At 34.8% G+C, this 144179-nt stretch overlaps 1 protein-coding gene across 7 annotated transcripts; it reads left to right on the top strand.

Moving 5' to 3' along the window:
* Window positions 1-33795: 33795 nt before the first annotated feature.
* On the top strand, window positions 33796-137203 carry ATP11B (ATPase phospholipid transporting 11B (putative)). Of its 7 annotated transcripts, none has more exons than XM_032483638.1 (31): window positions 33796-34111; window positions 50902-51018; window positions 57118-57207; window positions 58872-58952; window positions 60983-61090; window positions 61284-61412; window positions 62003-62106; window positions 75340-75387; window positions 77490-77554; window positions 80159-80240; window positions 81638-81788; window positions 82909-83106; window positions 88484-88726; window positions 89314-89489; window positions 90222-90290; window positions 91634-91707; window positions 91781-91884; window positions 94703-94884; window positions 96103-96306; window positions 99184-99337; window positions 100603-100705; window positions 104185-104330; window positions 105560-105619; window positions 107340-107467; window positions 107973-108111; window positions 114266-114331; window positions 114862-114965; window positions 116241-116406; window positions 118768-118853; window positions 121776-121901; window positions 129335-129468. In XM_032483638.1, exons 1-30 carry the CDS (start codon window positions 34085-34087, stop codon window positions 121858-121860), a joined length of 3489 nt encoding a protein of 1162 aa, XP_032339529.1. In that variant the 5' UTR covers window positions 33796-34084; the 3' UTR covers window positions 121861-121901; window positions 129335-129468. The 7 variants fall into 7 exon arrangements, 6 of the variants coding, with proteins under 6 accessions (XP_032339529.1, XP_032339518.1, XP_032339535.1 ...); XM_032483627.1 differs by lacking the exon at window positions 121776-121901 and adding an exon at window positions 133555-137203 and having other exon boundaries at window positions 33797-34111; XM_032483644.1 differs by lacking the exon at window positions 121776-121901 and adding an exon at window positions 126549-126617 and having other exon boundaries at window positions 33797-34111; window positions 129335-129470.
* The last annotated feature ends 6976 nt before the right edge of the window (window positions 137204-144179 follow it).

Genomic DNA, 144179 nt, shown 5'->3' with positions numbered 1-144179 from the left:
AAACAGCCTAAATGTCCATCGACAGATGACTGGATAAAGCAGATGTGGTATATTTATACAATGGAATACTATTCAGCCATAAAAAACAACAACATAATGCCATTTGCAGCAACATGGATGTTCCTGGAGAATGGCATTCTTAGTGAAGTAAGCCAGAAAGAGAAAGAAAAATACCATATGAGATGGCTTATATGTGGAATCTAAAAAAAAAGGAACATAAATACAAAACAGAATTAGACTCATAGATATAGAATACAAACTTACAAACTTGTGGTTGCCAAGGGGAAGAGTGGTGGGAAGGGATAGACTGGGAGTTCAAAATTTGTAGATACCGACAGGCATATGCAGAATAGATAAACAAGATTAGACTGTATAGCACAGGGAAATATATACAAGATCTTGTGGTAGCTCACAGTGAAGAAAAAATGTGACTATGAATATATGTATGTTCGTGTATAATTGAAAAGTTGTGCTCTACACTGGAAATTGACACAACATTGTAAAATGACTATAACTCAATTAAAAAAAATGTTAAAAAATAAAAATAAAAAAAGGCTTGGGTTCTGCCCTGACTCTACCACTTGTGTGATTTTGTCAAGTACCAATCGTCTGTAAAATATATCAGTAAAATAAGACTAAGAATACTTTCTCTGCCTGTGTCACATTACTGTTATGATAATCAAATTCATTCTTTCACTTACGCATCCATTGAACAAATATTTGGTGTGTACCTATTATGTGAAAAGTATTATTCTGGATGCTGGTAATAAAATAATGAGCAGAATAGGTAAGACCCTGCCCTCATGGAGCTTATATTCCAATAGAGGAAAATAAAAAATAAAAATGTAAACAAATTAGTAGGATAATTTCACACTGAGATAAGGATTGTAACTGTGGTAAACAATGACTAGGAGAAGGGGGACGATTTTAGATAAAGATGGGGATGAGAGTAGGAGTCAGGGAGGACCAAGAAGGGATCTGGAAAAGGTGATATCACTGCTGCTTCCAAAGCATGAGAAACAGCTAGCCATTTAAAGGGCATTCCAGGAAAAGGACACAAGTGCAGAGTTCCCAGGGTGGGAATGAGCTGAGCACATTCAAAGAAGAGATGGCCAGTGTGGCTAGAGCACAGTGAGCAAGGGGCAAGAGGTTGAAACAAGAGAGAGGCATGTATGAAGGTGGTTTTCATTCTTAGTGCAAAGGAGGGTATTCAAGGGTTTGAAGCTAAGGAGTGACAAGATCTGAATAATGTTTAAAAGAGGTCTTTATGGCTGGTGTGGGGGTGGGGCAGATTGCGTGTAGAAGGAAGAGGCAGCAGGGATGCAGGAGACTAAGTCGAAGGTCGGAGTCCAGCAGAAAGACAGAGAGTCTGGGCGAGGCTGGATCGGGGCGGAGAGATGGGAGAGACCAGGAAAAGGGAGGAATGACAAGAGACAAAATATGTGCAAAGATTGCTCAACTGTAACACACTGTACCAAGCTAAGGAATTATCATTGGATTATGGCTTCCTGGGGGAATGGCCAAGAAGAATTCTGCTGGGAAACAGACAGAAGTACCAAAAGGTCAAGGAACTGTAAAAAACACATAACATTAAATTTACTGTCTTATCCATTTTTTAGTGTACAGTTCAGTAGTGTTAAGTATATTCACATTGTGCCAACAGAGCTCTAGAAGTTTTTCATCTTGCAAAAGTGACACCCTATACTTATTAAGCACTAATTCCCCACCTCCCTTTCCCATTTATACTGTATTTTGAACATAGATCTAAACAACTGTATTCATTCTCCATAAACTTAGGCTCCATCCCTTGGTACTTGTCCTTCATATTTGAAAATAGCATTGAAATTAATCAATGTCTAAAACATCCAACTGAATTGGATTTTGTTCTCAAAGAATTTGATTCATTCGCTCAAAAGCTACGAAGTCTACTGGCAGGAGGGAGCATTCTCTGATACCTATGACTTAGTATTTTTCATCAGGGTGATATTAGCTTGTTTGGGGGACCTTTCTTCCCTGTGCTGCACTCTCCATGCAGGAGGACCTCAAGCATCCCTGTGCCCCACCCTCATTAAACACCAGTCACATCCCAATCATTGTGACACCCCAAAACACCCCCCTTACATTTCCAGACACCCCTTGGGGAGCATTGCCCCCTCCCAGCAGGGACCCACAAGTTGTACATTTACTTGGACCCCTTGACTCTGGGGACTTGTCTGTCATAGCCATATTACCTAACTCAGTTATGTCATCACAAGTTCTAGTTACTTATTTTGCATGAAATAATTACATTTTCCCACACTCCTTTCCCCTAGAAGCATCTGCATGAACTTTTTGGCCAATTCCCTCAGGCTCACACTTCTTTGAAGTGACTATCATTAAGTAAGAAGGTTTTAATAAGAGAGCCCTGCCCTGCTTCCCTCACTGCCCGCCCAGTCCTGCCACCACTTGTGCTTTTTATTTCTTTATCTAGACTCAAGGAGGGGTGTGCCCAGGAGCATAGAGGGTGCCAGGAAGGGGCTGGGTTAGAAGGGGCTCGCATGCCAAATGACTGGTTCAAAAAGGGAAGACCTGGGTGAGGGCCATCATCACCACCACACCATTGGCACCAGCTACCTTTTCAGAGCAAAAGCTATTTTCCTGAAGAACAGCCCAGTTTTGTCAGAGAGAAAGAATACAGCAACCTTTATCAGACAAGGCGCAATGACTCACTCCTTCCCTGCAGGTTTCTCCAGTTCTTCTGGTGTTGGGTGGTTTGATCTGGTAGTAAGAACCAAAGGTAGACTACCTCCCACTTCCGGGCTCCGCCTCCGATTCATAGCAGGTTTTTCTTCTTCCTGTGGTGAATTTATTACTCACCAAAGTAAGCTACAGCCACCAAACTTGATAATTGTCTTCTCTGGGATCCTCCCAGAGAAAGAAGTATATATTCCACAGCACACAGTTATGAAATTTGTGTCACCTCCAATTACATCTGTACTTTTACCTCATATAAGTGATGACAAGTTGTCTGTATCATGTCATGATGAGGTTGCATTATCTACTTCTTGTCATGACAAGACAGACAATTACCCTATTTTCACTGGAAGCTACAAAGCTAAGGGGTGCAGCAGACTGTGTATCCTTTTATTTATTTATATTTCCCTAGCTCAAACATCAGTTTACAGTAACATAATCTCCTGTGAAGTCTGCTGGGGAGAAAAGCAGTTTGGACGTCCCCACTGTAACTTGCTTCACAGACTATTGAGTGCAGCAGACACCTCATGTTACTGTCTTAGCGATCCCGGAAACACATGATAGATGCCTCATCTTCTCTCCATTCTGCCTCCAGGCATGTCTCTTAACACCTTTTCTTTCGTCCTCTCCACCAGTCTCAGCTGTGGGACATACCGCTTGCTCTCCCATCTGCTCCCTCCATCACTGTCTGTCTTCCTTCCCTCCTTATTCGGTGGAATCCTCTCTCTCTAGCTTCTTCACTCCCTTCTAGTTCACTGGCCCTTTCTTCTGTCTACCATCTGGAACAAACCTCTTCTGTCCTAGATATAAAACCAAGCAAACAAAAAACCTTGGCTAAGCCATGAGGAAACCACCCTGCTCCCCTCCTTCCTTTCTCCGCCAAACTCGTCTCCACCCACCGCCTCCACTTTTGTACCATCCACTCACTTTAATCTAGTTCCACCTCCAGAGTCCAGCGAGTCTACAGTCTCCTGTGCTGTCCCCTTGTCTCTCTGCTGATCTCTGCAGCTGACACTCCACTTTTTGAGAGACTTGCTTTCTTTGAATTCCAAGAGTTTTCTACTCAATCCTCCCTCTTTCTGTTTCTTTTGCTCCTCATCACTTTCTTCTCACAACCACTCCCCCAGAAATCTCACCCACCCTCGCTCAATTCTGGCCTTGCCAGGCACTTTTAAGCAGCTGTGCCTACCCAAGCGGCATGTCCTCGTTTCACAGACTTGGCTCCCTGAATTGCAGCAGGTGGAGGCTAGATGTCTGGCAGGGGAAAAGGGCCTGATTCATTCCTAGCCCTGTGCCTTTTGACATTCCTTCCTGTCCATCAGCCCACTCCGCTGTTACAGACTTACCTCTCCCCTCAGACCATCACACTGTACCACCTTGCCAGCACAGATTCTCATTATATCTTGGATCCTGATTTTTCTCCTGAGGTTTCATTCTACCTATTAACTAATCACTAAATATTTCTATTTGATTTTCCTGTCATCATCTCAAACTGAAAGCCTAAGAATAAATGTACTTACTCCTGAGGGAGTTGGGGGAACATGGTATTCTTTTTGATTCACAGATTTCTGTCAGTGGTACCATCATTCACTTAGTCTCCGAAATCTAGTCATTGTTGCTGCCTCTTCCCGTTCTAGTCACAAAGCCCTCTTAATTCTTCCTCTGTACTTCTCTTTTTTTTCCTTCCTATTTCCACTACTGGCATTGATTTCTGTACCCTATCTGCTACTAGTTAATCTTCATAAAACCCTGCCCACAAATGTTTATTGCCTATACTAATCAGAAGTTTTTCAACTGCAAATTAAAAAGCCAGTTCAGACTGACAAATTAAAAAAAGAAATGTATTGGCCCACACCTAACTGAAAAGGCCCAGGGTATCTGCTTGCAAGCGTGGTTGGATCCAGATACTCAAGTGACATCACTGGGAATCTCTCTCCCTCCACCTCTTGACTAAGGGTTGGCTTTACTCTCAGGCACACTCTTCCTAAGTGTGACAAAACAGCCACCTCTACCTGCAGACTTGTACTGAAGAAATGTAGCATCACTAGCAGGAAGAGAGGACCCTTTCTCAGTTGTCCAGCAGAAGTTCTAACGCTGACTCCGATTTCCACAATCTGGGTAACGGACCCAGCCCTTCACCCAGCTACATAGAATAAGAGTGGGAAAGCCGGTTCCTGTAGAAATTAAGGTGCTATTACAAGATGAGGGGATGGGTTCATCTGTAGGCAAAGGCAACAGATGTCCAGTACACTCTCCCTTGACTGTACAATACAGTTAAATTGCCTTAATCTCTCATTCTAGATCCTTGTACCTTAACTTGGCCTAAAACTTCCTTTCCTATTTTCTCACCCCTTATTCAACATAAGCCTTTCACCTGAGCCAATCTCTTTTTTCTTCCGCTTTATTGAGATATGATTGACATATAACATTGTGTAAGTTTAAAGTACATAACGTAATGATTTTATATGTGTACATACTGCAAAATGATTACCACAATAAGATTAGAACATTTCCGTCACATCACAGAGTTACAATTTTTTTTGAGCTAAATCTTAACTATTTGTTATCCTCTGATCTCTCCATGATCTTCCTATCTCTACATCTTTGCTAATGCCACTACCCCATTACCTCTTTAAATTCTGCCCATCCTCCAAATCCAACAGTAGTCCACTCTCTTTTAGGTCCACCTAACCCTCCAGATTGCAATGATTTTATGCTTTTATTCACTAGATTAACATTTATTGACTATGAGTTAGGCCAAACAGAATATCACTCAAAAACCCGAAGCAGGAGTCAGTGTCTGCTGTTAGACTGTGAACACGTAACCAAAAGAATAGTAAACACAGAAAAAGCTGGTTTGGAAATAATATTTATTTAGAATGAAAAAATAAATTGCTTTTTCTCTTTTTAGTGTATTTTATTCACCTAATCGTCATTTATTTTTTAAAGATTTTTGGATTTTTTTTTAGGGGGTTTGATTTTTGGGTTTTTTTGCTTTTTTTCAGGTGGTTAATTAGGTTTATATATTTATTTTTAATGGAGGTACTGGGGATTGAACCCAGGACCTCATGCATGCTAGGCAGGCACTCTACCACTGAGCTATACCCTCCTCCTAATTATGAATTTAGAAAAGTTGACACATCACAAAATCACAGGATCCAAAAAGAAACAATTTTTTTTATTAATTGCCTGGCACCCCTCTATATTTGTTTGGTATATTGTAAGCTGTATATTCTTTAATCAGATCTTCATTTGACAATTATTTTGTCATATTTGCTCTAAAGAAAATAGAAAGATAATTCAGTGTATTCTCTAGCCTCAGTGACGCTTTTTACTCTTTATTATTGATATATTGCATAACTTATTTCAGTTTCACAGCTTATATTGGTAATATCATGTAAACATTTAGGACACTGTCGCATTTGGGGAAAGCTCTGTCATCAGGCTTTTTTCTATTTATGATCTATAACGTTTGGAAAATTTCTTCACAGACTAGCTTCTGGCTCCTAGTATTCCAAACGTTGCTGTTTGTTTCTCCACAACACACTGCCACTGGTACTGGTCTGTGTGGAACATAGACATTTCATGGTAAGAATCTGGCCCTGCATTTTTGGGTGGCATGTGACATGTGAGTCTGCACAGAGTTTGGTAGGAATGTTCTTAGGAGCCGTTTCATGTCCTCCAATAGAATGGCTAGCAATAACTTTACCCATGGACGTGACAGTGGACTATGTAAATATATCTTTTTAAAAATCTCCACTAAATGTATTTCTAGCTCTGCTTCTGGCCTTAACATTTTATGAATAGGGGTGAAGTGTGCTTTGAAGGGCAGCTTAACCCTCTCTATGCCAGGCTGGTTGTAAGGTAGAAAAACAGAAAAGAAGGCACTGGGGAGCTGATACAGTCATATGCAGGGCAAAAATTGCTCCCAGTGCCACTTGAGACTGCGTATAGCGCCCAAGTCTCAAATCCCAGGTCTCCCTCGTCTGGCCAAGCCCTCTGTGTTCTAGAGCACTTCCTTTCCCAAAGGGGAGCATTCCAGATCAGCAGCCACAGGTGTCCTACTGCCAAGGGTCCTCTAACCACCTAGACTAGTTCCACGAGTCCTTCTCCATTCAAAGAAGTGTGAGCCCAAGGGAACTGGCCAAAAAATCCAAGCAGACATATGGGCAAAAGAGCAATGCTGAATTAAAATTACAATATCCTAAATGGCCAGTTGTAAAATTCTAGTTCCTGTTTACTAAATGATGTTCCCTTCTCCCAAGCAATAATGCCTACATATTCCAGTTCTCAGGCTGGAGTGGCAGCTGAACCAGCCACCCCAACTGATCACCAAGGTTCAGCTACTCTTTCTCCTTCCCCTTAACTGAGCAGTGAAAAACTGCAATTTTTTCCAAAATGAATTTTAGTACGTGGAAAGCAAACTAGAGCTGTGTTTTCCATGTTCTCCTGTTAGAGCTGAAATTCTACTTTGAGGTGCCATTCCCCTTGTGCAAGATAGTGCTTCTTCCAAGCAAAGAACTGTGCGAGGGGCCTAGCCCAGATAAATCTGAAGTTTTTGAAAACTGCAGGCCTCCATCTTTTTATCATTCTTCTGAACGGCTTCAAGGACCAAAATAGGTGGTTAGGAGAAAGCTAGGAGAAATAGGGAACTAATAAAAGGAGCCAAAAGTTTTCCTCAGGTTAATTCTATTGCATTGAAATGGGAAAAAAAACAAAAACAAAAACAGGATAAATGTACAATACTGCAGTTGAGTCAGAAATTCTCCAGATGCTTGCAGAAGTCCAAGAAGATGAAAGCAGTTAACATTTGTTGAATGTTGCTGTGTCAACCACGATTATAAGGGCTTTGCTTGTGTTTGCCATATCGTGGATGCATTGATGGTAAAGGCTGTGTGAGTGTTAGCTGCCATTAACTCATCTAGCAAGGTTGTAAGGGTTAGAAATGGTGTAGGCACACTGCCAGGCACATAGTAGGTGCGCAGTGAACACTGGCTAATACTCGTTTCTAAAGAATGCTTGAGGGAACCTCTACCTTTTAATATAGAGTGATTCTTTAATCTTAGATGGAGAGATGTAACTAAAGATAATAGTTGCCCCCAGTTAGTTGTAGGACTGTCAGTCTGAGGAGGGAATGGTTTGTTTTGTGTGGCCCTATAGGAAGGATAAAAACAGTAAGTGGAAGGCACTGGTGAAAAAAAGAAAGAAAGAAAGAAAAGGAGGGTGAGAAGGGGAAAGGGAGAAAGAGAAGCACAGAGGAAGGATTTAGCGGCTGTCCTGAGAAGCAGTGAGTCCCCACATGTCTGTGGGGCTGTTCTAGGAAGGGCAGGAACAGACCTCTGACAAGGGCAATTATAAGGGGAGTGCAAATATCAAATAAGTTACAGATAAGGGATGTTTTTACCATTAATCTAACACCAACTCCTACTTCAAGTTTGCCCAGATGGCTTGAGATATGAAAGTGAATGCCATGGAGACTTTTCATCAGAACTCAAGCTTCACTGGACAAAATTTCCCACCAAGTGGAGTTCTGATGAATTGAAGCAAAGAATAAAGTGGATTCCTGTATAAACCAAAAAGTAACTTCCACATCACTCATTTTTAGGAGCCCCTTGAAATTAATAAGAGAATAAACTTTCCCCTATCAGCCCAACATTCCTGAAGCCAGTAACTCAGTGACCTTTTTTTTTTTTTCCTGCTGCCAGAGGACAGTGGATATTTATAAAGCTGTAGGGAGTTCATTAGTCAAGCGAATGTGATAATGTAATTCTTAGAAAATGCTGGATCTTTTCTGCAAAGTAAAGAATTGCTCCTCCCATAATAGCAAACTCAACACCCATAAACATTTAAAAAATAAAACAGTAGACAAATACAAGGTGCCATTTTTATTATTTTCACAGTCTCATTCAACACATTTCTTGATAAAATGTGCTTCATTATAGAACCTCTTTTTTTCTCTTTAAAAAAGGGTACTTTTCCCCATTCATTTTCTTTTTTACTTTTTTTTCTTTTTTTTAATTGAAGTATAGTCAGTTTAAATGTGTCAATTTCTGGTGTACAGCATAATGTTTTAGTCATACATATACATATGTATATTTCTTTTCATATTCTTTTTTATTATAGGTTACTACAAGATATTGAATATACTTCCTCCCATCCATTTTAAAGAATCAACTTAGAGCTTAAAAAAACAATATTTATGTTAACTGGATAAGGTATATTCTTTATAAAATATTTTACAAAAATGTTACAAAAGTTCACTGTAGCATAGTCTCAGAGTCACACTTCTGATTTTCACTTGATTTAAAATCAACCACATGGCAAATGCAAACCCTAGTCAGGCATTTTGTAGAATACGATACATTTAACACACTTACATCTATCTTAGTGTACAGTATGGTATAATAGTTAAAGTGAATTAGTGTTAGAGATGACTGGTTCAAATCCTGGCTCCACCACTCACTAGCCATTAACTTAGTCAAGATACTCAAACTTTTGTGCCTCACCTCTAAAATGGAATTAATGACTGTCCAACTTATCAGCCTTTTGCAAGTTAATACAAAGAAAGCACAGGCATGCAGTAATTGGTCAGTGACTGTTGGGTACCACTGTTATTAGTACAAATATTAAAGGAAGAAGAAAATATGTCACATCTCAGAAAAACTGACTAATGCTGAGTTAAAATATCATACTCTAAGTAACCAATTGTAAAAAGGTTAATACCTATCCATTAAATGATGTTCCCACACACAGTAAATACCTACATTGGCATGAAAAGTTAACATTGTATTTCAAAGACATACATTTCTTGTTTGTTCTTGCATGCAAACACTGAGGTAAGCAATACCTTCTGCTATGGATGTGTGAGTGTGTATGTGAGTGTGTAGGTGTTGTTTAGGGGACAGATGTGTACCAGGGAGTATCGTGGCAGAGTCCCATGTGATTCCACAGTAAGGTTTTTCCACTCTGATGTTTGAGATCACACACAATAACTCTTCAAGGCAATCTCATTTGATAACACACAGTGAATTTTCTGAAGCTTCATTATTATAAGAAGCAAGTATGTCAAATATATATAATACTTTTAAACAAAAGAATAAGTAACAATATCCATAACTAATTGGTAGGATGGATTACATACCATCATTTGCAGTGGTTCCTCATTCTATTTTAAAAATATTAATAATAGCTAACATTTCTTATGTACTAAATATGTGTCAGGCAGAGTTGTAAGTGCTTTACATGTATTTTTTCATTCTATCCCCGCAACAACCCTGTGAAGTAGGTATTATTATTATTACCCTCATTTTAGCAAGATTCTGAGAGGTTAAGTAATTTGTTCGGCATCACACAGAAGATGTGAAGGCAGGATTCAAAACCATGGAGTCTGATTTCTGAGCCCCTGCTGTTAACCAACTCATCATGCTGAAAAGAGTTAAATCATTCATCAACTTCTCACTTTCAAAAAGGGTTTCCTAAAAGAGTTTTATCAGCATATCTTAATACATTAAAATATGATATAATTTATAAAATCTTGCATCACGCATCTCAAGAGCATATAATTTGCATAAAGTGGTTTTTATTAGTTCACTCTGGGAAAATGGCATATTCTCCTTTTACGATTTCACCTTCAAGTTATCTAGTTAAATGCCTTAAAATTAACCTATGCATGGATCTTTATTAATATACCTGAAACACAAACAATACACAAATCTAAAAATATGATTATTTATTTGAAAATGCATATATATATATATATATATATATATATATATATATATATATAAAAAACACATAATTTTCTGTGCTAGAGAATCCTGCAGGGCACAAATAAATTTCAAAAAGACTATGATTACTACCTTCAAAGAAAAAAGATAAAATGTTAAATCCATGAATCAAAAACAGGATGATATATCTATACCATCATACATGACACATATGTAGAGCAGGAGGAATGTTTAGTGATATTACAGGGGAAATGGTTTGGGAATCTGGTTTCCTTAGACAGCAAGTAAAGAATGTCTCTTCCTAACACATAAAGTTTGAAATGCCCCCGTGAGCTGAATGAAGTAAGAGAGGAAATGCCACAAAGGAACACAGATCACACCTAAACCTGGGCTACAAGTTCTTCCCAATCCCAGGAGGCAGGAACTGGGAATTTACATCAGGATTGTATATTTATCTTTAAAGCAGTTTATAGTAAAGTGTATAGAGTTTTCATTCCAGAGTAGATTCAGTCAAACATAAATGCCTTTATTGTCTTTACAAAATCCCAAGATAAAAACCTCCTCAAAAGACCTATGTATAGACCTGTGTCAGGATAATTTTTTTAAGTTCTAATTTACCCAATTCTTCTGTTTTTCTCCTCTTTCAATCTCAAGCAAGAAGGAAGCTCCTTTTTAACTTTATACCTTAGGAATTTTTACAGAGCTGAAAACATGTACCTATGAAATCAGAGGCTCTTCGGCTCCTTTGAAAAGTCTAAGTCCATAAAAGACATAACTGTGGGTGTCTTAGAGGGAAGAGGAGTGAGGGAAGAATTCTTAAAATCAGAAGAGAGAGAGAGCTGAGATTCTGGGAGACTGGACAGGGACAGAAGTCATGGGGTTCTGTGGAGCACCAGGGACCTGCTGCATAGCTTAATGGCAGTGTGCCCAGGACGAGGCAAGGCCTCCGGGAAGAAGGCTTATAGAGCTCCTAAGGAGGATGGACCCTGGACACAGGATCCCCAGGCTCCCCTGAGGTTCTCCTGCCCCAGGCATGGTCCAGAAGCAGCCGAGTCCTCAAACCATGCTGGCGAGACACAGACATGTCAGCAGAAGCTGGGGTGGACCATTGGTCAGTGACTAGAGGGGTCAGTATCTACCCAGAATCTCAGCACAGTTCTGTGGCAAGATCCAGCCAAGACAGTGAGTGAATTCTGCCTGTTCTGCAGGATGGGGGCTCAGAGTCAGATTTCAGTTGATTTAGGGAAAATAAAGAAATGTGATATTTCCTGCACAGCTGTTTGTGAACTGAAATTCATTCCCACAATAGATAAGTATCTAGAATATATGACTACCACCACCTGACTTTCCCAGTTTTGGTGTTCAGACGGCATAAATTCAGCACACCCGGCCTTCTTACAGAATGATGTCTTAACAAGTTTAAACGAGTAACTGGGGTGGAGAGCTTTTAAAAAATTACTTATTGGAAGCAGTTATCATCCCACTTCTGGATGGTTAGGGAATATAGTGAATTAAACTTCAAAGTATGGAAAAATTGGTAACAGGAAAAATTGGTAAATTGGAAATTTATTAACTTTGATAGTTACAATCTTACAACCTAATGGAGAGAAAAAATACCCCTGAAAAAAATCTCATGAACAAAGCAACACAGTCACATGCTGGGTGAGGTGCCATATCATTTCATTGAACAGACTGAAAACTGAACAGTCACTTCACGTTTGTGGAGTATTTTATCATCGTTTATTAGCTGCTAAAATGTTTGTCAATCTCAAATAAAGGGCAAGGAACTGGGAAAAGAATTGAGGACAGCTGGAATCAGGCATCAGGGAAGTGTTTCTCTACTGATTTTCATTGAAACTCACAGTCAACTTTAGTGTTTTCATGTGTCTCTTTTTGCTTTGTTGTGTTTTCATCTTCTACTCACCCCCTCCCCTCCCTCTGTCTTCTCCAGCACTAAAAGCCAGTAGACCCATGTGGTTTTGAAGTAGTGTAAAGTTTTCAGGCAAAAAGACTTGAGTTTGAGTCTCTACTTGCTTTTGGGCAGGGAAGTTAACTTCCCTTTGTCGCCATTTCATCACAGGTAAAGGGAGATGACAGTGCCCACCTCACAGAGTGAGGATGAGGGAAATGTCAGTCAAGAAACCAGCACCAGGCAGTGCAGGCACGCCATCAGTGGTGCCCATTATTCTCTCCCCTTTAGAAAAAGAATAGAAAGAGGAGTCTTTGCCTTAGAGCAGTGCCTCTCAAGTTTTCATATGTATATGAAACATCTGGAGATGGTGTTAAAATGCAGATTCTGTCTGGGTGGAGCCTGAGATTCAGCATTCCCAATGTTGCTGGTCCTGGGACCACACTTTGAGTAGTAAAGTTTTTAGAGGTAAAAAGAACTTGGAAATGGTTAGAGGAGAAAGATGAGTGTGCAGGGAAATATACCAACATTTGTGGAATGCTTACTGCATGCCTAGAATTGTATACTTAAATACATTTTTTTAACCCTCAAAATAACTATGAGAAGTAAGTTTTATTACCATTTTACAGAGCAGGAGATTGAGGATCAGGTGCACTAGCTCAGAGGAGATCTTTGTAATTCCAAAGCTCACATTCATCATACAGCTTGAGAGGACACAAAGTCTGACAGATCAACAGAAGGAGGTAGGGACAAAAGAGTCTAAGTGGGAGAGAATGACCAAGTAGGTGTAGGCATCAGTGACCTGAACAGGGAAGAATGAAGGGGCTCAGTGAGAGATGAGAGTACAGAGGCAATAAGCCCTTTGCCCTCCCTCTTTCTCCTGTACACCTTCAAAAGCTGGAATAGCTACTGTTCAAGGTCCAACCCTTCACCTATTCTGTCAAATCGTAATCAGCCAAGCACTAGTGAACTGTCACCTTCCATGCAATGAAGAAGTGGAGCTGGGCCAACTTCACCTCTCCCAGTTATTTCTATGGTTACCAAGATAAGAAAGAAAATGCAAAGAGCAGGTCAGAAGGAGGACAATCAGGTACGGCCCTTCTGAAGGGATTTTTTTGAATCACTGAGTTTAGCAGAGAGTTCATATCTAATCTAAGTTTAATTTTGCCCTAGCAAACAAGAGCTGGAGCCAAAGGTAGAGTCCATGATTATAATGAGGTCTAACAGGTGACAGTCATATGACAAGAAAACCATGCTGCCATAAATGTCTTCCTGTGAGGCAGTAAGTATTGCAGTGCTTACGTTCCATAAACTGTGGGCTTCACTTAGGGAAGACAAAGAAATATAGTGTTAAAAATAAACTCTAACCTTCATTGTTTTCAAAACGACACACTGTTTTTAACATTAAAGTACCCTTCAGGAGGGTACCTTGAACCCAGATTTGTAATTTCTTCAAAAGTTTTCATGAAACCTACAATTGTTAAATGTTAATAATTCATTGACTGTGTTTTATTATTACCACTCCCTCCCTTGAGAGTGTAGGAGCTGGGAGGAATTGCATTGTATGCATCCTCATCCTTGACTTCATAGATAGGATCTAGCTAATATGATCTCCCAGGGTAATCCTGATTAAAGAATTAAAATAATACCAGGAAAATGGTCAAGAGAAAGCAGAACTAGCTTTATGACAAGGGAAACCAACATATATTTAGTACGGTCTACATATGTTACTTTTATTTAACTTTCACAAATCTGTGGACTAGGTACTGATATGCCCATTTTACAAATGCTAGGACTGAGATTCAGATGAATTAATTAACTTGTTCTTGGTTATACTACTGGCAAGTGGCACAGTTAGGATTTTTTGGCTTAATTAATTTAATGGCTTAATTGCTCTTACAGAGGATGTAAGGATTGTGGTAGACAGTGGTCATTGCATCCCTGTATCAATTCTCCTCTTCCTCCTTAGCAGAATCTCCATTTTTATCTCGGCACACTGGCCCTTAGAATAAAAGACTGTATTTCCCAAACTTTCTTGCAGCTAGTTGTGGCCATGTGCCTAAATTCTAGAAAATGAGATATATTTATATATGTAGAGAAGTTACATGGTAATTTGGGAAGAATTAATAGCTCTCTTGTGTGTGGCAGCCTGCCTCACTGGCCTCCCTACTTAGTCCCTGGTTCTTAGTTCTCAGGCCACTTCCAAACAAGACCAGACTTCAAATGTGAACTCCATCACAATTGGCTTTATCCTTCCTGAACCTCAGCTCAATCCCTACTTCCTCCCCGCCTGGGGATGACACTTGTCTGTTCCTCTGAGCTCCTTATGATAGAAAGTGAATCCCAGATGCCACATGAGCACCAAGGAGCCACTATTCATATCTGGCTTACACTAAAACTGACCAGGGTTCACAGCTGGTACTTGGTGCCTGGTCGCACCTCTCTCCTGAACCTCTATGAAATTAGAACCCAGCTCTGAACTCTTACAAGCTGGCTGGGTGCCCACTGTCTCCTGGCTGCTGCCAGCCCCATTTCCAGAGCTGGCCCATGGTATGCCTCAGCACTTCACAAACCAACCTCTAGCTTTACAATCTTAGGCCCCAGAACTAGTTCTGCCTGCTCTGCCCCTTCAAGTCAGATCCCTTAGGCAATTGACACCTGCAGGAAACAAACTGAAATCTGTTGCATGCCACCCCACCACCCTCAACAAGATGTTATCAAGCTGTGATGCCTTCTGATGAGCAAAATGCCACATGTACATCCCAGTCTGTATATCTCTGGACAGTAAATTGCAAATCTGTCTCCGTTCAGAATGTTTCCTCTTTTCTTCGTATTATCGTTCCAAATGCCATTTTGTGAAGGAAGGAGGGAGTGCAAAGAGAAGAAACCCTTTTATGAAAGATAAAGATATTTAACCTCTCTAGATTTAAAATATGTATATTTTACAACAACCTAAATGTCTATCAACAGATGACTGGATGAAGAAGATGTGGTGCCTAAATATTACAATGGAATATTACTCACCAGTAAAAAATAATGAAATACTGCCATTTGCAGCAACAGGGATGGACCTAGAGACTCATACTAAGTGAAGTAAGTCAGACAGAGAAAGACAAATATTATATGATATCACTTACATGTGGAATCCAAAAAAAATGATACAAATTCTATTTATAAGCCAAAAACAGACTCACAGACAGAAAACAAACTATGGTTACCAAAGGGGAAAGGGCAGGGAGGGATAAATTAGGGGTTAGGGATTAACACACACACATTACTATATATAAAATAGATAAACAACAATGACCTACTGTATAGCACAGGGAACTATATTCAATTTCTTGTAATAACATATAATGGAAAAGAAATTAAAAAGAAAAAATATATATGTATGTATGTATATATATATAACTGAATCACTTTGCTATATACCTGAAACTAACATTGTAAATCAACCATACTTCAATGAAATTTTTAAAAATAATAATAAGCATCTCATAAAGAATTGTAAATACTCTATTGCTACAGAAAAATATATATATATATAAAATTGTCAGCTTTAAATTACAGAGGTATGACTAAAATCTGACCATTATTTTCTACTCACTAGTCAATAGATGTGAACATCTATTCTATATCAAGATTCTGTTTAGACGAAGAAAGCTACTAGGAGGCACAAGTTGGCAAAGAGTCTAATTTGAAAGCAATGTTTAAGTCACAGCATGCAATGCACTGTTTAAATTTGGTTTTGATCGAGCAAATAGGCATACAGGGGCTGCTTGTAAGGTAGCATTAGTCTCATTAATGTCAAAGAAGATCAAACTCCCAAATATGAGTTCCCAGAGATGGCTCATAGGGAAAACTAATCCAAGGAAGGGAGAAAAGTAGGAGAGCTTATTGTTAATTATTTTGAACAATTTCAAAATCCTTATTGTATTTGAGTGTGGGAAAATGAATCCTTTTTCTGTCTGGGGGCCTGGAGTCAAAGGCTGACATTGCTGATCTGGAGTTTTTAAGAGAAAAAGGGATGTGGCTCCATTTTGAACATGCGTCATTTCACTCAGCACAATGTTGCTCTGAAACCCATATTCCAGGACTCCGTATAAGAAAGAAAGAGAAAAAATGAAATTGCCTAGGAAAACATGAGTTCCTCATGGGAATTAAGGTAGCTTCCTTATTAAATGTAGAACTAGCTCCAGAAGGCCAATCAATAAGGGAAAAAATAGGATCAGGATTCCTGTACTGTTGATAAAATGTGGCGCTTGTCTTCAGTGACAATCTGAAAGGAAAATCAGTCCATGATGACCTAACATAATACATTTTTTTAATATTAAAACTGTTATTCTGGGATGTCTTCCTGACTCTCCTGTAGATTTAGACACTACCTCTTTGTACCCACTGCAGTTGGGACATATGTCCAATTCAGCAGGTATTGTTATATTGTCATAGCTTTAGTTTATCTGGCTCAAACTAAGATTATTAACTACTTTGAGTCATGGACTGTTTTTTCTGTGGTTTTTCAGTGACCAGCATGGGGCCTGCCAATATGTATTGAATTAATTATTAGTTTTATGCCATGAAGTCGTAGTATAATACCAATATAAGGTCATTTCTATCAACAGAACGATTTGGAAAAACATTGGTGATGACAACTAAAACTTGTTTCCTTTGGTCCTTTCTCTAAGATAAATATAGCAGGTAGGATCGTCTGCTTATGGCTTTTAGAAGCACATTTTTTCAGGAATATGATTCATGGGAAGACAAGGCACTTTCACATAAAATTACTGTGTCAGTGTTGCAGAATTTAGTGGTAATTTAAACACTGCTTCTTTCTATTTGAAATACATATGCATTAGTCAGGCTTCTCCAGAGAAACAGAACTAAATATATACAGAAAGAGAGAGACTTATTATGAGGAATTGGCCCATCTGACTATGGAGACTGGCAAGTCCAAATCTGCAGTGTGGGCCAGCAGGCAGAGACCCAGGAGAGCTGACTGTGCAGATAAAATCCAAAGGCAGTTAGTCTGCTGGAGGAACTCCCTCTTATTTGGAGAAGGGTCAGCCTTTTTGCTCCATTCAGGCCTTCAGCTAATTGGATAAAGCCCACTCACAATTTGAAGGGCAATCTGATTACCAATTAAATTGTTAATCTCATCCAAAAACCCCTGTGCAAAAACATCCAGAATAATATTTGACCAAATATGTGGTCATCCTATGGCCCAGTCAAGTTAGCACATACAGTTAACCATTAAAACATTCATGTGGCAAGTATCTGTATAGGCCTGTTCACTATATATCGCTCTGCACAATGAAGGTTTGGAGTAAATCTGGATTGAGTAGATTATGGCTAGTTTTGTGTGATTGTGCATAGCATGGGCTTCTGCTTCACAGAGGCCTGGGTTCCAGGCCCTTCTATGCTGATCTGCTCTCTGTATGACACTGAGCAAGGTATGTAGTTTGCACATTTCAATTTTTTCATTTGTATTTTAGGAAGAACATTAATACCTATTTCATGGAGTCATTGTGAGGATTAAAATTAAACGCATGTAAAGCCCTTAGCTAGTACTGGGCACGTAGTAAGAAGTCAATAAATGTTAGTAATTGTTATAATTATTTCCACATGGTTTTCTCCCCAGTTGATGGTCAATTTCTCAAGACAGAATTTATTTTTAACCTGTCTCATTCACCCTCCATGCCTAATCCATCATGTGCATCTGATAAATATTTATAGGTTTAACTGGTCTCAGATTCTACAACTTTCCTTTTATGACGAGAACGCTCAATAGCAGAATTTGTGCTTGTGTTTTTTTAAAGAAACAAATGTGGCAAATAGTTCATATGTTATTGAAGTAGTGGGGGAAGCTAGACAAAATCCATGAAGCAGAAATAAGCCCTAAATAGGCTCTGGTGAAAAAAGATACATTCCTTCAAAGGAATACATAAATTTGTAAATGGAAAGGTCTGGAGCACATGTGCAACATTCTGTGGGCTTCAGTTACATAACAAAATTGGTGTGAGTTCTATTTAAGAAACCCCAGATTGTTCTGAAGCAAATTCAAGATATAATGTCATTCATTCTATATATATTTCAATATGCATCTTTTTTAAGGACTTCCCTTTTTAAAAAGCTACAATACTATCACTTTCTCTAAAGTTAGGAAAAATTCCTAAATACTGCTGATACCCAGTGCTCACATTTTCCTTATTGGAATTATAAAAATTTCTTAAAACAGTTTGTTCAAATCTAAATATAGCCCATATGTTGTTATTTATTGATACAGATTTTGAGGGCTTTCTTCTTTAATCTTTAAGTTTCTCCTTGGGTCTCTCTTTTTTTTTTAACTTTCACTTTTATTGAAGAAAAAGGTCATAGTCCTGCAGAAGTCCTCACTGCCTAGATTTTGCTGATTGAACATCCAGGGACTCATTAAACATATTCCTCTAGCCCGTGTATTTTCTATCAATTAAAATCTTGAGACTTGATTATATATTAGTTTTTTTTTTGTTTTTTTTTTGATGGAGGACAAAATCACCTCATAGATGTTTATAAACTTCCATTAGAAGGTACATGTCTGGTTGTCTCCTTGGGATGCAAGCAGCCACTATTGAGCAATACCTATGTAGTGACATTCTAATTCTATTATTTCTTGCTAATTTATTGGCTGTAATAGTATAAAAGAGAAACTTTCCTTCATGACTATTAGGCTCTTCTGAAGTACAGGTCATAATAGGATCCTTAGCTATTGAAACTATACTTTCATTAAAATTTTAGTAATTAACTTTCATGTTTGACATTACATTGTGAGTCAATCATTTCTCACCACTGTCAGCTTCCGGATTCTGTCAGTAGTCTCTGTACTATGCATTTATATCATAAAATAAATGCTTATTTTTGATTATGATTGATGAAGGAACAGGGTACCTAGTTTGCAAAGATGATCAACCAAAGTCTTAATCTATACCCTTAGTATTGGTTATTTACTTTATACCAATGTCTTATTATTATGAATAAAGAGGTAATGACTGTATTCATGTATATACTTTCTTGTTTCTTCTGAATTATTTGTTTGGGATAAATTCCTCAAAGTAAAATTAACGGAGCAAAGAACTTGATTATATTTATGTCTAATGTTCTTCGTTGCCATATTCTTTCCAAAAGGATGGTATTAGTTTACAGTGCCATCAAGAACGAGCACACACTTTCACTTCAACATTGACAATTGTTATAATAAGAAGCTATACTTTTTTTTGCTGTTTTATAGATATAAAAATGGTATTTTCAAGTTGTTTTCATCTGCATTCTTTTGACTACTATCATGGATGAACATTTTTTTCCCACGTATTTGTTTATTTAACTATATTTCCTCAGGTAGAAGAGAGATTTTTCTTGAACTATTAAAAGTCCTGTCTGAACAACATAACTATATAATGGGGACAGGGAATTTCAGAATCTGATTAATTCACAGTTTTCACAGACTGGCTTACAAGAAATGGATATAAATATTTCTGGTTTTCATTTCCTTTTTTGTAAAGTTGAGCTGATTATACTTTAACCACAGTAGAAGGCTATTCAGAAAATTCAGTGAGTTTACATAACTTAAATTCTTATGAAAAAAGAATATATCCAATCATTATTTTAAGTATTTTTAAAAGTATGATTTTAAAATATGAATTTAGCATTACAAAAAAAAAATGTTAATCCAAGATCAACCCTGAATCTTCTTACATTCAGTTATATCCTTGAACTTGGGATCAGAAATTTATACTGAAAAACAAAACTATTCACCTTTATATATTCCTATTAAGAAAAAAGTGGGGTAGATATAAAATGAAAAATTTAAAAAAAAACAGTTCTGAAAAAAGTCAATTTAGCAAATTTTAACTAATACATTGGGTTTCTTAAGGATGGGAGCAGAGGGTACTATTTGGGGAAGGAAGATTCCCTGAGGGTTTAAATATATGATAATATCACCTCCCTTTTTTTACCCCCATTGGAAAGCCTAGTGGATTTAACAACCAATCCTGCGACCATCCAGATACAAGTCAATGTACTGCCTGCTCCCCTGGGAAGGTGACTTTCCAAGCCAAACAGTAGCTCTGGCCTAATCCATAGAAGTAATCAAGAGGTGGAGAAGACTCTGGAGAGAGCACTTACAGAGTAGCTACCTGACCTGGTGCTAGGCTAGATCTTGTGTACCAGTCAGCGTGCTCAGTGTTAAGCAAACAAACTAACTTGAGCTGATTTAAAACTGACAAGGATTTTTGCTTATCCACTTTGAACAGTTTGCTGGCCTTAGCAGTTTTCTTAACCCAGAGACACAGTCATAGTGAGAGAATGCCCAGTTGACAATGATTTTACAGAACATTTTATATCTCCCATGGGTTTTACTTCTAGGAAATTTAATCAACTGTTTTCCCTAGTATACAATAGACTTTTCTTCTTTTAATTGGCACCTTAGTGCCCAATTAAATAGTAAGCGTGCTAATTAAAAGAGTAATAATAACATATAATTAACTTTCAAAAACTAGTGAATTTATCAAAGGATTAGGCATTAGAAAACCCTAATTTTAAACCTAGCTTGTTAATGATGCACTCTATTTCTATGCTATTTCTTCCATTTCTGAAACTAACGTAAAACTGGAAATGATGTCAAAATAATTAATAGCTAAAAGTTTAGTAATCACTCTTGTAAGTCATATTACATTCGATAAGGAGATAAACTGGAAGAATGAGAAATAAGATTGCCCTCTGGGTTTTAAAACAAAAATCAACACTGAGATGCCCCTTAATGAAATAAAATAGCCTGCCACCTAATTAAGAGAGTGAAGGTGAAAATGGTAGTGAGACCTGGTCTGCCACAAAAATATAGGAAAAGGAGATTCACAGTGTAAATACTGGCAGAGCCCAGTTAATTTGTGTCTTGAAAAAAGGGAACCCAGACAGCTTCTACTTAGTATCTGGACTGCCTGGTAAGTATTTCCTTAGAGCAGAAATGTGTGCATTGGGCTATCTTAATATGATGCCAGTAAATATAAGTCTCTCATAAATACCTCCTTTCTAAGCCTATGATCCTCAAGGTATCTTCTGATTGTTTGGCTTCTTATGGGGTTTCCATTCAGAGAATGAAAGGGAAAAAAAAAAAGGGCCCTCCAATCCCTGAAGATTTTACTTCTCACTGTAAATTAATAAAATACCTTTCTGATTTCATATGTCAGTCTTTTGAGAGCTTTGCTAAATTGAACATCCCCAGTCTGATCAACTTCAAAATATTCTGATGAAACATTTTCTAACCTGTGATGTCTGGAGCTGACTCTGTGGAATAGTAAATTTTCCAAGTCTTCCTCAGGTAATCCCCTCTGCATTGATGTATCAGGCAAACCTTTTCTATTCCAAATTGTCTACACCCTTACTAGTGAGCACAGTGCACTCCAGGTGATCTGCTGAATGCAGACAGAATGGTGGATGCACAGGGATGACATCCAGAAGTTGACTTCCTTTTCTGTCTCCTTCAGGTGACACAGGCCTCCCTTGTCCCACCTCCCTTGATCTATATGGTAGCAAATAGAGCTTGTGGCACATAGTAGGTCCTCAATAACTATATGTTGAAATGATGGCTGCTCTTGTGCATGTTTCATGGTTTTTCACAAAGGATAAGGAGGAAATTCACCATTCTGGGAGTATTTTCATGACTATGTATGACTGGACAATGTAATCTGACTGTGGCCCTAAACACAACAGAACTTCCCACAACTTGGGTGACTTTTTTTAAACAGACACTTCTCAGGTTCCCAGGGGGAAAAACAGTGCAAAGAAATGAAGATCACATGGTCATCACCAGCTGAGGGCCTGTCCAGCGTACTCGCTAGCGATTCAGCTCTCCCCATCCAGGTCCCTTCTGTCTTCCATTGGGGTCCCAGGGCATTCCCACCTCTCCTTGCTGCAGTCTCAGCGACCACAGTAGTGCCTGCTTTGACTGCTCCCTACCAATCCTGACCTCTCTGGGTGGAATGGTGAGGAAAAGCTCCAGTTTCAGGTGTTGTTCCTACAACTCTTTGAGGTCAGATCTTGCCTACTGCCACCTTGAACCTGCAGAAAGTTGATGGTGGGGCAGGCTGCATCCCTTCCTAAATGCTGTTGTTAATTCCCAGGATTACCTACCACCAGAGAGCTGTGGGGCCACAGCCTTAGGGCCACAGGTGTTACTCAGAGCCTAGGAGAGATACCAGGTGGGTCTCTCACCCCTGCTGCTGACGTTGCTTGGTGCTGCTGCAGGCTGGCACCTCAGCTGGTCCCACAGGGTTCAGATAGAGCCAAAAGCCCCACTGCAGACTTGAATAGACCTGGAAGAGATGGGCACAGGCTGCTGTCCCAGAAAAAGAGCCAGACTAGAACCTCCATTAAGACACCTTGGCCGGGCCCCGGATGCTACACATATGGGTCTTCCAAAGGTCTTCCGGCTTATTCTCTTTCCAAGTGTAAAAAATGGACAAAATGAACTGCTTCTCTCACCACGTCCAGGGCATTTCTGCTTTTCCCCTAATCAAATTTTCCTGCTTTGGCACAGAGGTGAGGGATATCGCATCCTGGGGGGCTTATTGCACTTTGTTAAATGAGAGTGAACTTTGTAGTTGGCAAATTTGTTGATTTATGTGTGGGTGCTAAGTAACAGCCTGTAAAAGATACACAGCACTGTAATAGTAGCATTTGAATTTCCTTTACTACTAAGGATGGGGTTGTGTATGTGACAGGGGGTTGTGTTGGTGACCTGAGCATTGATGTATGCTAAATTGGAGGCTAGCTTTTTATCAGAAATGGATAGGAAGACAAAGAGACGAGACACAGAAGTAGAGAAGCAAAATATAATGCCAAGAATTTTCAACATCTGGTATTTGGATTTTAGACGTTAAAATTATATAAAAGTAAGCCGAGTTTAAAAGTATATAAAAATGTTACTTTTGTAAACTGAAATTCTTGGTAAGGCTGAATACCAAATTGTGTGGGTGGATTAAAAGACCAATCAGGGCCAAGTAAATATTGCATATATCACAGCTTTTCTAGCTACTAAGTGATTACTTGTACTCATAAGGACTGTGGGAAATAATATGAAAACTAGGGAATAATTTTAAGAAAAACGAAAAGTAACTCCTATAAAACATTTTATAATCTGGGAATATACCTAGTTTGTCAAATAGTGCAAAAGAAAATTACATTTATAAATATAATTGCATCTGACAAATTGTTGACTGTAAGTCCAGAGAAGGCACAATAAAAGGGAAGTGACAAAATAAATCAGTTCTTGCATCCTTAAAGTAACTTGAATCTTGATTAATTGTTATTGATAAGTTAAAATCCAATGGTATATTTTTTCATATCTGGTAGTTTGTGTTAGAGATAAATCATATTTTTGGCTAAGTTAGCAAGCAGGTAATGATTTTTCCTTAATGAAATACATCAGTTCACATCTTGAGAGTCTTCTGAAAGCTTCCTCAGACTACACAATTTAACATTTCCTCAGACTACAGTTATACAAAATGAAATAGCTATTTTAAAATCACTTGCTTGTTTTTCCTTAAGAGTACATTCAAAACAAGATAATTCAATGGATGTGGGTTTTGTGGGCTTTGAGCCTCAATTGTGTCCTGACACTCAATATTAAATCAATTAATTACCAAACTGCCATCTCATTTTACAATGACCTTAAAGTCTCCATTGAACAGTTAGTGGTCTAGTGGTTTGGAAAATGTAGGTAAGATGAAGTGAAATTCTACTGAACTTATCTACAGCTTTTAAAAAGAACATTATTTTCTTCTTAGGAACTTTATTTCAGATACAGTAGGAAAGGTCAACACATTATTTTATTTTACTCCATCAGGCAGCAATCATCACCATTGCTGTGAGGGACTTTGTGTCTAAGGGCATCAACCAATCACCTAAGGACACCCAGAGCCAGAACTGAGGGTCTTACTTTCAGTTTTGATTCAGTTTTTTCTCCTTCTTTGAGCTTTGCTGGTAAGCTCAAAGCTAGTTTGCATTACTGATTATTCAATATTATACCATGAGTTCTGTCATAGCCTTAAAGGGATTTTTCTACTCAAGTAATCCTGAGGGAACAAAGGTTCCTATTGTATAAGCTGTTTAAACAGAAAACTTTTAAAAAGTGTACTCAGTAATCAGGTTGTACACCGTTATTAAATACACAGTGTGATACATAATTTTCTGGCTTCTGTTGATGTACTAGCTTTCCAAAGACTCAGTCTATCTGAATGATGAAATAAAGGAAATTGCTTACAGAGAAGGAAGCTGAAACTAACTGGGGATACAGAGAAGAAACATAGGTAAGAGCACTATGGAAGATCCTCTATTATCCACTGAGATGATGTTGTTGGAGAAGAAATACAAAGAAGTAACAGTCTTTGAGCCTGTCAGCACTGTATTTTTACAAAAGACGTCTTTTACTCCACAGTTATTTTCCCTGAGCACCATATTGAGAAGATCTCTTCGTTTATGAATAATTAAATTTGTTATGAAGAAAACTTATCTGTTAGTTACAAGAAGGTACGTGTTAGTGTGATTACTGCATTACAGTTAAACTGCATCTTTCTATAATTAGGCAAATTTAATCTAATTAAGCATACTTTTACTCTCCATGTAACAATTAATCAATAGAAATTTGAGACAGGTGAATAAAGAGGAACAAGCACAGGCTTTATTTTGTTCACCTCTGATAATTATATTAATTCTTAATAATATTAAATTAATATTAACATGAATAAAGCATCAAAGTTATATTAAAACAGGTGCTCAATAGCAGCAAATGCTGGCCTCAGGTAAGAAGAGGTTCTTTCTGGTACTGGACCAGCACACCCCCCCGATGCTGAGGAGCAAAAGAGCATGTTTAGGGGTCAGTAATGGAGGATTCATTTTAGGGAAGATAGTAGGGACAATATCAAAACTACAAATGAAGTACTGTATCAGAGTTTAAATAGCAACTGGATAAAACGCGACAGATGGAGCTAAAATGGATGGATGCAACTTAAACTCTGGCATCTCTCTCAACATACAATTTAATTAAATAACAGGAGAAAAGTTGCATTTTCTTGTCTGACATATCAAAACAATTCAAAAAAGTAAAAACAGGATGCCATTCAGAATTCGAATGCACCCATGTGGAGCACTCACATTCACTGAAGTTGTCATTAATTACTGGTTGGACTAAGGCCTAGTCATTAGAATCCACATGTATTATTATATTATTCAAGGTTAAACTAGATTTACATCTTTCTGTACAGGTAAATTAATAAAAACAGCATACATAAAATAATATAGAGGAAAACATATACATATGTGTGTGTTTGACACATTGTTTACCTTTCCTATTGTGATTATGAGGTTTTTTTCCCTCTTTTTTCCACAGGACAAAGGAAAGTCACAGACAGATGCATCTAACAGTAATCTCCTCCCCTTTATTTACTTGTGATGAGAATCTTTTTTTTTAATGGAGATACTGGGGATTGAACCCAGGACCTCACATGCTAAACACATGGTCTACCACTGAGCCATACCCACCCCAACCCTCCCCTTTATGTACAATGATAATATTGACCGGCCATTATATGACTGAATTGAATTTCTGGTCATGTTGGTGATTCCACTAAGCTACCTGCTCTCTCTGTCCTATTTTGGGGCTGGCGGTACAAGCTATGGTCATAGGATAAAGTTCTCTTCCTTGTAAAGCTAACAATCACCTCTGAGGATTGAGCCTACAACTTTACACTCGTCGATAACTCTGGATGAAAATCAAATGAGCTAAGAAATAAAACCTGCACATATCACCTCCTCGTATCTTCCCCTCTTAGCACATACTTATACACATATATATACATAAATATGCATATTCTGTCAACACCATCAGCCCCGCTTTATGTAGATGAGGCGCAACCTCCTTTTCCGCAGACAGGATGTTTCTTCATGCAAGGTCACCAAGTGTGTGCGTGCTGATTGGCAAGAAACATTGCCTCATGTGAAAAAGTTACCACGTCCCAGTTGAATCACTAAGGATCTGGTCGGTGAACAAGCAGGTCTGAAGTTGGAGGTGATAGAACTAAGACATTTTTAAACTTTACCTTCCTTTGGACCTTCTTTACTCCATGTACCTGTAATTTCGTACATAGGTACAAGTTAGTACATTTCTGAATACTTTCACATAATATTTTTACTATATTTAAGATGACTGATGTAAAAATGTGTAACTGTTAATAACTTAATGCTAAGACAGTGCTCCAGGCCTAAACTGTGAACCCCTTGAGTGCAAGATGTGTGGGAATATTAGCCCAGGTACCTAGCACAATGGCTAGCACCTACTTAATGCTCAAAAACATTTGTTAAATAACTGAACAGTGGCAGAAGAGGTAAGGGTGGAGGGAGAGAGCTAGAATGAAGCATCTGGGCCAGAATAGGAGAGTCCTTAGTAAGACTTTATAAATGGGTCTTATAAAACTATCAGTTACATATTGACTGTAATGGCAGATTTATGATATATTTGACTAGGAATTATTAGAGGAAATCAATTTACCTCACCAGAATAGCAACATTAAATAGTCTGTGAGGTCTCTGAGTAAATTAGTATAGTAGAAGAAAGTACCTCTTAATTTCATTTGTTTTTCTCACCTAGTAGATCATCATCTTCTTTTATCCCCTCTTTAAAAGTCCAATTTATCACTCTACAAGATTCCCTGATTTATTCATTAGTCACTTAAATGTTGTTTACATTTTACAGAACAGCTGTTCAAGGAACCAAAATTTGAGCTCCTAAACTTCACAAACTGAGACCTTGTTCTACAGAAGAATACAGTGTCACAGGGAAGATGGACATTAAACAGATGGCAGCAAACAATTACATGATTACCAGTGTGCGAAGTACTTGGAGAGCAATGGAACACTGGGAATGCTTAATAGGGAGAGCGCAGACAGTTGACTCAGCAATTGCTTGGGGCACTAGCAGAGGCTCAGGAAAAAAAGAAACAGAGAGAGAGAGACAGAGAAAGAATAGGGCAGCATGTGTGAGCAAGAGAGACAGAGGGAAATGACTTTAATCAGAAGAAAATCCAGAAAGAAGTTATCCAGGATAGGTGTACATTTTGTAGTATGTCATTTCAAAGACAGCTAAAAGTTTCACACATTTTTTGTGTGTTTCAATTCATATTTAGGTTGGTGGTGGGGTAGCCACTAGGATCTTTTAAGTGCTTAGAGTTTGCAAATGTCTTAACCCAGCTCTGCAAGGGAACCAAACCTTCTCTGAAGGGTAACTTCTAAGCTGAGACTTAAATGATGAAAAATTAACCAAGGTAGAGGATATCAGAAGAGATTTCCAGAGGTGCATACAGCATGTGAAAGGACCCAAAAGTGGCCAAGACCACAGCCCAATTCATCTCTTTCTTCTCCTCTTTAGGGAATCATTTCCAAAGGCTGATTCATCCAGATCCTGTCATATCTGCACAACAAATGGCCGTCTTGCCATGAGAGCTACGTCAGGATATCAACCACAGGCAAGTGGGTAATCACAGTAACACAGATACAGACTTCAGGGGGGAAGAGGGTATAGCTCAGTGGTAGAGTGCATGCCTAGCATGCACAAGGTCCTCAGTTCAATCCCCAGTACCTCCATCAAAAATAAATAAATAAGTAAACCTAATTACCTCCCCCTTCAAAAACAAACAAACAAAACCCCCAAACAAACAAAAAAATCAGACAGGTTCAATTTGGTACAGCTTTATTTATGTAATGAAAAAATTTCTGAACACATACTGTGTGCCAGGCCCTAGGTTAAATGCTGGGAATGCTCAAGGATCTCCTGCTCTGGGTTCTTGTAGGTCCAGCCCCAGATCTCCGCTCTCTCCAGTTGAGATCTTGTTCTCACCTGACTCACCTGAGAAGTGTGACTTCTCCTCCTGGCTTCATTCTGTTTCTGTCTCAGCATCCTAACCCCCCAAAAACCCAGCCACTGTCTTCAGTACATCCCAGGGCCCTTCTCAGCCTCCCTGAGCACCAAGGGAGCAACAGGCTTTAAATCTGTTATCCAGGATTACCCAGGGGTCTGCTCCACTCCACCCTCACCTGCTCTCTGATATCCCCTTGCTGGTATTACTGTGAATTTCCCACATCCTTCCTTAGTGGTAAGCTGTTACCAAAAACCTCTTGAACAAGTAGCCACTTTCTTCCTGTTTCCCATACAGAAGTCTCTGTGAATTAGTATTTCTCAAGACTCAACTTCCAACCCATTCTACTTCTTACAACCTTAACAAACACAGTTCTTGATTTCTCTCCCTTTGATTCAGCCTGTTTTCTTCTTGCTCACAGTTTTTTCCTCCTTTCACATACTGCCTAACCTGGCTTCAGCCTTTACTCATTGTTTCCTCCCAGTCAATCTCCTACTCACACAAATTAACATTTATACTCATTGTAAAGCAATGAAAATACATATGTAATTGTGTGGAGGTAAAGGAAATCACATAATCTTCAGATTAGATTACTCAGGGCTTATTGTTATCTTAAAATTAATCTTTATGACTTATAATAATGAATGATTAGCTTATATTTTCCTTTATTCCTTCTATTCAGAAAAGACTGAAGATAACTTAACAAAATAATTGATATAAGAAGATAGAAAGGAGGTGGAGTAACCAGCCAAAGGGAAACTAAGAGTAGACAAAATAAGAAGTCAAGGTAAAAGTAATTCATAAAATGTACATGGTAGTGCGTGGGCACTTGCCATGAGCCCCTAAATTTTTAAATGACCAACACAACAGTAGAAGGAAGCACATTCAATTACATAATTGAAAACACTCAGGAGGTTATAAAACAAACGAGTTGCTCAAGAGAAGCCGAGTCATTTGTGGTAATGAATTTCTCAGTGTGATGTCCTCAGCTGCAGCTCCATGGCGAAAGCAGTCGTGGGATTTCGGAGGCTGCTTCTCCTATGTCTCTAGACTTAAGCTGTTCATGTGATCCTAAACTGCGGTTCAGTAACAGGAACCACAGCAAGAGCCAAAACAAGACTATCTAAAGGCAGATTTCTGATCATTTTTCTTTAATCTAAAGATAAAATTTCCAACACCAGAAGAGAGTGTAGAGTCCTCAGGAAATCCTCCATTAACATTACTTCTCCCAACTGAGCATTTCTGATAGCTGCAAAGCAGACAAGCGTGTTGACAATTTAGGCCCTATTCATTTCCATTAGTACTCAGCAGAATCGGGGACGTTGTTTTATAAAAGTTAAGGAAACGGAGGAGAACTGAGAAAATATTTGCAAGCTAAGCCAAGATTTTCCTCAGAAAAGAATTTTAGATCTATTCTAATACAGATAAAGGGGCAAATGCTAAGATTTTTGCCGTTGAACACAACTGTGTTGGTTTAGCCTAGAAAATCTATGAAGCAGCTGTTAACAAACCTCCCTGTGCAGCCTTTTTTTCCCCCATTTTTTATTATGATACACATCTAAGATTTATCATCCTAATCATTTGTCAGTGTACAGCTCAGAATATATTTATGCTTTACATATTTTGACTTTTCAAGAAAGAGATCATTTTTATGGACCCTAACTCTCACAGTGGCTTTGAGTTTCAGTTCTGTATCAGCATAAATAGCCAAAAACTAAAACTGCATTCATATATATAACTTAGTCTACCACTGACACCTGTTTGAAAAAATTTCAAGAGCAGTTGCAAATATGTAATGTGATAATGTTCCTAATGAATTTTTTCATAAGGTGATAAAATATGTAATCCTGGTCGGTACTGGAAAAGCTTGCCTTATGTCTTTTTTCTTCGCCTAAAGTCTGGTCTGGAAATTCTGGAATGATAGTTAACCAGAAGGAAACTGCTTTTTAAGTATAATAATTTATAATTACTAGATTTATGATTTTGAAAAAGTAGAAAGCTGTCCTTTTAAAAATGAGAGAAGATTCTAGGGCCCAACTGATGGCTCCTCCATCGATGTAGAAATAATTAAGGCAGCAGATTCGCAAGGCTCACTGTCCTCCAATCAGACTGAACCTTGAAGAGTTCTGACAGGCACAAAACAGAGAGCGCCCTGAGTCTAAAAGATGGTGATCAGTGGTCTTACTGCATAGCTTAGGATCCACTGAAATCATTCAGTATACTTTGCTTTATATCACTTTGCTATTCCTGAACAAGGTATTTTTTCCCTAACTACTTAGGTATTGGCATTAACTTATTGATTCATTTAAGAAACATCTGTTGAGTACCTTTTAGACACTATGGGTTCCAAAATGAATGAGCCAGGAATCTTGGTGTTAACAAGCACACAGTCTGTGCTTTCTATTGATAGTCCAAGATGTTCTGATCAAGAAAAATATCCCTCTTTGTTTGTCTTTGTTATACCTAAGAATCTCTATTAACAGCAAACCAGGAGATTTCCCGTCTCACCCTGGGAAAAAAAACATCTCACAGGTATAACTATCACAGAATTATATTAACAAGTTTACTCAAGAAAAAGAACCATACCATTAATTCAGTGGCTGTTGTGTGATGCTGTTATTCTCTTGGAAAGGTCTGTCACCTCACTTGAAATGACTTAAGTTTCAGGTTTCCTCGTCTGTCACCAGAGCACAACTTCCTAGAATATGCTTTACTTCTGGCTCTTCAACAGTCCAGTACTTCTAAACTTGATGCTTCACCCTAGCAATAATTTCCTATCTGCCCTTTCTTCTCTCTTCACTGTATCACATATAATGTCTATGGACTAACACTCTAATTTCATCTTGTCACTTCATTGTTCAGAAAATTCCAGGGATTGACCATTTCTGGTAAACTCCTGTGACTAGCCAGAAACTCTCCTAACACCATGCCTTTACTCACTCAACCTCACCTCTTACTACTCCAAATTAGTTGTACCTCAAACATTTTGAGGTTTCTGCAATTCTTCCAGTTGGAAAGCCTTTCCCTCCCACCTTCATTTCAAGTTCAATTCAAATTCAGATCCTTTCCTCTGAACTCTTCCCAGCTGCTATTGCCCACATCCATTTTCTGAAATTAGTGATTATTATCAGTTTAGTTTTTAGAACTTAATCCCATACTACATTTGACTGTTATTTAATTGATTCCTCTCTGCAACTTCTCTTTCCAACTAGATTGTAAACTCTCCCCAGAGAAAAGGGGCTCACCTTAAAGTTGCATTTGTGTCTCCTCCTACTTTTAGTCAGTTGTTAGGCATATATTTGGTGTTCAATACATTTAAGAAATAGCTGTGGAATTAGTGAACTACCACTGACTCCAAATGCACTTTCTTTCGTTTGCAGCTGGTGCTTGCAGTAAGTCCTATGTATTCCAACCTCAATGTTTTCAAACCTTTCCAACCACAACCAATAAAAATAAATTATTTTTATATTGTGATCTGATGTGCATGTGTGTGTGTGTACCTGCTGAAACAAATGTTTCAGAAAACAATACATATTATTTACACTGCATAATACATTCTAATATTTTCTATTCTGTTTTTTAGAAACACTGATCATGACACACTAAATTGATTCCATCAACACTAAAGAGTTATATAGAATATATACTCTATATTACGCTCCTTGGATTAATATGAGGTATATAATGTTGCTCTTGAAAAATGCTTAGACCAAAACACTACCTTGAGTGCTTATTCTGTTCCTGAAAATTTGAACTACAGTTATGATCTTTATACAGTTACCCTGAGATAACTTCTTACCATATTCCACCATGGCATTTAGAATCAACTCCTCCCACTTCTACTTTTTGAAATTTGGGACATAGTTAAATAATAATACAAAAAGTGTCCTCTAGATTTCTATTTCTTATGTTGTATTGACAAACTTTAGTCGCACATAAATAAAAATTTCCCAGCCTAATTTTAACCAGACCACTTGCAGATGAATAAAAGTAGTTATGTTCGTATTTTTGTTTCTTTACAATATCTGAAGAGCATGAGCTCTTATTGTCTGACCATCCAGAATCTGATTCCCAGCTCTGCCAAGTTACATAACCTGAGAACGTTATTAACCTGGGCCTCCATTTCTGCATCCATGCAATGGGAATAATAGTATCAAGTTCAAAGGATTGATGGGGGTTAAATTAGACCTTGCAAGTAAAGAGCTTATTACAGGGCCTGGGACACATAAGTGCTCCATGAATGGAAATAATGTTTTATCACTGTAGCAGGTAAGTAAATGTATCTCAAACTTCCTTTTAGGATCATGAAGCAAGGTTCAGTCATAAGAACAAAAGTGAGATTACTTTTTCTCTTTACATGTCTAAGTAATTCTTGTAGTTGGATTATTTATAATGTAAAATTCCATTTCTGGTTTTTTCAGATAATAAATACACCAAAGGAAAGGCTCTATTTGTGGTGCTGGATAATCATTGTATAATAAGGAATATTTATTGAAACTAAAAGACTGTGTATGTCTTGCAAAGACTTGCTTAGTTTTTCAAATCTCATTTAGGTTTCTGTTTTCGCTTATTAAAAAAATCTTTTTAAACTCTTGTATGTTGAATGGTGAAGTGTGCTTTAATTCAGCAAAATACTGCACACAATACACATACATAACAATCAAGATGTATACGGGCCTGGTTTTGAACAAAGCGAGACCCGGCGCTTCATTTCAGCGTTCCAAGTCAAAGTCCAGTTGCAGTTGCTTTTATACCCCTTCTTACCTCCACTTATCCACACCCTTATCTTGCCTAGGTCTTGCTACTTATGGGGTGTTTTTGATTGCAGGAGTTCAGCAGTTAACAGAAAACAGCCACCTTCCCACAGGAAATATTTTCCCCCTTACTTTTTAAATAATGCAAAACAGAATATCTCGTCCATTCTACCGGAACACTGGTCCAGACTGAACCAGGCACAGGGGAGTTGCATCCCCTTTCAAAATTACATAAAGGAAGTGATCAAGGTTCTCCTACTCCAGCTCAGTCGTTTGCTAAAGAGAGCTGCGTTAAACGTTGAGACAAAGGCTTCCACAATTTAATTGAACCGAAACTGGAGATCTCTGGGGATTAACTTTCAGTCATTACTCTCCAGATCGTGCGTATGCGTGCTGGGCGACTGGGAAAACCAAAGGCAGAGAGCCAGAAACACACCTGCAACAGGAGGTAGAAACAGAGGAGTCGGCTAGAAGCCGCAGACTCCGTGTGAAACTCTCAGACCCTATTTCATCGTATCCCAGAAATGAGAGGAAGAGCAGAGCACATACGGGGCGATCGTGAACCCGCAGCTCTCCACGCTGGCCGCCGGCCCCGCCCACAAGGCTGAGCCCGGCTTAGAACAGCGGCGGGGCGCGCTGGGCCCCTCGGTCGGCGCAGCCCCTTTCGTCACGTCCGGGGGCGGGGCGGGGCGGGGCTCCGGGGGTGGAGCCCGGGGTCGGGGGTGGGGTTTTGGTGGTACTTCGGGTGACAACGGTCAATAATGAAGGTGGCTGCGGCGCGGCAGCAAGCTCAGCTGCGCCGGGCGGGGGCGGCGCCGGGGCCGCGCCTGTAGGACTTCGGGACCGGCGCGGCGAGATGGGGCCCCGGCGCGGGGAGTGAGGCGGCGGCGGCGGCGGCGGCGGCGGCTGCGAGCGAAACTTCAGTCAGAGGGTCTCTCCCTCTTCCCCCTCTGGCTCGTCGGCCTCCGCCTGCAGCCCCTCGGCCCCCGCGTCCTGCGGGACAGGGACGGCGACGGCGGGGGCATGTGGCGTTGGGTCCGGCAGCAGCTGGTAGGTACCTCCGCCCCTCACCTCCCGGGCGCGGGTGGCAGGGAAAGGCCGGCGGCGCGGAGCCGCGAGGCCCCGGCGCAGGCTCTGGGCTAGGCCGCAGCGGAGGCGCTCGCGGGAGAAGCCCCTCGCAGCCCCGGCACACGTCTCGCCTCTGGCCCGGCTCACGGAGGTCGGCGGCGGGAGGCGGCCGTTCCTGCAGCGCTTCTTGGTTACTCCCTACTCCTAGGCGGCTGTGGCCAGAAGTGGGGTCTGGAGCCGGGTCGGCGTCCCCCCACCCCGAGGATATAGGGCGAGGGAACGGAAAGAGTTGGTCTGGGGAGAAAAAACAGGCTTGTTTTTCTTTCCTCTAACAATTTGGGACACGTTTGAGTGAAGGGGAGGGGGAGGACTAGTCTTCTGCCCCCTCTCCTCGCTGTTTTCAAGGTTGCAGTTGATTATCTAGGAGAAGGGGACCTTATCTAGTCTACCCCTCTCAATGAAACAAATTTTACTCGAGGACTGGGTTAGGGAAAGAAAGAATATTTCAACACCCCGTCTAGTTTCGCAAAAGATTAGTACGATAGTTATGAAGGACTGTTTTCCTTACTACCTTGTCCTCACCCCACCCCAAGTGAAACTTTTGGAATGCGAACCTTATACGTTTTTCCGTTCTCCTCGAGGCAGTTTGAGTGAGACCTGTTGGAACCAATGATTGACTTTTCAGTTTTACTGGAACATCTGGAGGAAAAAAGGAATCTTAGAAAAGGATGATTTAAGGCATCTAAAAAGCGCCACCTGTCTCAGAATTAATTCACAGAGAAAAATCTGTCTTGTCGGCTGGCAACTACAGCATCCAAAATACAGAACTTAAGGGAATATTGATAATTAAGACATAAATTGCTCCTGGCTGGGGAAGCCTAACCTTATCTCCATGATGAGGTCTGTTTCTGGCTGCTGCTTAATTTCTAAATCGCATTAGTAAATAAATGCTTCTACAGTTCCGTGTTCTCATTTACTAATTCAAAAGGCGGTGAAGCAGAAACGACTTTTGTGGGACTAAAGCGTTGATACCTCTTTTTCCCCGCTCTAGAACAACATTTTTATGTTGAGGCTGAAACGTTATGTTCATGCTGTTTCAGAGCCAGCCTTCTGTTAATTCATTTTGCAGTGGGCATCATTCTCAAAAAAAAAAAAAAAAAAAAAAAAAAACTAACACGTAAAACTAGGACTGTCTACCACTCCTTCAAACAAATGTTGGCTCTCTATTTTTAGCTAAGTGTAAATTCAGATATCCCAGATATATGCCTTGTTAGGAAACCAAGCTAATGATGTCATTATAATACCATATTGTTGCAATACTTTGGCTTTGTTGCAGTAAGCTGCAGCTTGGTAACTTGACTCTGGAAGTTAATTATTACAGGTAAATAATCTCATGATCTCATGCTTTTGATTTGCCCATCGCCATGTATGGAAGACTTAACTGATGGTGTTTTGTGTGCTAGGAAGATCATTTTAAAGTAATTCTCTTAAAGTTTGTTCTAGTAGATTAAGACACCTCTTCTTAGTGTTAGGTATTTTTGTTAACCTGAATAAAGTCCTGATTGTATAACCATTCTCATCTCCAAGACAGTCTGATAATGTTTTTTAAAATGGCTTAGAATGAACACAACTAAAAGGAAGGGCAGGAAGTTGTGTGGTTAATTTACAAGACAACTGCATTATGGGGTGGTTAACAAGTTGAGCAAGTTGCTGTGCATAAAAAATGCTATCTCTGACATTGGTTGCTCACCTCACTGGTTTTACTTTTAAGTTATCAGATCATTCAAGTATGTAATAAGACCTATGCCAATGTAGGACTTTGTCTCTCTGATTAAGTTTGTACAGTCACTTAAATTATACATTGAGGACAGGTGGATACACAGAGTAATGGAAGTATATTTTACCATTCCAGTCGTAAACAGCCATTCTAGTTACTACACCAGGAATTATTCAACTCAAAGTCTAGTTTAAATCACACAAACTTCCATTTGCTCAGTAGATTGAGCCTTTTAGCAATAGGTTCATTTAAAAATTTCAGATATATGGGACAAATTTGGGAAAATAAGCAGATCACAAAGACAGGTGTGTTTCTGGAGTTTTAAACACACTTTATTCATTATAAAAATCCTGATTTTCAACACCTTAAGTTGTCTAGCCAAAAGAAAAGTTTGTTGTCATTTTATTACAGAGACGACCCCTATGTTCTAGTAATTTTTCTCTAATTAAAAAAAGTTTGACTCCTTAAATCTCCACGAAGTATTTTCACTTCTTGACACAGTGAGAAAAATTAGGCCATTGTCAGAAGTTGATGTTTTCCTTTGGGGAAGTAGACTGAAAAGATTGGAATACTCTTTCCTTTTCTTTTTCTTTCTCTTATGTTCTTTCTTTCTTTTGGGTCTCACAATGCTAAAGTTATTTTACAGTAAAAATTTTTTTCTTATGATGTCTTTCTCTACAATTAGTATTATTTATAGTGTGCTTATTTCTAGCATCATATTATGTATGTTAACTCAGAGATGACAGCACCTTGATTATGATAGTGAAAATGCCATTAACTACTCGCTGTATTTTAATATTTAGATTTGTATGGTGCCCATTAACCACATTGGCAATTAAAATTCTAATTAACTAAAAAATCCATGTGATACCATATTGGATAATTCAGAGTAGAACATTTTCATTATTACAGAAAATTCAATTGCACAGTGCTAATTTAGAATTAAATGAAAGTCTTTGTCAATTCATATTTTAGTTGATATGTAATATTTCTTTACAGGGCAAGGTAATGCTATGTTTTTAAAGTACTTACTGTTTGCAGACATGAAGTGCTAAATACTGGAGACTCAAATGTAGGTCACAAGGGCCTTGTTTATCTCTGTGTGCTCAGTGTCTCACACAATACTTGACAGAGCAGGCACTAGGTACATGTTTGCTGAATAAATGAATAGGTGAGAAAAAAAGAATTAGTCCATGGTATTGCTTCTGTGTTTAAAGTGACAAAATTCAAGATTGACCAGTCCAGAAGAAAGCTAGAAAATTACTGTAATTTTACAAAAATACAACTTAATATTGTCATTCTAGGATACAGTTTCTTAAATTGTTCCATAAATATAGTCCCTTTAGATTTGAATTGGCAATGGTGGAAGGAGTCTAGTAAGATTGTCTTCTAATTCACTGAGAAAATGGGAAGCTCTTTGCCTAAACTCTCAACTTTCTACTCTCTCACCCACTTAGACTTGCCAAACTTGATTATATCTGTACTTAATTCTTCCCTTTCCTCTTGTCACAAAGGAAGGTTTGACTGTCCTTTTCTAAACCAATCCACTTGTGCTCTTTCATCCTGCTCTCCATAGTCCCCATCAATTATCTATTGTATGTTTAATCTTACTCTTTTTCTTTAAGCTGTGAACATGTTCAGGCCTCCCTACACTAATTTACTTTGTCCTGTAGCTGTGTCTAATTCTTTTCAATTTTCTAAAAAATAGCTGTATCCTGCATAACTGTGCTAATGTAGTACATTTGTAATGTGGCTAGTTCAAATTGAAATTTGCTTAAGTGTAAAGTACACATAGGATTTCAAAAACAGGATAAAAAAAGAATATAAAATACTTCAATTTTTTGTATTGGTCACATGTTGAAATAATATTTTGGATATATTGGGTAAAGTGAAATATAACTAATTTTACCTGTTTCTTTTTACCTTTTAAAAAAGTGTAGTTACTAGAAATGTTTAAATTTCATATGTGGCTTGCATTTGTGGCTTATGCTATATTTCTGCTGTTGCTGCTATATAGCATTAAAAGTGAGCTCATGTTGGAGGAGGGTATAGCTCAAGTGGTAGAGTACATGCTTAGCATACACAAAGTCCTGGGTTCAATCCCCAGTACCTCTGAAAATAAAATAAATAAGTAAACGTAATTACCTCCCTTTCCAAAAATAAATAATATAATATATATATATATATTTTTTTTTTTTTTTAAGTGAGATCATGTTTCTATACAGCTCGTTATCTAAGTCTAGTTACTTTCACGTACTAGACTAGACTGTTAGTATCTTAGGGCAGGGGCCATATTTTTTTTGTCTTTATGTCTCCCTTGCACTCAAGATAGCAGTTGGCCCACTGTTAGGTATTCACCCACCAAATGTTGGTTGAATAAATAAATGAGTATCAGATTTGTTTTAGCATCAGTTTGAAAGTACCTGTGTTCTTTGCCTTTCTCTCAAGGAACGAATGAGGAATAGGAAAAGGAAGCACTGGCCTATGGTAATATTATTTTGCCGTGGCTGAGTAAATTTTAACCTCAGAAATTAATGTTTAAGATCCTAGATCTTTGAATATTTGCTTTTTTTTTCTCATGTTCATATATATGTTCTTAGATACTCAGTTTTTCATTTTGTTGGAGAAGTCAGGCATTAGTGGAATCCCACGTGTCCTAGCAGCACTGAAGTAGGGACCTTGCCCAAATCCTCCAAAGAACCTTGTGATTGCTACTCTCGTCATTAAATATCCCTTCTATCCCTGCAGTCTGTTGTCAACATAGCAGCCAGAGTGATCTTATTAAAACACAAGTTACATGATGTAATTCCTGCATTTAAAACCTTCTGAGGATTTGCCTTCTTGCCCAGAGTAAAAGCCAGAGTCTCTGCTGGCTCTGTAACCACCCACCTCCCCAAACCACTTCTCATCCCCCATCATTCTTCACTCACTTTGCTTTATCCACACAGACCTTGTGATTCATCAGAAGTGCCAGGCGTACTTCAATCTTGGAATTTTTGCCCTGCCTGTTACCTCTGCCTGGAATGTTCTCCCAGTTATCTGCTGGCCGCTTCCCTTCATCTTTTTTCAGGTGTACCTTATCAATGAGGCCTTTTTGAGCCATTCAGTATAAAATTGTATCTTCCCCCACCCATACTTCCCTGTCCCCCTTCCCTACTTTTTATTTCTCTTAGCACTTACCACTATTTAACATTTTCTGTACATATTTGTCTCTTTCATATCATGAAGGTGCGGATTTTTGTCTGTTTTGTTTTTATTCTCCATGTAATAAAAGCTGTTTCTCAACTCTACATCCATTTTTAGGTAACACTATTTCTTTCCCATTTATTTATTCATTCAGTCAAACATTTCTGAACATGTACACTGTGATAGCATACTGCTAGGCTCTGGAACTACCAAAATTAAGCATCCCCTGCCCTAGCCAGGGCAATATCAGACTAATGGATATTTGAATTACTGTCAGCTTTTTCTTGTTAAAAAAAAAAAAAAATTTTGCAGAGACCACTCTTGTTTGTTTGTTTTAATTGGAATACTTAGAAATGGAATTGCTGGGTCATTGGGTGTGCACGTTATGACTACTACTAGATATTGCCAAATTATTTTCCAAAACATGAGAGAGTTCCCCTTTCCGTACATCTTGGTCAACACTTTGTACTGTCAGACTTGAAAAAATTTACCCATCTGATGAGTGTGAAAGGTATCTCCTTTTGTTCTAGTTTGCATTTTCCTAATTGCTAGAGAGATTCTGGTGTCCTATATTTCATTCATGTGAGTAGATTACCTGTTTTCCTGTTGGGTGGTTTGTCTTTTCCTTATTAGTATCTTCTATAGTCCAGATGCCAGTTCTTTGTTGTATATGTTGTAAATATCTTCTTCCAGTCTGTCCCTTGTATTTAAGTTTGTTGATGGTATCTTTTTTGATATTGTAAATTTGTTTGTAGGTAAATTTATTAGGTGAATGATTTCTGCTTTTTATTACTTGTTTAGAAATTCTTTTCCTCTACCAGGGTCATAAAGCTATTTTTCTAGCATTTTCTTCAAGTTGTCTTAACATTTAGTTTTACAACATTTAGATCTTTAATATACCTGGGATTTATTTTTGTATATGGAATAAAGTAGGTAATTAATTTTCTCCCATATGAGAAGTTATTTGTCCCAATGTGATTTATTGAATAAGCCATTCCCCACTAACCTGTGTTGTTTGCCTTCTCTGTCATATACCGTGTTCTGTATCTAGGTTCTCTATTCTGTTTCATTCATCTGTTGTCCAGTTGGTGCACCAATAACGCACTGTCTTACTTATAGTACTTCCCCCAGTTATCAACTGGCTGCTTCACTTTTATGTACTTTATATGTCTTGATATCTGGCTAGGCAGAACCCCCAATCCTTTTTTTCCCTTTCAGAATTGCTTCGGAGCTTTACTCTTCATATGCTATTTATAATCACTTTGTCTAATTCTGTGAAAAATCTTTCTAGGATTTTGATTTACTTTGCATTGAAATTGTTAACATTTCTATTCTATTTCTGTTTTCCCCTTTGGATCATGTGGAAGCTATGCATTGTATTTGTTTTCTAGCTATGCTTATGTATTAATTATCTCTAGGTACAAATAACGTAGGGGTTTAAAAGATTTTGACTCCAGTATTCCCTCTCTCACCTTCCACATTACTGTTATAATAGTTTAGCTCTATTTTTTCTTTTACCAGCTTTGTTGAGATATAACTCATAGACCATACAATTTATTCATTAAAGTGCACAACTCAGTTTTTTCAATATATGCAGTTGTGCAGCCATCAACCACACTCCAATTTTAGAACATTTTTTTATACCCCCTAAAAGAGATTCCCTACCAATTAACTCTCATTCTCCGTTACCCCAAACCACTAGCCGCCTGCCCTAATCAGTCACTAATCTACTGTCTATATAAATTTGCCTACTCTAGACACTTTGTATAAATGACATCATACAACATGTGGTATTTTGTGACTGTATTCTTTCACCTGGCATAATGTTTTTAGGGTTTGTCTGTGTTGATCTCTATATCAGTACTTCATTCCTTTAAATTACCAAATAATGTTCCATTGTATAGATATACAACATTTTGTTTATCCATTCATTGATTAATGGACATTTAGTTTGTTTCTACCTTTAGGCTATTAGAAATAATGCTGCTTTGAACATTCATGTGTAAGTTTTTTGTGGATGTATATTTTCATTTCTCTTGGGTGAATACCTAAGGAGTAGAATTACTGGGTTATATGGTAGCGCTGTTTTTAACTTTTTGAGGAATTGCCAAACTGTTTTCCAAAGTGAATGTGCCATTTTACATTCCCACCAGTAATCTGTGAGTTCCAGTGTCTTCATATCCTTGTCAGTACTTGTTTTTGTCTTTCTAATTCTAGCCGTGGTCTTGGGTATGAATGGGTAACCTGTTTGTTTTGATTTGTATTTCCCTAATGATTGATGATTTCTATATCTTTTCATGTCCCTTATCGGCCGTTTTTTTGTTTGTTTGTTGTGGGGTGTGTGTGTGTGTGTGTGTGTGTGTGTGTGTGAGAGAGAGAGAGAGAGAGAGAGAGAGAGAGAGAGAGAGTGAAATGCTTATTCAGATCTTTTTGCCCATTTTTGAGTTGTCTTTTTTTAAACTGAGTTGTAAGAGTTCTTTATATGTTCTGGGTGGAAGACCCTTATCAGATATGTGACTTGCAAATGTTTTTTCCCATAATGTGTGTTGTAGTTCTACTTCTTTTTAAACTCAAAACATTTCCTAACTTTTTAACTGTTCCATATTTTGATTTATTACTACAGGGATTTAGTGATTTCTTTTACTCACCATTGTTTCTTGCATACCACCTTTTCCCTCTATATTTACCTTTATTCTTGCTGAAATACATTGTTCAGTTATTTTTAAGCAAGGCTTCATGTTTTGTAAACTTTCTTAGCTTTCATGGCTTAAAGTGTCTTTATTTCATAATTACTATTGAATACTAATTTAGGTAGATTCAGAATTCTAGATTAACAGTTACTTTCACTCAACATACTGAAAATACTACTTATTCCATTGCTTTCTGACATTTATTGCTGGTGTAAAATATGCTTTTAATCTAATTGTCATGATTTTGTTGATAATATCTTTCACATTGTTTTTAAGATTATCTCTTTGTCCTTGATATTTTGTTATTTTACTATGCTGTGTCCCTCATATTTTTTCATGTGAGTTTTGTTATTCCTGCTCTACACTTGTGTGTACTTTCAATCTGAAAGCTCTCATTTCAACAGTTCAGAAAATTTTCCACTGTTTTTTTCCTTTAAATATTGCTTCTCAGCCTTTTTCTTACTTTAGAACTCTTGCTTGGTATTAACCTATGCTCTTGAACTTCTTGTTCATATTTCTCATCTGTCTTCTGTCTTTGCTGCTTTCTGTGTGAATTCCTTAGTTCTAGCTCCTAGTCACCAATTCTCTCACTTGTGTTCAATCTAGAGTTCATTCGTTCTTCTGAATTTTTAATCTAATTAACTGTTTTTCTGTTTCAGAAGTTACCGTTGGACGTCTTTCATTTCTATCTGTTCTTGATGCCTATCTGCCTGATTCATCTTGTAATAGTTTGTTCTTTTTTTTCCTTCAAGATACTATTCTGTTATCTCTTTGGAGGTTTTATACGTATTTAAAGGTACATAGCTTTTTTCTTTAGCCACTCATCTGTTGATCAACAGTTTTTTTTTCAACATACCTTGATACCTTTTTCCCCCATACCTTGGCTATTGTAAATAATGCTACAGTGAACATTGGGGTGCATATATCTTTCAAATTAATGTTTTTATTTTCTTTGGGTAAATACCCAGAAGTGGAATTGCTGGATCGTATGGTAGTTCTATTTTTAATTCTTTGAGGAGCCTCAGTTCTATTTTCCATAGTGGCTGCTCCAATTTACATTCCCACCATCAGTGCACAAGGGTTCCCTTTTCTCCACATCTTCACCGATACTTATTATCTCTTGTTTTTTTTTTAATTAAATATTGCCACATTTATTCAGAAGCATCAGTTCATTTTTTCCTGGAACAAAAAGTGGTGATTGAACATAACATCAAAAAGCCAAGGATAGAAATCAAATTACGTTTCTCAGAAAGATCCTCAACAATTGAAAAACTGCTCTATAAAACTGAAGAATAACTTGGGATTTAGAAAATAGAAACTGCAGAAATAGTCTGTAGATCCTAGATATGTCCCCACTGCTTATTAGCTTGTCTGTTTGAGAGCAAAGAGGAAGGACCATCTTGTCTTTTTTATAATAGCCATTCTAGCAGGTATGATATCTCATTGTGGTTTTCACTGATATTCTTTTTCTGGCTCAAAATCTCATCTGGGATAACATATTACATTTGGTTTTCCTGTGTTCTTAGGCTTCACTGGGCTGTGACAGTTTCTCAGACTTTACAGGAGAGCTAAGTCTTAGCTTGTTTTCCTTACTTTCTTTTTTGTTAATATTCTTGCTTAGAAAAATTTATAGTTGGTAACTTTGTGTTAGTTTTCCAATTAAAATTCTTTTTGCTGGTCTGTGAAATCCAGAACTGTGAGAACCAGTGCCTTTGGTTATCAGAAATCAGTGTGATGACCATATGTAATTAGAATCTCCAAGATCCTACTTATGTTTTATTTTTGCTGTAAAAGAAGTATCTATTAGTAATAAAAAAAAAAGTGAATATGAAGTTTAGTGTTAATTGAATCTTATAGAGAGGAACTGCTGGTCTAATTTGTGACAGCCATCTGAGGTTCCATTAGATTTGAGTTATACAAAAAGCCGTAGGAAGGTATGAAGTCTGTAAACAGACACTGAAAAACTGAACTCAGTCACTCAGTTGATGACTGTATCAGATCATCACAAAGGTATTTCTTAAAATTATCAAAATAGAAAATGTGATAGTATATGATTTCAGCTTTCTTCATTTTTCATGTTCAAATAAAAAAAAAATTCCATTTCAAATGAGAGATCCTGTCAGTTTCCAAAGTTAATGTTTTACACCTTTTTGGCTCTTGATCATTTTCTCTTCTTCCTTAATCCTTCAATAATTTTTCCTTCCCATAACTTTTTCTTCCTCTTTACCAGATCCTTCATTTCAAACCTGAAAATAAGCTTATGGTTTGTTTACAGTAAATATTTTCACTTAATCCAGTTTTTCATTAGTTAACTGCTATTCCCACTTCCCACCCTCCTCCCCACCTCCATTCATCAATCCAATGTAGCCCTTTTTACTTTACTCAAACTGTGTTGGCAAAAGCCACCAGTGATTTCCTAATTATTACAGTTGTCTTTTTTCTTTGCAGCATATAATAATTCCTTTTTGCAACTTCTTCCTGGGTTTCTGCCACACTGCTCTTCTTGTTTTTCTTCTACTGTAATGATCTTTTCCTCTGCTTACTCCCTTTCTTCCACAGATATCTCAAATGACAGCCCTGAGAATTCCATCTCTTAACCCTTATTCTCTTCTGTACACTTTTAGTAGGCAGTCTCCTACATACTTTTGACTTTAACCACCATCATTATGCTTGCCCAGTTTTAATCTCAAGCCCAACCCTCATTCCTAAACTCTAAACAAGCATATCCAGTTGTTTACTAGGTATCCTTTTTGAGTTTACCACATTCAAACCAGAAAATAATTCTAGTTTGATCTTAAATATATGAGAGGAAATAGGAAATTAAATGATATCTAAGGTAAATAAGACCTAAATCAACTCCAATGTGGTTAGGGACTAAGTCACATATTCCTTTTTATCATCACTGGTCCTTAGCACACAGAGAAGCCCTTAGTAAGTTCTCAGTAAATACTCTTTGATTGTTTGCTGAAATAAATTTTTTTTATTACATTTAGGAAGATACCAGAAAGCAAGAATTTTCAGTCAGTGGTACAATTTTAATAGTCATTACACAGGGTAAATGAATTGCTTATTGAAAGAACTGATAATAAGCTAAAATATTCCTTTGTGTTTTTTTATAATACATTTTCAGAATTATGTGGGTTTGACCCAGTGTTGCTAAATAATCATTTCTGTGTTTAAAGTTCAGTTTTCAAATTTTCATAGCAATCGTTTAAGATCTGCTGAGTTCTTTTCTTTTTTTAACCTTTTTTAACATGTTTTACTTTCTTCTGAAGCATGTCTCAGGTTCCCAGAATATAAAATTAATAAGATAATTGTGTATCTTCCTTCCACCTTACTTTTTTCTACCTTTTGTTTTAGTTCTTATCTAACTTATTAAATAGGTTTCACTCATTATGTCTGTTTTCTGACTTCAATATATTTTTATGTTGTTACTGTTTAGAATTTTTTACCTAACACATAAGCCTGTTTAAATCTCTACTTGGAAATATTTGTTGTAGTTTCCTGGTTTGAATACTGGTATTCTGCTTATGGTATAAGCAGCAGCTTCCAACTTGAGAAAGTCTATTGTAGACCCAAGATAGTGATTACTTGTAATATTACTTAGATTTTGGCCATCCAAGTACATGGTTACTTTTCAGCCCTGTTGGGCCCACTGCCCTCTATTTCTAACATATTTCAAAAATGCTCTTTCCATTCTTATCCTGAAATAAAATTTAAACATATAACCTGCCACATATATAACTTGATTCTTTTAAAAATTAACATTAAAACCCTAGTTTTCATATGAATAAAAATAAATAAATATATTAAATAATATCTACTTCCATATGGAAATGCTCAATTGTAGCTGCGCTAGAGATAATGAGTATTCAGATGCTGTAATCAGTGTGAATGCATGGCTACTAAATGCAGGCTACTGGAAGTGTAGTATATTGGTGATTCAGGTACAAGTGACATTTCCATTGGTGATGTAATTTTCTGAAACAGTAAATACTTTATAAAGTTCTGACAAATTATTATCTTCATTTTACATGATAGTTCCATTCCTGAAACACTCGTAAATCTATATAAAACATTTTGTGTTTGTTTTTAAATAGGAAGTTCACATTTTTCTGAAGAGATTTTTACCAGTGTGAGTATCAGGCAGGGCATTTGAAAGTTATCTGGTTCACAGGACATTTCTTTGTTGGCAGGACTCTACAGTTGATTGAAGAATATCTGATAATCTCTGCCCTAGCCATCCACTCATCTCATAAATACCACTAGACACCACCCTCCCAAATCATTGTTTGATCCTTCCCTTAGGCTCTTTCCCCAAAAGGAGTTCTGACTTTAAGGCGAGTAATCTCTTAGCTGTAGTAGAGAAATTATATATAGATCTCTATGTACTATATAGTAAGAATAGGGAAACACAATTAAGCAACCAATCAGAAAACTGGTGAGTAAAAAAGCCTCTAGAGCAAAGTATATGGTCATTCAGAAACATTATTTCAGTGACAGTATTATTTTGGTTGATTTTTCTAAACATAAATGCTTGGTATTACATTGTACCTATCTGGTAACAAGAATAGCATTTACTTTCATTTCTATATAAGAGCAAGAGTGTTATGGATTTTGGGAAACATTGAAAATGTTTATAATTGTGGTGAGATGAAAGGATGTCTAGACTGTGGAAAGTCCCAAGCCACCTTTGCATTAAGGCAAAGTTCTTGGAAGCCCAGACTGCTCTGATAGATGGCAAAAACTACCTTAAATCCTAAAATGAAAATTATGTAACATGACACAAAAGGCTAAAATTAAATTATTGTGTTTACATCATGGGCATTTTAAGTTATTCCCTATCACCTTGCTTTGGTCTGCTAACAGTGTAAAATTATCTTGCCCTTATAATACCTTCATGTAAGTATATTTTATTTAAAGTTTATGTCCAGAAAACAGTAGTTCACAATTAAGTTTGTAGATTTCGTAAAATACATTAAATCATTCTTCCCCAGAAACGTATTTTTCCTAGGCCATTTTTCATGTGCCTGTGTACATTGGAACATGTAGCCAACAAAACTCACTTTTTGTTATATAAAACGTATGACCTAAATAAACCTCTCTTCATTTATTTTAATAATAGTGCTATTGCAGTTTTGACTCTGAAGCTTCTTTTTCCTGTTGTTTTTGCATTTTTTCATTTATTTTGTAGCTTTTCTATTATGCAGGAAATAGATTACATATAAGAATGATTAAATACACAAATTTACTTTCATCACCATGAACTCTAAAGATAATGTTTTCTTAGTTATTTTAAAGAAGTGTAACACTAATTACAGGACTATGGTTTTAGTTTCTTCTTAGCTGTTATTTATAATGCTTGTTGTTTTCATAAAATCTTTGGGATTTTTAGAATAGTACAGAAGCTGGTATATTTAGTATGAAAATATAAAATGTTATGATTCATTTCCAAATACTGCTTTTTGCCAAAGACCAACTTCTAAAAATTAGAAAGCTTTTTTCTAATTTGGTTTCCCTAGGCTTCATCAGTTTGCTGCTACAAAAGGAGTCTCTTTCAGATCAGTCCCATGTGTTGTCAGTTCTTCCCCTAAATGCCACCATGAGATTTTTTTCCACCTTAAATACTCGTCCACTTTTTTTTTTAATACCAGTGGTTTTTACATGTGTTAACAAATTCAGATGGAAGAAAAAAAGGTTTTTAATTTCATAACTTTTTTAGGGTATGAGAGTTTTTATTTTTAAATAGTTTAAGTTTGTGTGCTTCCAAAAGCCTATATAGTTGACCCTTGAAAAACACAGGTTTGAACTGTGAAGGTCCCTGTATATTTGAATTTTTTTCAGTGGTAAATACTGCAGTACTGCATGATTGTCAGTTGACTGAATCCAAGGATGCAGTAACCAGCTCTAAAATTATACTTGGGTTTTCAACTGTGTGGAGGGTGGGCTCCCCTAACCCCCAAGTTGCTCACGGGTCAGCTGTACTGTACTTATTATTAGCAGGGATTAAATTAAAATCAGGGTGGCTAAAATGGCTTTAATCTGTCTCAGTTCCTTTGCCCAGGACAATATGAAATCAGAGAAGAAAGGAGCAGGCAAGCCATCAAGGAGTTCAGAGTGTGAATGGGTAGTCTAGGATGACAACAGAAGGTGTAATACATGCCACAGGTTTCTGAACCCTGGCCTAGTGATTAGGAAGTTCAGATTTGACAGTGCCATAGAATTGCTGAGAATGCTTGCTAGAAATCGTGTGAAACTAGTTGAACTTCACACTGACGGTATAGTTATAAAATTAATTTTGATAACAGATCTTGTTTTGATTCCTGTTAAAGAAAGTAGAGGTGCTGTTGAAACAGATTCTCTGTCATTTTTAAAATATGGAATATTGAGATAGGAAACTGATTATAAAAGTGAGACTTGAAATAAGGGGTTTTAACTTTCTTTTCGTCATGAAAATCTGATGAAAGCTATGCTCACTGTCATTAGGAAAATGCAAGTATATCCAAATTTGCATACAATTTCAGATATTCACAGTCCTGAAGTCCTGCTCTAAGTCACTTCTTTTCATTTTTTGGACAGTTTTATTTTTATTTAATTCGGGGCTTGAATTTGTTGCACAGAAGACAATGAATTGTTGCGCAGAAGATAATGAATTGAAGTTTCAGGTTTAATTTCCATAAGGGACACTTAGCTGTACTTATACTACAGTCACAAATAGAAAATTTAACCATTTTCTGTGTGAAAAAAAGTGACACACAGCTGTATGTATATGGATGCCATTGATTATGATTGGTTAAGATCATTTGAATTAATCACTGGAAAAACAACTCAAAATGCTTAAACTGGATGTTGTAACATCTTTGGGAATAAGGAAAAATGGATTATCATTATTCTTTCAGAATTATCATATTTTAAATCATGATTTCTTGGAATATGGTGATACTGAATTTAAAATTCAGTTTAATTTAAAACTGATTTCATTTTTTGGAACATTTCAGAATATCTCCTTGAAATAATTGTAGAAATCTCAGGAGTCCCAAAACTTTAGTATGTGATAGCTGGTTCATACAGTAGAGATGAATGGAGAATGATGAGCATTTGCTTCCTGGAAAGTGCATGCATTTCTGTGTAGCATATTCTAGTCATGAATGAGAGGATATAGTATATATGTATCATAATATATTTGGGGGAGGGTCTTTGTATCACTGATTCTCAGTCTCAGTTGTCTTGACGTCTTAAAGACTTATGTATTCTTTCAAACTCAAATTTACTTTCTTTTTTCTTTAATTTATCCCAGAAATTTACAGGTATCAGGTACAACTTAGTGTTATGTTAAGATGGTTTCAAAGTGAATGCAGAATAAATATGTTGCATGCAGTCTACTGCTTCAGTTACCTTCACGTCCCTCTCAGTTTTATGAACTCTACAGGCAAACTTCCTGCAGATCCTCTTTGAGAAATACAGCCATAGACTACAGTAGCATTCAAACTCTGTTTGTACATTTATTTATTTATTGAGTTGGAGCGTGTTATGGTTTGCTTTCATATATAACAAATCACATAATCCTTCATGGCTTCCTGTAGTACTTAAACCCAATAAATATTTATTGATTGAATAAATGGAATATATCTTTAAAATGATTATGATATTCCAGATAGAGCAATGAGTTCCAGCTCTGATTTTGAAACCTGCTCTTTTCCCCCCATGAGTTGTTACAGGGCACAATTGTGAAATGTTTAAAAGAAAATTTATGAGGAAGATAAGCATGCATGCCACATTTAATCCTTGAAGAAACTAATTTTGAAATTAGACATATCATGGCACATTCTTATCCATAAAATGTGACCATCACTGTAAGTAGCATAAACAAATAAAATAAAACTTCACTTTTTTAATGGAGCATACAAATTCATTTAATTTGCACACCCCTATACCAGCTGTTTCTAAGATCACAAAATAAATTTTTTAAAATCACAAATAAAAGCAGTTGAAAACCATGCATAGCATTGCTAATATCCTGATGTGCTAAATAAAATAACCCTCTAGGTTATATGGAAATTTCCACTATCTGTTTATGTCTGTGCTTGATAGAAATTTTACAGGGATGCTAAGCATTGGAAGAGGCAGTTGCAGTACTTTCTTAGTAGATTGCTAACTTAGAGTCCTTAATATATAAAAATGGATCACTGTAGTTTATGAATACCAAGTTTAATCAATCTCTTAATAACTTAGTAGTGCTAGTAGATAGCCCTTGACCACCATGAAAAACATAAAAATCTAAGAAAATTTGATTCATTGTCTGTTAGAAGAAGTCTTGTATTTGGTGATTGCTTTCAGCCTGTCAGAGGGTCCCCAGGATCTACCAAAGGAGTCTAGAAGTTTCACTTGCCACCCTGGAAAAGAATATAATACTGTAGGAATAAATTATCAGTATTCTTGTCACCAGGGAAAAATTTTCCACTAGAGATCGTTACTAAACATACCTTAATAAATGGTCTTCTAAATTTGAGGCTAGAATTATTACATATGTCCATATTTTAGGAAGTTGATTGATAATGTAACCAGCACAGAGAAGTGCTTGTGTGGAATGAATCTGGGTTATCCAATGCCTTGTTAAGTCCTTTGGGAACAAACCTCTTTGAAACCGAGTTGATTTGGGTGTAAAAGAAATGAAGTGTAAACCTTTCATCTCATGTGGTAGGTCCTGACTAGGCCTTTGCTACACAGGACTTCCACATCACTGAATAGGAATCTATCCTAAGAAAAAAAACAAAGAACCCCAGGAATGAAAGGGAAGGAAAGAAGCCTTGTCTTCAAATGCTTCTGTAGGTCTTCTATATGATTATTCTTTTCTTGTGAAAATATTCTGACAGAATATGGACTGTTTTTCATTACCAGATGTTATTACCTGGTTAGTTTATACCTGAAGATAGTGTTTACTTGTTTACTTGTGAAAAAAAAATATGACTCAACTCTCCTAATAATTAAATAGATTGAGCCTATATGCAGTTTAGGGTCAGTAATGGTACATATAATACGATCAATTAAATAGAACCATTAGTAAAGAAATCATAGCAGCTAACCTTGTTGACCATTATTTTTCTTTTGCTTGACCTTAGGGTTTTGACCCACCTCATCAGAGTGACACAAGAACTATTTATATAGCCAATAGGTTTCCTCAAAATGGCCTTTACACACCTCAGAAATTTATAGATAACCGGATCATTTCATCTAAGGTAAGAATTAACACTTTCATAATTAAAACTGTGGTTGTGTACTGTTTTGTTTCAAAAAAAAAGTGATTTGTTTATGTATTCTAGTATACATTTATATCCTTAAAAATTCCAGGAAATGGTGATTGGTAGATTTATCTTAACCAAAATTATGAACTGTAAACTAAAAGGAGTTGCTAGTTGCTAATATCAGGTAGCCAACATGCCAAAAATTATCCTTAGTTGCAATTAAACCAAGGAACTAATATTTATATCATGTGCTAGGCACTGTATTTGGTGCTTTCCATATTATTTAACCCTTACAACAACTTTAAGATAGCTTTCACAAAATTGTTGTTATACTCATTTTATATCCGTTTCTTCAGTTAAAGTGCTGGAAAATAATTTACCCTAGGGATGAGATAAGAATTTAAACTCAATTCTGTGTGACTTTAAAGCCTGACTTCCTCCAATTTTATGACTCTTGTGTAAACATTTTATAGTACAAAAGTACTGCTTCACTCTTATATATTCTTCCTTGTTTCATTTTTTTTCCCATGACATTTTTAAGGTGTTTAAAGTTTAACTTGAAACTGAATATTATAGAGTAATGCTATCTTATAGACTCTTCCCTCATGATTGAAATGTTATCCGTGCTATTATCGATGCTAATATGATAGTCATTAGCCACATGGGGCTATTTGTCTTGAAATGTGGTAATGTAATTGAGGAACTTAATTTTTAATTTAATTTTAATATACGTAAAATTAAGTGTTAATAGCTACATGCAACTAGTGGCTACTGTATTGGAAAGGTCAATTATAGAGAATGTGAGTCAGAGACTGAGGGTCAAGTTCTCCTTTGAGCATACCTGTTGCATAATAGGCCATCTTAAGAAGCATCTTTGTCTTGCTCTTTCCCTCCCTTCCAGGGCAACTAAAATTTTCTGTCTAATCCTGATCTCATTTTTCTGAAAGATACTGTCGTAGGCCAGTGGTTCCTTTGTCCTGTTCCTTTTTTACAACTTTCACGTTATTTATTTTTGCAACACACCTATTAGTGACATCTCATTTTGGACAGTGGTTCTCAAGTAGAAGGCAGGAAGGGGAAATACCAAAATCTAGGGTAATAGAGAGTTCTAGATTGATAACACAGTTCTTAGTAAATGATGCAAGAAATGTCCATAAGAATTTTAAGTGTTTTATTTTAAACTTTGGTATATGTATATACAATAAAATTCACTAGTTTTAAGTATATAATTTGATAAGTTTTCACAAATGTATAACATCATGTAACCGCTACCACAATCAAGATATTGAATATATTTGTCACTCCAGAAAGCTAGTAGCCAGTCCCCCTCTTCCTCACCTCTAGCACTAGCAACTGATCTGCAGAAGGTAAACTTTGAATTCATTTTTCTTGGCCATTGTTACATAATTAAAAGCATTTTAAAACAATCATTTACTATTTTTCTTAGAAGTATTTTCATGTGTTTTAATATTTACTTGAATGCCACCTCTCTGGCAGGATAAGCACAGAATTTGGACTCATTCAATCTGTTAATTTGTTTATATTTCAGAAAACCTGAAAACAACAATTCGTAACATTTGTAAACTAACTTTCATGAGAAATTGTTATGTACCATCTGAGTTTTTCCATTGTATTTTTGAGCTAGCCAAAGAAATCCTGAAACCAGTTGCCATTTTGTCAGTTTATACAGTTGCTCTTTTCAAGATTCTGGAAGACGAAATATATTGTCACTATTGTAATTTAAATAGATTGATGTAAACACTGAACATAGCCAACTTAATTCTTATGAAGTTTTACCCATTTGATCTGGTGACTGAGGAAGTTGCATGGAAATACTATGACCCCTGTAGGGACAACTGTCTTTTTACTGTAGTTAAGATCAGCTAGTAATGATTTGACCCAGAATTAACATCTAATATGTGCATATTGAGCAGTGACTTGTTTTGGTTCTAAGAAGTGTCTACTTCTCTTCTCTATAGAGCCCTGAACATAGTTCCCAACCCCAGATTCTAGAGCACTGGTGCTGTGACCACCACAGGGAGTTATGTTTCAGGAATGCCAGGTTAGAAATGAAAATGTTGTTTCACCTAAGAAAGGCAGGATCTTAGATTCTGTACTCTACTCTTTTTATACCCTTAGGACAGATAGGCTTTTGTGGGCTCTTCTGGAACCTAACCCTATTTATAAAATTATTCATATGGAAAAGGATGTTTCATGTATCAAATAACTAATTAAGAAACAAATTTCTGACATAAAATTAGAACCATCTTATGTTGCACCAGGTAAAACTAAGTAAACTATCTCTTTAAAAATCTTGAATTGGTCAATAACCAGTAAGGCTGCATTCATTGCCTGACATGAGAAGAGTTATCTGAAAAAAAATTTATTTCCAATCGTATTTATTAATTTATCTATCTATCCTGCTACAGTTTTGATTCCTGTGTGCCAAGTACTAGTGTAAGTACTAGAGGTAGAGCAGCAAATAAAGCAATGTCCCTAGCCTCAGGGATCTTACTTTACCCCATTTACATTCTCCCAGTAGAATGTAACAGTGCTATAAAGTTTCCCTGTTTCATAAAGTTGTGTTGTGAGTAGTGAAAGGCACAAGTAAAATTTGTACTGAATTACCTTGCCCACGTAATATAGCATTACAGGCTTATAAACTGATTAATAATATAACAGATATGTGTATAGCAATTAGCATAAGCCAGATTCTGCCCCAAGTTCTTCATAAGTATATTAGCATATTTAATAATCCTATACAGTGTAATTATTATTGTCCTCATTTTGTAGAGGCACAGAGTGGGGTACAGAAAGATTAGGTCCAAGGACATTCAGTGACCTTGGATTAAGGATTTAGAGCAAAGCAGTTTAACCCCTTACCATCTTTGTTTGTGAGCATGATATTCTAATGTCTTACTTTGAAAATTGACATTGTGACAGATTTTTGTGTCCTTTATGAGATTTTCTTGGTGGTTATACCAGTGATCACTTATCTAAAGGCTTTTTAATGAATGAAAGAGTCTTTAACTTCTGTAGTGCTTTATAATTTTCAAAAGTTTCACACAGATGATTTCATATAATCCCATAATAACTCCTTTTTTAGTTGATTTATAGTGTTTCAGGTGTACAGCAAAGTGAGTCAGTTATATACTAAACATATATATGTGTGTGTGTATATTCTTTCTCAATCTCTTTTCCATTATAGTTGATTTTTTATGATGATTTATAGTTGATTTACAGTGTTTCAGGTGTACAGCAAAGTGAGTCAATTATATACACACATATATATGTGTGTATATATTCTTTTTCAGACTCTTTTCCATTATAGGTTATTACAAGATATTGAATATAGTTCTTGTGCTATACAGTAGGTCCTTGTTTAATAACCCTTTATTTCCCTCCTACTCTTATGTTTCCCTGCCCTCCTTCCCTCTCCTCACTGGTAACCACTAGTTTGTTCTCTATATCTGTGAGTCTGCTTCTTTTTGTTAAATTCACTAGTTGTATTTTTTAGATCCCACAGTGATATCATATATTGTTTGTCTTTCTCTCTCTGACTTATTTCACTTAGCATAAGGCCCTCCAAGTCCATCCATGTTGCTGCAAATGGCAAAATTTCATTATTTTTATGGCTGAGTAATACTCCAGTGTGTGTGTGTGTTTGTGTGTGTGTGTGTGTGTGTGTGTGTGTGTGTATTTATCTCACATCTTTTTATCCAGTCATCTGTTGATGGACACTTAGGTTGTTTTCCTACCTTGGCAAAATGTATCTTTTCAAATTAGTGGGGGGTTTTGTTTTTGTTACTGTTTTGTATATATATCCAGGAGTCAAATTGCTGGGTCATAGGGTAGCTTTATTTTTAGTTTTTTTGAGAAACTTCTGTATTGTTTTCCACAGTGGCTGCACGAATTTACATTCCACCAGCAGTATGGGAGGATTCCCTTTTCTCCACATCCTCACCAACATTTGTTATTTGTGTTCTTTTTGGTGATAGCCAGGTATGAGATCAGGGTGATGCTGCCCTCATAGAAGTAGTTCTCAAGTTCCTTACACTGCAGTTTTTTGGAATAGTTTTAGAAGGATAGGTATTAACTCTTCATTCAGTGTTTGGTAGAATTCACCTGTGAAGCTATCTGGTCCTTGGACTTTCGTTTTGGGGGAGTTTTTAAATTACTGATTTAATTTCATTAGTGATAATTGTTATGTTCGTATTTTCTATTTCTTCCTGGTTCAGTCTTGGGAGATTGTACCTTTCTAAGAATTTGTCCATTTCTTTTAGGTTGTCCATTTTATTGGCATGTAGTTGTTCGTAGTTTTCTGTTAATGATCCTTTGTATTTCTGTGGTGTCAGTTGTAACTTCTTTTTCAGTTCTGATTTTATTGATATGGGCCTTTTTTTCTTGAAGGTTTGGCTAAAAGTTTATCCAACTTTGTCTGTCTTTCCAAAGAACCAGCTTTTAGTTTCATTGATCTTCTCTATTGTTTATTTAGTCTCTACTTCATTTATTTTTGCTCTGGTATTTATGATTTCTTTCCTTATACCAGGGGTTTTGTGTGTTCTTTCTCTAGTTCCTTTAGGTGTAAGATTAGGTTGTTTCAAGATTTTTCTGAAATAAATCCAATTTGAAGAAAATGGCAATACGAACATACATATTGATAATTACTTTAAATGTAAATGGACTACATGCCCCAACTAAAAGACATGGAGTGGCTGAATGGATACATAAACAAGGCCTATATATAGGCTGCCTACAAGAGACTTACTTCAGATTTAGAGACACAGACTTAAAGTGAGGGGATGGGAAAAGGTATGCCATGCAGTGGAAATCAGAAGAAAGCCAGAGTAGCAGTACTTGTATCAGACAAAATATACTTTTAAATAAAGACTGTTACAAAAGACAAAGAAGCATACTACATGATGATTAAGGGGTCAATCCAAGAAGATGTAACAATTATAAATATATATTATGCACCCAACATAGGAGCACCTAAATATATAAGGCAAATATTAATGGACATAAAGAGAGAAATCAACAGTAACACAACAATAGTAGGGACTTTAATACCTGACTTACATCAATGAACAGATCATCCAGACAGAAAATCAATAAGGAAACACTGGCCTTAAATGACACATTAGACCTGATGTACTTAATTCGTGAGTATAGATCATTTCATCCAAAAGCAGCAGAATACACGTTCTTTTCAAGTGCATATGGAACATTCTCCAGGATAGGACAAATGCTAGGCCACAAAACAAGCCTCAGGAAATTTAAGAAAATTGAAGTCATATCAGGCATCTTTTCTGACCACAACTCAATGAGACTGGAAAGCAACTACAAGAAAAAAACAACATGAAACACAAATACATGGGGGCTAAACAGCATGCTACTAAGCAACCAGTGAATCATGTAGAAATCAAAGAGGAATTCAAAAAAATACCTAGAAACAAATGAAAATGAAGATCCAAAACCTATGGAATACAACAAAAGCAGTTCTAAGAGGGAAATTTATAGTGATACAAGCTTACCTCAGGAAACAAAAATCTCAAACTAAAGTATTTTTAAATCTTTTTTCACATTTTAGGTTATTTTTCTGCAGCCTATGCTTAATGAGAAATAATTGAATAATTATACCATTTCCTCTGTTTCTGACACTGAGCTAAATAAAACGTGAAATAAATTGAATTGAATCTAGTGTTAGCATTTCTATCAGCTCTTATTCATCTTTAACATTAGATTTAGTTTTGTGTAAACAAAATCCAAAATAAATTATTAAAATATTATTTTAGATCTGCCATTTCCAACTTACAAAAAATTAAGGACTTAATAGCAAAATTAATAGATTCTGGTTTATATCATTTTTAAAAATTATACTAAAATTACCAATAAATACTAAAAGAAAGATAAAAAGTTGAATAAAAGTCCTGAAACTCTAAAAACCAGATAGTTTTATAGCATCAAGAGTTACATGAATTTAGCTAAGGGCTTAGTTAATCTGATATTACTTTTCTTATTACATGTATGTAGTATATATTATTTTGAAATATTAATTCATTCATCTCTCCCCTCTCCTTTATTTTTTTTTAGTATACTGTGTGGAATTTTGTTCCAAAAAATTTATTTGAACAATTCAGAAGAGTGGCAAACTTTTATTTTCTTATTATATTTTTGGTTCAGGTAAGCTTTATCGCTTCATAAATTTTTAAGTTTATAGATATGATTTCTAAGAATATATCTTCAGAGAAAAGTTGCATTGTATTTTAAATCATTTGACTTTGGGGCCTTTTATTTTTTTCTGCAGAGCTTACTCATTGTATTCAGTGAGTACAATGATTTAAACCACATGTAGATGTCTAAAAAATAGCCTATGAATTTTAAGATTAATTGTATTTTGTTTTATCACTGATGTGCTGTGGTGCTGACAATTATAATCAAACCCAAGAAAATAACATCATTCTTTTAGATGCTCTGCCTCAGAAAATAAACATTTGTCTTCTAACATACAGCACTTGTTTTTGGCCTCATCTTTGTACAAAGTAAATTTTTCTTTAGCTTTTCTTTTTTTTAATTTAAATTTTACTTTTATTAAAACAATTTTTTAATTATAATTTTTAAGAATCACTATGTAGATTTTTATCCACGAGGTTATTTTCTTAACTTAAATCTGTGTTTATATAAGCTGTTTGACAGTTTCTTAATTTTCACATTGTACTTTTTTTTTCTAATATCAAGATATCAAGAGAACAGCTTACAAAACTTGAGTATAAAGTCAAGATTCAAAATTAGTAGTTGTCATTTTCTTTTGAAGAGGTTATTCTTTTCTGATCGTGTTCTTTTCTGATCATTCTTTCTGATCATATTCTTTTCTGATCAGCAGTCTCTTTCAATGTGGCATTGAATTTTTTTTGTATAAACTTTGAACCGTTCTCTCTATAGAACCTGGGCTTTCAAAAGGAAAAAAAAAACTTGTCAAGTAATCACTTTAAAACTCAGGAAATTTTTTTATATTGCTTTCTTTCATGAACAGAAAAAGAACTTCTGATTTTTTTTTTTTTTAATCAACATCAGCTTGGGTTTGGTCAGAAAAATAAGAAATTTATACTAACCACATTGATATTAATGCATGAATTTGTGAAATTACTAGCCAGGATCAGGAATTCACCTTGTCTGTGGAATAGAACAAATTTAATTAGCCTATCCAGAGTAAAGGAACATTAATAAATCATTAGACCCACATCCCAAGTAACCAAACATAATTACTGCAAGTATTTTCTTTAATTCTCCAGCAATATATTGAAATCTAAATCTAATCTAAATCAGTTGTATGATTTAGATTGTATTTATAGCATCATTTTACAAGCTGTAGCCCTCTGGGTCTGCTAGTTGTAACAAAATCACTTGTAGAGAAAACCCTTTCTCTAGTCCCATTTCTTGTTCTCTCCCTAAGTGATGAGTTTATTCTGGATCCCAGGGTAAAAATTGACTTTTCAGCATTTCTCAGGATGGGCAAAGAATGTTAAATGAGATTTTGAGCAACTGTAACTCTACTTCAAGGCAAATATTGAGGAAGATCTTAAGTACTGTGTGTGCTAAGAAAGCTGAGTGACTGAGTCCATCCTAGCAGTATTTGTGGGGATGCAATAGATTTAGATATTTTACTAACCCCATATAATAGCCAACCAAGTGAGCTTGTGAAAAACTATGAACTTTTTCACTCTGGACCATGATCCATATTTTGTATGATGTTCTCTGAATTCCCAATAAATATGAGATTTTAGATGTTAATAGTGTGATATGTACAATATAAAATATAATATTCTGCATTCTTTTTTAAAATCCAGCTTATGATTGATACACCTACCAGTCCAATTACCAGTGGACTTCCATTGTTCTTTGTGATAACAGTTACTGCCATAAAGCAGGTATGAATTACTTTCTATTGTTTTTTTTCTTCCCCAAGTTATTCAGAAGTTGCTTAGTATTTGCACTCCAAAGTAAAATTAATTGTTGTGAAAATAATTTTCATAAGAAAGAAGTAAATTAGTTTGATTTTGCATACAGTAAAATTAAACTGCGTTAAGCCACCCTGTTATACTTTAGGTACCTGGTGACTCATGGGATGATTACAGTTGTTAAAATATGCTGTTCCTTTGACACACCTAGGAAGCATCCAAAAGCAAACATTTCATAGGTACAAACCAATTCATATATGAAACAGGTTAATTATAATAATGATCTTTGTAGAATTTGGCAGTATTTCAAGGAAATATAATTCAAAGGGGATATATTTATAGGAAGTGAAGCTTGTGCTTCTGGTGTGAACATTTCTGAAGAAAAATTGTGTAGTGCTTTCCTACTTTTTACACCTTCTCTGGTGATGTTGATTTTTATGTAAAGTAGTGTCCTAGGGGAAATAGCTCTAACCGACTTTTGAATTGATATTAAAATCTAGGTATAGAAAGATAGGATTCTTGGGTAAACATGGCAAGTAAGAAATTTAAAAATTCCTAGAAATGTCATGTTTGTATAGCTACCACTTCTCAGAAAGTCTTGTCAGAGGCTCAGTTATACAGAGTTGATCCTTTGCACCTGAGAAAGAGTTAATTTGAATTTTATTGTGTAAGTGTGATAAATTTTCATTTTATAAGATTTCAAGATAAGATTTAAATTGACTTAGAAACAAATTGACAAACATTTTATAATTCTGGGAATGTAGTATATTCTTTGTTACTTACATGAGATAAGGGGAATCTATAGATTTAACAGTACATTCTTTTTCTGATGTGTCAGTATCAATGCTACTGTCCTCACTAAGTTTGATTTCCCTTTCTTCACTATTCTGTTGCAGACTAGAATTTGTGTAAGTTAGTAAGCACCCAGATTACTTCATGCAATTACATATTTATTTGGTTTTGCAGATGTCATTTACAGCAAGCATATATTTTTCACAAATGATAGCATAGAATATAACATGTTCTGTACCTTACTTTTATCACTTAATGCTATCTCCTAGATATCATTCCGTTATCTATACTTATCCTTTACCTCTGAATTCTTGAATTTTCCCTAAAATAGCACAAGTTTTTTTCTACTTAAAAAAAAAATGCCACTCTTTAACATTTAATCAAAGGATTCTTTGTGAAATGCTTGTTTCCCTTTTTGATGGTGATCTGTATAGCCTACCATATTTATTTTGAAGTACAAATTATAATTTTGTTGGTCTGTTGTTTAAGAGAGTGAAAACTCAACCTCGGTTTCAAAATCTGTTTATTTTTTCCTATTTATTGTCTGTAATAATGCCCTGTGAATTTATGTTCTATGATTAAAGTATCATTTGTACATAGAAGCAATAGAACTTATTAAATGAATAGATGTTAGAAAAGGTAGAAATCAAGAGTGACTCCCCAGATTCTGGTAGGAGCAACTCAGTAGATGGTGAGATCATTTGTCAAGATGGGAAACATTGGAAATGCAGCAAACTTGGGGGATAACATCATCAATTTACTTTTGAAATGTTTAATGTATTTGTGAAACATTAAAATGGAGATATTAAGAATGCAGTTGGATGTTCAACTTAGACTCAAGAAGAGAGACATGGGCTAAAGATATAATTTTTAAAGTTTTAGAACATACAGGGATAGGAAAATCTTGTAAGAAGTGAAGGATGAAAAAAGGCCCATTAAGATGACATAGAAGGAACCTCCCATGAGGAAACTGAGGAGTAACTAGAGAGGTACTGTGAAAACCAGAAACGTGTGTAATGAAAACCAAGAGAAGTGTTTCTAGTAGTAATGAATGTCAAATACCTATGATATATGCATCAAAATAGCTTAACGTAATGCTAATGAATGAAATGCTTTGGGAGAAGTTTTTATGTTTCTTTTTTTCATTTGATAAAAGTATCTTCTAATTATACTAAAAGGGGCACTTGTTATTTTTTTGATGTTTACAGGGATATGAAGATTGGTTACGACATAACTCAGATAATGAAGTAAATGGAGCTCCTGTTTATGTTGTTCGAAGTGGAGGCCTTGTAAAAACTAGATCAAAAAACATCCGGGTATGCATTTCATTAAAAAAAAAAAGATCAGTTTTATCTTGGTATCACAAATTCTAATGTAAATTATATTTTAATTAGAAGCCTTCTTTCCTACATTAAAATATTAGGGTAGCCCACTTGTTTAGCACTGAATGAAAATAAGATCTGGCCTTTTAAAATCTGTATATTCCCTTTTCCCCAAAATTCTTTATAGGTGGGTGATATTGTTCGAATAGCCAAAGATGAAATTTTCCCTGCAGATTTGGTGCTTCTGTCCTCAGATCGACTTGATGGTTCTTGTCACGTTACAACTGCTAGTTTGGATGGAGAAACTAACCTGAAGGTTTGTATATGTATATGTGTGTTGCTTTTGGTAAACAAAATGCCTTTGGATTATAGTGATACTTTCTTTTGCTTAAGGTGATAAAGTTTGACTTCATAAAAGATGTTTTAAATTACTGAAAAAAATTTTTTTTTCTTAAATAATATTATTAGGTATTTATTTCAAGGATAGCCCCATGTGGTTTAAAGTTTAAAATGAGAACTATTTTTAGGGAAAATATGATCTTTCAATATTTTGGTACTTATTCAGATGGGAGACACATTTAAATTTTTCTCAATTTTCAGAGTACAATCAAGGGTTGTACTTGATTCACTTTTTTTTTTTTTTACTATTAAGTTGTTTACAATAAATTTTGAACAGTAGTGACTATTAACACAGACTTAATTTCCTTATATGCAAATTGCCTCTGTGGACAGGTAATCACAGTAGCTTCTTTTGTTACTTGTTATTTTACATTCTTCTCTCCTCTGCTGTCTAAGTAGTCTCAAGTAGAGAATGCTATGAATTCATCTGTAAAAGAGATGTTATTTAAATTAGATGATATTTAAGGTCCCATTTGGATCTTGAAACTACAATTTAATTTTTTTCAGACACATGTGGCAGTTCCAGAAACAGCAATATTACAGACAGTTGCTAATTTGGACACTCTTGTAGCTGTGATAGAATGTCAGCAACCAGAAGCGGACTTGTACAGGTATGGTGTGATTACCATACTCATTTTAAGTCCTATTTACAGATCTTGTTTTTACGATCATAAATGAGTGATGAAATCTTTAGCTTATTGAAGACATTATTGGAGTGAGCAAGGCAGGAGATCAATTAATGGGGGAAAATGGTAAAGGCAGAATTTACCAGAATTCTAAGTTAAAGTTGATTCAAAAGTACTACTTTTATTCCATTTACCTTCTTTTTTGGCATGAACTGGCTTTATAACAATAACAGTAAACTTTATAATACGGGGAATGTATAGCTCAAGTGATAGAGTGCATGCTTAGCATGCACAAGGACCTGGGTTCAATCCCCAGGGCCTCCCCTAAAAATAAATAAACCTAGTTACCTTCCCCCCCTACACACACACAAAAAAAAAAAAGAAAGAAAAAGATAACTATAACTATTTTTGTAAACTGACTATATAACTCAATAAAAAAAATTTTTTTAAACTTTATAATAGTAATTATAACAGAAATAAGATTATTTCCTTAGAAGAAAATAATCTAATGAGGGTGTGTGTCTGTGTGTGTACTTCATGAAGGCATGTCTTTTTGTTCACTAGGAACTAATTCCCTTTTAATATTACAATTCATTAAATAAAATGTAAGTCATCTTTCAACGATACGCTGCTTATTGTGGACTATGGAATAGAAACAACTTTTTATTATTAAAGACTTACAAACTAAACTTATTTTTACTCAATAATTGGTGATAGAATATAAATTACAGCCATATTGTTAAAATTACCCTCAGTTTTTTGTCACGTATCTCCCTCTGTTGGTTGAAGTGTTTCAAAATCTTATCATTAGTCATTGGCTTTTTCAAATCTCATCTTTGTTCTGGAACCATATATTTATAATGGAGTTTTCTCTATGTGATGTTCTAAGTCTTGCATTTTCATCAAAGTCAAATGCAGTATAGAGTTTTCCAGTTAACTGTAAAAGTTTGGAGTCTTGTGCTTTAAGAGCATTGTAACTATAAAATAGAGTTAATGGAAAAATTTAGTACTTTATGAGTTCTATATTGCTGTTATTTCCAAGTCCCAGGCAAGGGTAAATTATAAGATTATTAAAAACTAGAAAATGATGCAGCATTAAGCAAGCATAAGATTAATATGAGATCAAATATGACTAACGCTTTGGTGGGTGGTTTTTACATTATTTGGAAAATGGGGAGAAAATTTTTTAAAACTTTTTAATTACTGTTAAATATAAGGTCTTCCTTATTATTTTTTCTTTTCCTCTTCCTTAATAAAAGTGTGTATTTTCTTTTAAATATTAACGTAACATAACTATTACGGAAGACTGTTAGAATAGAAAGATAATTCGTAATTATGCCATTATTTCAAAAATTTTACAGCTATTTTTATTCATTTATTTAACAAATTATTGTTGAGCACCTATGTGCTCATTATGATAGGTGATAAATAAGATGAGTAAGCATAGTTTCTGTCCTTGAGGAACTCAAGGTATTTTATATATAATAAATATACTCAAAGATATTACATATAATATATTAAATTATATTTTTTCACTTTATTATATGTTATATATGAGGGAAGCATTGAAAGCATTTTCAGTGTCCAAGTAGGAGAATGCTTAAATGGGTATATGGTACAGATAGAAGATGAAATATGCAGATAATAAAAATGATGCTTTCAGAGAATTTAATAACAAAGGTACATACTAAAATATAATATTAAATAAAATAAGAGTTGTGGTTTCATATGATCCCAATTATATGAAAAGAAATGTGTATGTATTTGATGGGTAGGTAGTTAGGAAGATAGAAAAAATATATAGGTATAGAGAGAAACTTGCAAGAATTACTTGTCAGAATGTTACTAGTTGTTTCTTGGTGTTAGGATTTCAGCTGCCTTTTAATTACCTTTTTTATTCTCCTAATTTTTTTAATATTTCTTGAAAGAATATGGGTTGTTTTTATCATTGAAATATTTTCCATCTTACTGCACAGTATTCTTCATGATCATTTTTTTTAACATTTTTTATTGATTTATAATCATTTTACAATGTTGTGTCAAATTCCAGCGTTCAGCACAATTTTTCAGTTATTCATGGACATATACACACTCATTGTCACATTTTTTTCTCTGTGAGTTATCATAACATTTTGTGTATATTTCCCTGTGCTATACAGTGTAGTCTATTCTACAATTTTGAAATCCCAGTCTATCCCTTCCCACCCTCCACCCCCCTGGTAACCACAAGTCTGTATTCTCTGTCTGTTGAGTCTATTTCTGTCCTGTATTTACGCTTTGTTTTTGTTTGTTTGTTTGTTTTTCTTTTTGTTTTTTAGATTCCACATATGAGCGATCTCATATGGTATTTTTCTTTCTCTTTCTGGCTTACTTCACTTAGAATGACATTCTCCAGGAGCATCCATGTTGCTGCAAATGGCATTATGTTGTCGGTTTTTATGGCTGAGTAGTATTCCATTGTATAAATATACCACATCTTCTTTATCCAGTCACCTGTTGGACATTTAGGCTGTTTCCATGTTTTGGCTATTGTAAATAGTGCTGCTATGAACATTGGGGTGCAGGTGTCATCCTGAAGTAGATTTCCTTCTGGATACAAGCCCAGGAGTGGGATTCCTGGGTCATATGGTGAGTCTATTCCTAGTCTTTTGAGGAATCTCCACACTGTTTTCCATAGTGGCTGCACCAAACTGCATTCCCACCAGCAGTGTAGGAGGGTTCCCTTTCTCCACAGCCTCTCCAGCATTTGTCATTTGTGGATTTTTGAGTGACGACCATTCTGACTGGTGTGAGGTGATACCTCATTGTAGTTTTGATTTGCATTTCTCTGATAATTAGTGATATTGAGCATTTTTTCATGTGCTTTTTGATCATTTGTATGTCTTCCTTGGAGAATTGCTTGTTTAGGTCTTCTGCCCATTTTTGGATTGGGTTGTTTATTTTTTTCTTATTGAGTCGTATGAGCTGCTTATATATTCTGGAGATCAAGCCTTTGTCGGTTTCACTTGCAAAAATTTTCTCCCATTCCGTAGGTTTTCTTCTTGTATTATTTCTGGTTTCCTTTGCTGTGCAGAAGCTTGTAAGTTTCATTAGGTCCCATTTGTTTATTCTTGCTTTTATTTCTTCTAGGAGAAAATTTTTGAAATGTATGTCAGATAGTGTTTTGCCTATGTTTTCCTCTAGGAGGTTTATTGTATCTTGTCTTATGTTTAAGTCTTTAATCCATTTTGAGTTGATTTTTGTATATGGTGTAAGGGAGTGTTCTAGCTTCATTGTTTTACATGCTGCTGTCCAGTTTCCCCAACACCATTTGCTGAAGAGACTGTCTTTATTCCAACGTATATTCTTGCCTCCTTTGTCGAAGATGAGTTGACCAAAAGTTTGTGGGTTCGTTTCTGGGCTCTCTATTCTGTTCCATTGGTCTATATGTCTGTTTTGGTACCAATACCATGCTGTCTTGATGACTGTAGCTCTATAGTATTGTCTGAAGTCTGGGAGAGTTATTCCTCCAGCCTCTTTCTTTCTCTTCAGTAATGCTTTGGCAATTCTAGGTCTTTGATGGTTCCATATGAATTTTATTATGATTTTTTCTAGTTCTGTGAAATATGTCCTGGGTAATTGGATAGGGATTGCATTAAATCTGTAGATTGCCTTGGGCAGTGTGACCATTTTAACAATATTGATTCTTCCAATCCAAGAGCATGGAATATCTTTCCATTTTTTAAAGTCTTCTTTAATTTCCTTCATCAACGGTTTATAGTTTTCTGTGTATAATTCTTTCACCTCCTTGGTTAGATTTATTCCCAGATATTTTATTACTTTGGGTGCTGTTTTAAAGGGGATTGTTTCTTTACTTTCTTCTTCTGTTGATTTATCGTTAGTGTAAAGAAATGCAACTGATTTTTGAACGTTAATTTTGTAACCTGCTACCTTGCTGAATTCTTCAATCAGCTCTAGTAGCTTTTGTGTGGACCTTTTAGGGTTTTCTATATATAGTAGCATGTCATCAGCATATAATGACACTTTTACCTCTTCTTTTCCAATTTGGATCCCTTTTATTTCTTTCTCTTGCCTGACTGCTGTGGCTAGGACTTCCAGGACTATGTTGAATAGGAGTGGTGATAGTGGGCATCCTTGTCTTGCCCCAGATTTTAGTGGGAAGCTTTTGAGTTTTTCACCGTTGAGTACTATGCTGGCTGTAGGTTTGTCATATATAGCTTTTATTATGTTGAGATATGTTCCCTCTATACCCACTTTGGCGAGAGTTTTTATCATAAATGGGTGTTGAATTTTATCAAATGCTTTTTCTGCATCGATGGAGATGATCATGTGGTTTTTGTCCTTTCTCTTGTTGATGTGATGTATTACACTGATTGATTTGCGTATGTTGAACCAGCCTTGTGTCCCTGGGATGAACCCCACTTGGTCATGATGTATAATCTTTTTTATGTGTTGTTGGATTCTATTTGCTAAAATTTTGGTGAGGATTTTGGCGTCTATGTTCATCAGTGATATTGGCCTATAATTCTCTTTTTTTGTAGTGTCTTTGCCTCGTTTTGGTATCAGGGTGATGGTGGCTTCATAGAATGAGTTTGGGAGTATTCCTTCCTTTTCAATCGTCTGGAAGAGTTTGAGAAGGACTGGTATGAGTTCTTCTTTGTATGTTTGGTAGAATTCCCTGGTGAAGCCGTCCGGTCCTGGACTTTTATTTGTAGGGAGGTTTTTAATTGCTATTTCTATTTCCTTTCTAGTGATCGGATTATTCAACTGTTCAGATTCTTCTTGCTTCAGTTTTGGTGGACAGTATGTTTCCAGAAACTTGTCCATCTCCTCTAGGTTATCCAGTTTGGTTCCATACAGTTTTTCATAATATTCTCGTATGATATTCTGTATTTCTATTTTGTTTGTTGTAATTTCTCCATTTTCCTTTCTTATTTTGCTAATTTGTGCTCTCTTTTCTTCTTTGTGAGTTTGGCCAGAGGTTTGTCGATTTTATTTACTTTTTCAAAAAACCAGCTTTTGGTTTGGTTGATTTTTTTCTATGGTCTTGTTAATCTCTATTGTATTTAATTCCTCTCTGATCTTTATTATTTCCTTCCTTCTGCTGCTTTTTGGGGCTTTTTGTTCTTCTTTTTCTAATTCATTCAGGTGGTGGGTTAAATTGTTTACTTGAGATTGTTCTTCTTTTTTGAGGAAGGCCTGTATCGCTATAAACTTCCCTCTTAGCACTGCTTTTGCTGTGTCCCATAGGTTTTGAGTGGTTGTGCTTTCATTATCATTTGTCTCAAGGTATTTTTTAATTTCAGCTTTGATTTCCTCATTGATCCATTGTTTTTTCAATAACATATTGTTTAATCTCCATGCTTTCCTTTTTTTCTCCTTTGTTTCTCTGTTGTTGATTTCCAGTTTCATGGCATTGTGGTCAGTAAAGATGCTTGAGATAATTTCTATCTTCTTAAAATTGTTGAGGTTTCTTTTGTGCCCAAGTACATGATCGATCCTGGAAAATGTTCCATGTGCACTTGAAAAGAATGTGTATCCTATTTTTGGGGGGTGTAATGTTCTGAAAATATCCACCAAATCTAGTTTTTCTATTGTAGTATTTAATTTCTCTGTTGCCTTGTTTATTTTCTGTCTGGAAGATCTGTCTAATGATGTTAATGCAGTGTTAAAATCTCCAACTATGATTGTATTCCCATCAATATCCCCCTTTATCTCTGTTAGTAATTCTTGTATGTACTTAGGTGCTCCTATATTGGGTGCATATATATTAACGAGTGTAATATCCTCATCTTGTATCACTCCTTTAATCATTATAAAATGTCCTTCTTTATCTTTCTTTATGGCCTTTGTTTTAAAGTCTATTTTGTCTGAAATCAGTACTGCAACACCTGCTTTTTTGGCTTTTCCATTTGCATGGAATATCCTTTTCCATCCTTTCACTCTCAATCTATATGTGTCCTTCTCCCTGAAGTGGGTCTCTTGTATGCAGCATATTGAAGGTTCTTGCTTTATTATCCAGTCTGCCACGTGTGTCTTTTGACTGGAGCATTTAGTCCATTAACATTTACAGTAATTAATGATAAATGTGTGTTTATTGCCATTTTGAACTTATCTTTGCAGTTGAATTGGTATATCCTCTTTGTTCCTTTCTTCTTCCTTTTGTGGTTTGGTAATTTTCCTTTGTATATCATGGATTTTATTTAATTTTTGTGACTCCTTTGTAAATTTTTGGCTTGTGGTTACCCTTTTTTGTAAATCTATCAACCCATTACTATAACTGTTTTTATTAAACTGATAGTAACAAGATCTCAAACCCATCCTACTGTTAAAAAAATTTAAAAAAGAAAGAAAAAAAATATTCTATATTTCCCTGCCTCCCTCTCCCACTCTCAGTAATTTGTATGTCTTCTTTTATAATTTCATGTTTACTTTATTTGTAATTCATGTGTTATCACCTTTCCAGTTGTGTGTTTCTCATTTCTGTAGCATCCTGCTGCTTTTCTATTTAGAATAGCCCTTTCAATATTTCTTTTAGCATGGGTTTAGTGTTGCTAAACTCCTGCAGCTTTTTTTTTGTCTGTGAAACTCTTTATTTCTCCTTCTATCCTCAAGGATAGCCTTGTTGGATAAAGGATCCTAGGCTGCATCTTTTTTTCATTCAGGGCTTTGAATATATCTTGCCACTCCCTTCTGGCCTGTAGTGTTTGTGTGGAGAAATCAGCTGAGAGCCTTATGGGGGTTCCCTTGTAACTTACTCTTTGCTTTTCTCTTGCTGCCTTTAGAATCATTTCTTTATCCTTGACTCTGGCCATCTTGATTATGATATGTCTTGGTGTGGGTCTATTTGGATTCTTCCTGTTTGGGACCCTCTGAGCTTCCTGTACTTGGATATCTGATTCCTTCTTTAAGTTTGGGAAGTTTTCAGTCATGATTTCTTCAAAAACCTTTTCAATCCCCTTTGATCTTTCTTCTCCTTCTGGGACCCCTATTATGCGAAGATTGGGACGCTTTATATTATCCCATAGGTCCCTTATGCTATTTTCATTATTTTTTATTTGCTTATCTTGTAGTTCTTCTGAATGGGTGCTTTCTATTGCCCTGTCTTCTAGATCACTAATTCGTTCCTCTGCATTATCTAGTCGGCTTTGCACAGCTATTAGATCATTCCTCATCTCTGTCAGTGAGTTTACCTATTCTACTTGGCTCTTCTTTATAGCTTCAATTTCATTTTGACATATTTTATATCTCTATAAACACTATCTCTTTTAATTCCTTCAGCAATTTGATCACTCCTTTTTTGAAATCTTGATCTAGTAGGCTATCAATGTCTATTTCGTTGATCTTTCTTTCAGGGGATTTCTCTTGTTCTTTTAATTGGGAAAGGTTTTTCTGCTTCTTCATCTTGCTCATACCTCTTTGGCACTGTGGTTTATGGAGTATCAGTTGTTTATTTTGGTCCTTAAGGATTTTATCTATCTAATGCCTATTTAGGAATAGAACTTAGGAAAAAAAGAAAAAAAAAATAGAGAGAGAGAAAGAATTTTAAAAGAAGGGAGAAAGAGGGTTTGAAAACAGTGTATAATGAATAATAGAAGAGTGAGTTGAAGCAGAGTATTAATTGGGTTGAGACGTCCTTTTAAAACCTTTACGAAAAAGGGGGGGGGGGAGATGAATAGATGTATTTGAAACCTGTGTCTAATCAATAGCAGGACATCAAAACCCAAGAGAAATAGAAATGAATGAAGAAGTAAAAATTAAGAGAGTAATAGAAAATAGAACAGGTAAAAACAGATTTAAAAAAAGGGGGGGGGTTGTCGGTGTTCTCCTGGAGTCTGTGTGTTTTTAATGTGAAGTCTTTCTGTCTTCGTCCTGTTTTGGAAGCTCAGCTTGCCGTTTTCAGAGGCCCTCCGTTGGCGCCCTCTTCTGTGCTGCTCCCAGCACCTGTCGGCAAGCCGATCGCGCCTCCTCCTAACACTGGGTCAGGTGCAGCTCTCTGCTGTGGGCGGGCGGGTCGCTGCCCCTCCAGATGCCTCAGTCAGATGTTGCAGACTGGCCGAGTAGGAGGGTGGGTCTTGCCCCCTCCCAGCACCTCAGTCAGGGGCTGTGTTCTTGCCCGAAAGGCGGGGGGGCCGCTCTCCCTCTACCTGCGCCGGTAGCTCCGCTCTCTGTGCGGCTGCGCGCTCTGTCCTGGTCGGCGCTCCGCCCTGGTCGGCGCTCCGCAGGTGGGCTCGGGGAAGACTGAGGGACAGCCCTGTCCCTGCTCCCAGCGAAAACCCAGCTCCTTGTTTGTCTTTGTGGAACAAGTTCTCTGAGGGACCAATGGAAGGATCCTATCTGCCCCGGGCTGCAGGCCAGTCTCAGTCTGGCCTTTGAGGCTGCCCAGCCCTTCCGTATGGATGCAGGTTTCGCCCCACCCCCGCCTGGGTGCTCAGCGCAGAGGATATGGCGGCTGTGCCTGAGCCCCGCCTCTCTTCCCCGAAAACTTTCCGCGGGTTTTCAGAGATGGGGGTGTGCACCCTTCCCCCGAGAGCACATCAACCTTGCTGTTTTATGGAGGGCCCAGGTTGTTCTGCCCTGTGCACCCACAGTCACAGCGTGCAGTCCCTTACAGTACCCCGGGCCTGCCTCTGTGCAGCCGCCCCCGTCCTCCACCCGGCTTGTGCAGCCTGGCCCTGCCCGCCTCTGCCGGCCCGCTCTCACGCTGGGTGTTGGGGGGACGCTCTGTGCCCCTTTTAACTTAGTTCTGTTAATCAAGGGCTGCTCTGTACAGATCCGAGCCTCAGAGGCACCCCCTCCGTCCCGCTGGCCTCTCGGTTGGAGAGGGGAGACCCAGCGAGCGAGTGCCAGTCCTCCTTTGCCACTCCCTCCCCCGCGGGACCCGTCTTGCGCTGCTTTGCCTTTTGTTCTTTCTTTTTTCCTTTTCTCCTACCAGATTTTTGGTGTCTTTATCTTTTGAAGAGGGCGATGTTCTGTCAGAGTTCCGCAGGTGCTCTGGTTGGCTGAGTGGGTCTGTAGACGTGGGTCTTGGTGTATTTGTGGGAGAGGGTGACCTGCGAGCGTCCTTTTACTCCGCCATCTTCTCCGTCTCCCATGATCATTTTTAATGGCTGCCTAATAGTCTTAGTAAAGGTACTAGAATCTAACCATTCTGCAGTCTTTGAATACCTGATTCTTCCATTATTTTGCTGTTAACAAATACTGCATGGCACCTTATTACACTTAAGTTCTTCAATTCAAAATCCAGTAGTTGGATAGTTCATTATTCCCTCCTCTTTGATACAGTTTGTTCCCTTGCCTTCTGGGACACTCCCCTCTTGATTTTCCTCTAATTTCACTAGTTCTGACTTCTTGATGTTAGCGTGCTCCAGGACTATTCTCAGTCCTCTTCCCTTCTCTACCTATACTCTACCTATACTATGTATGGTCACTCCTTTGTGATCTCATCCAAGCTCTTGACTTTAAAGACCATCTACATGCTGTTGATTTCAAATTTATATCTCCATCCCAGACTTCTTTCCCAAGCTTCGAATTCTTACATCCAAATTCCTGTTCCACAATTCCACTTGGATATTTAGTAGAAATCTCAAACGTAATCATATTGAAAGCTGAACTCCTGACCTTCTCTCTGGAACTTTTTATGCTAACAGCCTTTCCCAACTCAGTTGATGACAGTCCATCCTCTCAGTTGTTCAGGGTCAAAACCTTGGAGTCAGCAATGACTCTTCACATACCCTCACTACTCACTTCTTCTCACCTCCTCACCCACATCTCATTTCAATCTGTCAGAATGTCTTACTGGTTTACCTTCTTTAATATATCCAAAATCTGACCATCTTTCACCAGTTTCACTGCTACTGACTTGGTCCAAACCAGCATCATCTCCTCCTTGGATTATTGCTGTCAGAGGCATCCTTACTGTTTTTTCTGTTTTTACCCTTCTTTTCCCTGCAGTCAGTTTGTTCTCACAAAAGTAGCCAGAGTGATCCTTTTTAAATGTAAGCCAGATTATGTCATTTCTCTGCTCAAACGCTGCAGTGACTTTTCTATCTCACTCCAAGTTAAAGCTCTTATCTTTATAATGATCTATACGACCTTACTGATTTCCCCCATCTCCAGTATTTCCTCTCTGACCTAGTTTTTGGCCCTTCTCCCTTTTGCCTCACCCTCCAGCTACATTGGCTTTCTTATTTTCCCTTGAATATGCCATACCCACTCCCACCTTTTCACTGACTGTTCCTTATCTAGCTTCTTTACCACCTTCTACTCTTTGCTTAAATCACCTCCTCAGTGAGGCTTACTTTGACTGTGTAATACTGGGACCTAATTCTTACTCTGTTCTGCTTTTCTTTTTCTATAGCACATAATACCTTTTAGTATACTATGTAAATTACTTGTATTTATTGCTTATTATTTCCCTCTCCAACTAAAATGTAAACTCAAGGACAGGCATCTTTGTGTGTTCTGTTCACTGATGTATGTGTGTTCTGTTCACTGATGTATCTCAAACACCTGAACAGATCTGGCATATTGGAGTCACTACTACATGTTTGTTGACAATAGAAAAGAATAAATATATTATGTACTTAATTTTTTACACTTAAATTTTCCCTTTTATTGAATAATTTCTCTGTGATATGTGCAAGCAAGATTTGTGTGTATATAGTTCACTTAGCTATTGAATTGAAGTACCTAGAACAGTGTCAGGCACATAGCAGACACTCAGTAATTAACTGTTGATTGAGTGGATGAATGATAAAGAGTTCCAAAGTGTTACTTGATCAAAGTATGTGAGAACGTTTTTATTGCCCATTTATTCATCAGATAGTGCCTCCAATAACTGAGGCATAGTGCTTGACACTGGGAATACAACAGTAAAGAAGCAGCGATAGCTCCTGACTCTCAGAGTTTATAGTCCAATACTCGATTATTCCCTAAGAACAAACAGCTGCAAAAATGGAGTTAGTGGATTAAAACCCTAATTGAGTTTGGCCTTTGATAAACATACTGACACATTACTTTATGGAAACATTGAATTATTTTTTATTGCCATGAGCAAAGTATTGTTTCAGAATTTTACTGCTATTAAGTATTATAGTTTTGAAATTTTTGCTAATTTTGTAGATAATAGTTTTATAGTTTTAAACCTAGTTTTAATTTGTTTTTTTATTAGAAAGGCTAAACATTTTTCTGTGTTTATTAATTTTTCTCCCTTGAACATTGTCAGTTCCTTCCCAATTACCTGTTTGTTAACTTGGGTTACATTATCTTTTTAAAGAACTTAAATACCTATTTGAGGAGAGGCTAGAGCATGGTAAGAAATTATCTCTGTCAAACCATTAGATGAAATAAAAACAGGTTCTACAGGTGCCTTTTTCACAGTATTCTCCATTTTCTCTTTTTTATGCTCCTTTGCTCTTTTTGTTCTTTCTTTTTATTCTTTGCACTTTTTTTTTTTTTTTAAGCCTCTGACTCATCACTTCCACTTCTAGGAGGTTTTCCTAACGAAATAATGAAATTCTACTTCTAGGAATTTACCTTAATGAAAATGTGAAAACATATGTACAGAGGGTTGTTCAGGGCTGCATTGTTTAGACTATCCATAAATTGGAAAAAACTTAAACTTCCATCAGTAGCGAATTACTTAAATACATCATGTAATAACTCCAAAATACAATACTATATGTGGCCATTAAAAATAATGATGTAGTTGTTTTTGACAGAGCACATTGGGGGGGGGTGTTACCAACCGTATTTATGGTATGATTCCATTTTTATACATGAGATATATAAATATTTACCTATATGCATATGAAAAAAAAGCCTAGAAAACATACCTTAAAATGTTAACAGTTTTATTTGAGTAATGGAATTACCGGTGGTTGTTATTTCCCCCTTTGATGTCTTTTCATATTTTCAGAATCATTTATAAAATGTGTATTTAGTCTTTATAAATCAGAAAAGAGAATACAGTTCTTTCCATTTGGAAACAAATCAAAGTGTGAGTTTGGAGAAAGGACTAAGGAAAGTGCAACAAGAGTTAATCCAGCACTGGAACTGGCATGAACAGATACAAGAAATGCCTTAAAATCAAGGATAATAGGATAGATGAAATAAAGGAAAACAGGTCTCTTGGAATTTAGCTTAGGAAAATAAAAACTGACCACACATCATCTCTGAAAAGTGCCAAGGAGACATCAGCTGAGTTGATTCTTTGAATCTAAATCCAAAGTTGAGGCTCAAACCAGAGCTACATAAAATTCCATTAAATGGAGATGATTTTTTTTCTTTTTAAGTGCTGCTCCCTGAAACAGGAAGCTGAACGAAGTAGAGGTAAGAGATTAGTAAGAAACAATGAAGCTGGAGTCCACAAAGGGTAAAGCATCGGTGCCCTAGAAACAGGAGGGATAATAGGGGACATCTGGAAGGGAATGCTGAATAGTTCTTTGCCATGTTAAATGATTAACATGAAGCTCTGCTTAGAATTTGCTTCAACTTAGAATTTACTTCTCACTATAGTAGAAAGTAATTTTACACTTGAGTTGACTCTCTGCTACAGAGCTGTTTTGGTAGTGGAAGCTGGAACTGAAAAGTCAGGGTATGAAGATTCATTGTAACAACAGGCCACTCACTCTAAATTTCAGGAAACCAAAGTTTAAAAAGCTCTGGCAGTCACTAATAGTTTTTTGCTTACTACACTAACTTCACCACATAATTCACACATAGTAGTTGCTCAGTGAATATTTATTGGATAAATGAGTGCATAAAAAAGTAAATGAATGAGTCAGTGATTCTGGTTACAGGAGTCTTTGTTTAGTAAACTGATGAAATGTATGAGCATTCATTTTTGGCTAAATAATGTATATGCATCTTTGTGTAGCAAGTATAAATTCTCATCATGACCAAGCTGATAATATATGTCATAATGTATAACATTTGCATTGCTATCTTGAAAACATTTTCTTTTCATTCATTAACTTATTCATAGCTGGAGTAGAGAAGGCAAGAATATTACATTTTTTAAAGCTTAATGACTGATAAGTATTTACTTTTATAATTTCTAACATGAATATTGGACCACTCACTTATCTCTGCAAAAGACTGAATTTGTTTCATGTATAAGAATAGTACCAAAACTATCTAAAATTTTCCACCCATTGATATCATAAGTAATGTATCTTTTTTTTTTTTTTTTTGACATGTTGACATCTTTGATAGATTCATGGGACGAATGATAATAACTCAACAAATGGAAGAAATTGTAAGGTAAGAATAAATTTGCATTATCTAGTTACTTTTAAGTGAGAATTGTTTACTGGAGGGCTAAAATCAAGTTAAAGGGAGATTAGATAAGTAAGCAGTGTATTATGAGAAAGGGTTAATTTTAAAACGTTTAGCATTTCATCTTATAGTAAATTCTTGCAGCAGCAAATGAGATGAGGATGAAACAAATCCCATGAAATAATACCAAAATAATTTAGTAAGATTATTTGTATTCTTACATATTTGTTTCCTAATAATATAACTTAGTAACATAAAGGAAACATAGCAGTTCCTGTTTAAATCCTTACACATTTAAACCCAGCACCACTTAAAGTCTTAGAGTACAAAAAATGTTTTATGTAACATTTAACAAGTAAAAATGTTATGGTCTCCATGTCAGAATCATTCAGCACAAACTAGGGTATTTATCGGCCAATCCAGAACTTCTTATTTACTCTTCTGATTGGTTATTTGTTTGTTTAGTTGTTTTGGTTTGTGTTCCCTCAGTATTGAGGTTAATTTCTGGCACCTGTATGAAAAGCTTTGGTTCATCTCAGCACTTGCTGATAGGATGCGATTACATTGTTACTCATGACCACGAAGCTGAATTTAGAATAAACTTACGTAGGAATCAGCCCTTGAACTTCTAATCAAACTAGCACTCCACCTCTTTTCTGGAGACATGTTCAGTTTATACTGGCTGCATGAAATAAGTCACTAATATAGAGAACTGAGAACATTTTAAATGAAATCCTTAAAACAAGCCACCAAAAATATGCATCAGCACAGATTCACATTTTTAATAAACATTAACACTGGAGCACATTCAATAAACTCTGTGTAACAAAGTCTTTTAAGTGTAGGGCCCCTGCTGAATAACAATGACTGAAAAACAGTAACAATGGGTTTACATTTTGATTTCTGTAGTGTCATAGTGGGATGCATGTGTGGATACGTAGTCTGAATTTAAAGGAGAAGATCAATTATGTTATCTTAGCCACTAGAATGGTTTAGGGGGAAAAAAAGAGCCATATTATTTATTGAAGCAACCTGATTGAGCTGATGAATTATCTTTTAAATTTGAAGCTTTTTATCATTATATTCCAATTTCATATCCCAGTGTGAGCTCAGAGTTTTTCTATTCATTGTTGAAACCAATACCAAATGAAAAAAAAAGCTCTAATATGGCTCCTGGATAATTGATTTTGGAATATCCATTGAGTGTGCTCCAAATATGACGATCTGATAAAACCATACTTGTTTACCATGTCCCAAACACCTGGCCCCTGCTCAGTTCATTGGATTTTTTAGTGTTTGGGTTTGCAGACATCTTCAGAATTGGTTCACATTCTTTTTGATAACTGTATGTATGATTCAGAAAAGCCTTATGATAAGGAATATCAACAAAATTAAGGCTTTTTTTACATGTCCATAATAGAGTCTTATCATTTGCTATCACTAAGAAAATACAATTTTCCTTTCTAGTTATTCCTTCTCGTTTTATATCTCCTTTATGGAGAGAAATTCAAACAGCAAGAAGACGCGTGCTCCAAGAAGTATGCAAGTAGTCAAGTTGTAGTGTTGATCTTGCCTGGAAAAACTACTAACTCACTTACTATTTTTTCTGTTTTATATCTAGTGTAATTTTAATTGTGCAGAACTTATGCATTTATACACAAAGCATACTACAATTTATGTTTACATTACATTTTAATTTTGTATTTTCCCTTTGAAAACTTAACTTTGCTCAGAATTTTAAAATTTCATCTTCTGTAAAACATTTTAAAATCATTGCTTTATTTTTGGTTTTGTTGTGTTCCATGTTTAAACTTCTGAAATAGATGGCTTTGTGAGTTTATTTACAGGCGTAATTTTATTTCTGAGCCATTGATCTTAAAATGACTGAAATGCTAAAGCAGGTATTTGTTATTACAGTAACTAACATCATGATTGGCCTAGACAGCTTTATAGCAGCTGAGATTTTGGTTTTATATATAAAAGCATCGTTGTAAGTATAGCTCAAGTACTTTCTGCTAAAGATGCCATTGTAGAATTTAATTCAATTTTTAATATATTCAGTGCTTTTGGTTATTTTTTTCCCCTAGGCCTCTGGGGCCAGAGAGTCTCTTGCTTCGTGGAGCCAGATTAAAAAACACAAAAGAAATTTTTGGTTGGTATATATCAAACATTTTTAATTATAGATTCATGTTGATACTTTATATGAAGTATTTTTACAGGCACAGCATTTGTGGTCTTTTGGTTAGGGAATGTTATTATTAGTCAAATGTTTCTGTGATCATTTTCTTTCACAGGTTGGTTAATATAATTTTGTGGGGTTTTTTGTTGTTGTTAATTCCTATTTTTAAGTAACAGACTGGAACCTCGCTCTTATATTTTCATTGTGGCTACCTGGTGAAATTGAGTGCTAGGAAGATAATTCTGGGACTTCCACTAATGGTAGATGAGAACTATAAAATCTGGCACCATGATCCAGTAAATTACTCGTCTAATTTTATCATGATTGTTCTTAGATTTGATTAATGAAACTGCTGACTCATTTTTTCATCCATTTATTGATTCAACAAATTCTTACTGATCTGTAGCTATATACCATATACTGTTGGAATACTCAATAGTACTCTTGCGTTAGAGATCTAAATTAATTCACTAGGCTCTGACTCAACTCAAGGCAAATTGTAAAGTCAGTGATAATCTTTAGCTGTCATCTAGCTACTCCCCTTTCAGGAATGGCCCCTCATATACTGCCCAGCTTATGTTATTCACTGAACAGTTATAGCTTTTGAGGTCCTCTTTCTCATTCTCTTATTTCCTGTTAACTGTAGTGTATCTTATCTCTCAGTATTAGGCTCTCTGATAAAGAAATCCATATACTTTTAAAAACAGAAATAAGGAGTACAGCAAAAATGTGAAGAAATTGGAACCCTTATATATTGCTGGTGGGAGTATGCAGCTGCTATGGAAGACAGTCTGGCAGTTCCTCAATAAGTTAAACATAGAATTATCATATCACCCAGCAATTCTACTTCTAGATATATAACCTAAAGAATTGAAAACATATGTTCAAACAAAGGCTTGTATTAGAATGTTCATAGCAGCACTGTTCACAATAGTCAAAGGAGAGAAAGTGCTCAAGTTCTATCAACTAATGAACGGATAAACATATGTGATATCCATATAATGGAATATTATTTACCCATAGAAAATGAAGTACTAATGCATGCTGCAACATGGGTAAAACTTGAAAAACATACTAAGCGAAAGACATCAGACACAAAAGGACCACGTATTTTTTGATTCCACTTATTTGAAATATCCCAAATAGGCAAACTCATTGAGACATAAAGTAGCTTAGTGGTCCCCAGGGGCTGGGGAGTGGAGGGGATTGGGGGAAAAATTACTTAATGGGTACAGACTTTTCATTAAGGGTAATGAAAATATTCTCAAGTTAGTGAGAATGATTGCACAACACTGTGAATGTACTAAGTGCCACCGAATTGTACACTTTAAAATGATTAAAATGGTAAGCTGTATATTATGTGTATTTTACCACAATTTAAAAAAGGAAAACTGTAATTTTTGATGGCGGAAGTCAGAGAAAGCCTCTATAGCTTTTAGACCCTCTCATGTAGTGCTGTGTATTTTAACACATCTCTTTAGCAGTAACACCTTTCATTCTCTTGAAAGAACATACGTATTCGAATACCTTTAGATGGGCTTCCTTGTTGTTTTCCTCAGCACCACTTTTCTCTTGTATCATTCTGACTGATTTCTCACATTTCTATAATTTTGGTGTCCTTTGTCATTTGAGTTGTAATCCCTGCCTTTAAAGAATAATTCTGATAGTGAAAATTCCAGGACAGATCTTAAGGAAGAGAGCATGATGAGTCCTATATTGCTTCTCAAATTTTAGTATTTAGGGGTAGGCATTAACTTTTATTGATCATCTTTCTGTTTCTAGGTGTATTGCTAATTTGTTACATAACTCTCAACAACAGTTGTATGAGGTATTTTTTTTCCCCATTTAAAAATAGGGAAATTGAAACTCAGAGAGATTAAATAACTTGCTCAAGGTCACAGAACTAGTAAGTGGCAGAGCTAGCATTCAAACCAAGCTCTAACTCAAACCCAAGTTTGTTTTTTTTTTTTGATAAGACAGATCTTACCTAATTTTATTCACTGCCCAGTTTTAGTTCCATTATTACTGTCATTCTCTCTCATCTCAGAGTCATTCACATAGACAAATTTTTTAAATAGCACTTTTCTTGTGTTTACTTCATTTACTTTGACCGATTTCCATATTATCTTTCCAGTGCTTATAAAATTATTTCTAGATTCCAGATACGGCATTCAATGCCTTTCAAGCTCTGACCCCAATCCATTGTTAGAACCTAACAGAAAACTCTTTTCCATTTTGGTCTTTGCACTATCTATAATGGCCTTCCCTGCCATCTTTATCTTTTCACATTCTTTTCCTCCATCAATTTCAACTCAAATAATATCTCTTTCATTCAGATATCTCAGTTACAACTCAGGAACAGAACCTACATGCCTTTCTCGTCCAGCAGACTCAGTGACTGAAGGTCCCCAAAATTGATCTTGGAAAGCCTTTTTTAAACTCCAGAAAAACTTAGAGCCAAATTCTGACAGCTGTCAGACAATATATTTTCTTAGATGTTTTCATGCTACTGAGTACATTTCTTTTGTGAACATAGTAGAGGATTATTTTAAAAGACTGTTTTGTTTCATTTTACAGGTGTTGCTGTATATACCGGAATGGAAACTAAGATGGCATTAAATTACAAGAGCAAGTCACAGAAACGATCTGCAGTAGAAAAGTAAGAAAACTATTTTCATTTATTCACACATAAATACTATTATGGATATGTATATTATATATGTGTAAAATATGGGCATAAAAATATTTCAAGTCAACAAAAGTTGTTATTCTTGAGGTTAGGGATGGTGTCTCTTTTACTTACTAATTTTTTAAGTTATTGAAATAAAGCTGATGTACAACATTGTGTTAGTTTCAGGTGTACTACATAATGATTGGACATCTGCATACATTATGACGTGATCATCACAATAAGTCTAGTGATCCATACAAAGTTTTTGCAATATTATTGACCATATTCCTTATGCTGTATATTACATACTTGTGGATTATTTATTTTATAACCAGAGGTTTGTACCTCTTAATCCCCTTCACAATTTTATCCATCCCCAAACCCCAGCAAGCAACTGCCCATTTTTTCTTTGTATCTATGAGTCTCTTTTTATTTTGTTGTTTTGTTTTTTTGATTCCACATGTAAGGGAGATCATACAGTATTTGTCTTTCTCTGAGTTTCTTCACTTAGCATAATACCCTTTAGATCCCTCCATGTTGTCACAGGTGGCAAGATTTCATTTTTTTAAAGGGTGAGTAATAGTCCATTGTGTATATATGTGTGTGTGTATGTATATATATCACATCTTCTTTATCCAGTCATCTGTTGATGGATACTAAGGTTGTTTCCATACCTTGGCAATTGTAAATAACTCTGCAGTCAACATTGGGTACATATATCTTTTTTAACTAGTGTTTTTGTTTTCTTTGAGTAAATACCCAGAAGTGAAATTGTGGGATCATATGGCAGTTCTAGTTTAACTTTTTTGAGGAACCTCCATACTATTTTCCATGGTGGCTGTACTAATTTACATTGTCACTGATTGTGTGCTAGGATTTCCTTTTCTCCACATCCTTACCAACACTTGTCATTTGTTCTGTTTTTGAAGATAGCTATTCTGGCAGGTGTGAGGTAGTATCTTATTGTGGTTTTGATTTCAAATGCTTATAGTAAATGACAGTTTTGGCCAGATATTTTTGTCGTAAGTAATTATTCTAAGATTTTCTACATTTTTAGGAACTAATTTTAATTGCAAACATAACTAACATTTGTACAGCATTAAGACTTTATAAAACTTCTCTCATATCAACCAACTTGTCTAAGCATTTGAACAGTAGCTTACCTATAGTAAATGTGCTTGTAATCTTACATACCTGTTCTTTTATTTCTAGTAAATAGATTCTATTAAATGATCATTTCTTAAAAACAAAGACTGTGTCCTTTAAATAGCTGCTACAATACCTTATATATTTAGTTTCTTATTTAACACCAGTATTAATTTCCAAGTAGATGAGCATAGTAATACATAATTGATACATTTTATAGTCTCTTTTTCTCATTTCAGGTCAATGAATACATTTTTGATAGTTTATTTAATAATCCTTATTTCTGAAGCCATCATCAGTACTATCTTGAAATATACATGGCAAGCTGAAGAAAAGTGGGATGAACCTTGGTATAACCAAAAAACAGAACATCAAAGAAATAGTAGTAAGGTATTTTATGGTGTTCTTGACTCTGTTGTATAGGAAACTTTATTCTTTGGCACCGTTAATGCTTTGGTGATGACTTCTGATATGTGTGACCACTGTCATCCTGTAAAACCATTACTTTTGAAGGGTGCAAAAGGACATTGCAAGTGAAGAGTAACCAACATGTTTGTGCTGGTTTGCTTTTTGCATTGTAGGCCATAAGCAATTATCTTTTTGGCATGACTTGAGTAGTTAAAAGAGATAACAAAATTTAAATCGTCTATATTAGCATTCCACATCAGTACTACAAGTTGAATTTTTTACTCCATTTATGTATGTTATTGAGTTAAAGAGTAAGTTGATTTATTTTCAGTTTTATCAGAATAAATCTAGGAGTCTTACTATCAGTGTATTCATGTATGAAGTAACAAATCAAATTATGTCATAAAAGTTTAAACTGGTTGAGTGTGGACTACCAGGAGAAGTTAACCTGCAATTTTAGTAAATAATTGTTCTCCAAATTTCACTTGAGATCAGAATACAAATATTGGAAGACAAGTTTGGATCTCAGGAGACCACAGAGCAGATAATGACAGGAACGTTTTTTCAGTATCAATCACAATTAAATATTTTACCTTTCCCAGAACACATGTGGAGTTGCTCTGCCATTGAAGTAGGCTATTCCTGTATGGTCAATAATTAAGAATTTCAGTTTCTAATAGTTCTAGCCTAGCTATTATTTTAAATTTTTTAAATTACAGTCAATTTGTAATTATCTGATTTTGAAGACTAGAAGTAGAATAGTAAATATACCCCAGAGGTTTTTATTATAGTTTTGCCACAGGTAGTTTTTAGTCGCAAAACGTTTTTGGTAGCTTCTATAAAAAGTAACAAATAAAGTAATTTGAATTTAACCTTTTCGTCTTTTACTGTGTTCAGGATTCTAATGAGCAATAAAATAGCCAAAGGAAATGTGTTAAAAAGACAATTCAATAAATGAATTTCAATTCATGAGACTATTCTGCTTCAGAATGTAGTTGATGGTCTGTTTTGATATGAAACTGTCTTACAGTTTTCTTAAATATCTGATAATTAAGAAATTCTCATGTATTTTCTCTTACCAAACAATCATTTTCCCTCCTAGATTCTGAAATTTATTTCAGACTTCCTTGCTTTTTTGGTACTCTACAATTTCATCATTCCAATTTCGTTATATGTGACAGTCGAAATGCAGAAGTTTCTTGGGTCATTTTTTATTGGCTGGGATCTTGATCTCTATCATGAAGAATCAGATCAGAAAGCTCAAGTCAATACTTCTGATCTAAATGAAGAACTTGGACAGGTAATGATCGTTTTGTTTTTCTAATTTGTTATTTTTATCAAAATTATACGTGTACAAAGATAAATGAAACAAAAATATTATGAGGCTTATACCAAAAAAATCACTACTTTGCTCCATACCTAATTTCTTATTTCACAGTTTTAAATATTAAGCCATTTCTTTCACTATTTAGCACTGTGTTTGTATATAGTATTCTTTGTTGTTTTTCAATTTGAGACATTATTTACCATGGAATATAAAGATATGGCTCTTATACTACTCCTTTCACAACCCTATGCAAACAGACACATACCCACTTTACTGCCCCATGGTCCCAATATTGTTAAATCACAATTTGAGATTTAATAAATATTCACTTATTGACATTATTATGACTTTTAGAGTCGTTCACTAACTCCTAGTTATTTATGTGTGCCCTATAATACTATAATTACATTTTCTTTCTTAGATGTTTTTGCTAGAGTTAATTGCTCTGTATTTTCATTTTTTAATTTCCATATACCAAAAACAAATCTCTGACAAATAAATGAAACATCTCTACGTATTCATACACATCAGGTAATCTAGGACTTCTTTAATCTTTATTGCTCTCTCCCTCACTCTCTTTTGAAGCCTTTTATCTTCCTGCTTCAATTCAGACTTCTTTCTGGGCCAGCTTCTCAGCCTGTCACCCTAGACTTCCTTTATCATCACCTTGGCAGTTCCTTTGTCTACCGCCTGTTTTGGATTTCTTGTCTTCTAGATTCTATGTCTTCCCACCTGTGACTTACTCTCTTATTTCTTCTAATAACTTCTGAAAGGGGGTGCGTAAGAAAAATATTTTGAGCTTTGAAAGTCTGAAAATATCTTGATTCCCTTTTTACACTTGATTAATAATTCAGCTGGGTAACACGTTCAAGGCTGGAAATTATTTTTCCTCAAAAATTCAAAAACATTTCTCCATTTTTGTTTTTTTCCCCCTAGCTTCTAGTGTTTCTGTTAAGAAGTCTAGTGCCATTCTGATTCCCAGGTTCTCTATGTAGTTTGTTGTTTTATCTCTGAAAGTATTTAGGGTTTAAGAATCTTTTCTTTCTGCAATAGTTCTGAAATTTTATGATAGTATGCCTTGGTGTGAGTTTTTTGTTTTTGTTTTCTTTCTTTTTTTTTTCTTTCATTGGGCAGTGAACACTGAACACTTTTAGTCTGGAAACACATATTCTTCAATTCTAGGAATTTTTCTTAATTTGATAAACATGTCTTTTTATGTTTTGTGGGGTTTTTTTTTGTAGAAATTTATTAGTTTGGATGTCAGATCATTTATCTTGATTCTCTAATTCTTTTTGACTTTCAATTTTCATTTCCTTGTTTTTATAATCTGCTTTTTGGGAGAATTTGTGAACTTTGTATTTCCCCCTTTCTTTTGATTTCTTTTATATCTATTGTAATATTTTAAATTTCTAATAATTCTAGTATATCTGAATAGCCTTCTCTTAATTACATCTTATTCTTGTTTCCTGAATATACTTTATTCTTTTACCTCTCTGAGGATATTAATGACAGTTTTTTTTAAAGTCTTCTGCTCCCTGCATTTTCTGTTTGTACAGAGTTCCTTTTTCAATACGTCAGTTCTGCTGTAATGTGACACGCATCCCTAAAAATCAGTGTTCTATACAAAATTGCTTAGTAAAAACCACAGGGCTTATTATGGGAAAATGAGATAGGTGTACAATAAAACTTTGTCAGTAACACATTTAAAATAAAAAGATAGGAGCCTGATAAAAACAGGGCTTGCTGAATTATTAAGAAATAGATAAATACTGCAATAAATATGGCAGTTTATTTTGGAAAAACTCTGACGTTTACTTGTGGAAATGGCCATCTGAAATATTCCAACTTATATATTACTGTGAAGTATTGAAAGGAAGGTTATCAGAAAACAGAAGGAAAGTTGTATCATATGTGGATGGGTGCGGCTTATATATGGTGACCTGTGGTAGCTGCTAGCTGTTTGTACATTTCATGTATTCTAGGTGCAGTTTTCTCCATTCACCTACCATTTCTCATAGATGAAATTGTACATAACCAAACTGTGCTCATATTAAGCTCAAATTGTGTCCTTATGTATCAATCTTATTGTAATAAATTCTTGTCCTTTTAAGACAGTGTTTTAGCAGAATTTCCTATAATTTGTTTTAGACTCTACCTTTTTATGTAAGTGGATATCCTCAAATGAATACTAATGTTTGGTTTTCTTTACAATTCTAAAAGTTTCCTCTAGAAAAGCCTGGCAGCCCAGCTGTTTTTTGGGGTGTTCCCAATATCGATAATTGATCTTTCTTCAGTTTCCCCAGAGAGAATAACTGCGGTTGGTATTTCTTCTGCTTGTGATTGTTGGAGCTGTCCAGTAGAAACCTGTTTTTAGTGCACTGCTCACCCATTTTCAGCTTTCCACAGGGTCCAGATTCTCTCTGGTTCAGCCTCCTTAGAGAATAAACCCTGTCAGCTATTGCTCTGATAGAAGGGGGTCAGTATCAAATTTGCAAAGTTATAAAGGGATTTCAGGATTCAAACTGCTCTTGATACCTCCATTTTCTGTCTCATCCTTTACTCCCACATTCAGTGATAGTACATCTACTTTCTGAGAGTTTCTGGGAATAGGGTTTCCCCCATTGCTTAGGTTTCATGTTCTAAGTTCTGCTAAGTCACTTACCATTGATTCATCTCTTTTCCAAACTTGAAAAATTCCCCTTTTCATGTTGTCTCTTCTGTCATTGTTTCTGTTCTTTTTTTTATTCTTTTACTCTTATTTTGGTGAAGTTTGAAGAGGAACAGAGATAATTAATTGCATTTGTTCAGCCTGCCATTTTTAACCAGAAGTTGATCCATTTATTTTTAATAGCATTTAGGAGGCTTTAATAACTTAACACTAAATATTAATTCATGTCACATTTTTTGAATTATGTATTACATATTTAAGATCTAAAAACAGCCTGTTTTTACTGCTTCTCAGGAACACATTTTTTCCCTATTTTTTTCTTTGACTTTTTCTATCCCTATTTCCTCCTCCTCATTCCTTTATGATGATAGATTATCGTTTTTCTGGAACCACACACTGTATGCTCAGATATTCATATCTGCATTCTCTTTAAGAAACTATAAATGATAATGGTCTTCAGTTTCTAATTCATCAGTTTCTTTACTTTTAAGCCTACAGGTGTGTTTTTGTTTGTGCTACTGTAACTTTTCTGTTTTTATGTTAATGAAATCTACTTTATTTCACACTCTTCTATGTCCTTTCATTTCCTTACTATCCAAGAAACTCTCTTATAAAGGTATCCAGTGACCTCTTTCACCAAAGTTAAAAGATTTAACTTCTTGATTTTATGTATTTTCAAATAAAAGTTAATTTATATACTCATCACTACCATTTAATCTTTCTTATTATTGAAGTATGGTTATGTGCAATATTATATAACTTACATATGTACAATATAGTGATTCAGTTTTCAAAGGTTATACTCCATTTATAGTTATTATAAAATATTGGCTATATTCTCCGTGTTGTACAATATATCCTTATAGCTTATTTTATACCTAATAATTTGCACTTATTAATCCCCTACTCCTATATGACCCCTCATTCACAACCACCAGTTTGTTCTCTGTATCTGAGTCTACTTCTTTTTTGTTATATTTACTAGTTTGTTGTGTTTTTTAGATCCCGCATATAAGTGATACTATACAGTATTTGTTTTCCTCAGTCTGATTTATTTTGCTTAACATAATGCCCTCCAAGTTCATTGATGTTGCTGCAGATGGCAAAATTTCATTCTCTTAATGGCTTAGTGGTATTCCACTGTGTGTATACACCATATCTTCTTTATCCATGCATCTGTTGATGGACACTTAGGTTGCTGTCATATCGTAGTAATTGTAAATAATGCTACTATGAACATTAGCATGTGTCCTTGCAAATCAGTTTTTTTAGGGTTTTTTGTTTGTTTGTTTTTTGTATATATACCCAGGAGTGGAATTGCTGGGTCATATGGTAGTTCTATTTTTAGTTTTTTGAGAAAACTCCACTGTTTTCCATAGTGGCTGCACCAGTTCACATCCCCATGAGCAGTGTACGAGGGCTGTCTTTTCTCCACATCTTTGCCAGTGTTTGTTATTTGTATTCTTTTTGATGATAGCTGCTGACCGTGTGAGGGTTTTTTTCCCAACATTAACTTTACCTCCCTTTTTGTATATTGATCTTTTGTTTTTGCAATCTTGCTGAACTCATTTATTAGTTCTATTAGTTTTTTGATGTATTCATTCAAATTTGCTATAAAAAAGGAAATAGATTAGTTTTTATCTTTTTCCCAATGTGAATACCTTTTATTTCTTTTTTCTTGCCTAACTACCTTGGCTAGAATATTCAGTAGAATGTTAAATAAAAGTGACAAGAGCGGACATTTTTGTCTTATTCTTGAACTTAAGGGGAAAGCATTCAGTTTTTCTGCATTAAGGTATGATCCTTGCTATAGGTTTTTTATAGATACATTTTATCAGATTGAGTACCCTCCTGTCCCTAATTTGTTGAGTGCTTTTACATGAAAGGGTATTGAATTTTGCCATATGCTTTTTCTGCATCTATGGAGATGATCATTTTATTAATAGAATAAAGGACAAGTATTGTTCTGTTATAATGGTGGGTTTCATTGATTTGATTTTTGTATTTAACTAATCTTGTATTCCAGGGTTAAATCCCACATGTCATGATGTGTAATCCTTTTTATATCTTTTTGGATTTGTTCTGTTTGTATTTTCATAAAAGATACTGACTGTGGGGTTTTTTTTTCCCCTTATGATATCTGCTTCCCTTTGTAAATGACTTCTTTCTCAGATCATTATTGCAATAATCAAATCCTTACTATAATCCTAGTTACATGAAGATTTGACTATTTTATCTTTCTCTTTGAGGACCTATCTTATTTTAGGGTTATTTTCCTAAAATTAGCCTCGAAGAATAATTAAAATTAATTATTTCATATTTTAGCTTATTAAGCATCCCTTCCACCCTTGTTCAAAGTTCATTCTTAGTCCTACTATTTAAAAATGCCTTATCCAGAGGGTAGAAAAGAAGTACTAATGCCACAATATCAGTCAACTCTGTAGATGAACGTGAACTTAAAGATTCCACAAACTTCAAAGTGTATATAGATTTAGAATATTTTGTCACCCTGTTTGTTTCCATGGCATCTATAATTATTTGATTGTGCTTGTTTTATAAGACTCAGCATCACTGTATCAATGTTAATAGGTAAAGGACTTCAGGAGACAGAGGACGAAGTTTTTTTGTTTAACATAAGACCCTGAATACAAAGGTTTGTTTTCTTTTGTTTTGTATCTCTAGGTGGAGTACGTGTTTACAGATAAAACTGGTACATTGACAGAAAATGAGATGCAGTTTCGAGAATGTTCAATTAATGGTGTAAAATACCAAGAAATCAATGGTAGACTTGTATCTGAAGGACCAACACCAGACTCTTCAGAAGGAAACTTACCTTATCTTAGTAGTTTTTCTCGTCTTAACAACTTATCCCATCTTGCAACTAGCTCCTCTTTTAGAACCAGTCCTGAAAATGAAACTGAACTAGTAAGTAATTTTTAAATTAATAAATAGGAGTTTCCTTTGAAATAGTAACTCTTTGGTAGTTGGTGATTTGTAGAAGAAAAAGTTTAAGTGTTAGTAGGCAAGGAATATACATTTGAAATATTTATCCTTTGATTCAGCACTGAGAATTTGTAGTTATCACTTCGTATGTATCTACTTTAGTTCTCTGGGTTTTTTCATGGGATTAAGGAAAGCCCTTTCTGCCTTGAAGTAAAGAAGATTTTACTAAGGAATAGAGCTTAAATTTATTTAATACCTTTTGAGATCTCAATTCTTCCATAAAAGAGTTTCCATCTTTACTGGCAATTTGGTTATGCCTCCTAAAAAAATACTCACTTTGAAGGGTCATAAGCAAATGTGACATTTTACTCTTTAGAAGTAATATGTCATCTTCTGAGGTGCAGCCAGCTATTATTTATGCAATTTAAGATTGTAGCAGTCTTATTCTACATCTTAGTTTACCAAATTATTAACTGTATTTATTGACTTTTTTAGAATTTTGTTTTTGGTTTCTTAAATGTTATTTGGTATTGGTATTTTTATTACGAGTATTAATTATGTTTCTACAGATTAAAGAACATGACCTCTTCTTTAAAGCAGTCAGTCTCTGTCACACTGTGCAGATTAGCAATGTTCAGACTGATGGCATTGGCGATGGTCCCTGGCAATCCAACCTTGCACCTTCCCAGTTGGAATACTATGCATCTTCACCAGATGAAAAAGCTCTAGTGGAAGCTGCTGCAAGGTAGTTTGAGTCTAACTTTTAAATCTTCAGAAAAATACTTTTAAATAAAAAATGTGAAAAATCTAGAAAATAATTTTAAATTATCAGACAAAATTCATAACACATTAAGGTATTTTATATGTGAATTTGAAATGTGTCATTAATTTTGTTGTTAAACTTGCATTAAGTCATATTTTGAAGCGATCTCTTTAAAAATCTGGTTAGTACAAAATAAGAATAATATAATTTGCGAGAAATACTTGTGTATGTATTGTTTTAGACCTACTCTGATCTTTCAAGTTCTTCTCTCTCTCTCTGTTTTTTTTTTTTTTTTTTTTTTTGAGAATAGAAAAGTTTATGCTGCCATAGACAATAGCGGGCCACAAGGCAAGAGGTGCCTGTGTGAGCCCTGAGGGTTGGTTGTTGGGGTCTTTTGTAAGGTAGGATCACAAGGTGCCTGATCTTGTACACAAGTCTCTAATTGGCTGTGGGTGAGGTGAGGAGTTTAGAGTCCGTGAAGGGCAGTGGGTGGGCTGAGACAAACCAGCCTGAGCTATTGTGAGATTAGGGATTACCTAGGGCTATTAGTTTGTTAGGGCGAACCCCAGTAATGGTTCTTAAAAATAATGCTATATTCAAAGGAAATACTTTAAAATACATCTTAAACTTATATTTTACATATTTTTATTCAAGCTAAGTTATATTGTGAAACATCCTTTAAATCGTAATACTTCTTCTTTTTTTGATCCCTAGATTTGGCATTGTATTTATTGGCAGTTCTGAAGAAACTATGGAAGTTAAGACACTTGGAAAACTGGAACGGTAATTTTTTTCTTTATTGTAATTTTCTATATATTCATTATTTACTATAGATCAAGAATCAGTAAAGCATACCCACAAGCCAAATCTGGCTTACAGTCTGTTTTTGTAGAGCCTGCAAACTACATTACATTTTTAAAGTGTTTTCCCCCACCAAATGCAACAGAGACCATCTGTGGCCTTCAAAGCTTAAAATAGTTACTATCTAGCCCCTTTAAAAAAGTTTACTGATCCTTGCTCTAGAATGATGTCAATATAATATTGTATCTCATCAGAGTAATAACAATATTATGCTCTGAGTCTTTCATCTGCATTTTAGATGTTTCTCGAATTTATTGATGTGTTTATTTTTACCACTCTTGGAGTTATAAGTTTCATAAGTTTCTACTCACTAAAAAACTTCCTTGGGGGAGAGTATAGCTCAAGTGCTAGAGCACACACTTAACGTGCATGAGGTCTTTCCTGTAATTTTATCTTTTAGCCTTTAAAGAACTTCTCTCTTATTTCCAGTATTTCCACTGTGATAAACTAGTCCATTGTTATTATTCGTACCTTTCATGGTTTTATCAATTCTGACCACATCTCAGCTACATCTGTGCTTTTCCAAACTATGATTTTCTGAACTAATAGTGCCCAATCTTTGGCTTCTTTTATCTTGGAGCCTGCATAGCTCATTTTATCTACTTATAAGCCATCATTCTACTCAGTGTTTTTCTTTGAGATGTACAAAACATGCCTTATGTACATGGTTGTATAAATTCATCCAGAAGACTTTTCAAGCCATACCTAACCCATCTACACAGTCTTTTACAGCCCTTTAGAGAGGCATTTGTTCCCCCTACGTGCCCAGTCCTAGGTTCAGAATCACTGCTATAATGAGCCTCTGTTACTAATTTGTTTGTATTTCTCAAGTATGTTTGGGCAGAAAAAAGGGTTGAGAATCAGTCACCTTTTTTAGTGAGGACAACATGGAGCTGGACTGATCTGGATTCCAATCCTTGTGCTGCCACTCACAAGCTTATTTGACTTTAGGCAAATTAATATGTCTTTCTGAGTTTAGCAGTCCTTATCTGTAAAATGGTAGAAGACCTACTGCGTTTGGTTTTCACGGATATTGACATAAGGTGTGTAAAGTACATAAGGTATTTGGTGAGAACTTAATAAATGTCAGTTCCTTCTTTTTCTATCTTGTATTGTTATTAAAGACTCATAATCCATCATCTTGAGAAACGTAGTTGAGATTAATTTCTTGTTCTGAATTAACCATTTTATCTATAGGGATTCTTTCCAAATACTCACTTATTCAAAAAGTAAAGATTTTGCCTTTCTTATTTTTTCTCCCTTAGGTACAAACTGCTTCATGTTCTGGAATTTGATTCAGATCGTAGAAGAATGAGTGTAATTGTTCAGGCACCTTCAGGTAACCAATCTAAACTTTTATGAATTTTTTTGTATCTAATTTTAAGAGCTTAATAACTCATTTTTCTTTTTAGGTGAGAAGCTTTTATTTGTTAAAGGAGCTGAATCATCGATTCTCCCTGAATGTATAGGTGGAGAAATAGAAAAAACCAGAATTCATGTAGATGAATTTGCTTTGGTGAGTGCAAATTCTCTTACTTAAAAAACTCTCAGAAAGATTTGGGATTTCATTTTTTCATTAACGTTTTATCAAAAATTATAGAAATTCTACAGTTCTATTACATTATGTGTTGGCTCCTCATTGTTTGGTTAAAAATTGATTTTTAACCTGCTAAAATATGTCTTCTCTTTGAACCCATTACAGTCAGAGCCCTTACGACTGCAAGGACCAGTCCCAATTGCTATATTAAAAAGGGAGATTTACAAAAATCCCACAGACATAGAGAAACTAGAACACCCATTCATTGCTGGTGGGACTATAAATGCTACAGCCACTTTAGAAAATAGTTTGACAGTTTCTCATAGAACATAGAGTAATACAGAGTTACTATATGACCCAGTAGTTTCACTCCTAAGTACACACCTGAGAGTTGAAAACATATGTCCATACAAAAACTTGTGGCCAAATGTTCTTAGCAGCATTATTCCTAATAGCCAAAAAGTGGAAACACCCAAATGTTCATCAACTGATGAATGGATTTAACAGTCTTATAGCTATATAGTGGAATGTTATTTGGCCATTAAAAGAAATGAAGTATTGATATATGTTGCATCATAGGTGAACCTTGGAAAGATTGACTAAGTGAAAGAAGCTAGTCACAAAAGGCCATTATTTCCATTTGTATGAAATACCCAGAAGAAGCAAATTCATAGGGCCAGAAAGCAATTAGTGGTTGCCAGGAGCTGGAGGAAGGGGTCAAAGGGAAGTGTATGCTAATAGATATGGGATTCCTTTAGCAAGTGATGAAAATGTCTGGAATTATATAGGTATAATGACTGCACAACTTTTGAGTACACTGAAAACCACTAAATATATACTCTTAAAAGGAGTGAATTTTATGATATATGAATTATGTCCTTTTTTTTAAAGTAGAAATCCGATTTATTTATTTATTTATTTTTAACTTTTTTTTGATTTATAATCATTTTACAATGTTGTGTCAAATTCCAGTGTAGAGCACAATTTTTTAATTATACATGAACATATATATATTCATTGTCACATTCCTTTCTCTGTGAGCTACCATAAGATCTTGTATGTATTTCCCTGTGCTATACAGTATAATCTTCTTTATTCTACAGTTTTGAAATCCCAGTCTATCTCTTCCCACCCCCCACCCTCTTGGCAACCACAAGTCTGTATTCTATGTCTATGAGTCTATTTCTGTTCTGTATTTATGCTTTGTTTGTTTGTTTGTTTTTAGATTCCACATATGAGCGATCTCATATGGTATTTTTCTTTCTCTTTCTGGCTTACTTCACTTAGAATGACATTCTCCAGGAGCATCCATGTTGCTGCAAATGGTGTTATGTTGTCAGTTTTTATGGCTGAGTAGTATTCCATTGTATAAATATACCACACCTTCTTTATCCAGTCACCTGTTGATGGACATTTAGGCTGTTTCCATGTCTTGGCTATTATAAATAATGCTGCTATGAACATTGGGGTGCAGGTGTCATCCTGAAGTAGACTTACTATATGACCCAGGAATCCCACTCCTGGGCTTATATCCAGAATTATGTCCTTCTTAATGAAAGAATATAGAAGAATCTGGTAATCTCACAAAAACAAAATGCCACAGTTTATGTGAAGAGGAAAATTATTAAGCAGTTCTCTCAGTCTTAGGGCTTCATAATCTCTCATTTCTGAATTTCTGAAATGTATGCTCCATACTTACCACTGCTCACCTGCCTCCTTTACTTATGGTTTCTTTTCTCCCATTACTTGTCTCTTAATTGTTTATGGTCTATATCATTTTAGTATCCGGAAGAAAGCTGACATGTAGTTGTCACTCAGTAATTGTTTGTTGTAGAATGAATTGATTAATTTCATACATTAATAACTCTCATGGTCCTTTAACTATTTATTTAAGAAAAATAGGTGTTCGTAAGTTGGATCACTTGTAAATAAAGGAATGCCAGTACTTAGAAATCTTCTAAATAGTGTCATACAGTATTTTAAAACCTACCCTTTCCAAGTTCTGTTATTAGAACATTTATTTTAGGTTTTTCTGAGGAAAATGTGTTTTAGGGAAAAGAACTTTCATAAGCTTTCAGATTTGGATGTCAACTTTCAGATATTCACACCATAAGGAAAATTTGCACCCAGTAGAATCAGATAATCAAGTATGTATTCCTAAGTTTTGTGTAATTCCAGTTCACTAGTAAAGATGTTATAATATAATTTAAAATCATTCATTCAGTGACTCTAGAAAGTATTGTTGATAATGTCCACCTTACAGGCTTCTTTATTTAAATTGTGAATTTGTCGTACCATAAACCCTCAGGATATTATAGTCCCCTTTGCTTAAAAAAATTCTTACAAAGTAGATAAAAATGAGCTTGCAGTGATTAAAACAGGAGAGTAGAACCTGGGGCTGCCTATCTCTTGGCAATCCTGAAGGTACCACTGTGGAACTTTCTGGCTTTCCAGGTAGAACAGTTTTAAAATCACAGATAGATTGTCTTTATGATCCTGTCTAGGCGCTAATATTCGACAATTCAGAAATCTTAATTATTTTGAGCAACTTTTTAAGAACTCATCAGAAATTGGAAGAGCTATGATATGTGACCCATAACTTAGATGACTAGGGTTTTATGATGGTTTATGTATTTCCTATCACTAGATAATAGTACTTTTTTTCAATTGATTTTTGGTAATAGGGTCCTCAGTTTGTTTCAGTGACTTCCTGGTTCCCCGTTAGTAAGTTTTGTTCAATTTTTGTCTTTAATTTAGTAAGTTTTGTTCAATTTTTGTCTTTAATTTTTCTTTTCAGAAAGGGCTAAGAACTCTATGTATGGCCTATAGACAGTTTACATCTAAAGAGTATGAGGAAATAGATAGACGCCTGTTTGAAGCCAGGACTGCCTTGCAGCAGCGGGAAGAGAAATTGGCAGATGTCTTCCAGTTCATAGAGAAAGACCTGATATTACTGGGAGCTACTGCAGTAGAAGACAAGTAAGTACCAGATAAGCAGGCAATGTCATTTTTCTCTCATAAGAATTTTTCTAGCCAGGTGTTTTGAATTTGACAGATTCCATTTATTAACATTTTATAATGACAACATATTTAAAATAAAAATAGAGTTAAATCCTTAATTTTTCCCAGTCCATATATACAATTTTTATTCTAGCCAGACATCTGAAATTGTTGAAAGAATCCAGCTGTGTATAGTTGTGCTCCTCAGTGTGCTGTACAGAGACTTGAAACACCTGCCTAGTCCTCACTCACCTCCTACCACTGCCCACTTCCTCTTTACATTTTCAGCAGTGCCAAACTGTCTATAGTGCCCCTCTGAACAACAACTATAGTTAAAACTATTGTATTTTGTGCCTTTGTTCTCTGGCAAAGCTGTGCCTTCTGCCTGGATCATTCTTCCCTTATCCATTTGTGAATACCTATTCATAAAATTTACTCCATATAGTACCCCTATTTCAGGAAGACCTTTCCTAGCCCATAATAGATTAAAAATTCTCTTCATTGTTAAGTCTGTGTTGTAAGTAGTTCTGTTCTTGTCCTTTTAACAGTATAATTATTTATTTAAAGACTTTTTTCCTCTGTTAGCCTGTGAATTTCTTGAGGTCTGTTTATTCTTTGCCTTTGTTCCCCAGCATCACTCCCAATGTGTGTTTCATAGTTTCTTGAACTAAATTGAATTCTACAAATTAAGCCTATTGTTATATTTTTCTCTATCCCCTGGATCTAAGGGTGCTTGCATTTTACAAAATCTAGGACAACTTTTCAGTTGTCCTCATGAGGTTTCTGACTCAACTGAGGTTTTATAGTTCTTTATTGTCCATGGTCTGATTTTTGAACTACTGAGATGAGAGATTTTCTTATCAGAAAAAAAAAAAAAAGAGAAATCTTCTAATTTGAAACTTAAGACTTTCTACTAAAATAAGAGTTTGTAAAGACTATATAGTTAGTTGGTTCTATAAAAATCAACTTTGAAGATACACTCTTAAAATCTGAAGTTGTACATTTTATGTTAGTCAATCACCAATCTGGTTATTCCTATTTCTTCCCTAATGGGGAAAAAAATTTTCAGTTATATTATTGTACTATAATATTCCCAAGTTAAGGAGTCCAGAACTCCTTACTTACTTGTACTATGTGCTTTATACTTAAAATGCAGTCAAAAAAGTATTCTCTACTACTAATTTTGTTTATTTTCAGACTACAAGATAAAGTTCGAGAAACGATTGAAGCATTGAGAATGGCTGGTATCAAAGTATGGGTACTTACTGGAGATAAACATGAGACAGCTGTTAGTGTGAGTTTATCATGTGGACATTTTCACAGAACCATGAACATCCTTGAACTTATAAACCAGAAATCAGACAGTGAATGTGCTGAACAATTGAGACAGCTTGCCAGAAGGTAAGAATAATTATCCAGATCATGGAGTTCAGGGGGCGGCAAGCTATGGCCCATGGTCCCAAATATGGCCCACTGCCCTTTGTTTACAGCCTATGAGCTTAAAATAATTTTTACACTTTTTGATGAATGAAAAAGAATTCAAAGAAGAGTAATATTTTGTGATGTGAAATTTATATGAAATTCAAAGTTCAATGCCTGTAAACAAAATTTTATTGGAACAAAGCCACATTTGTTTATATATCATCAGGGAAGGCTTTTGCACTATAACAGCACAGTTGAGTAATTGCAACAGAGACCTTATGAACACTTTTATTATTTCTCACTGCTGCTTGATACATTACAAATTACAGCGACACAGTTATAACTTGTTTTGAGTGCCACACATATTGCCATATGACTGACATTTTAGGATATTTTTATTACCAGTATTTACTTATCATGTGCAAGCATGAAAAGAAAAATGGACTTTTAATGTCATGTTCTTAAGGCACAGTGGAGTGTTGATTATTTTATTATCAAATTAGATGGCAAAGCATTTTGTTTATTATTCAGTGATAATATGCTTTAATATGCTACCTCTTTGAAAGACAATCAAAAATGAAATATAAAGTCTCATTACAGATCAGCATTAACAGATGGTCATTTGCAATTGATTTTGATGATAAGGAAGAGAAATTAACTTTAAACCCCAGTTAATCAAAATGTTCTTCCCTCTACATAAAAAAGATTTCTGTTTTCATTAGTAGATTTCTATTATTTTAAAAACTTATACTTATTCTTACTATATTTTTTACTTGAAAAAGTTTGTTTCCTCTTTTGTAGTGTAAGTGCCTACCTAATACCCTCAATTTTAGCCTCTTAGCTCTCAAAACTTGAAATATTTACTTCTGACACTTTACTGAAAACATGTGCCAACCCCTGATACAGTTCACATGGCCGAACTGGGAAATTAATCTGCATTTTACTGTTCAAAGAAAATTTCATAAGCATTTATTATCTTAATTCTCTTTTTCTCTGAATCTTCTTTTTATAGGGAGAGCAGTCTTATCTAGGAGCCCCCCATTTAACAGAGTCTAATTTTTCACAGTAAATTAGGAGTGCTTCAATGTAAGCATCAGGGTTGCTTGTATGTAGGCACCTTAGATGTCCTGTAGGTTCCTGTCTTTGCAGTCTTATGACATTAACGCAGAAAAAAACCCAAAAAGACAATACCAGAGTTCTCAATGTACATTCAGAGCTTTATTTACATTTATTATGCTGGCATTGATGTGGTGTTAAACTCTGGATTTCATCAAAGAAAAACTTATTTGAAGAATGTCTTAAAGAGACATTACAACTCTGAGGAGTATTTGCTTGAGTTCATAAAGGTGATTTATCTAGATTATTATACTACAGTTTTGGAGCAGTGTCATCACTGTTGTGGCTACTTAAAATTTTAAGTATGATAATGTCAGGAACTCCCTAAAACATAGGCATTAATTGCTGAGAATTATTTACTTTATATGTGCCTTTTAAAATACTATTCCTGATTATAAAAATAATGTTCATTTAAAAATACTGACAGTTATAAAGAAGATATGATGCTTAATGATATAATACAGCCATCTAAAGATAATTATTATTTATGTATATTTTTTAATTGAAGTGTAGTCAGTTTACAATGTGTCCATTTCTGGTGTACAGCACAGTACTTCGGTCATATAGAAACATACATATAAAAAAAAGAAACATACATATATTCATTTTCATATTCTTTTTCACCATAAGTTACTAAAAGATATTGAATATAATTCCTATGCTATACAGTATAAACTTGTATATCTATTTTATGTATATTTACATATTTTAGAATTTTTTTTAATCTTCTGTATGTGTGCTTTTAGTGAGTGTTAAGATCATGGATATTGTTCATTTCTCTTTTTGTGCAAAAGCTGTATTATAAATTGAGGGTTGTATCTTAAAATGAATTTTAGGCTTGCTATGTGAAATTTATATTATATTTTAGAGATACCATCTTTTTGGTGGAATGTGTTTTCTGAGTTATACACGTAAGTCAATTGGATTCTTATTTACAGACTTTTCAGGAAGTTATCTAGTCTAAAAATCTTGGGTAGAGGAAAGAATTCCTTACCTTTGAAAGCTTAGTATGTATATCCATTCCTCCACAAGCATTATTAATTGTCACCTATCTAGGCATTCAGAACGGAGTCATATGAAATGTATTGTTTACTCTCAGAATACTTACAGTGTGTAGGAAAAATAGAAGTAAATATATTGTATAGACTTCTCACAACTGAGGCAAGAACAGAGGGCTGTCAGTGGATAGAAGAAGGAAGCTTAGCCTACACAGCTAAGCTCTACCTCTGTGGAAGAATTCATGACTGTTGTCTCCTGAGATGAAATGTGAACTGGTCAGAGAGTAACACCAAGAAGCAAAGGGAACAGTGTATGCAAATTCCCAGAGCTGAGAAAAAGACTCATTTGATGACTTGATAGTAGTTAAGTATAACTAGAGAATGGATAGATGGGAACAGGTGTGGGAAGTATTGAGACATGAAGCTACAGAGATGAGCAGTTGCTACCTAGTAGGTGCTAGAACTGTGAGGTGTTTTTCCATATTTCATAACTATCTAAATACCAGTTCATTGCAAAATTGATTATCATCTGTTTTACTCATCATACTAGTCTCAGTTCTGCTTAATCTTAACTTTCAGGTAATACAACTTAGTTCTTCCTTGAGATACTAGTTTTGTAACAGTGAAGTCTGTGAGTGAATGAATGGTCCATCTTTCAGTAAGAATCTTTTGTTTACTAAATGAGTGTAAATAATATGGCTTCAAAGTATCTTATAGAAAATATAATTATTTTCCTTTTTAGAATTACAGAGGATCATGTGATTCAGCATGGTCTGGTGGTAGATGGGACCAGTCTGTCTCTTGCACTCAGGGAGCATGAAAAACTATTCATGGAAGTTTGCAGAAACTGTTCAGCTGTACTGTGCTGTCGTATGGCACCACTGCAGAAAGCAAAGGTATGTTTATGCTATAAAAAGTCCCATAAAGATATTTAGATCTAAAAGTATTCTTTAAGGTTAATGCCTTATCTGATTCCATTTGGTGGTATGCAATATATGAATCTGACTCGAAGGCAGTAATTCATATTACGAATTTTAACCCTTGTACATTAGGCCTTTGGAAATTTCAGAGTGAATATTGAAGTTTCAACTATTCATAATGACCTAGAAATAAGTCACTGTGGCTAAAAATGTCCATGTGATGGGTAGCAGTGATTTTCCTGAGACACAAAATTGAATTGTGATAACCAAAGTTTTGCAAGTTAGTTACTTAACTAGTGAGGGAGCCTGTAAGACTTAAGTTCTTCTGCATCTTCAGGTGGTTCTGTTGATCTTTACTTATTCTTGCATTCTCATGAAGTGATAATTCTTTGTTAAAAATGGCTATTAAGTGATAAGTAGAGCTTCAGTAAAAAGTTGTAAAGCCAGTTAACTTGTGATATGAAGCTGCATATAGAAAATATTTTAATTTCATCTAACTATGATTCAATTAGACGCCTATACAGATAACTTTATAACTGTATTCTACGCAAGGATGTCCTTTGAAATGCATGTTGGAACACTGATTGTTTCTCATATAGATCTAATAAATTATGCATTAGTTGTTTTTAGCTTCATGGAATTTTGTTACAATGTCTATATTTTAATTATTATAATCCATGTACCCCAATTTATAGAGACTAAAACTAGTGACCAAACAGAGCAAATGCCTAGGTTCTTTATAAAAGTACATTCAAGTATTCCAAAGAAACCTTTCTTTTGATTTTATTGAATTTAATCTTGATTGCTTTTTCAATTAAAAAAAATTTTATTTTAAGGGAAAATAATTATCTTTCCTCTGTGTCAAATGAAAAGAATATTTTCTTGGGAAAGAAAAAATTTTGCCTGACAAAGTTCAATTAAGTATAATTATCTTTTTACAAACTTAATTATTATTAAGCTTTTTATAAATGGAACTGTATTTAAAAGATTCTTGCTTCTCATCATAAAATCCAAAAATAGTACTCTGTTTTGCTGTGTCATTTCTAAAAGACATTCCTAATACTTAATGGAGACACCCCTCAAAAAATGAACCCCAGTGCATATTATTATATAACAAAATTAATTTTTTTTATTTCTACTCTTCTTACAACAGAGTCATTTCAGATAACTGACATTTATTTCTTATATAAATATAAGAAAATTGAAATTTTATTGTAACTAATTAATTGTATGTCTTTCAGGTAATAAGACTGATAAAAATCTCACCTGAGAAACCTATAACACTGGCTGTTGGTGATGGTGCTAATGATGTAAGCATGATACAAGAAGCACATGTTGGCATAGGTGATTGATTTTTTTTCTGAACTTTTAAAGTTGGTATAATTGGTGATTTTGAATTTTCCTTTTGTAGACTAAAGCACAATTATCAAATATACAAATGAAAACTAAGTGCAACAGAGTAATATATCTCATTGTATCCCCATCAGAAAACTATTATAATTAAGCCGAATATTTAGGGTATTTTAATTCCAAATTTTCAAGAAAATAAATACCACATTAGTAAATTTTATCTTTGGTAATTCTCCTTCCTAATGAAATGACGTTATTTTTACATGCCATTTTGTATATTCATGCTTTTTTAAAATCATTTTTAAACTCTGAGTTTGTGATTTACATAATTGCCCTTATGATTTTAAATTCCTGTTTTAGACATTGTTATTATTTATTTGTCAGTCTGAAGATTCTGAAACTTATTTGAAAGATGGTTTTAGAGACAGGAAATTACAACAAACTATAATATAAAAATTAAATTTTTTAATAATTTTCTAATTTAGTAACCTTTATTCTGATTTCTATACTATTTTTGCCTAAAGTTTTCATTGGATGCAGAATACTAATATGACTTTATTATATTTGAATTATCAGTCATTTCATATTTAAACCATATTCTGACCTTTCTGCCCCACTAATTTTATTATACAAATACAGAAGCAAAAGAGAAAAGTATGAGATTTTGTTGAAGGATAAAATTTCAGAATTAGAAAAGAAAATAGTCCTCACCCTGGAATTGCTTTTATCCTGTGATAGGTGGTTATCAGGTCTAATATTTCTAGTGTATCTCTCAAATTAGCTTCTTCCTCTTTGGGATAATTAACTCTTCATTTTGAAAACTGCATTATCTTTCCACTATGTATACTGTTGTTTTCCCTTAGATCTTCATAACAATTTGATAACTTCCGTATACCATTTGTTAGACCACAGAAATCTACAGTATTTATAACTGTTTGATTCTAATATGGTAACAGCCAGACTAGTGAATAGAATCGATTCAAACATCTGGAAATTTAGATATAACAAAGGAGATGTTTCAAATAAATAGGGAAACAAATTATTTGATTTAAAAAATACTGATATAACTAGTTAATTATTTGGAAAAGAAAGAAGTGAGTTCTTTTAGATTGCTTATAGCAAAACCAATTCCAGATGGATTAAAGATTTAAATAATTTTTAGCAATAATAAAAGGTGATAGGAAATTTTAATAAATAATCCTGTTATTTGAGATGTGGAAGGATCCTTTAAGTACAAAACCAGACAAAACAAGGAACTAAAAAGGAAAAGATCAGTATGTGTGGCAGAAGTAAACACTCCACATAAACAAATTGTGAAGACAAACCAGGAAAGAATATTTGCAAAATAGATGACAAAGTCTTAATATTCCTTAATATGTGAGGTCTTATCAAATTCAGAAGAATAAGAAAAACACCCAAGTAGAGATATGTTGAACGATGTGAACCATCAATTGTCACAAAAAGGAAAAATCTAAAGTGAATACTAAATGCATGAAAAAAGTGTTCAGTCTCACTAGTAATCAAAAGAATGTAAGTTAAAATTGCCTGTGAGATTGGCAAAAATTACAAAGATTGATAAAGCCTGGAATTTGCAAAAGTATAGATTAGCAAGTGCTCGTGTATGTTGTTAGTGGGAATGTAAATTGGTACACCCTGTGTTATTATGTATAACATTTTTAGGTGTATACCTATTGATCTAGCAATTATGCATCTAAGAATTTCTTTTAAGAAGATAAATGATTATGATATAAACAATGTCAATAATGTAGTGACAAAAGCAGATTACAGAACAAATAATCCCACGTTTATGCACTTGTTTGTATATGTATTAGATATACACACATGAAATATGCAGAAGAAAAAATTCTAAAAGGATGTAGATCAGAAATAGTGATTTTTCTCTAGGAGTTGTGACTATAGGTGGTTGTCTTTACATTTTGGAACATTTTGATCTTTTTACGACAAAAGTTAAAATTTTTAATTTTGAAAAAATGATTTTATCAAAGCTTCTTCTACATTGAATAACCAAACGTGGTAGTAATTCTTTTGAAACCTAAAGGATTATTGTAACCTAAAAAAAAGTATGCATGTTTATCAGATAAAATTATGTGCTGATCTGAAATATTGTACATTTTTCTTTTTAAAAAGGTACACTTTGACTTATGCATAAAAGTTTTAAAAGTTAAGCATGTAATTATTAGAGAAATGCAAATCAAAACTGTAGTGAGGTACCACCTCACACTGGTCAGAATGGCCATCATTAAAAAGTCTACAAATAACAAATAGAGAGGTGGAGAAAAGGGAACTCTCCCCTACACTGTTGATGAGAATGTAATTTGGTGCAGCCACTATGGAGAACAGTATCCTTAAAAAATTAAAAATAGACCTACCATATGATGCAGCAGTTCCACTCCTGGCCATATATCCAGAGAAAACTGTAATTCAAAAAAGATACGTACACCCGAGTGTTCATAGCAGCACTATTTACAGTAGCCAAGATGTAGAAGCAACCTAAATGTCCATCAGCAAGTGAGTGGATAAAGAATATGTGGTACATATGCACAGTGGAATACTACTCAGCCATAAAAAGAATGAAATAATACCATTTGATGTGACATGGATGGATCGAGAGATTATCATACTAAGTAAGCCAGAAAGAAAAAGACAAATACCATATGATATCATATGTGGAATCTAAAATATGACACAAATGAACTTATTTATGAGACAAACTCACAGACTTGGAGAACAAAGTTATGGTTACCAAAGGGGAAAGGGGATGGGAGAGAGATAAATTCAGAGTTTGGGATTAGCAGATACAAACTACTCTATATAAAACAGATGAACAACAAGGTTCTACTGTATCATACAGGGAACTATACTCAATACCCTGTAATAAAGCATAATGGAAAAGAATATGCATTTATATCTATAACTGAATCACTTTGCTGTACACCAGAAAGTAACACAATATTGTATATCAACTGTATTTCAATAAAAAAAATAAATTTAAAAAAACCCAAAAAACAGTTCAGCATGATCATTTTTGCTTGGTGCAAATTACTCAATTTGTGTATTTTTTATATTCATTGGAAATAGTGAAGTTAAAGCTGTTAAAAGTGTTCTCTTCATTAGAAATATATTAACTAGTACTTTGTGCTTGTTAATCTAAAAATAGTTGTTCTCCTTAGATCCTGAACTTTTAATTTTATTTTCATATTAATTGTATTTTATTTTATTCTAATACTTTGAAAATTGATGTTACATCCTTGGTATTTATTGTGGCTTTGTATTAGTTACATATTTGATTTAAGTAGAACAACTTTTTGGTAATCTGTCTGCTGTATTTTAGGACATAGTGATCCTAAGTTCAGGTTTAACTTCTGTAGATAATTAAGATATTTGCAGAGATATCATGAAAATTACACTTACCAGTTATGAATGAATTTGCCTTTTTGTCCCCTTTATTGCAGGAATCATGGGTAAAGAAGGAAGACAAGCTGCCAGGAACAGTGACTATGCAATAGCTAGATTTAAATTCCTCTCCAAATTGCTTTTTGTTCATGGTCATTTTTACTATATTAGAATAGCTACTCTTGTACAGTATTTTTTTTATAAGGTGAGTTTTATGGAGATATTTTAGAATCTATTACTGATACAGTATTTGAGGTTTGAACTTAAGGAATGCTATTACTGTATAAATTATTCTTAAAAATTATTTCTATAAATAAAAATAACAGTCTATGGATATACTTCTATTATTTTGTCATAAATCTAATGTGTACTCACAGAAAGCTAATCAGTGGTTGCCTGAGGACAAGGGTACAGGTGATAGAATTGACTGGAAAAGGATGTAAGAGAACTTTGCGTGACAGAGAAGTTCTCTAATTTGATTGCGGTGGTAGTTACATGGGTATATAAATTTGTCAGAACACATCAAAATTCACACTTAAAATTGGTATGTTTTATTCTATGCAAATTAGAACGCAGTTAATTTGATTTCTTCAGTGTTATTTTGTCCTGAGCCAGTAGTAAGTCTTAATTTTAACTCTAATATGATGATTTCAAGCAGATGTTAATCTTTTTGGGGCCATGAATTACCATTTGGTCATCTGATAGAAACGTATAAACTATTCAGTATAGGAATTTTAGATGCATAAAATAAAATCCATAGGTTTACAAGGAAACCAATTATGTTGAAATACTGTTCTCTCTTGACCCTTTGGGTCAAACTTAGGGTTCTGTGGAACCAATGTTAAAAAAGCCCCTGAGTACCAAGACATTAAATACATCACAGTGTTTGTCCTATATTGCATATATTCCTGTAATTAAATAATAGCTAAAACCCAATGAAAGGGCACAGGTAGATCGCATGATGCTAATAGACGCCAATGGCAGATTTTTTTCTAGCTGTTACCATAGCTTTTGCTGTGACATAAGTCTGTTAGAATGGAAGGATGGTTGATAGTCCCATTTGTTGTATTTTTACATTTTAAAGCAATTTTAGCCCTAAAAGTATAAGTAAACCTTACCTACTGTCCTAGATATGAAAAATACTGAAAAACAGTTGGCAGATTGTAAACTCAAAATTATGGTATTGCTTGGCAGTATTAGCAGTCAAGAGTATTTTCATGCTGACATTTGCAGTGCTGCTTAGACAACTTTTAGATTTTTCTTCAGTAAAATGGGAATCCTAATTTTCCATTGTATATGGACAAGTTCTTATGGGCAGATCTTCTACTTAACATGTCAGCTGAGATTGTTGGACTCTTTAATAGCCGGTTTTAGAAATTATTTCTCTTTTGACCTAAATATTTTAATTATTTCCATTCTTTTTTTTTTTTTCAGAATGTGTGCTTTATCACACCCCAATTTTTGTATCAGTTCTACTGTTTGTTTTCTCAACAGGTAGGTAAATAGAAGCTTTTCTTTTATCCTTTCAGAATAAAGTTTGTATGTTTAGTTTTTGATAGATACTTAAAGGGATTTTTTCCGTTTTTCCTAGTCCTACAGATAACTAAACAGAACTTTTCTAATTAGTATATTTAATTAGTATAATATTTATATTCATTCACTCTAATTTTCAGTTCAAAGTGCATCTTTTTTTGTTTGTTTTTTAAGATTACTTTTTTTTTTTTTTTTTTTTGGTGGGGGTAGGTAATTAGGTTTATTTATTTATTCTTAGAGGAGGTACTAGGGATTGAACTCAAGATCCCATGCATGCTAAGCATGCACTCTGCCACTTGAGCTATACCCTCCCCTCCAAAGTGAATGTTAATACCAAAGTATATTTTAATTCTGGATGCTTTTTTTAAAAATGGATGTTAACTCGTAATAGTTTATGAATTTTTTGAACTCTTGAATGGTTTATGAATTCAACTCATATGATATGTAATATTTCTGTAAAAATCCATATGAAGCCAGGCCAGATAACTATTGGGGGATTACTTCATTATTTATTTTTTGACTCAAAATTTTTTTTAGATTTAGAAGGAACCTTAGTGATTGAGTCTAGGGGTGACCTATAGGTTTTATCTCAGAAGGTAACTAAATAAAATTGTTAGAGGCCCCAGGAGAGCTATATTGAAAAGAGTTCTTGAAGCTATAGGTTCAGAGGGAAAACTATGTGATAAGTTAGCAGTAGCTGTGATGCACACATGGTGGATCTTTTATTGTACATATGTCCCATAAAAAAAGGAGATTGAAATCCATGGAGATTAAGTAACTTGCCCAAGATCTCATAGCTAAGTTAGTAACTAAATCATCCTTGGACCTACTGCTTCTGAGTAACTGAGCACCATTTTCACATACCACATTCCACATATCTAATTGATCGAGACATTTGTGTTAATTTATTGAAATGACAAGAGCTTAATTATTTTAGGTTTTTTATGAGTTGTTTCTACCCATAATCACCATTTTCTCCTCTGTTTACAAACTTGTTACCCTAAATTTCTAATATTTGCTTGGACATTGATTGCCAGTAAAATGTTTGCTTACTTAGGTGAAAAAAAGAATGCTGTAAGAGTATGTGACAAGGAGACTTAACCTATTTTGATTAGGTTTTCAAGTTCATAGTATAGTTTGAGAGACAGTATCAAAATCAACAGAAACAATATATGAAGTGTAGGCCAAGTGCTAAGCCATTAGTACAAGCAGTAGCACGTATGACTGTTTAGAAAAGGAAGCTATCATCAAGAATTTGAGCCAATGATTTTAAGTTTCCTGGATCATGGATTAAAGGAAGTACAGCGGTTAGATGGGAAGACAAAGCCATGAAAGCAAAACTACGTGTATAGCATATCAAAGGGATAATAACAAGCCTAAGATGCATGTAGGAGAATTGTGTAGAATTGCATCACAGTGACATACAGATCCAATTCACTAGAATTCTAGAAACACTTGACATAACAAAATGTTTCAATTTCCACAAAGAATATAAATCTAGTAATATTATCTTTGTGTCTCTATAAGAAACAAATTGGAATTATTAAAATGGATTTTGTGTAAATTGAAAAAAACTGTATTTTTATGTTTTTAATATGCTTCTTTATTATGATTAAATGCTTAAGTATAATAGTAATGTATAGTTTAAAGTCTCAAAGTTCCTACCAATTTCTCTTTCTAGACACTGTATGACAGCGTGTACCTGACTTTATATAATATTTGTTTTACATCCCTACCTATTCTGATATATAGTCTATTAGAACAACATATAGACCCTCATGTATTACAGAACAAGCCTACCCTCTATCGGTAAGTATTTTCCAGTATTAAATGTTTGTAACATTTCTGACTGCAGGTAGAATGTTACAATTGCCAATTTTTAAAAATACCTTAAAATTAAGCAAATATATTAGGCAGTGTCTTGGTAATTAAAGCTTTACTAAGGGAAGTTGTCAAATGGTTTATAATTGTTGACCATTAAAGAGAAAACGAACACTTTTTCCAGAATGTTTACAACAGAATATGATATAGATAAGTCAATTTTTCACAATTAAACTGAAGTATAATGTCTGTATCATATTTCTTCATCAAATGAGAAAACATTTAAGTGTATTATGAGAACTATAAGCTGTTACACAGATACCTGATATAAGCAGTGGTTTGTAAATTAGAATTTGTTTTGCAAAAATTTCTAAGCAATCTTAAATTTTAAAAATCCATCTTGTTTTTTAATTATCAAATTGTAATAATTATTTAGTAGGTAAATAATAAATATAAGTCCTAATGTGTTTCTCTTTCTCTTTTTAATTTGCAGAGACATTAGTAAAAACCGTCAACTAAGCATTAAAACATTTCTTTATTGGACCCTCTTGGGTTTCAGTCATGCCTTTATTTTCTTTTTTGGATCCTATTTTCTAATTGGGAAAGATACATCTCTGCTTGGAAATGGCCAGGTAAAATATATAGTGTTTTTTTTTTTAATATTTGTTAATAATTTGATTTTGTTTGGTTTTTTCTTGTACCTTTCTGTCATAAAAAGTAAAATTCAATTTAAGTTATAAAATTGCAGATATTAAAATGCAAGTATAAAAAGGGTTTGAACTTTTTTCTTAATAAAATTTCATACAAATGAAAATTAAAACAAAAAGGCAATGCAATGTAATCTTAACATGAAACTCAAGTTACCTAAGCAGTTTTGCTGTTAAAAGATTAATTCACACAAGAGGATATGTTCATGCCCCTGCCTGCTGTTCACTTCAGGATTGTGTTTTAATAATAGCTACTGTTAATTTAGTGCTTACTGTTGTGCTAAGTGCTTTACATGGCCCATTTCCATTAACGCTCACTATACCATAATACTGTTGGAGAGAGATTATGACCCGGCCTTTTTAGATGAGAAACCAGGACTGAGTGGTTAGGTTTTTGCTTTTAATTGCGTGAATTATTTTTTGGGTATGCTTAGGAAATGTTGCCATAGTCTTCAGGGCATACCAGCAGTTCTGAAAATGTCAAGTTACTGTTTAGAATGGCCACTTTTCTGAAACGTGAAATTGGGAAAGAGTACCACACTGTACATTGTTTCTGTGTCGTGACTGGATTGCTCATGTTGAGAGAACTCTTGGCAGAACTAGGCCTCTTTCTAGGCTTAGCTAGATGGGTTAGGAGGAAAGGGATTGACAGCAGTTGTTTGTGGTGGACTGGAAATGCTTGTCACCTTTAGTTTCCCTTTTCCATTGGCAGTACTTAAATATTCCATAATGTATTTGTAGACATAGAGATACAAGATATGAAGTTGGGAGAATATGAAGTTTTATCTGTTCAACAAACATTTATTGAGGACCACCATTCCTGTGAACTATGCTAGGCTCTGAATATATGAGAATAACTAACACAGTCATGGAGCTTAGAGTCTTGTGACAGATACAGAAAATAAGCAAGTAAAATAATAACAAAACATTCAAATGCAGTGAAGGAAATTGGTTTCAATTGTAGAGAGGATTTAACCATGCATATCCATTTAGGATGTAAAACAGGAACATACATGTTACTACCATGTCACTTTTGAGGACATATTTAGCCTGGGTTGGCCAAATATTTGAATCTGGTTTGTGTAGCATGAAGGATACAGTGCTTCCCCAAGTAGTAACTACTTACTGAATTTTTTCTCTGTGCCAGGTATATTACATATATTAGCTTATTAACTCGTTATAACAATCTGGGTGAAGAAAGTATGTTACTTTTTACATATTAGAAAATTAACCTCAGAGAGGTTAAGGAATTTGCCTTAGGTAACACAGTAAGTAAATTACTAGAGTAGTATTTAAACTCAGATCTGTATGACTTCAAAGCCCATATGCCTACCCATGATCCTAAATTTCTTTGAAAAGCAAGTATTAGCAAAGTGTCCTTCCGTGCAGTATTGCCACCTGTACAAGGACTTTCAAATATATAGACATATGAGTGAGCGTGCCCATTTCCATCTGAGATAATTGGGCTGAAAACTGGACAGAACAAAGAAGGGGAAAGAGTTAAGAAAGGCGAAAGATGTCGTTAGATGAAAAGGAAGTCAAAGAGATCTTTTGTTTGTAGTTACTACTTTTTTTTTTCTGATTTTAAAGGTAACGTGCCCATGATAGTAAATTTGAAATATTATATAGGAAAAAAATTTATGTAGTAAATGCTAGCCATATTACTTGTTATTACTGTCAAATCATTATATTGAAGATCCTGTCTGATCTGCTCCTCCCAGAAACTCTGCTTTTACTGACTCCCTTATTCATTCAGGTCTCTCTCAGAACATGCAGTGCTCCTTTCTAGTTCCAAGCCATTGCTCTTTCATCTCTAGAGTGCTCTTGCCTCTTTTTCCCAAAGTCTTTCTTATGACCATTTTTCAGGGTTGAGCCCACAGACCTTTTGCTCCAGATCCCTCTTAACATCTCCCTGTACTAAAAATCTTTTTAGACATCTAGTCCCTTTCCCATTGTTCAGACGTGAATAGGTTGAATGCTTTCTGTTTTCCAGTTATTATTCTTGTATGCCCAAGAAGTCCGCAAACAATTGAGGACCTAGAGTAGAAAACATTAGGGAGAGAGGTACTGGGAAGAAGAGTGACTTAGAGGTAAAGGTGAAGTCAGTACAAACAAGTGGTACTGAGGGAAGAGCAGAAGAAAGAGTTGCAGTAGTCTGGGGTCCACACAGGGTAGGACAGTTCAGGAAAAATTAAGATTCTATCCCTGTCTTTTGTGTAAAGGCCTAGCAGTACCATGAATATTATAGCTACTAATAAATTTTCAACAGAATTTTTAAAGTAGTCATTCATTCTTAATTTCTCTTTAACTTAGGAAAGAACTATTAATTCTTTGTATAATCCTCTCAGATCTTTTTAATAGTCTTCCTTTCCCATAGTAAAATATAAGAATCCAGAGAAAATTTCTCTGAGATTTGAAAAGACTGTAAGAATGTATATGACATGTCTGAGTACCTGTTTATGTGTGTGTGTCTATAAACTGCTTTCCTATGGGCAGATCTTTACCTTCAGAGCATCATTTAAAAAAAGCATTCCTTCACTGTCACTCCTTAACAAGTTGCTGGAGAACAAAATATATTAAGAGAACTGTGAACTAGTGACTAATTTTTAATTGTTTTTCCCTTTTCTTATGACAACCAAAAATGTCTTCAGACCCAGCCAGCTGTTCCCTGGGAGGCAAAATCCCCCCCTCCCCACCCAACTTGAGAACCACTGTTCTACACAGAGCAGTAAGTAGCCTAGAGCTCAGTGCTGTGCCAACTTTCCTTTGTCTGTACACAAGGTGAATTCATCCTTCTCATGGTTTAAATACTGCTTTTATGCTGAACTTCCAATTTTACATCTTTGGCAGTCTCTCCATGATTCAAGTAACTGCTTTCTCTACTTCTAGGTCTCATATGAATCCCAAGCTTAATATTGCTTAAAAAATACTTTTTTTGTGTCTTCTGCCAACCCATTTCCCTTCCAGTTCTTTCTGTATTAATAAATGGAACTACCTTTTACCCAACTACTCAAGCAGAAGTCTAGGAATCATCCTTGATTTCACTTCTCTCACAGCCTATGTGCAGTCACATTGATTTCAGTGTCGCTCATATCCCGAGCGTTTCTACTTCTTTCCTCCTCCACACCATGCAAATCATCACCATCTCTTTCTGGGACCATAGTAACTGCCTTCCTGCTTCTGTTTCTGTTCTTCCCTTTCCTGTTATCCATTGTCCATACAGCAGCCCAGGTGATCTTTTAAAAATAAGATCTTGGACTACCTCTTGGACTGCATTTTCTACCACCCTCCCTTTTATTCACTCTACTCCAGCCACACTGGTTTTCTTGCTTCTTCAGTCCAATTTGTTTCTGGCTTATGACTTCTGCACTTGCTGTTTCTCTGCTTGAATGCTTTTTATTCACATGGTCATGTAATTGACTCCCTCATTCATTCAGGTCTGTTCAGATATCACTGACTTGAGTAGGCCTTTCTAGCCCACTCCAGTAAAATCCCATCTCCCTCACCTTCCATCGCTTCCTGACCCCTTACTCTACATTTATTTTTCTTCATAGCACTAATCTCTACCTGAAAGTATGTATTTTTAGATTTATTTATTTTCTGTCTCCTCTGCATGTAAGCTTACTGTGTGTCAGCTCAGGAACTTTACTTTATCACTGCTTTATTCCCCAAGGCCTGGAATGGTGCTTGGCATAGACTCAGTGCTCAGTTACTATTATTGAGTATTACAAATGGATAATGATTGATCCTTTTTTAGTTTGGAATACACGCTTGGCTTTATTAAATAATTAGGTAACAAAATAAGTTAGAAGAAGTAATCCAGAAAATAGGCAGATTGTAATAGAAAGTGTTTTGAGCATCTGTCTCTTCTTAGCAGGGGCAGATCCAGGTTTAGTAGTCTGTCGACTAAAAAAACCGCCACAACCTTAAAGTTGAGAGTTATGTTTTATTTGATGGACAAAACTGAGGACTTAAGCCCAGAAGATAGCTGCTCAGATAGCTCTGAGGGACTGCTCTGAAGAGGTGAGGGAAGCCAGGATATATAGGAGTTTTGCAGCAAAAACCAGGTAGTTGGAACATCAAAAGATTACTATTAATTAAAGAAAATCAGATATATCAAGTTAATGAATTTAGCATTTTTCTTTGTATGGGAAGGTGCAAGAGTCTGGGCAGATCATTCCTTTGATATGCACCTTAACTGTCTCGAGCCAGTATCCTGCTTTTCTCCGTCCTGGCTTCCCTCAGGCTAACAGTTGGGGGTGGCTGCAGTGGCTGCCCCACTGCATCCCAAACAAAGGATGGCCCCAAAATCCTTTGTTTACCCATATGGCAGGCAGTATTTTTCATCCACAAGTCTAAACCTTACACATTTTGGCAGGCCCTTTTTTAGGGCCATACAACTGTAAATACAAACTTAAGTATATGTGAAAGTGACTGTTAGTGACATAAATAGGTCCCACTTAACCTAAGCCAATGTAATGAGTCCAACTTTACTTCTGTTTAGCCAGATTCTCAAAATTCCCTCTGCCACTTACTTCATCACCAGCTAGCTCAAGAGGAAATCAGAATGGAAGGAGTCCTCACTGACTGATTACAATTGAAATACATTGCTAATTATACAAAGAAAAAAGGCGGGGGGGTGCAATGTGAATGTGTTTTCTACAGCTCCCTCCAGGGCATTGAATGCAAGAAAGAGCCCTAAATTGTCCTCTGCGCCTAAGGAAGATACCATGTAACTAGCTCCAGTTTGCACCCAGTAAAACCAGATAACTGAGGGATAGACGTGTGTAGTTGTTCGCACTTCCAGGCAGTTTCCCTGACAGCATCAAATACCTGTCCCCATATCCCTGAAAGAAGAGACTGGCACTCTTAAGAGCTGAGTTGAGTGAGACCTCTGGTGGTTTTTCAGTATTTTCAGGTCATTTCTAGAGATGATAAAAGCAAGAAAAGTTAATACAACCTTTCTGTTCTCCTCATGACAAACTTCCCCAGATACTCTCAAATATATGAATATTAATTGATGTTTCATTGCTGATGATAGTAGCTATTATTTATTGATTGATAATTGTATACCAGGCACCTTTTCCTTTTTGCATACCCTGATTCTTATAGGTACCTATAAGATTTTTCCCCATTTTACAAACGAAAAAGGTGAGCTATCGAGAGGTTAAGTAATTTGTCAAGTAAATGCTAATTGTTAGAAATCTGTAATTAAAAAAGTCTTTAAAATTTTTTTTAAAACCGACGGTAAAGACTGTGACTACTTTGTAAAGTAAATGAACATACACTTCTGATTGTGCTCTTATTTGTGGAAATAAAATCCTGACATTTGGAGATACCGCACTTTTAGTAAACCTTAGTAAGTTTTGGCTGTAAAGCCCATGGGACTAGCATCTGACTGGCATTAACTTCATTTTTACATGGAATACTTGAGGATTAGTTCCACTGGCCATTATCTTTCCTTTCAGGTATTGATTTTGTATGTATCTCTTTTTATGTGCTTTGTCTTTGCTGTGTCTAGAAATACAGTGGCAATTGATCTGCTGTGATTTCTTTTTATATATATACATATATATATATCTTTTTATTAAAGTATAGTCAGTTTGCAATGTTGTGTCAATTTCTGGTGTACAGCACAATACTTCAGTCATATAGGAACATACATATATTCGTTTTCATATTCTTTTTAACCATAAGTTACTATGTGATTTCTGATTAGAAATGGTTTCAGAAAATAATTATGAATGATCAGGGTTTTGTTTATCATTTTTACTGTGTGACAGGAATAAAGCAGTTACTAACAATTTTAACATTCTAACTAAAAACCATGTTTGCCACACAATTCCAAACCTATCTTTGGGTTTCTAATCTGATAATATTATCCAAAGAATCATTTTACATAATAATGCTTTATGGTATTTCTTCTCATAATCCTTTAACTTTGCAGTCACAGATTTCAAATGTGACTGGTGTAAATGATGCAAGTCATTTTTAGTGAAAATAAAGTGACTTTTTGCCTCACATCTAATTTAGCATCATGTTAACACATAATACAATAATGGTTTATTCTTTGTTTTAGATGTTTGGAAACTGGACATTTGGCACCTTGGTCTTCACAGTCATGGTTATTACAGTCACAGTAAAGGTACGGTATGGAAATTAGAAGCATGGGATCATTTTGTATCTGTGTAATTGTTAATTTTCTTGATTTTTTTAGCCACAGATAGTTTTCCCTTTTCCTTTTTCAGTCATGAATAATCGCTATTTTAATAATTCATTTTAGTTTCTGTCAAAAAATCCTTTTTAAAATTCAGTATTTTGGAAAGAAGCCTTAGCTGATTTTTATGGTCAAATAAAGGTTAACCCAACAATACTCATCTCTGAAATTCTGCTTCTCTATATATAATGTAAGACAACACAAATTGGAGTTAGGCCATGGAGTTGAGAATAAAGTACTGATGAAATTTTAATGCTGCTTCCTCACAGAAGAAAATTAACCTAAACTTGAAATTGTTCAATTCCATTCTAGGATCCTTTCATTAATGTTTACCTTCTGAGGGACTTCGCCATAGGAACCTTAGTCACTTATAATTAATACATTTTATTCTTGAGTTTTATCTGAGAAGTTAAAGATGTATTAATTTATATTCAGGATTTTTCAATTTATTGTTTTAGATGGCTTTGGAAACTCATTTTTGGACCTGGATCAATCATCTTGTTACCTGGGGATCTATTTTATTCTATTTTGTATTTTCTTTGTTTTATGGAGGGATTCTCTGGTGAGTGGCTAAATTATATTTTAATTATATTGATTCAACTCTAACAAATATTTATTGTGATAAATTATGAACAAATTCTGCTTAGAATAATTTTGAGACCCTATTGTGATAAGAAATATAGTTCTTTCAGTTGATCTTACTGATATGTAGGGAAAAAGAAACTAACAATTACTTAATACTTACTACATTCTAGGTGTTTTACCTAAGATATGACATTGATTCATCATCATAATCTTATTACCCCATTTTTTCTATTTGGAAACTGAATCCCAAGATCACAAAGGTTGAAAAGTAAGCAAAGCTGGGATTTACTCAGTAGTGTTCTTTACACTACCAATATTACCTTTAAATTATTATTAATGTATGTAATAAAATAAGTTGCACAGAACCATTAAATTTTCATGAATGCATTAACTCCTCTCTCAATTTAAGTAAATAGTATGCTGCATCTTCATTGGTAAAAATCAGATATTCAGCTACTCTGATAGATTAAAAATTAATACCTCTTCTAAGAGTCATTGGTACGTGATGGGCAGCTAAAGTCTCTCAGTTGAAGAATTTATATTACATTTACATGCTGTGCCTGTGATCCCTGTATAAGGCAAAAACTTAAAGGTAGGCAAAAACTTGGGTTGGCTAAACATTAATAACTTTCATTTAGGATCATATAAGGATACTCTTATGCATAGCATTTGTAATGTTTGTTTTTAATCCTCATCATTTCTTTATATATTTCCCTATATTCTTTTGAAGTGATATGTATAAAACCCCAAAAAGAGTATCCTGACAATACCTACTTGTATATAGAACTAATATTTTTCGTGAGTGCATTTATTTTAAAACATATTTGTAGAGAAGAACTTCTAAGACCTTTTCAGCCTAAAATTTGGGTAATCAAGCTTGTAGTTGCCTAGTAGAAAATATTTTGTTACATACTTTTTATTGCTTTTATTTTCGTCTCTCAAGTCTGTATTTTACATAATTCTTTTGATATTGTACCACTAAGAATGATCTAGTCAACTACTTGCCTTTTCCTAATTGTGAAAATTACAGTTTTCATTGAAACTAATTAAATTGGATTTTATTTTTTAACAATTAAATCTTGTCTTGTTTTGTTAGTTGATTAATTAAATTTCAGTGATTCCAAATTTTGTACATTTTCATGGTGTATTTTTAAAATTGTAACCTTCAGATATACTGGATTTACTTGATATCTTGACTTAAGAATCTGTCTTCAGTTTCTACTTTTATTAAGCCCATTTTCTTTCTTTGCAGGCCATTTTTGGGGTCCCAGAATATGTACTTTGTATTTATTCAGCTCCTGTCAAGTGGTTCAGCTTGGTTTGCCATAATTCTCATGGTTGTTACATGTCTATTTCTTGATATTATGAAGAAAGTATTTGACCAACAGGTCCATCCTACAAATATTGAAAAGGCACAGGTAACCTTTTTATATACAATAGCTTTTTAACTAGGAGTCTTTAATGATGAATAGCTGTCATTATAATTTGCTTATATCAGAAGATAGGAAATTATTCCTATATTAAGTATTTCCCCTACCCTTAAAAAAACAACAAACATACAAAAAGAAATATTAGAATTTGAGTAATACTTCTTCAGGTTATGTTATTTTCAACAAAAGTATGAAATAAGTTTTTTAACCTAATTAATTTTTACAGAATGGATTTTTAAAATATTCTCTCACTAAACACTTACTAATAAATATTAATGTATAATAGGTATTATCAGTATGTTATGTAGTGTTTAGGAATATGATCTTTAGGGCCTGGTAGTTGTCAGTTAAAATTCACTTCTACTACTGGATAGCTCTGTGACTTTAAGTCTCCATTTCCTCATGAGTAAAATTTTGACAAAAATGTCTACTTCATTACCTTTGTAATGAGTATTGAATGAAATAATATTCAGACAGAGTAGATGCTCAAGAAATGGTAGCTGTTTCGTTGAATGTCTTTTTTGTATATTTGACTTGTACATAAACTAGAAATCTATCTTAATTTGTCCTATTAACAGTGCCATAGCATTGAATATATATCCTCAAAAATATATTCTAATCAACTTTTATTTCAGCCTTTATAAACAGAGTTTATTAATCATTTGGTTCTGCCTGGATTGTGTTTTTTTGTTTTATTTTATTTTTGCATGTTTGCTACACATCAAGCAAATTTTGTTTAAATTTTGGAAGTTTAGTTGCATGTTTATGCTACAAATAGAATAAATGCTCCCCAGGTATTTAGTAATTTGAGTTAGGCTTTCTAAATGGTGTATTGGTTTTAATTTCAGTTGATCATATCAACATTTCTTTAACATTTATTTGCTTTGATAACTCAGTCCTAGTCAGTATACATTTTAACACCGTAGGAACAGCATAGGCCTCTGAAGCCTGACAGACTTAATTCAAATACTGTTTTAACCATTTATAAAATGTATGTCCTTGGTTAAGTCACTTCCCTAAACCTCAATTTCCACTTCTGTAAAATCAGAATAATAATTACTGCCTTACCTGATTGTTAGAAATAATGAATATAAAAACTCATCGTGGGTCGTGTGTACTAAGTTCTCAGTAAGAACATAATTTTAAGGGCGATGAGCATGTTGTTCTGTGATACTGATCTCCACATGGGGTTGAAAAAATTTGCATGATCTTGATTACTCTGTCTGCCTATAGACAAGCTTTTCCACTCTGCAATATATTACTTAAATATATATCAGAAAGATTTGCCTATCTTTTTTCTTATCTTCAGAGATAAATATTTATGGTAAGAGAATGCCATTTTTAATACATCGTCTATTATACTTCTTCTAGACCATTATGGAGAACATATTTGTCTCGCCCTTTTGGCTATGTAAAGTTATATTTCACCAAAATATATTAATGACATCACTTTAAAAGCTTAATTCTTTATAAAAGTAAATAATCAGATTTGTTTGCATTTCCTTAGAAAGTCTTCTTTAGGCAGAGCATTTGCAAACTTAAGTATTTTCATAGAGATTTCTTAATGGTAATGAAAAAGTGATATTAGTTCTTATTACTGCTTTTATAGCCTCTTTTAAAGGATTACACAGGAAATATTGGATACCTTAAGGTGGTCCCTTAGATAAGAAAAAGTTAAAAGTACTTTATATATATTATGGTTCTTTTACCATTGGTTAAGTTGATAAAAAATGGAATTGATTAAAAATCAATCATTTTTCTGTGTGTGAAAGCCAGCATAAGCTCCCTTTCTGCCCCACTAAATTCCTTTTAAATTACTTTACTGGATGTTCTACTGTGGTCTAATCTAAAGAGGAAATCTCACTTCCACTCAGGGATCTTCTAGCCTGCTAGGGGTTTTTGATTTTGGTTTTGTTTTTGTTGAAACAGTGTATGGTCATTCAAATCCCATGTGTGACATTATTCCTTTACTTTAGTCACTAATCTTTACTATTTCAGCCTTGGACTGCCACCTCTGATTTCAAATGACAAAATTGTTAGAAAGTTGTCAGCTGTTTACTTCATTTTTTACCAAAAGTAGCAAGAAAAATCCTATTAAAAGAAGAGTTGTCAGGTCAGCATTTGTTTTGAGCTTTGTTTTTCTCCAGAATAACAGTGTCGTATTAAGAGTAAATTCTTTTGATGGCAAAGCCAACAGCCCTACTAACGTCAGTCATGTATGTATATCATGTATATTTCCTACTCTTGTAGGAATAAATGTCTTTACAAAGCTTGTCCTGTGTCTGTCTCTTAAGTGATGAATACAGCTCACTGACTTGTATGTCCCATCCCTTTTCTGTCCACTTATAGATGTACTCCAACACAGTCGCTTTAAGTGATGAGTTCATCGCACTGCAGCCATTGTCGAGGGCAAGGAATCAGCTGAGCAAACTTAGGTAGAGTAGGAGGAGTAGAACCTCGTTAACTCTTCTGCATGCTGAAAGTCAATTAAAAAATATTCAAAAGATGGGCAGAGGCATGGATTAAGAGTGGTGCATTTTTGTTAGCATAGCTCTGTCTCTAATTTGATCTCTATCAATATATATGTTAAAAAAATCCATTTCTTCTTTGAGAATAAAATTCAGATGAAAATTCAGCATAACAGGACAGAGATCTGTACCTTGTTATATATTTTACATCTTAACTACCTTTCCTAGCACAATTCTTATGCTTCTGCTTGTCATATTATTCATATTTAAGAATGCTCCTGCATGTTGAGTAATTTAAGCTACAAAATTCACCATAAAATTTAAAGTTTTAAGTTTCAGTTACTTGGAAGTGAGAGTTGCCCATTTCTTTTATCTTGCCTTAATCTGTGTTGTAAATACATGTGCATATTTGTCTTTGTACACTATAATGACTGCCGGAACATTTCATACCCTGCACTGTTTAGTGCATCTATAAATTGAACAAATATTTTGTATTTCTTGTATATAGCTTTATCTCCACATACAGATCCATTCTCTTTCCACAAAAAATAACCAGTAGTCTAGAGATGTCTTTTGATGGGAGAGAATGAAAGTTTAAATCCTAGAACTTTTCATATTAAAATACCGAAACTATATATTAACTTTAACTCCAGTCTGGTTTGAAGAGAAAAAGTATTACAACTTTTTTTTTTTTTTTTTTAGTTTTGGCACCCTTCAACTTCTCACCCTATCAGTATCTTGTGGATTCTTAATCATATATATTTTTTAAGTTCTTTTTTATTCTCAGAGTTTCTAATCTGCCTGTGTTCACTTGATCAAATGAATGGCTTTGACAAGCACTGCTTAAATAACCTCTTATGTAACCCTATGAGTTCATAATTTTGAGCTTTTCTAAAGTTTTACCAAACCTTTTAATTTTATTATTCCTATTAACATTGGGATTTTTGAAGTGCTTTGAATTACAAAGGTATAATAATTGTAGATGAATATACAAATAGGTGTTTGAGAGGTAGTCAACTATATTTTATGTTTAAAGCAAGATCTAAAATCAATACAAACCTGGAACATTTGCCTTCACCTTTTGTTGAGCCAAATATGTATATCACATTTTATCTGTATGTGCCTTTCTGAAAACAATGGGTATCACATTTTCAAACATCTAATTATTTAAGGCAATAGGAGAGCTCATTATTTAAAAGAACACTCTGGCTAGCACTTTTGTGAAGTGAAGATTACTTGCATTATGAATAAACTCAATTTTTTTTATTATATCGTAATTCCACATATAGTGGCTTAAATCAAGCACATTTTTTGAGCAGTAATAGACTAAAAAAGAATCAGGCAAGGAGTTCATAAATTAAGGAGATCTCACATTCTGTAATAATGTAATTAAGTAGTGAGTAAATATTTCATAGTATTCACCTGTGAAAGAGCACAATGAGAGCAGGATACATTAGTAACATAATCTTCACTGCAAGTCACTCCCCAGTCAGGTGGTGTAACAAAGGGAGAAGAGCCCTGTTGTGGAGACAGTGGGCATGGGCATGAATGTAGTGCTGTCCTTGGCACTGCTGCCTGTATGTCCTAGCCAAATTAGTTCACGTCTTTGAACCTCCAGGTTCTTCACCTGTCAGATGATCATTTTACACACTGGGGTCTGTTTACTTACTGTCAGCATCAGAGAGAAACAGAAAGAAGAAATACTATGCTCAACCAAAGGCCAGGCAGAAATAACAGTGCCTAAGTGAGCAGTTAGTGACCACTGGGTGGGCATTTGTTCATAGCTGCGTGAAGAACGAGTGCCCACAAACATCCATCTGCTGATGCATCCTATGAATTTGGAGTACATCTTGTTTTTGAACTACATTGAACAGTATTCCTTGGTGTGATCCACAGTAGCTTGTTTAGTGCTGTGACAGAGAGGAAAACTGTGCATATGTCATATATCTTCAAGAACTTACAAATTGTTAATCAGGTTAGCACTTCTTAAGAACCCTTAACACAGTACTAATAACAGTTTTAAATAAAAGAAAACTCACTTTGAGTATTTTATACTCCTTTGTTATAGGCAAAACTATAATAATAAGTTATCTTTATGTAAATTTATTGTACTCTTGAAACCAAGAAATTTTCTGCTTTATTTTTCATGTATGTAAGAAATTTATCATAGCATTTATTTATAGAAATAATTATTGATCAGTCCTGCAGCTGAGAAAATGCATAGAAATGGGGGGGGGAATTACTTTCTGTTTATTGAGGACTTTTTTTTTTTTTTAAATAATTTAAGAAAGGTTAAAATTACTTCAGCTGTGGGCACATACTCCTCAGAAGGTCTCTAATACTTACAGATATAGAAAAAGCAAAGAATAGAAATTTGTATAAATTAGTTAATACTCATTAAAAATATATATTTCAAATTAAGGATTAGAATAATTTGTTTAATTAGGCAAGTAAAGCCCCCTCCTTACCTATATGTCTAACATTTGTGAGGCTATGTGATTGACCCTTCTACTCTGCCGAAGACCAGTTTCAGTAGAGAAGCCTTCTGAGAAGGGAGCATGAGAAAAGCGAAATGAGATACACCTTTATGCTAAAAACCCTAATTCTTGGTGACAAGGAATTTGTTTAATAGAAGACACTGAGTTTTATTAACACAAACCTGGTTTTAACATAACGTTGTACACTGGAAAATCATGGCTTTTATTTTGTGCGCTCCTTGAGAAGCTACTATTAGCTCTCTTTTGTGACAGTAAATGAATGTGGTGTTGTGTGAACATTCAGTTGTGCCTTATAGATTGTGGACCCCAACTTGCTGTTTTGATTGTTAACTTATATACAGTGAGAGTATTGTTCTGTAATATGAGACTTACTGCTTTTCTGTCCTTCCAGATGGAAGAAGATAAGGGTTCAGTCAGCTCAGCATATGAATTTGCTGAAAGCAAGCACAGAGGGGAGGACAGTAGGCACCTGCTAGCTGAGGCTTGCAGCCAGCAGGACAGTTCTTGCGTGCACTAGGTAGTACTGCGCTGGACCTTCCTGGGGACATATCCGCTAAGTTCTCAAACTTGGGGCATGCTATGGGAGAACTGGCCTGACATTGCCATTTTTACTTTACTAATTCCTTCACTGTTTCTCACATGTTGTTTTTGTTTACCTGTTTTCCCTTTTTGTGATCTTTACACTTTTTTATATGTCCATACCTGAATATTTCATTAGTCTTCCTTTGGAGTTAGAGTGTTAAATCTTACATCACCTCAGGTTCTAACCTAGTAAGGTATTCTCAAAACCTGTGGCCCTACATTCAAGAAATTATTCTTTTTCACTTTTCAAAATATGTTGTGCTATTTATTATTTCTGAAATCAGTTTTCCTACTTGATAGTTTTATATCATTTTATATATGTTAATATAGTTAGACAGTGAATTACTTATCTAAGTCTACCTCTTGAATTGAATGGTCAAATGTAGGGGTGCTTGGACCTGTTACTGAATAATTCCCTGTTGACTGATAATTCACTGAACTCTCAGTTCTTATTTTTCATAAACTTTCACAGTTACATCTTTGTAATGAGAAAGTATGAATTGATAAGGACTTGATTCACTCCCCTCTTGAGAATTAAACCCTAACAACCATTTCTAGACCTAGTTGGGATATACAAAATATTTTAATTGGTAGTGATTATGGAGGATAAAAATTCTTACCACTAATAGTTATATTTTTACTTGGACTATTTGCCATTTTGTGTATTATAATTACTGGTCAAGAAGGTGTTGCTGTTTCATCTGGGGTAAACCCTCATAAATGGTGAAACTTTAAAACAAAACTACTTGAAGATTATAAATCCCTTAACTCTGCTATAAATCAGACAATGGAACAGATGCAATAGTTTGAAAAAATGTGAATTATTATGTTAATTAATACTATAGGAATCTAATTTAAAATATTGCCCAAAATGGAAAATGTTGAAAGTTAATCAGCATTACTACTAATTGAAAAGAAATTCAAAGGAATCTGAATTCTTACTTTGTTTTGAGTTACTTCATATGATTATCTTTACAATATATTTATCTTACATTTTGCTTTGATAAATATAGACAGATTTTTAGTTTTTGAAACATGCCCTTATTGGGCTGCAAGGAAAATTGAGCTGAAAAGCTCACTGGGTAAAGAGGGGTAGCTGGCCAGGATTTATATTATGTCCTGGTTAATCCACAAAGCAGATAATCCACTTGGGACCTGACTCTACTAATAATGTGAAATTATGTCCTTTGCAATAAAAATTCCCCAAAGGTTCAAGTGAATATTTCATAAAACAGGGATCTGGTGCTACTTTAATATGTTGATTAAAATGTATAGTACAGTTGAGAATTGGGTTCTTAGAATGTTCCTATTAAATAGTAGGGGCCTTGTTATGCTTACTTTTACAAAGGATTGGTAAGTGAATTTTCTTACCATCCTGTGACATATGGTCTTTCTATAAACAAGAAAGCAGAAGAACTCTCAGACTGAAAATATGATTTTAGTAGAATTGCTGGGGGATGTTACCCTGATCTGCAGGTTTTTTCCTGCTTATCACTGAATTTTAAGTGGTTCAGTGAAATATGTCTTGAATATTTCTCTTCTCATATATTTCTGCCTTTGGCATATAGTTTGAGATAAAAATCACTTTTTTAAAATGTGTTAAATAATATCTTCTATATTTTCTGTACTGAAGTGGCAGCAGTAGTTTCTCTAGTCAAAATTTGATCAGCCTTGCCAAAATCGGGGGACTATTACGCTGAGCCCTAGCTGTGGCCATGGGCTAGGCTCTTCTAGTCATCTCCCTCTACTGGCGCCTGCTTCTTTGGCCTCCATTGTTCAGTCATTTTTTTCCCTCTGGATTCCTGGCCCTGCTCTGGATGCCCTCTTTGCAGCTGTACTTAGCAACTGTAGTGATACCAACAGGATGCTAGGGCTACTGACCTTTCTCATTATGGATCAAGGTGCTTAGGCCCCAGACCTGAAATCTACCACCACCACCAACAAAAAACATTTGAAGCCATTTCAATCAACTATAGGTCACCTACCTCTCCTTGTGTGACAAAGATACTTACAGCTATTGCCTCATTTAACAAAGCATTGAACTACAAAAGGAACAGAAAACCTTAATGGCCTGTATTCAGTTATTTGCCACCAAAAGCTACACTTTTCTGAATGAATGAAATTCTATAAACAGATAGAATCAAACATTTAATAAATTGATAATAATAAGGCTGCCATTAGTGGCAGAATGCATATCTGGTAAGTATGACACTTTACAAAACTATGTTATTTTCAAATCCATGCTGACTTAAATGTTTTCATCTGGAGGTCAAAAGGAAGAAAATACTAGTATTGACTTTATTCCTAACAATTATCCTGTGACATGCTGTGAATGATCGATACTTAGAAAACTGATTTCTTAATATCAGCTGTGATTAGTTAATTAATTATTGCTAGTCTGATTTACCCTCTCAGTTAAAATTGGGGATTTTGTTTTTCACAGATACTCATACTCTCATTTACCTAAACTATAAGTTCCTAGTCATATGTTTTTATTTATGTAACCACATAAAAATAAAGGGGCTTCAGTCTTTTTGAAACAAAGAATAAGCCCAGTTTATTAAAATAAGCTTTAATATAATTCATATTATATGCTTATTTTCATACTTAAATTTAGGCAGCATGTACAGAAATCTTCTCTCTGGAAATCCCTAAAAGACAGTATAGAGGTATTTTATTTATTATGACTGTCTTTCAAAATTGCTTATTTTACTTGGGGAGAAGTAAAGAGGGAAGGGAGTCTAGGGCAGTAAATGTGAGTTTGAGGCATGTTTTGGAGAAACAGGCCTTGGGTAAGAGAAGCAGTTATTTAAATGCCATCACTAAACAGCTACCTCTTCCAGTTCTGAATAATGACATGAAGATATTGCTTGTTTTAGGGTTTTTGTTATTAACCAAATTTGAAAATCAGTAATATTTGATGACTATTGATCTCACATTAAAAAGAAAGATATTTCCTTAAACACAAACCTTTTTTCCCCTCATAATTATAGTTTAAGACTTATTTCCAAATATCTCTTTAAGGCTGAGCAAGGTGCTCACTTTGATTATCAAGTATATAAAACAGTTTTAAGTGCAAAAGAAAAATATGGTTTAAAATAGTTCGATAATTCTTATCTAAACTTAAAGAAGCTTTATTTGATAGGTAAAATGCCGTAAGAATGACTTTAAAAAGTAGAAATGTATGACAGTTTTCTAACACTAAGAAGATTTATGGGGAAGAGGGTGGAGTATATAGCTTAGTGGTGGAGCACACACTTAGCTTGCATGAGGCCCTGGGTTCAATTCCCAGTACCTCCATTAAAAATAAATAAACCTAACTACACCCTCCCCCCCCCCAAAAAAGCAAAATAAATAAAGTCTTAGCTCTTAAAAAAAAAAGATTTATGGAAGATTTTTGTAGAAGCAACAGGAGAAACTTCTAAATGTTTACCATCATCAATATGAAAATAGTAAGAGCAGTGAACCAGAATTTATTTCAAAATGCAAGTTCTGTAAAGATGAAAATTTTTTATTAGCTGTACACAGTCATGTTGAATCTTCATAGTTGTTTTGCTTGGCAGCCCTTTTAGTTCTAAATTACGTGGTTGTTCCTGAGAAGTAAGTGTGGTAGAAAGTGAGTCTTACCAGTAAGTCAACATTTCTAATTAATCAGAAGTTACTTTTTGGTGCTTCCAGGTAGGGTCTCACTTTATTTTTTCTTTCTAGTATTGTTTTTCTAAGTATTTATAAGTTGTCTTTAAAAAAGAAAAGATAACGACTCCCTTTCCTTAGATTAAATGAAATGAGATCTGAATGCTCCACCCCCACTTCTACTAGAAGCTATGACTACATGTACTGTGGCTGGGGTCTTAGTTCTAAATATGAGATCAAAGATGGGTATATGGGAAAGTGGTGGAGCTTGGAGATTTGCTAGAGAACTCTTTATAGATAGATTTACAGAAACAGTTAAACAGAATTCAGCATTTTCAAAGCAGATGGGGTTTTTTCCTCCTTAGGGAAATAAAGGAAGTGTATTTTGCTTAGTTCAAAAAGTGATCTGAAGAAGTCAGTTCTTTATAATATTCTTGATATTTCAAGATGTTTACTCTCAGTGTTAAGTTGCCCATAGTTTAATACCTGTCCTTAGATTTTAAAGTGAAAGGTGATGAATGCAAAGCAAGGTAATTACCTAATTTCAGGTCCAGACCTAAGCAATGTTCTGCACATCTGTGGACACTCAAATGCTGCTGATTTTATGGATGTCATCTTTAGTGAATCCCTGTCAGTTGGTTTAGTACCAGTGCAAAGCACACATTGAACTAAGAAGTACCAGACAAATTCCTAGCTCTTTCTGGTCTAGTTCAGTGCTCCCCAGATGAATGTGGTGAAGGACCAGTTTGTTGTTTTCTGGTTTTGTTGTTTTTTAGTTCCAGTTCACCATGGACCAATGCTTTTGTAAAATACAAGTAAAAATTATTAGGAAATGAAATTTAAAAGATACATAAAATAAACCCTAATTTTAAAATTATTATTAGATTCAACAGTTACAAAAGTATTCTGTCAAATTGCCATAAAATTTTCTAATCTCTTAAACTCACAGACCAGATACTTGTCTCCTCATGGGCCAGTAACAGTGTCTTCGGAACAACACTGATCCAGGGATCATACTGTGAGTCGCATTGGTCTTTTTGCAAGGGAGTAGGAGTAACTACTCTCTCTCACACTTAGGCTAAACGTGTGCTGAATACACAACATGCTTTTCTGCCCATCCACAGTTACTCATTCTCTTTGCTTAGCCTAAAATGCTCTCTCCTCTATCTCCAGCTATTGAAATCCCATCTAGTGTTCAGTATGTATTTTAGATGCTATTTTTCTCATCAGATATCTCATGCCCTCCCACCAATATCGACAACAGCTGGGTTTGAGCTTTCCCTTCTCTTTTTTGATATTCGAAGTCTGCCTCTTCCCATAATTATAAAAAGGCAGTATAATGGCATGGTAAAGAGGTCTGGGCTCTGGAATCAAAAAAACCAAGACTTAAAGCCCTAACTGGATGAGCTTGAACATGTTTTTAACTTCTCTGTTTCCTTATCTGTAAAATATGCATGAGTATGGTGTGTATCCCAAAAGGTGGTTAGAAATTAGATAACCTATGCGGAGCATCTTACATTGTAACTGGCACATGTGTAGTAAGCATTCCATTAATATAACTGCCATTATTATTTATTCCTAACTTATCTCCCATCCTTTATCCTTAACTCACTAGATTAAAGGCAGGGTTGCTGTCCCAGTAGAAACCAGCCTTGCTCAATAAACATCAGTTGAATGTAAGTGCTTCTGTCATTTAAATGATACAAACAAGCAGTAGAATAGAATTCAGAGAGAGATTACTGACAGCTGGAGAGGTAAGAGAAGTTTTATAGAGATGATGGTATTTAAATTGAACTTGATGTTGTGGGTCAGCATTCTGCCCCTTATTGGTGACAGTGCCCACAGGCAGGGAACACTGCCTGGTTGGCTGTGTGGAGACTACTTAGGAGCGTTTAGAATAAGAAAGGCAGCCTGAGGTCAGGTTATAAAGGGGCTTTAAAGGCCACCTTGTGGTGGTGTACTTTCTCCTTTGAGCATGTGGGAGCTCTAAAGTCCCGCTTCCTACAGAGGATGATTTTTGAGATAAAGGAAGCTGGAGCCTAGTGACCCAAGGAGAAAACTGGGAAATTGGTGAAATCCTGTTACCTAAACCAGCATTTCCTAAACTATCCCTCTGAATATTGACATTCCTTGTGGTGTTGAGTAATGTTCCCTGGGGGAATGGAAGGAAGGGGAGTGTACCAAAAAAACAAATTTGAGAATTGCACTGTCTAGCTCTCCCCCTGAAGACTTCCATACATCCTGATTATTGACAGTCCTTTACTCAAGAAGTCTTTGTAGACCTTCGTTGAACTAGTATTTCTCAAAGTTAGCCATAGAACTTTTTTTATGCAACATCTGTAAATATCTCATAAACACAGTTTAAAAAAACAGTAATGCAAACAGTCATAAACCCAGAGTATTATAATGAGAGCACAAGTAAAATTTGGCTATTTCTCAGTGCTTAGCAGATCCTAGGACATAAGGTGCAATCAGTTCGTTGCCAAATAGGAACCGCATTGTCTTGCACTTCATGATTTTGGCAGAATTACTCCATGCAGGAATTTTGCAGGACCTCACCAGTTGCTTAGGTTCAGAATGCCAGGTTACTTATGTCTCATCACATCCGTCTCTTCTGTCCATTGTGAGTGTCTCCACAAATGTCCGCTGTTGCCATGCTTACACTTGACACTTGGTGATTCCCAACCTTTGAATTGCAGCACTCTAAAATCTGTATTTGTTGTTCTCCTTCCTCCATACTTTCAAAGATTTGTTATGCAATATGTTATATATGTAAAGGAAAGTGAATGAAAGTAAGTTTGTTTAAAATGATAATCCTTGAGAAATTTAGGAGTATCCTTGACTGTGTCAAAACCAGGGTTGGGATTCATTGGGCTATGTGGTCATACCATTTTTTCCCCCTATTTTAACAGGATTAAAATTAGTAGTACTATAGCTTTATGTTATCTTGCCAGGTTATTTATGCCTGAATCAGTGTACGTCTTGCATACTTACAGAAATTAATCTGGTCACTTAGTCACTACTTTAATAGATTTTAATAATGTACAATCAGTTAATTTTTTAAAAGCAAGATGAGCTTATGGGAATGGTTAGCACTTAATAGTTTCTTAGCAATTTAAGGCAAATGATGCTTTTTTCAAGGATAATGTATGGAGTGTGTGTATGTATGTATATGTGTGTGTGTGTGTGTGTGTGTGTGTGTGTGTATAGTATTTAAAACCTGGCATATGGTAAACACTACATAAGGTGTTTGCTACTATTGTTGTTGTTATTGTTGAAGATTAGAGATAGGTGGTCCTGCCTGGTTATTTCTAGTCTTCAAAATAACTTACAATCTACTTTTCTCAATTGCTAGGTATTTTTAATTGAAATTGCAGGAGCATTTAACCTAAACAAAAGCTTAAAGAAAAAATAGAATTTATTAAGTTCTAAGTGATTGATGTAAATCATTTTGACCATAATATATTATTAAGATATTAAAATCCAAAATCTTTGCAGATTTATATAATACTCAGCTATTTGTTTTCATATAATTATTTCAGTCAGCCTCTAATTTTGGACACAGTGTCTTTTAAATATTTTTGTATGATTATTCTTAATTAAAGCCTTCCATATTGTAGAAAACATGTATTTATATACATTACTTTTGATTTTTAAAGTGCTTGTTGTAATTTTTTTAATGCTTTCTGGAATTCCAAACCTATAAATAATATTTTTCTGCTTCAACTCCTCCAGCTTACTGAAACAAATTCAAGTATCAAGTGCTTGGACTCCATGTGCTGTTTCTCAGAAGGAGAAACAGCGTGCGCGTCTATTGGAAGAATGCTGGAACGAGTAATCGGAAGATGTAGTCCAACCCATGTCAGCAGGTGTGAAATTTCTCTAAGTAGCCTTTGCTGCAGTTGAGTATCCTGTAAACTGCAACAGGATGAACCTGCATCTCTAGATACCTAATAAATCAGCAGCTGGTTTTATCAGCTGAAGCAGAAAGTGTGCCATTTATTAGCACTCTTTGATGGTATTTCACTGTGTGGCTTTAGGGTAGAGGGTTCTTTCACTAACAGAGGAAGAAAAAGCACCTTTGAAGAGACGTTTCATCTAATGAACAAAAATTTTGCTTTACAGTCTTTCTCAAATGTGAATATAGGAGTGTGTATATGGTACTCTTGGTTGGTATTTATAACTTTCTTTTTTTGATTATACCTATACTGTTGTTTTATTTCCTGCATTTTTTTGCTTTTTTGTATTTATAAAATAATCTACACATAATAGTAAAATCAGAAGATTTTTGCTTTTCTTATTCTTCGTGCGTATTTACTACTCAGTCATTTGAGACTTTGAGGTATTTATAAACATATAAGGCTGCATTTCTGCTCTCCTATATCTTTTTATCTATGTAATGATGTTTTAAAATGAGTTATGATTTTTAAGTTTTTACTTGGCATTTGTGGTCTAATTAAAAGTTTGTAAGTTAGAACAGGCTCTTTAAATTATGGTTTAGAAGAATCTTAACATTTCTATCCCCTCCCAAATGTGTTTCTTGAACTAGATTTGCTTTTGTGGATTATAACAAAAAAATACCATCTTTTGGTAAATACTACTTAAACTGTATTTAAAAATGAAATTGATTCAGTTCTTTATGTGGTTATCCAAGAGACATTATTATTTAGGAAATATTAAGGAATAGAAGTAACTTTTTTCATACTTCGGTGTACGTTAGGTGATGATATTAAAGTCCACAAATCAGAGCAGCAGGGCTCTGGTGTGCATGAAGGGTTACAGATGAGCAAGGATAGATGGTGATTTCGATTGTCCACAGTGTGCCATGTAAATAGTATCATTTTCTACATGTTCCATCGCTTGGAAAATGTTGGAAAGAAAGACTCCAGAGGAATAAAGGGTAGAGGAGACACTATTCTCTTATCTATTGATAAAAAAAATTTTTAATACTTGGTTGGCTTTATGTTTTTAAAATGATAAGAATGGTATCATTCATGTATAATGGAGTACAGGTAACTTTTACTGGTGAACTAGTTAGTTCCCACTTTGCCTTTATTTATGGCCATTTCTTTACCATACACTTGCATTTATAAAGAGCATCCTTATGTCAATATAACTTCTATGGTTTCAGCCTCCATTTGTTGATTATAATGTAATCAAAAATATTTCCATAATGTTGTCATCATTTTATAGTAATTTTATTGCATATATAAGAATTGCCATGAGCAGCTAAATTTATTGGGACTTATATGTTATGACTTAGACAATAGTATTATAAAATGTGTTACAGAAAAGCAGTTCTGTCATGTACCCAGGCCAGTGAACTTCCCAAAGGAAGTTCACAAGGATCTAATTTACAACATTCTTTTACTTATTAAGAAAGCTTCACTGCACAGAACTAAGGTGAGAGTTAGATTAAGAGACTACTATAGAACTTTTAGAGAATTTTTAAAATATCTTTTTCAACAAGAAGTTCTCTTTAGTTACGATATAAATCTTCCCTATTAAAAAAAAAAGACTAGAAATAATTTTCAGTGAGCCCAAAATATTTTTCTGCTTTAAGTATATTCCTATTTATTATTATTATGCAAATATTATTTGCATAGTCATTTTTATGCCACATTATTCCTTTTGAACCTGCCCCAGGAATTATAGGATTTATTTCTGCATGTTCTACTGAAGGTGTCTGTTCTCATCTGCACTTCTTTTCACTTAAAATTGTTTAGGTTATATTATTGGTTACTACTGTCGTGACCTCCCTGTTTTCTTCAAATGAATCATCTAAAAAGTCTTTTGAGATTTGTTCTTTTGTTCTTTCTTTTTTCTTTTTTTAGTGGATAAAATCATACAGTATGCAAAACCACTCAGTGCTTTTCAAAGGGCTATATGAAAATTGCCATCAGTTCATTAACATTATATTTAAACTTTGAAAAGGCCATTTTTGATATGTTGAATTTTGTTTTTGTTTTTTACATATAATAGTATTAGTGGAATATGTTAGGCATTTCTGTTTTGATTTTGGAGCAGCTCCTATTCTACATTTCTCTTTCATGTCTAATTTAAAAGGTAAGACAAGGCTAATACCACTATTACATGATGTAGAATCCCTTGAATATTTATTCCATTAACATTAAACATAAGAGATAATGGGTATCATGTGAGAAATATAGCTAATGCTTTCATATGACAAATTACTGATGAAGTTTTACCATCTAGGCACAGAAATTCTACTTATATTTTATCAATTGATGTTGTCAAGGGGTTATGCCATATTGCAAGCTCAGTTTCAAAGGTAGCATCATGGTATTATGTAGGGGATATGCCATGTTGTATGCTAAAGGGCTATACTTCAGCAATAAATGTTTTTTTTTTTTTAATGTATTTTACCAACAGTTACTTTATCTTAATCAAAACTATCTTTTAAATAGGTAAGAATTATTAGTTCACATGTAGTTCAGGTGTTTAATATTTCTGTCAATTATTATATTTAACAATATGAATGCACATGTGCACTTTGAAAAAATCAAAAATGAAAGAAACTTTACCTAATGAGATTCTTCTACATAAGCAATGGTTGGAAAAGAGGAAAAAATAACATAAATATTGACAGTTGAGGAGTGGAAAATTGACTCCAGATAGTTAGTGTATTTATAGTTATGTTTTGTTGTGTGTTTCTGAACATACTTTTCCTTGCATAAATACTTAACCCTAAGAAATGTTCATAGTCTCATTTCATTCATTTAGTTTACGAATACTGAGTGCCTACTATGTACCAGGCACAGTTCTAGGTGCTAGAGAGATGGTATTGAACAAGCCCTTCTTAAACTAAGGTAGATATTGTTTAAGATTTTTGGAAACTGGTAAAATTATTAGAGAACCTGTAAACCTCTGGTATGGTTTCTGCTTGTTTGTCTTCCTCTTAGCTAACTTTGTAAAGTTTCTAGGTTCCAAACTTCATTGTGACTGTGCTCACTTAAACCGATTTAAACTTGAATTACATACAAACTTTACAGTCTCTAGGAAACAGGTTTTTGATAAAAGTGAATGTAGGCTGTTTTAAATGCTACTCTCATCCTCTAACATCTTTATTTAAAGAAAGATGGGGAACGTTACATAAAATGTATGTATTGTTAAGTGCTTTTAGTCTTCTAAAAAAAAAAAAAGCCACCTTTGACTTGGTAACCCTAATACTGTCCTTTGAATAGGTTAAGCTATTTTAAGCATGACAGGCTGTTTTTAGTCTTCAGTTACTTTGGCTGAAATTCATACAGCTGCAAATAAAATATTGTATAATGAATTGCTTATGGGCCTTAACATTCAGACAAGACAGTAGTTAACTTTTTCCAGACCAGTAGAGGATCATTTGTTCTTAGTTAAGTGGAAACCCTAGTGACTTACAGGTGTCTTTGATACCTGTTGAATTAAAACATTTACTTCATTCAAGCTGATTATGCTAAAACCTTAGAATTTATAACTGAAAAGAAATAATAGTGTAATATGAACATACTACTGTTCCATTCCAAAGCTTTTGGTAAGTGATTTTGTTTGCTTCTGTAATGTCAAAATACAGCCTAGTTGCTTTTCAGTAAAACTGAATGTGCATAACTCTTAATAACATACTTGTTTCTTATTGAATTGTTAAGATTTTAAAATTGTCTCATGCTTTACTATCTATAGAAGTTGTTTTAATGCTAATGAATGTCTGAATTGTGGCTAATAATTTCATATGATAACTAGAGCATTACTTTTCCCAAGTTTTTGTATAATATAAATAGAATGTTTGGTCATTCACTGCTAGCATTTAAAAATGCAACTTTAACATTTAAAAGTGAATCAGTCAGTGATTATTTTTTAATACTCAAATTGCATTTTGGTCCTAAGTTTTAGAGTAAATTTTTTTCTGAATTAAAACATAGGTCCTGGTGAGCCAAACTTTTCTTTTATTGTTACTTTAGATCATGGAGTGCACCGGATCCTTTCTATACCAACGACAGGAGCATCTTGACTCTCTCCACAATGGACTCATCTACTTGTTAAAGGGGCAGTAGTACTTTGTGGGAGCCATTTCAACTCCTTTCCTAAAACTCAGTGTGAGCATCCTGGTAATGGCCACACTAGCTCTGCAGAATTAGTTTCTGACATCTCTGGAATAGTTCATACCCACTCAAAGTTATAATGGCAAGCAAACAAAAATCATTAACATGCACCCCTCTCAGCTCCCTTTAATTTAAATCTGAACATGTTAAAATTTGTGAATAAAGAGACATTTTTCATCTCTTTATCTGGATTGTCTCATGTGCTTATGGGACTCTTAATGGCATTTCAGCCTCTTGCTAAGGCCACTATATTTTAATATCAAGGTAAAAAAGAGGTAATTCCTGGTTAATTGTATTTTTTAGTATTAGCTTGGTTATTGAGTCTTCTATTTAAATCTGCTTCTGTAAATTATGCTGAAGTTTGCCTTGAAAACTCTATTTTTTTATTAGAGTTATATTTGAAGCTTTTCATGGGAAAAGTTAATGTGAATAGTAAGGAATTTTGGTCCCTCAGTGACCCATGTTGCTAATTCATTAATGCTTTCTAAGTTCCCAGAGCAAATTAGGAGAATGCATTTCCAACCATTATTTCCTGCATTATGGGTAGTAAGTATATACCGGTACCAAAATTTCTCTAAATGTACTGTAACAGTCTGCCCGGTGTCTCATTATAAGGTATGTTTTCAGATGTGGGTATAGAATGTAAATGAAACAAAGTCTAACTATATACATGCAAAGGATATATCATATCTTACATATAAATCAGGAATCAAGTCCATTCACCAGATTTCAAATTGATGTTTACTATTTTTGTGACAGTATAAAGAACCTATAGTGGGTGAATTATTATTATTATTATTTCATGTGTTTATCTAGTTGGATCTTTTGCATGCTTTAATCTGGTTAATATATTTAAATTTGCTTTTTTTCTTCTATCTGAAGACTCTGTTTATAGTATTTTATGATACTGTTGTTAAGTTCAACTATATCAATAAAAAGCAAGTTTGGACAGTATTTAAATATTGCAAATACTTTAAATTATACAAATCAAAAGTTTAGGGCAACTAAGTAAAATTTGAGAAGAGCCTCTTTCTATAGCTAGCTTAGAATTGCTCTTGCCTTTCAGTAAGCTAGCTTTTAGAATAAAGGATTTCAGATGAGAATCCTGTTATTTTTAGGTTAGTATATGTTGTCTAAGTTATAGCAGACTACCACAGTAAAGTGAAATCTGCCCAGTGTCTCATTATAAGGTACATTTTCAGATGTGGGTATAGAATGTAAATGAAACAAAGTCCAAAATGCTAAATTTTATGGGTAATGACTGCAATACATATAAATGCTAAAAACAATGGGGTATGCAGTTACTGCCATTAACTCACTGCACTTCAGTAATTGATTTCCATCCTGAATTTATCATGTAGATCCAGTGTTTTTATTTGTTTTGATAAAAAGTAATGTTTTAAAATTTGAAAATGATTATTGGTTTAAGAACTATTACCCAGCTCTAAGCATGTAATAATTGTGTACATATACATTCAAAATTGTATGAAAATGGCTCAGTAAGGTTTTGCCAACACTTTTCCTTCAGAATATGATTCCTTTTTGTAAATTTATTGCACAACCCTCTACCCCTTTCCCATTTCATGAATATAAGACTTCTGGAACTGGGCTGGTAGGGAAAGAATGGTAGAATTAAGACCTTACCTTTGTCTACTGGTAAACTATTTTCTTGCTAATATAACATTTATATGTTTCAATAATGCAAGGATGTTAGGTTATGAATGTCATCCTAAATACTAATTTTCATTAATAGCTCTTCTTTAAGTTGGACATTCCAAAATTGGGTTTAGGAAGTTACTGTTATTCTGGAAATACATTAACAGAATAATAAAATATACCATGTGTACCCTCACCAATTCATGTTCCAGAAGAGGAAGTATTCCAGAAAATACTCAGTAGTTAGTGGAAAATAATACAGAATTTGCTTTTTCTTAGAATGTCTTATAAAATGTTCATGTAACAAAGTGACATTAAGTACCTTGCATTACATCTGCCTTGTGTTTATTTGCCATCAGCTAAACTGCTAACACTAGGAGAGGACTGCAAGCAGTCTCTGACCAACTGCAGCAAGGCAAAGGGGTCAGCTAGCTTATATGGTGCTTAAGATGTGATTGATGCAATTTTCTGCATTTACTATTTGAATTTATTTAAGAACTTTGTCTCTGAAAGAAAGATAATAGCATCCCCTGATATGCTCATCCTACTCTGTTCAAAACCTGCTCCATTTAGAAGATTATCTTGTAATTTCAAGAAAGAGGTTTTCTATTTATTTAAGAAAGTGACAGTGTTATCCTCAAGTTTCCAATCATTTTCTAGTGTTAATATTCTTATTGTAAAGCTATTACTACCTAATGAGTAATCAGAAATTTTCCCCTTTGCGTATTTCTTTAAAATTCTTTGGAAAGTATGATGTTGATAATGAACTTACTGTTATCTGCCAAAACCAGGGTACGATGCTACATGTGTTATTGCTAGTTAATTAGTGATCTCAAATCTATTTGCCTCACTTGCTTGCTTTTGCCTAGCCGGAAGGCTGTAGCCTTGGAGATAGTAAGTAGCAAGCACCAAGTCAGTTTTCAGAATCGTCCATCAGCCACTTTAGGTGACTCCGCACCCTGCCTCAGCTTTAGCAAGCATTAGTAAACTCACCCTAGGAGGAGTAGGGTGTAGGCCAGAAGAACTGTAGCTCCCCAGGCTTGCTGTGGAGTTGACAAGAAAAAAGGGGAGAATTTAGTTTGAATTTCTCTTAACTAGCCTCTCCTCTTTGGGTCATCTTCTCCCTGATAGCCAAAGGCTTCAAAGACCTGATTCAAACTCTGGCACTATCCTGAGTAGGAAGGAGATTAAACAGAGGCAAATCACCCAGTTAGGGAATACCTTTACTCAGACCAGGGTTATTTTTACTGCATAAGATTGTGAAATTGGACTTACAAGCTTGAGACTCAGGAGTCAAGGCCACTAAAAAATTTACAATTAATACCGACAGTTTTTAAAAATACACTTCTCTGGAAAGTTATTGAAGGCTGAGGGAAAAAAAATTCATCCATGTTTGTGTTTTTCCTGTAAAGATCAATTTGGGATACGCTTATAAGCAGGTATTAATAAAACTTAAACACCAAAGAGTTATGTAAAACATGTTCTGTTAATTTTGGTCCCCCCTTTAGAGATATTTTTCTATCCTGAAATGAGTAACCTGTTTTCACAAAAATAGAGCATTATTAAAATGCTATTTATGTGAGATAACCTGAATGATATTCCTGCAAAAAATACATCATAACTAATGATATGTTTGTAATAATGGTGATTGTTAGATTTTTATGAGAAATTAGTAGCTGGAAATACTGTAGCAACACTCAGTTTAAAATTTTGGACCTCAGATACTGTGGCTGTCTAATATAATCTTTAAAAATTATCTGCATTGTCAGTAAATGTGTACCTATTGTACAGCTCTCAGTAATTTTTTAAAGTTTATGAAATTATATTTATCCAATAAAAATTTCTTTTATAAGTTGAGTCTTTTTCCATTATTTAAATGCATTTTAAGCCTCCCCCTGCTCATCACGAATCAATTTTTTTAATTTTACTACATTTACCCTCTGTTGTAGTACAGAAATGCCATTATGCCTTTCACTGCATGTTTTCAAAAATCTAGAAATTCTTTCTTTACTCAACTTTTGTAAATTATCAGTACAGCTCCTGAAAAGGGGTGTGATTGAAATGCACCAACCATAAAGGCCAACACACTTCAGCTAGAAATTGCATCATTGGTGAAAAACCAGCCATGTGAATTTGGAAATGCCTCAGTTCAATAGAAAATGCTTTCTTTAAAATACGTATTTATGTTTTAAATGTATTCAGTCATTGTTCCTAATGCTTCAGGTGCCATTAAAATATGTAATCATTTCATCTGTGTAAAAGGTAAGCTGTTGTCTTTGCCAAAGTGTTAGTATTTGCAAAGGATGACAATGTATAATATATGTGTTTTTATTTCTGAAATGAAATAACATAATCCTGGACATGTCAGTTTATCTAAGCTTCTATTTTTATTTTAAAAGGAGTTGAGGGCTTGGACTATCTTTAGGGTCACTTCAGTCTTTAACATTTATTGTACAGCATAATGAATTGGGTTCTTAATAAGATATTTAGGACAAAGTAAAATTTTGTGAGCATTTCATCAGGAAATTTAGTGAATTCAAAAACAGGTCAAGTTTTATTTTGAAGAGCTAACTGACTCAAAGAACAAAGCTATTGTAAGTGGAGATAAGGTCATATGTCTGTGTGAACAGCCCCTTTTGGAAGTGGCACAGAGCCTTCTGATAAGTCAGAGTTGTAATACTAGTTTTTAAGGTAAGTTTGTTTGTATTCAAGTAAAATGTGTAGATAGTGAAGTGCATCAATTTTAGGACTACATTCTGCCACTTTTAACAAATGTATACATCTGTGTAATCCTAACTCCAAACCAGATAGAAAACCTTTTCATCATCCCAGGAAGTTCCTTTGTGCCTCTTTCCAGGAAATATATTTCTCTCTCCTCCTGACCTTGGCAACCATTTTTGCTGTTTTCTATTGTCATAGATTAGTTTTACCTGTTCCTGAAATTCATATAAATGAAATTTTACATGTTTACTTTTGCATCTGACGTGGTTCACAGCATCTATGCGATTCCTCCGTGTTGTTGCATATATCAATAGTTTGGGATTTTTTTTGCTACTCAGTAGTGTTCCTTTTCAGGAACATCCCACAGTTATCCTTTCTTTGATTTATGGACACATTTGCACAATTTACAATTTGAGGTGATTATAAGTATAGTTATTATGAACATTATTGGCATGTTTTCATTTCTCTTACTAAATAACTAGTGAAATTGCTGAGTCATCAAATAGGTTTACATTTAATTTTATGAGAAACTGCCAAAAAGTTTTCCAAAGTGACTGTATATGCCATTTTATGTGTATTTATGTGTTTGGAATAATGAGAGTTCCAGTTGTTCTATTTTATCTCATGATTTTAATTTGCATGACTAATGATGTTTAACTCCTTTTCATATGCTTACTGGCAATTTATCTTTTTTTTTTCCTGAAATGTCTGTTCGGGTGTCTGGCCATTTTTTTCATTAGGCTACTTGTCTCATTACAGAATGGTTGGAATCCTCTTCATAAGGATGTAAGTTCTTTGTTGGATATATATACTGCTAGGATTTTCCCCCAGTCTGGCCTGCCTGTATATTTTTTTAATGGTGACTTTGGGGAGCAGAAGTGTTTCGTTTTGATGAAGTCTGGGGTTTTTTTTGTTTCCTTTCCAGTTGTATGCTTTTTGTGTCATTTGAATATTTTGTCAGCCCCAAGTTCGTGAAGATATTTCCCATGTTTTCTTCTGAAAGCACTCTAGTCTTACACTTTGTTGAAGTATAGTCAGTTTACAATGTTGTGTCAATTTCTGATGTACAGCATAATGCTTCCGTCATACATGAACATACATATATTCATTTTAATTTTTTTCACCATAAGTTACAAGATACTGAATATTGTTCCCTGTGCTGTACAGTATGAACTTGTTGTTTATCTATTTTATATATATGAGTTAGTATCTGCAAATCTCGAACTCCCAGTTTATCCTTTCCCACCCCCTTCTCCCCTAGTAACCATGTTTGTTTTCTATGTCTGTGAGTCTCTTTCTGTTTTGTATATATTGATTTGTCTTTTTTTTTTAGATTCCACATGTAAGTGATAATGATATTTTTTTCTTCTCTTTCTGGCTTACTTTATTTAGAATGACAATCTCCAAATCCATCCATGTTGCTGCAAATGACATTATTTTATTCTTTTTATGGCTGAGTAATATTCTATTGTATTAATATATCACAATTTCTTTATCCAGTCATCTGTCTATGGACATTTAGGTTGTTTCCATGTCTTGGCTATTGTAACCAGTGCTGCTGTGAACATTGGGGTGCATGTATCTTTTTGAATTAAGGTTCCCTCTGGATATATGCCCAGGAGTGGGATTACTGGATCATATGGTAAGTCTGTTTTAGTTTTTGATGAATCTCCATACTGTTTTCCATAACAACTGCAGCAAACTACATTCCCATCAACAATGTAGGAGGGTTCCCTTTTCTCCACACCCTCTCCAGCATTTATCGTTTGTGAACTTTTGAATGATGACCATTCTGACTGATGTGAGGTGATATAACTCAGTATAGTTTTGATTTGCATTTCTCTAATAATTAGTGATACTGAGCATTTTTTCATGTGCCTGTTGCCCATTTGTATGTCTTCATTGGAGAATTGCTTGTTTAGTTAGGTCTTCTGCTCATTTTTAGATTGGATTGTTTGGTTTTGTGTTATTAAGCTGTATGAGCTATTTATATATTCTGGAAATTAAACCTTTGTCAGTCACATCATTAGCAAATATTTTCTCCCATTCTGTAGGTTGTCATTTTGTTTTGCTTGCGGTTTCCTTTGCTGTGCAAAACCTTATAAGTTTAATTAAGTCCCATTTATTTATTTTTGTTTTCACTTCTATTGCCTGGGTAGACTGCCCTAGGAGAACATTGTGAAAGCTCTCCAGTCTTAGCTCTTAAGTTTAAGTTCATGATCCATCTCAAATTCATTTCTGTGTATGGTATGAGGCAAGGATTGAGGATCTTCCTTCCTCCTAACTCCGATAAGAGTATCTGTTTGGCTTAGCTTCATTTGTTGAAAATGTCCTCTATCTCCATTTAATTCATTTGGTGTCCCTTTAAAATTAACCAGCTATATAAATGTGGTCTATTTCTGGACTCTGTTCACTTATCATTATACCTGTAGCACACTGTCTTGATTACTATAGCTTTATGTCTAGCTTTGAGATCAGGTATCTAAGTCCTACAATTCTGATGTCGATTGTTTTAGCTATCCTAGGACTTTGTATTTCCATATAAATTTTGGAATAAATTGATTAATTTATATATTTTTTTAATCCTGATCTGATTTTGATTTGGATTGCTCTGAATTGAGCAATCTGGAAATCACTGACATTTAACTATTAGACTCTTCTAGTCTGTGGACATAGTATATCTGTCCATTTATTTTAGGTCTTTATTTTCTCAGGAATGTTTTGTACAGTGTAGACATCTGGCAGACCGTTAACTCCTAAAATTTTTAAGGTTTTTGGTGCTGTGGTAACTAGAATTGTCTTTTATTTTCCAATTATTAGCATCATATATAACTGCAATTTTTGTGCTTTTGACTTTGTAACTTAACCTTGCTAAATTCATTTTACTGGTCTAGTAAAATTTTTTTTTTTTTTCTTTTCTGTGGAACCTTTTTGATTATGATGCACACAGTTACATCATCTGAGAATTGTTTCAATTTTTTCAATATCTGTGCCTTTAATCTCTAGTTACAATTTTATTGCACTGTCTAGAACTTCCTGTACAATGTTAAACAGACATGGTGAGAAACATATGTGTTGAATTTTGAAAATGCTTTTTCTCCATTACTCAAGATGACCATATAGTTTTTTATGTTTTAGTTTGCTAACATGGTGACATACTATGGTTGATTTTCAGATGTTAAACCAACTTCGTATCCTTGAAATAAATTTCACTTGGTTATGATGTGTTACCTTTTATATATTGCTGTTTGATATACTAATATTGTGTTAGGGGCTTTTGTATCTGTGCTTATGAAGTATATAGATCAGTAATTTCATTTTCGTATAACATCTTTGTCAGATTTGGTATTAGGGTTATGCTGGCCTCATAAAACAATTTGGGAAGTGGTCCTTTCCCTCTTTTTTGGAAGAGTTTATGAGATAGCTGATATTATTTCTTTTAATATTTTTGAAGAATTCACCATTGAAGTTACCTGGGCCTAGAGTTGGAGGGGTTTTTTTGTTTGCTTTTTGGGGTTTTTTGTGTGTTGAAGGGTGAATATTGTATATCACAAATTCACTCTCTGAAACAGATACAGGATTATTCACATTTTCTATTTCTTCTTTTGTCATATTTGGTAAGTTTTATCTTCTAAGGAATTTGTCCATTTCAGGTAATTGCCACTATTTTTGACATAAAATTGTTCAGAATATTCTTTGAATTATCCTTATACTGACTGTGGGATCTGTAGTAATGTTTCTGCTTTCCTTTTTTATATTAGTAGCTTTTTTCTTGACTTTTTAATCTGACCAGTCTTGCTATAGGTTTAATCAAGTTTATTAATTTTTTTCCAAGAACCAACTTCTGGCAGTGTTAATTTTATCCATTTGTTTTTATTACCCTATGTCTCATCTTTATTATTCCTTCTTTCTATTTTGGTTTTAATTTGCTCTTTTATGGCTTTTTTGAAGTTTCGATAATTGATTCTAAACACTTCTTTTTAATAAAGACAGTAAAACTGTACAATTTCCCTCTAGGCATTGCTTCAGATGCATTCCACAGATTGTATCTTTACACTGTTACTCATATCAGAATGTTTTCTTTTTTCCTTTATGATTCTTCTTTGATCCCTGAATTATTTAGAGGTGTTTTGATTTCTAAATATTTGGAGGATATAATTTTTTCCCCCTTCCATTCCCTTCACTTCTTTTTCCTTAGGGTTTCCAATACTGTGTTAAACATTTTTGGTAATAAGGATATCCTAATTTCGTTTCTTAAAAGGAATTCATCTAACATTTACCCATTTAGTGTAATATATGCTGTAGGGTTTGAGTATACATCATAGCTTTTCCCTTACTGAGAATATTCCCTTCTATTCCTGGTTTACTAACAGTTAATTATAGACAGGTGTTGAACTTTGCAAAGTGATTTTTCTGGTTCAATTAAAATTATCATAAAATGTTTTTCATTATTTTATTAACATGGAGAAATATATTGATGGATTTTTCTGATATTGAACAATCCTCGCATTATTGGCACAAATCTTGCTTGTTCATGATATATTATTTTTAGTGCTGTGTTGGATTCACTTAACTATTGCTTTATTTAGGATTTTGCATCTATGTACATAAATGGGCTTATAATTTCTCTTTTTATTGTTTTTTCCCCTTGTTTTTGAGTCAGTATTATAGTAATTTCAATGAATGAGCTGGGAAAGCCTCCCAGTCCCCCTGCTCCCGCAGCCTACTCCCCCCCCCCCCACCAGTTTTCTGGTTTCTGGAACAACTTGCATAAAATAGAATTAAACTATTTTGAAAGTTTGGTAGAATAAAAACATTTGGACCCGAGGTTTTTTTTGAGAGGAGCTGTCTTTTTTTTTTTTTAATATTTCTAATATATATTTTATAGTTCATTAGTTTACTCAAGTTATGCCTATACATTTTATATGTTACTAGTAGCTTGTCCATATTTCAGTTTAGTTCATAAGACTCATCTGCATATGTAAATAATTTCTCCTTTCTAGATTATTTTTCCACACACTTTTCTTAAGATATAATTGTCAGATACCATTAGTTTCATATTTATAACATAATTTGATATATTTGTATGTATTGTGAAATGGTTAATAAGCCTAGTTAACATCCATCACCAAACATAGTTAGAAATTTTTTTCTTGTTATGAGAACTTTTAATATCTGTTCTCTGAGGAGCTTTCAAAGTTGCAAAACAGTATTAACTATAGTCACCATACTGTACATTACATCCCCACAACTGATTTATTCTGTAAATAGAAGTTTGTACCTTTTAACCCCCTTCATTTATTTCACCCACCCCTAAGCTCCTGCCTCTAGCAACTGCCAAGCTGTTCTCTAATTCATGCGCTTAGTTTTTTTGTTTTTGTTTTAGATTCCACATATAAATTGGCTCATGTGGTTATTTATCTTTCTATGTCACTTATTTCACTCAGCATAATACCCTCAAGGTCCATCCATGTTGTCCCAAATAGCAGAGTTTTCCTTATTTTTTATGGCTGAATATTCCTTTATGTATGTATGTATGTACATTTTCTTTACCATCTATCCATCATTGGAAACTTAGGTTGTTTCCATATGTTAGATACTGTAAGTGGACATAGGTGCTTCAGTGAACATGGCTTTGCACATATCTTTTCAAGTTAATTTTTTTTATTTTCTTTGGATAAATACTCAGAAGTAGAATTGCTGGATCATAGGTTGAACTTCTGTATTGCTTTCCACAGCTACACCAATTTACTTTCCTGCCAACAATGTACAAGTGTTCCTTTTTCTCCACATCGTCAACCAATACTTACTGCCTTTTTGATAATAGCCATTCTCATTAACAGGTGTGAGGTAACATTGTGGTTTTGACTAGCATTTCCCTGATGATTAGTGATGTTGAGCACCTTTTCATATACCTGTTGTCTGTCTGTATGTCTTCTTTGGGAAAATGTCTGTTCAGAACCTCTACTCATTTTTTAATTGTATAGTTTATTTTCTTGCTTCGACTTTTTGTTGGATATATGATTTGCAAATATTTTCTCCCATTCTGTAGATTGCCGTTTCGTTTTGTTGATGGCTTCCTTTGGTCACAGAAGCTTTTTAGTTTG

This window comes from Camelus ferus, chromosome 1, assembly GCF_009834535.1.
Source record: "Camelus ferus isolate YT-003-E chromosome 1, BCGSAC_Cfer_1.0, whole genome shotgun sequence".
NCBI classification, from domain to species: domain Eukaryota; kingdom Metazoa; phylum Chordata; class Mammalia; order Artiodactyla; family Camelidae; genus Camelus; species Camelus ferus.
Note: the sequence above shows the minus strand (reverse complement) of the source record. Positions and strands in the feature narration are given on the sequence as shown.

Excerpts from the sequence above, each read along its gene's own strand:
- ATP11B (XM_032483625.1), top strand. The coding sequence starts at position 34,085 with ATGTGGCGTTGGGTCCGGCAGCAGCTG. Across the intron at positions 57,208-58,871 it reads TTATTATATTTTTGGTTCAG|CTTATGATTGATACACCTAC; the intron begins GTAAGCTTTATC and ends TTTAAAATCCAG. Across the intron at positions 96,307-99,183 it reads TTGAGACAGCTTGCCAGAAG|AATTACAGAGGATCATGTGA; the intron begins GTAAGAATAATT and ends TTTCCTTTTTAG.